Source organism: Cervus elaphus, chromosome 9 (genome assembly GCF_910594005.1).
Source record: "Cervus elaphus chromosome 9, mCerEla1.1, whole genome shotgun sequence".
Taxonomy (NCBI): Eukaryota; Metazoa; Chordata; class Mammalia; order Artiodactyla; family Cervidae; genus Cervus; species Cervus elaphus.
Window position 1 is genome coordinate 7,275,112 of NC_057823.1, and position 123,143 is coordinate 7,398,254.

At 44.5% G+C, this 123,143-nt stretch overlaps 3 protein-coding genes across 5 annotated transcripts; 2 read left to right on the forward strand and 1 right to left on the reverse strand.

The window, feature by feature from the left end:
* Window positions 1-8,341: 8,341 nt before the first annotated feature.
* Window positions 8,342-81,248, reverse strand: SNAP47 (synaptosome associated protein 47). Of its 3 annotated transcripts, none has more exons than XM_043910786.1 (5): window positions 80,944-81,248; window positions 70,634-70,858; window positions 42,919-43,409; window positions 36,354-36,478; window positions 8,342-17,607 (listed from the first exon to the last, which is right to left on the reverse strand). In XM_043910786.1, the coding sequence occupies exons 2-5, from the start codon at window positions 70,753-70,755 to the stop codon at window positions 17,461-17,463; spliced, it is 885 nt and encodes a 294-aa protein (XP_043766721.1). In that variant the 5' UTR covers window positions 70,756-70,858; window positions 80,944-81,248; the 3' UTR covers window positions 8,342-17,460. The 3 variants fall into 3 exon arrangements, with proteins under 3 accessions (XP_043766721.1, XP_043766720.1, XP_043766719.1); XM_043910785.1 differs by having other exon boundaries at window positions 70,634-70,936; XM_043910784.1 differs by having other exon boundaries at window positions 70,634-71,178.
* Window positions 81,249-81,357: 109 nt separating this feature from the next.
* On the forward strand, window positions 81,358-86,545 carry JMJD4 (jumonji domain containing 4). The gene is made up of 6 exons (XM_043910783.1): window positions 81,358-81,882; window positions 82,114-82,279; window positions 84,295-84,420; window positions 84,724-84,991; window positions 85,505-85,651; window positions 86,108-86,545. The coding sequence occupies exons 1-6, from the start codon at window positions 81,618-81,620 to the stop codon at window positions 86,408-86,410; spliced, it is 1,275 nt and encodes a 424-aa protein (XP_043766718.1). The 5' UTR covers window positions 81,358-81,617; the 3' UTR covers window positions 86,411-86,545.
* A 141-nt stretch (window positions 86,546-86,686) lies between these two features.
* On the forward strand, window positions 86,687-92,229 carry LOC122699182 (protein yippee-like 5). The gene has a single exon (XM_043910787.1). It carries the CDS (start codon window positions 91,146-91,148, stop codon window positions 91,509-91,511), a length of 366 nt encoding a protein of 121 aa, XP_043766722.1. The 5' UTR covers window positions 86,687-91,145; the 3' UTR covers window positions 91,512-92,229.
* The last annotated feature ends 30,914 nt before the right edge of the window (window positions 92,230-123,143 follow it).

A 123,143-nucleotide genomic window follows, 5' to 3' on the forward strand; every position in this document is an offset into this window, starting at 1 on the left:
TATCCATACCACTTGTCCTGTGGTGTGTACACACACCCTGCCACACACACACACACACACACTCATGTCCACACCACTTGTCCTGTGGTGTGTACACACACATACCCTCCCCCACACACACTCTCTCATGCACCCACGCCGCTTGTCCTGTGGTGTGTACACATACACACCCTCCCCCCCACACACACATGCTCATGCATCCACGCCGCTTGTCCTGTGGTGTGTACACACACACGCACGCTCATGCATCCACGCCGCTTGTCCTGTGGTGTGTACACACACACACGCACGCTCATGCATCCATGCTGCTCGCCCTGTGGTGTGTCTTCATCCAGCATCAGGAACACCGACAGCAACAGCACCAAGGAGCTGGCTGAGCTACAGGTCACAGCACTGTCTCCCACTGGCTCTCCTGCCCTGGAGCCAGGCCAGCCCTCCCTCTTCTGCCTCACAAGGCTGTTCCCACTGCGTGCTTGGACAGCCCTGGGCATGCATCCCCAGACCAAACCCAGCTCTGGAAAGAGGAGGAAAAGAAGCCAGTGCTGAGCAGGGCTCCTGGTGTGTGTAGGATCCTGGTGACCAAGGCCCGAGGCGCTGGAGGTCAGAGACTGACGAGGCCACAGGCTCGTCAGAAGATGGGACCCTCGGGAAGGAGCTGGAGCTCCCTACAGTCAGCTGATGTCTGCCCAGCCCGCATGCAGACACCTTGTCTGGAGGGCTCCACAGTGTGAGCGGGTCCCGCTGTGTCACCTCAGTGACTGTTTCCAGAACACCGCCAGGGCTGCACCCCATCTCCCTGCCTAAGCTTGGTGCCTGCAGGGTGCGGACCCTTTGCTCCCCCTACCCTGCTGCTTACCAAAGACCTCCCTCCTAAAGAAAGGGAGCTCGGTGGATCCTCCCTTCCGACCTTCCACACCTTCAGACTCCAGCTGCTGGGAGGTGCCACCTCAGCGCTACATGCTGCCCCTCTATCACCTGTCCCCTCCACTTGGACACCCTCCCTCTGCCCATGTCCAAACCCCCTGCCATCTGACCATTCACTGCCCCTGCTCGGTCCCTTCTGCCTCGCTGCAGCTGTGAGCTCACTCTCACGCCTTCCCAGTGGTCTGCAGACCAGTGGGGCTCAGGCAAGCTCATGTGCAGAGGTGACAGAGCTCAGCATATGAATGAGCAAAATATTAATACTCCCCGCACAAAATTTTCATCTGGATCCTTTAGCACTATACAGATAGCAGGACTGTATTAAAATAGGCCTCAGACTGTACCTAATTTTTATCAGACTCTGAACATAAGGAAAGAATTAAGCTTTGAAGGAGGTATCATTTCCAAATTTAAGCAGATTTTTGTTTTGGAACTTTCTCCCTTGAAAATTACCGAAAGCCAAAACTGACAGGCATGCTTTCTTCTGAAATTGCAGAGTAATTTATTTATTTATTCAGGCCATGTGCTCGCTGGGATGGCATCTGGAGATAAACATCTGCTTTTGGTGAGAGTCTGCAATTTAGTCATGCCAAGCACACAGCAACTTCAGCCGTGCAAACGCACAAAATATCTGGCCCTCTTTCTAAAATAAGGGACTGGTCAGAGGTAGGGGCTGAGTGTGGAGTCCTTCCACATCCTCCTGTGGCCGAGCTGGCCCCAGGCAATGGGTCTTCTTTATAGCAAGGGGCCTTAGGAATGCCTACCCTGCCCTCTCCCCAGGACCCTATCCCAGGCCTTCTGCTTTCTGCCTCCTCACTCCTGCAATTCCATGCTCACCACTCCCCTGCTCAGAGACACACCCAAGCTGAAGGCTTAAGGTGTGGGGCAATAAAAAGTAACCTCTCCCAGTGGCATACCCCTCAGAGGCTCTCCCCTGTCCCATCCATCTGATCTTCATGTAGCCAGGACCCTAAGTGGGGTTTGGTACGAACTGTGTGCCACGCATGCCCTTAGGGGTGCAAACGGTGCCCACTTGACCCCTGGGAGGCCCCACTGGAAGAGTGGAGAAGCCCAGCTGCAGGCGGGTATAGCTGATACACCCGGACCCTAATGAGGGCTCCAGTATCACCTCTGGGCCTGCCTCGGCTCACCCTGACTGCCAACACGCTGCAAGCTACCTGCCTGATCTCCTGTCCCCCAACATGGAGTCCCTGTAGCCCCAATGCAAAGAGGAGAGGGAAGACTGTAGTCCTGAGGGCTTGCGAGTCTCCATCTCTGTCTCCCAGAGACGCGTTTCATGGCAATTTTCATAAGGTCTCCCAGGCACTGATCAGGCGAGCTTTGCTCCATGCAGTGAGTCAATCCATCCCAAGGTCTGTCAACAGCACTAGTCCTCGGCACACACAGAACTTCAGACACCCCGGCTTGTTCTCTCCATTCTGTCTCATTCAGAGGGGGCTTCCTAGTGCCCTGGGTGCCATCAGATGACCTCCGCCCCATTGTGGCCTCGGCCCCTCTCTCCGTGGATGGAAGAGCCTCTCTTCCCTCCCAGAGGCCAAAGGGGTTTTGTTGAACAAAGTGATGATCTCAGGACCAGCCAGGAGGGCCAGACTTGTCTCAGGTTTAAACATGAGCAAATTTGAGTTAGGGACCCTCTTGACTGATTGGAAAAGACTCTGATGCTGGGAAAGATTGAGGGCAGGAGGAGAAGGGGATGACAGAGGGTGAGATGGCTGGATGACATCACCAACTCAAAGGACATGAGTTCAAGCAAACTCCGGGAGATGGTGAAGGTCAGAGGAGCCTGGCATGCTATAGTCCATTGTGTCACAAAGAGTCGGACATGACATAGTGACTGAACAACAAAAATACCATTTTTCTAGATTCTACATGTATGTGTTAACACATGATGTTTGTTTTTCTCTTTCTGACTTACTTCACTCTGTGTGATAGTCTCTAGGTCCATTCATGTCTCTGCAGACAACACAATTTTGTTCTGTTTTATGGCTGAGTAATTGATGGTGATTGCAGCCATGAAATTAAAAGATGCTTACTCCTTGGAAGGAAAGTTATGACCAACCTAGATAGCATATTAAAAAGCAGAGACAGGAAAAAAAAAAAAAAGCAGAGACAGTACTTTGTCAGCAAAGGTCTGTCTAGTCGAGGCTATGGTTTTTCCAGTGGCCATGTATGGATGTGAGAGCTGGACTGTGAAGAAAGCTGAGCGCCGAAAAATTGGTGCTTTTGAACTGTGGTGTTGGAGAGTCCCTTGGACTGCAAGGAGATCCAACCAGTGCATCCTAAAGGAGATCAGTCCTGGGTGTTCATTGGAAGGACTGATGTTGAAGCTGAAACTCCAATACTTTGGCCACCTCATGTGAAGAGCTGACTCATTTGAAAAGACCCCGATGCTGGGAAAGATTGAGGGCAGCAGGAGAAGGGGACAACAGAGGATGAGATGGTTGGATGGCATCACTGACTCAATGGACATGGGTTTGGGTGCACTCTGGGAGTTGGTGATGGACAGGGAGGCCTGGCATGCTGCGGTTCATGGGGTCTCAAAGAGTCGGACACGACTGAGCGACTGAACTGAACTGAATATTCCATTTTATATATGTACCACATCTTCTTTATCCATTCCTCAGTTGATAGGCATTTAGGTTACCTAGATAGCATCACCAACTCAATGGACCTGAATTTGAACAAACTCCAGAGATAGTGGAAGATAGGGAAGCCTGGGGTGCTAGCCCATGGGGTTGCAAAGAGTTGGACACAGCAACTGAACAACAAACACCCTCTTGTAACAAGCAGGTATAAGATGGGCTGTTGAACCACAGCATTACATGACGTTACATGATGTACAGGTCCCTATGGCCATTTCTTAAAAAAAAAAAAAAAAAAGGCAAGGCCATCTCTAGCACTGTCAGGAGTGCCCTGGCTTCTGAACACCTCCAGTGATGGGAACATGTCAGAAATGCTTATGTCCCTAGTGGGAAGGAACTAAACTCAGGGGATCCTGCTTTCAAAACAGACAAGATGCAAGCCCCAGAGGGCAGGGTGCTCTGAATTTGCTCTCCCATCAGGCAGCATCAAAAACGCTTGGCCAGCATTAGCCTGCCTGTCTCACCCATCAAGGCCTCACCACTCTTCCTGCTGTCTTCTCCCTTCACACTGCCCTGTTGACGGAGCCAGCTGCACCCACAAACAGCAGCAAACCATGATGTCCCCTCTCAGACTTCCTGCCCTCGTCACTGGCAACTGGACAGTGCCCTACTCACTCTGTGGGGGTCCTGGGTCCACTATTACTTCCTCTCTCTCCTGACTTTACTGCTGTAAACACCATGCACCACAATGGAAACCATTAAACTCAAAACATGCTGAACATGGGGAACAAATAGGAACATTTCCATAGATGGGGCTGGTGTCCAGCTGACCATCTGCATTTTAAGTCCCCTGCTGTACCTCCTGGCCCACTGCAGATTCTGGTCTGGCTGTCACCTTGAAAACAGCCTGCTGGAACCACAGCAAGAGGTTCCTTCTGCAACGACAAGGGCACCTGACCACCAGGCTGAGAGGGTGAGTGGGTTTCCTCCCCACAGCTGCAGCCCTCATGACTGGCTTCATCATACTCCTTCTGTCCTCAAATGTGTGATGGAGGAAGGGGACTTCTCCCAGGACCTCAGCATTAAAGATCTCCTGGAAAAGGGGTGGCTTCACAAAGCCCTTTGTTCACTGTCTCCTAGCTCCTGAAGCCACTGGGAGGACATCTCACAGCCACCAGGGGTGGGGGAGTCTCACAGATAAGCAGATAGGAGGTAATGGCTTGGGCCAGGGGCTCTTGCTGGTTGTAACAGTGCGCCTTTAGAATCCATATGTTATAGATGCAGAAATGAATCTTCAGAGGTGGGAAGTAACTTACAGAAGTCCTACAGACAGACGGCAAGGAGAACAGCCCTGTGAGTTGATGCATCAGCTTCCTGGGGGTGAGGAATGAGTGATGGACCACCGCTTTCCTGGATGCAGGAAACAGACAGGGGTAGATCCTAAGACACCCTCAACATTCCTGCCCCTGTGTACACACAGGCTCACCCAGTTATTTGATCAAACACTAATAAGGTGTTGTTGCATAGAGATTTTGTAGATAGGATCAGGGGACCTTAAGACAGGAAGATATCCATGTGGGCCTGACCCAATTACGTGACTTCCTTTAAAAGTATTTTTCTCTACCTGGGTGCAGAGGAAGAGTCCTAGGTTCACAGCATGAGAAGGATTTGGCCTGCTTCTGCTAGTGTGCAGATGGAGGAGGCCATGGGGCAAGGAGCATGGGTCACCCCCAGAGGCTCAGAGCAGCCCCACTGAGAGCCGGAAAGGAAAAAGAGACTTCGGTGTCACCGCTGCAAGGAGACGAACTCTGCCAGCAACCTGGATGAGCCTGGAAGAGCCCCAGATGCGCCCAGATGAGGGTGCAGCCTGGCTAACACCCTGATTTCAGAATTCTGGCCTCCAAAGCTGTGAGAGGAAATTTCTGTTGTTTCAAGCCACCCAGTTTGTAGCACTTTGTTACGGCAGCCCTGGGAACCAAATACAGATTCTATTACTTGGGAGTGGTACACCACTGCAACGAATACCTAAAAATATGGAAGTGGCTTGAGAATTAGGTAATGCCTTGAAAAGTTTAGAGACACATGATAGGAAAAGCCTAAACTGCCTTGAATAGACTATTGGTAGAAATATGGATGTTAAAAACTCTGCCAGTGAGTGCTCAGAAGGAAATGAGTAACATGTTATTGGAAACTGGAGGAAACTTATTATAAAGTGGCAGAGAACTCAGCTGAACTGTGTTCTACTGTTGGGTGAAAAGCAGAACTTATAAACGAACACAAGAAGATTTCTAAGCAAAGTTTTGAAGGTGCAGCCTGGTACCTCCTTGCTGTTTATAGTAAGACTTGAGAAGGAAAAGATAAATGGTGGAAGGGACTGTTAAACAGAAATGATGAGCATCTGATGATTTGGGAAACTCTCAGCCTGTTCAGATAGCAAAAGAGGCTAAAATTAGGAGATTCATGGTTAAGAAGATGTCCACTGGTGAGAAAGCCAAGTGTGCTGAAGAGATTTAAGGGTGTGACTCAATCATCTCAGCAGAAGCAAGGAACAGAGATGGGGTTACCCAGGAAAGATCTAATGGACGATCTTCTTGTCTATGGTGTGGAACCCCATGACAAACACAGGAGACCCACAAGTTTTTTGAGAATGTTAATCAGCAGAAACACTGCCAGCTGGGACTGAAAAGAATGAAGTGGAAAAGGGCTATTGGACTTCTAAAACTTTACAGGCAGGAAACAGGCTGATAGAGCTACTGAGCTATGGACGTATTCTACCCTTCAAGAAAAAGGAAGAGTGTGTTGGGCCCAGAGGACAAAGCCTTGAACCACAGAGGATTATTCCCAGGTCTTGAAACTGAATGGAATTTGCCTTGCTGGACTTTAGTACTGCTTGGGACCAGAGATTGCCATCTCCTCCCCTCTTTCCCTTATTTTTTTTCCCAGTGGTCTTTGTTTCTTAGAGTGGTTTTACATTCATAGCAAAACTGAGTGCAAGGTATAGAGAAAGTAATCCATGGCCTCACATACACAGTGTCTCCTACAACCAAAATCCCACAACAGTGGGGCACATGTTATAATCAGCAAGCCTACACTGACAATCTCTATCATCCAAAGTCCAAAGTTTACATGAGGGTTCCCTCTTGGTGTTACACACTCTATGGGTTTTGACAAACATCACCTTATTTTTTAGCAGTATCATACAAAGTAGTTTCACTGCCCTAAAAATCCTCTGTGCTCTGCCTAACCCATCCCGTTCTCCACCACGCCCCCACCCCCAACCCCTGGGAACCACTGACCTTTTTACTGCCTCCATGGCCCTGCCTTTTCCAGAACATTATATAGTTGGAATTATATAGTATGTATATTCTCAGATTTTCTTTCAGTTAGTTAATATACATTTAAGCTTTTTCCATGTCCCTTCATACTTCATAGCTCATTTCTTTTTAATGCTGAGTAACATTTCATTATCTAGATGTACCACAGTTTATTTGTTCGTTTTGTCCTTTGGATTACAGTCCTTATCAGGTATGTCTTTTGCAAATATTTTTTTCCCAGTCTGTGGCTTAACTTCCCATCCTCTTGACAGTATCTTTCACAGAGCAGAAGATTTAAATCGTAGTGAAACCCAACTTATCAATTCTTCCTTTCATGGATCATGACTTTGGTGTTGTATCTTTCCTAATATCTAGGTTTTCCCCTATGTCATCTTCTAGGTATAGTTTCGTGTTTTACATTTAAGCCTGTGATCCATTTTGAGTTAAATTTTTGTGAACAAAGTCTGTGTCTAGATTTTTTTTTCATGTGGATGTCCAGTTGTTCCAGCACCATTTGTTGAAGAATATATTTGCTACATTGTGTTGCCTTTGCTCCTTTGTCAAAGATTCATTTACTATATTCAGGTGAATCTACGTCCGGGTCTTCTACTGTCTCATTGATTTGTCTATTTCTTCAACAATACCACATTGTCTTGATTACTATCGCATTATAGTCATCTTGAAGTCAGTCCTCGGACTCTGTTCTTCTCATTCAATGTTGAGTCAGGATTATAGCCATCTTGAAGTCAGGTTATGTCAGTCCTCAGATTCTGTTCTTTTCATTCAGCATTGAGTTGCCTATTCTGGGTCTTTTGATTCTCCATATAAACTGTAGAATCAGTTTGCTGATATCCACAGAATGACTTACTGGGATTTTGATTGGAATTGCATTGAATTTATAGATCAAGTTGGAAAATACTGATATCATAACAATAGTGACTCTTCCTATCCATGAACATACAGTCTGTTTAGCTCTTCCTTCCTTAGTATATTGTAATTTCTCTCATAGAGCTCTTACATATGTTTTGTTAGAATTCTACCTAAGTATTATATTTGGGGAGAGCGTGCTAAAGTAAATGACATTGTTAACTTCAAATTCCACGTTTATCAATGGTATCTAGGAAAGTGACTGACTTTTGCATATTAACACTGCACCCTGCAACTTTGCTATAATTGTTTATTAGTTTCAGCAGTTTGTTTTGGTCAATTCTGATTTTCTACATAGAAAATCATAACCTCTGCAAGCAAAAAAAGTTTTATTTTTCCTTTCCAATCACTATACTTTTTATTTCCATTTTTAGTTTCATTGCATTAACTTTCAGAACAATATTGGACAGGAATTGTGAGAAAGAACACTTTTGCCTTGTTCCTGATGTTAGCAGAAAAACTTCAAGTTTCTCACTATTATGTATAGTATTTGCTTTAGAATTTTTTGTAGTTGTTCCTTATGAAGTTGAGAAAATTCCCTTCTGTTCTTAGTTTGTTGGAAGATTTTTTTTATCATGAATGAGTATAGGATTTATCATATGCTTTTTCTAAATCTATTGATATGATCACGTGATTTTTCTTCATCTGTTGATGTGATGGGTTATATTGATTTTTTAAAATGTTGAACCAGCCTTGCAAACATGGGATAAATCCCACTTGGTCATTGGGTATAATCATTTTATGCACTGTTGGTTTGGTTTGCTAACATTTTTGCTGAGGATTTTTGCATGTATTGGTACCTTGTAATACTTTTGTCTGGTTTCGTATTAAGGAAATGCTGGCCTCATAGAATGAGTTAGGAAGTTTGCCCTGTGAGCTCATTTCTTTAATAGATACAAGAAGGGTTGTTGCTTTTCAGTTTGTTCAGCTTTTAACTTGTTAGGATGGAGAAGTGACTTCCCAGCTCCTCTCATGCTGGACAAGAAACAGGAACTCTGGTGACCCTTCCTAACTTACATATCCCCTTCCCCCCTTTTGGAGCAGGAACAGCCTATCACTTATCATATGCCTGTCCCACTACTGTATTTAGAAGCAGATAATCTGTTTTCTGGTTTCACAGGTCAGAGATGGAGAGAAATTTTGCCCCAGGATGGACCATACCAAGCGTTTCACCAACACTAGATGTAAATGATTCAGATGATGAGATCAGAGCTGATGATATTTAGATGAGATTTTGGATGAAGAGCTGTTATGTAATGGGTTGAGACTTTCGCAGATGTTGGGATGGACGAATATATTTTCTATGTGGGATGAATGTGAATTTAGGAGGAACAGAGGGCAGATTATAATAGGCTGAACTACTGCCCTCAAAAGATATGTCCAAGTTCTAATCCCAGGAACCTCTAAATATGACCTACTTGGAAAAAGTGTCTCTACATATGCAGTTAGGTTATAAATCTTGAGATGATCAGATCATACGGGAGTTTTTAGTGGATGCTAAATCACTGACAAGTGTCCTTTTAAGAAAGCAGCACTGGGGATTTTGAGGCAGAGGCAATGGGAAGACGCGGTGGAAATGGAGAAATGTGGCTTCAGAGTGGAAAGGCAAAGACTCTCCCCTAGAGCCTGAGATCAGGGCTCTGCTGACACCTTGATTTCAGAATTCTGAACTGTAGCACTGAGAGAGCTTACGTTCTGTTGTTTCAAGCCACCCAGTTCGTGGTATTTTGTTACAGCAGCCCCAGAAGACCATGCACCTCCATCTACTCTTCTGTACAGTTTGCAGACAGGCCAGGTAGTGGGGAGATCCTATCCTATGCTGTGAGGTCTGTGAATGAAGGGCTGGGTGATGGGGAGGCCCCACCCATGCTGAGGTCTGTGGGCTGTGAGAGAGAGCACATGGACACCCCACCCATGATGATGTTCCTGTGCTGGGCAGTGTGACAAGGCAGAGCTGAGCAAGCAGGAGTGGGTGGATCTGTGAGCAGCCTCGGGCTAGTTTATGATGCCAGGAGGGCAGAGTGCTTACTTCACAGGACCCAGAGGTCAGAGTGGGCTTGAACAAGATGCAATGACCCCACACTCCAACAAGCACACACAGCAAGTGAGGCTGCAGCTTCAGGCATCTCATTTTGGGTTAAGCTGACAGGAGAGGAAGGGACCAAGAAGGCCTCCCCAGCTATTGCTTCAGCCCCCTCTGTGACCCTCCCATGCGGAAGCAATGTTCTACATGCATAAGCCAGCTGGGAAGAGAGGTGGTCTCTAAGTTTAGCAAGCAGCTACTGCTTTCAAAAAGAAACCAATTTTCTATGACATGGGGCATAAAATGGGTGGATTTGGATCTCTAAGTAACCCTGGTTCGTTCAGACCACACCCCATGACCTGGGACACTTCCCTTCTCTCCACACTGTTCTTCCTGTGGGTTCACTCCTGTTGGGCGTCAGGACCTCAGCAGAGTCTTGACTAGACCCGGGGTGGGTGTTAGGTATTTGTTTCCTCACTTGTCAGAAAGATAAACAGAGCTCCCCTCTGGGGAACTTCTGTGAGCAATCTGCAAGGCCAGCAGGCTTGAGCAGACTCGTGCGTCTGATTCGCAGATGAGCCACTTCCTGGGCACTTAGGAATGGGATCCCTGGTCTCGCCTTCTGACCCACTTCCATCATCTTCATTCCTCACCTCCACTCACAAACTGTGTATCTCAATGCTGCCATCACATTAGGAAACAAACTGCCCTCTAGAGCATCACTTCCACTGGAAAGTGCAGCAGAAGGTCCAAACAACTACATATAAGGGACTTTACAAGGCTGTGCATTCTCTGCTTGTCCTCACCTTCCATGGTAGGAGAACCCAGTGCCTGCACCTCGCCTGCACTCCCTTCCAGGGCATCTGCCCTGAGCCTCTAAAAAAGGGTCCAGCCTCATTAATCCCAACCAGCTCCATAGACCAGAAGTGGGAACAGAACAGCCACTGTTCGGTGGAAGCTGCCTGAGGGTGGAGGAAGAGGCCTGGGCAGCAGACTTGGGCTGTCTGGGAGGGCCCGATCCTCCTTTATGGAGAGCTGGGTTTCTGCACCCTGCCCTTCACTCATTCTAGGGAACATGCCCTAGACCTACCTAACCCTCCAACCTCCAGGAGAGAGAGATGGCGGAAGTGAGTTGCCATTCCCCAGCTCACACTTCCCTCACCGGGGTGAGAGGGAGGGACAGAGGCTGTGTAGAAGATGAAGGGAACATCCCGAGGTCACTGAGGACCCGGTGCTGCCTCAGACCTGGTGGGAGAACACACTGGACAGAGTGGCACCAGTGCACCCAGGACAGGAGCTGCTCGTGGTGGGATGGCCGGAGCACGGCTGCCTGCCCGCCCAGCGAGAGCCCAGGACGCGGGTCAGGCTCCACGGACACAGCCTCGACCACGGCCGTGCGCACCGCGCCCCACTCCTGAAGCCAGGGCCTCCTCGCCTGGACGCTGCACAAGGGCCTGGAGCGGCTCCGGGTGGATGAGCAGCTCCTGCCGTCTTTGAGTTGATGCCCCTGCCGCTCCGTTTCTCACCGAGGAGGCTGGGGGATGAAACTTCTGGGAAGCAGGACCACCCTCGTCTTCAGACTAGCTGAAGGACCAACCCTGTGGCTTTTTACTTTCAAAATCAATCAGCGAAAATTACCTCCTGGGCAAACCCACTGCTGTTCTGTTTCCAGATGGGTGCCAAAATCTTGAGATACTATGTGGCTGTGGAAATCAGTTGCAAATGCGAAAACTGATTACAATTTGCAAGTTGTTTTCAAACCCATAGCTAATAATTAAATCAGGAGCAGTGAGAGTGGAGGGGACTCCTCATAGGTGAGGCCAGTGGGGCCGTGGAAGCTTGCAGCATGGTCTAATGCCATGACTGACATCCCATTCAATACAACTTCCTCCAAGAGGGCATTTCATCAAACCCCAAACCAAAGCCCCCCTCCCCAACTGACTGCCTGTAGTCAAGTTTCCTGTGTTATTGGAAAATGTTTCTAGGATTGACTTCTATCTTTTTCTCTCCTAAAATTTCTGTGTGTGCTATTCTGGGGCCTCCAGAGATTACTCGTGGAAACCACTACCTGCCATCTCCCATCTCATTCTGTCTCTACTGTCCCCCATTTCTGCCTCATAAAGGAACGGGGCTAACTAGTGCCATCAATGCAGGCTTTGAAGCTCTGAACAGCTGGGCAGAGTCGAGAAACAAGGTGGTGGGCGTCTCCCAGCCTGACTGGTCCTTGTGTTGTAAGCAGCTTTGCTGCGAGCAGTTTGGTCAAACTGTAAGGCAATTGTTCCATAAAAGATAATTTACTACAGTCTTGCAGAGCATTAATTCTTGATTCTTTAGCTAATTTAGATACAGCAGCTTGTCCTCTAATGCTTTCTTAACCAAATTATGCAATATTAGAAGCTGGAAGGAAAGAAGAATCAAGGACCTCCTATTCCCCTCAACCCCAAAATACATGGTTATGTGATTCCTCACAAGCATAAGTTTCTTAAAAACGGTGATGTTATTTGATAACAGAGTACATGATGTAGCTAGAATTTTGGTATTTGGCACAGAATCTGTCTTAGATGATTTGGTTAAATATTAATATAAGGACTGGACATATGATGGAACATTTAAATATAGTCCAGGTATGTATTACCAATTATACACAATATATTGATAATAGCATCCTTCATCCGTTCACTTACTTCCAGAAAAATGTCAAGAGATTTCAGATTTTTTTATATCATAAAGAACTTAACAACTGACATTAGATCCTAAATCCTTAAATGACTGACTTTGAAAAAGGAAGTATCATCACTTTCTCTAAGTTACACCCAAATACAACTATAACCATGAATCTACACACATTTTAAAGATTTTGTCATTAGTTTTTCATGTTTCATTATATCATTTTTGCCTTTTTATCTTTTATGGCAAAAATACCCAAAACCCTCCCAGCCGCAACCCTAGACTCAGTGTTGGCCACCATGAACACCATTGTTCACAGCAGCAGTGCCATGTGAAGGGCTCCAGCCGTGCCTGAGTTTGGGGCTAAGGAGGGAAGTGAGATGCCCTCCAGACAATGCTCGAAGACTCTGATGTGAAACTTCAAAGGAACACACCCATCTGGCAGGTGAGTGCAAAGCCCTGCAGTCTGTTCTCCTACGACTTGCAAGCCAGGGACATGTCTAAGTGTTCAGATAGCTGAAAGAAGAAAATCAAAACAAGAATAACATTTTGGAACACATGAAATAAATGAAATTCTAACCTCACAGGTAGTTTTAATGGAACATAGCATGACCATTTGTTCCTAAGTCCAGGCTGCCTTCATTTAACAGTAGACCTGAGACATTTCAACAGATACCACATGGCTTGAAAGATGAAGTATTTTTTACCTGGCCTTTTACTGAAAAAGTCTGCTGACCTCTGCCCTAAACAAACAAAAGAATCAGCCATTTTTGATGAAATGTCAAAGCAGTTTCATTTCAGCTCAGTATCGGTCTCACAGCTGCATTAGATGTGGGTTTTTATTTTGCCCACCTTTATAGAGTGTAAAACTGAACTTAAAGAATTACATGTTTTAAGAAGTGCAAACACCTTATAAGGTGACAACAAACTTAACACAGTCCATTTCCTCAGTAAGAGGTTAAAGGGCAAATAGATTTTGTTACTCACATGTGTGAGCTTGACACCCCCCCCCCCCACAAACCCGAAGTCAGTGTTAGAGGACAAACTCCACATCAGGAAAATAAAAAACAAAATAGGAGACACAACAGGTCCTGATCCAAACACCGGTGGTGATGACAACGGGCTCAGCATGCCTTTCCTGCCACTCTCCAGGGGGTCTACTCACCTGGTAGGATCCACTTGGCTCCAGCCATCACGACACTTACCACCTAGGCCGCCTGAGGATGGCAGGAGAGATCCCAGCTGACCTGCTCGTCTCCTTCCCTTGGTACTGCTTCTAGGAGCGTCTCAATAGCTGTCCCCCTCGTGGCCTTCCCATGTCTAAAACATGGAGGCAGAGCCAGTGCACCATAATTTGAGGGAGCAGTGGGAGGTGGAATTAGTTCCCCTGGGGTGCTATTCCCCTGGGGTAGGAATTACTCCCCTGGGATAAGTGTGTCGTGGGAGCCAGCGCCTGGTTTTATAGAGTTCTTGGCAATTTTGCTTCAGCCTTGGTGACTAACCATTTGGCAGATGGATTTTCTGCTACGGGAAGGTGTTAAGGTTAGAAAATTAGTTCTGGGGTCAAGGTTTAAAAAAAAATAGCATAAAATGGTCTTTGATGGCTTTTTATTATTATTATTTTTAAAACACTCTTAAGTCTCCACATCAATTTAGCTATTCATGGGCGAGAAAGGGCTCAGAGAATAGATCTCTAACAGTACAATGTCTTCTGTACCACACACCTTCATGCTCAGGGTATCTGGTGATGGATAGAGAGAGGGTGAGGCCCACAGAGCGCAGGGCTTGTTCCTGGCAGGGGATCACCGGCAGAGTCCTGGCCCCCGCTTTCCAGAGGCCTGTTAGCAGCCGAGGTGTCTATGGGCCTGATGCCAGGGGAGTTATCTATTTTCAGGATAAGCAGAGGCTGGCTGGCTGCTGGAGACTGAGCTGGGGACCTCTGACCAGTGCCCACCTGTATTCAGAAGAGCATCACGAGTGGCACAGATTCGTGCTCATTTCAGCTGCTCAGGGCTCTCCAGAGCTGGATGCAGAGAGCAGGTCTGACGGCGGGAGGGCACTGCTCACTAGAGACACCTGGGTGATGCATGCACCCTCAGACGTTCTGACTCCAGGCCTGGGCTCAGTGTGTGTTGTGTGCATGTCTGTCTGTCTTCTCTGAGTCCCGGGCATGAGCCCGGTGCGTGGCCATGGTGAGAACCACGTACTCTTGCCCAGGGGACACATCTTTGAGGGATGCCATGAGAAGCTACGGTATCTGGGTGCAGCCTACCCACCTGCACTTGCCCGTACCCAGGGCACACGTGCTAAAGCGCTTCAGTCGTGTCCAACTCTGTGCGACCCCAGGGACTGCGGCCCACCAGGCTCCTCCCTCCATGAGATTCTCCAGGCAAGAACACTGGGGTGGGTTGCCATGCCCTTCTCCAGGGGATCCTCCCAATTAAGGGATCAAACCCGTCTCTCCTAAGTCTCCTGCACTGGCAGGCAGGTTCTTTACCACTAGCGCCACCTGGGAAGCCCACCCCCAGGGCACAGGCTGCCTTTCCTCAAGTATTCCTCCAAGTTCCATGGGGATGTGATCCAGCGGCTGCTGCCTCTAGGCATGGACTCTCAATAACTGTCCTTGCTGACACACCTTCACGTCTGCTATGTTCTCCCTGACCTCCCTGGTATTATGCATAAGAAAGGGTGGCATGGGGCTGAGACCCCATGGAATGGGCATGAGCTCTGAGCTCATCCATCACTTGATGCACAGGAAAGGTCAAGAGCAACTCTTGGTATGAGAGACCTTGAGAGAACAGGCCCACTTCTCATTTTGGAGGTTAGTAAGTAAAAACCAACTAAGACAAACAGAGACTAGGAATATAATTTACCAAACTGAATAAAGAAAAGAACTGAAAGACCCTTATGACCATTACTTTCTAGAAATGCTACTTTCCATGTCTTTTTGGAATGACACAAGGCTGGGCATCCCTAGGTGTCACAAAATCCATGCCCACTGGGAGTCTCAGACCTAATGTGGAAATGGGGTCTCCGTAGACATCATCAAGGTAAAAAGATCTTGAGGTGAGATGACCCTGGATTAGGCTGGGTCCTCATAAGAGGGAGGCCAGGGAGATCTGAGACACAGAAAAAGATCTTGAGGTGAGATGACCTTGGATTGGGATTGGTCCTCATAAGAGAGAGGCCAGGGAGATCTGAGACAGAAGTGTGGGGAGATGGCCACAAGACAGCGGAGGCAGAGATCCTGGTGATGTGGCCACAAGCCCAGGGCCACCTGGAGGCACTGCTGACTTGAAATGGCACAAACGATCCTCTCCTAGAGACACCAGGATCGCAGACCGCCCACACCTCAGTCCTGAATTTGTGGCCTCCAAACGTGCATTCCTCCTGCTGTAGGCCCCCTGTTTGTGGTACTTTGTTAGGGCAGCCCCAGAAAACGAACACTGTATCTGTGACTTCGTTCCTGAAACCATCCAGGACTCAGCACGCACGGGGAGTGGGGCAGCAGGGCCGCACAGGGCTTGCAGGCAGCATCCCTGGAGGGCTGCAGCAACAGCTTCAAAGTAACATCCGTACAAGGCCTAAGGGAGCTTCTCGGGCAACGCTCCTTGGGCTGTTATCTCAAAGCAGCCTGGACGTGGCCTGTTGTGAGCATGGGAGGATGTCACCCACTTCTCTACTTTCCCCTCATCTTCCCATGAGGGGTTCCCAGGCACACACTGTGCTGAGTCTCTCAGCCGTGTCTGACTCTGTGCGACCCCATGGACTGCAGCCCGCCAGGCTCCTCTGTCCATGGGGATTCTCCAGGCAAGAACACTGGGGTGGGTTGCCATGCCCTCCTCCAGGGGATCTTCTCAAACCAGGGACTGAATCCAGGTCTCCCACATTGCACGTGGCTTCTTTACTGTGTGAGCCCCCGGGAACGCACTAAGACACCCCAAACCAAGCAAACAGGCATCAATGCATAGCTTCAAACAACATTCTAATCCGATCCCCCCTCGGGATGGGGAATACGTGTAAATCTATGGCTGATTCATATCAATGTATGACAAAACCCACTGAAATGTTGTGAAGTAATTAGCCTCCAACTAATAAAAAAAAAAAAAAAAAAAACAACATTCTAAAACGAGCATTTCTGTCTCTGGATAGAAACGGGGCAGAAAATCAAAAACTAACACCATTTAAAACAGGTGCAATCTGTGCTGTTTTCACGTTTGACTGAGAACTGAGCAGTAAGAATATCTCAGGTGTCTAAGGATGATCTCGATGTGTACCAGCTGTTCTCTCAGCTTCTGTTAGAACTTACAGTGTAACCAAAAAGAGACTGACCTGTCCATCAGAGAAAAACGGAACCAGGTGAAGGCAGTGGGGTCTGTGCTGAGCAGGCCGTGCAGCAGAGGCAGGCTCAGGACTGAATGTGGTTCTGGAGGAGAGATTTTCCTGACAAAGGATATGCCTGCAGTGTTCAAACAGGCGGAAGTTTAGAAATAAGTAGGTTTCTCTCATAGACACATAAATCATCCTTTTCATGGTTATCAAGAACAGAGACAGGATGAAAATACAGCTAGCTGTGCAGTGGAGACCCGGACTGAGGCCATGCAAAGTGGTCCCTGAGGCCGGGGTCCAGCTCACCCTCAGAATGGAGACAGCTTGCTGCCGTGGCCACCTCACAGGGCTCAGCCTGTGTTTGAATGTGTGTGTGCTCCTGACTCCCCAGGCAGCCTGAGAGGGCCGTGTGGGTAGGCAGCTCACCGCATCTGCAGGCAGAACTCCTCCCATGCACTTTCGGCTCCCTACAAAGGAATCCCTTGGTGGCAGCTACGATCACCCCAGTCAGCTTCCTCGGCAGCCCTTCATCCTGAGCAGCTGTGCACCTCCCGGGACAGGGCACCTGGAATGACTTCCCAGGGTCTTCATCTCAAAGGAAGCATGCAGGATCTGAGAAAACGTACTCAGAAGTGACTCTCATCAAAAGCAGTCATCTCTGTGCTTTCCTGCTCTCCTAAGTCAGTTTCCTCATTCGCCGATTATGCTTGTCGATGGTTAGGGTGGCCCGGTCCACAGCCGCAGTGATTCCATCCAAGGCCTCATCCTGTCTCTCCAGCTCTGACTCGGTGTCTAAGGCAAGACCTTTGAGCTTCCTCAGGATCTGCAAGGGAAGCACAAGTGATAGGAGAGGCTGCCTTTTCTCATGCTCTCAAAAACAGATGATATATCTTTCCATTACTTTCATAATACTTCAGAAAATTTCTAAGTTAATGGGGATAATGAACACTCTGAGCACAGAGTCAGAGCCTCCAGCTCTGACCCTGACTTTGGGTCTCAGCTCTGCCATTTTCTGGCACTGACCTTCAGCGAGGTAGAGCTGTCGGGAGATGATGCATCTGCTGTCTGGCCCTGCTCCAGGCCATAAACAAGGAGACTGACCACACAGCCCGAGGAGATACATCCCTGAGGCACTGCTGTTTCCAACCCATGCTTTTTCCGCTGACCGCCTTGCTGAGATTGTTACCACATCCACGTGGAATTCCTGCAAACAGTAGTGGCACGGGGCAGAACCAGGAATCTGGAGGCTACAACTCAGACCTGAGTTCCAGCTCTCACCTAATCACTGTTTCATTTACCTTTCTGCATCCAAGTGCCTAACTGCAGACTGAAGTTGGAAAAACAAAGTTTAAAAAGAAAGGCAAGCCCTTTTCTATGTCTGTGTGCTTGATATATTTCACACACATATACAAAAGGCAGAATGAAACAGCAGAAATAACCAGAGGTGATATAGCAGGTACACACCATAACCCCCGGGCCTGCTCAGAAACGCCGGGAGACGGCCCTGTAAGCGCAGGCCCCGGCATCCTCTAGGGAGGCAAAGGAGGCGCCAGCGAGCGCAGACACACGGAGGACACACAGAAACGCCATGAGCGCGCAGTGATGCCACAGGCCAGGGCGCTGCCCACAGTGCGGAGGGCTGCTCCAGCTCCCAGGCCGAGGGCATTGACCAGGCTGGACGGCAGCTCCTTGCCCCCATTTCTGGGACTCACGTCATACGTCATATAGTTTTATACACTAGTTGACAGCAACACTGTATCACAATGCACCGTGAAATGTACTTTAATTATATACCTACTGAACCGGGCTTTAAAAATGTAATGTCTTTGACAACAAAAAGGAATGACTTTGAGAGAAATCTTAATGACCAACTACTTGGAATAAATATTAATACTGTTCCTCTTTTAGAGAAAGGTTCAGGAAAAGGAAGGAACTGCACAATCTGAATTAAGATGAGACCTTGGTGCCCAGTTTACTAACTCCCAATGGATCAACCTGCCTATGGATCCATTCAAAGTCCTTTATCACAGGAGGATGGATTTGACGATGAACAGCCGAACAGCCCGGGTGAGCACCAAAGGAGGAACGCAAATGCAATCCTACTGATAACATATCACACTCCAGACTGAAATCCACTCCCTCAACAGGTCCCACCCAGAGACACGGGCAAGAAAGCTCTGGGTTCCATAGGTGGCCTGGAATCATCCTGAGTAGCGCTACTGCCTGGGACAGGAGGCCACACCTCAAGAAGAGCAAACTGCACCCATGTGGTGTCTCAGAAGGCATAGTAGTACCTGTGAGGTCACACGAATCAAAAAGGAATGCCTGACCGACCACCTGGCCCACCACCCACTGCCTGGGAGAACTCCTCCGTCTGATTAACAAGAAACAGAATAGGCAGGGAGATGGTCAGGAGGATAATAAGATCAACTCCTTCCCTAAGAACGGTGGGGCTCAAATGAGATCACAAATGTGAACAAGCTGTGAAAACTATAAAGCGCTATGTAAGGTGCCGCCGCCAAGTCTTAGAACGCTCAGACTGAAGGAGCCCAGCAACACACCCCCGCTTTTGGAGGGGAATGTGGAGATGAGGCCCGCTGACATCATCTGAAGTTATACGCAAGTTATGACAGAGGCAGGATTGACCCCATCTCTCTTCAAACAAAGCATCATCCCAGGGATCTTCGTCATGAGAAAGAAGAATAAATCCTGATCCAAGTTAGCAGTCTCAGACACTACCTTTTTGCGCCCTCTGGGAGCTGGTGGAAACTCCATCAGTTGAGTCACTTGAAAAACTGGACAGAGCTCTGGAAAGTATACTGTGGGGTCAGTCAGCTCTGGAGGGGATGGGCTAGATGACCTAATACAGGAGGTCTTTTCCATCTCTCATTTCTATGATCTCATATGGCTGAGGCCCAGACAGCATAATAAAAAAGTTGCCACTCACCACTAAGTTAGGCAGGTCCTTCCATGCTGTTCTCTCTGGTCACCTGCTCCTTCCTCATTGCCTCCATTTCAGTGCGACCATAAGGCCATTCTGCCAGAAACCTGCACAGAACATCCCCTTTGTTTCACACCTGCATCCTATCTGACACCTCTGAGGAGGTCCCTCTCCTACACTGAGCGACTAGGCCACACAGACCCTGTGACTCTTTGCAACCTCTACATCCTTGTCAATCACATCAAAATGTGGCCTAGTTTATTTTCAACTGAACTGTTTTTCAGGACTACCGTGTTCTAAACTGTAAACAACCACTGTTTGCACATGCACTGATGGCAGGAGATGGGCTTTCAGCAAGGGAGCCAGATGTTCCCTTCAGTGCAGATAGTCAACTGATTCCTTCTGCTCTGATATCAACAGTGCACACGGAAACCAGGACACAGAACTTAGAGGAGATACTCAAAGTCCTCCAAAACCCAAATCCAAATTAGTGCCTGTTGGACAAGCACTGCTGATGATATCGCTTTCTCATCCCAACAGGCAAACACTCTCAGAGGAAGGTAAAACTGGGGATTAGAGTGCGTGTGTGTGTGTATGCGTGTGAGCCCCACTGGGTCTCACTCTGTGCAGTCCTTTGGACTCTAGCCCGCCAGGCTCCTCTGTCCACGGGATTCTCCAGGCACGAATACTGGAGTGGGCGACCATTCCTCTTCCAGGGGGTCTTCCCAACTGAGAGACTGAACCAGCACTGCAGGCAGATTCTTTACTGCAGAACCACTGGGGAAGCCACACAGATAGATGACCTATATGTATGTTTGTGTGTTTATATAAATGGCTTTGTTTTCTGTGTGCTCATTCCCCAGTTATCTGAAATAAGAACAGAATTTAGGGGACCCCTGCAACATGCCCTAACTATTCTCTGTTACTCCTCAATCTAAGTCTGTTTCACAGATGAAGCTGAGATGGGTGGGTGACTTGCTCGACTTCCTGGGGTCTTGCTCCTACTGTGGCCCTGACAACCGCTGCGTGGACGAGATGTCACGGCCACGACTCAGAGATGGTACCACTGAGACACTGAAAGAATGGCAACAGGGCTCTCGCCAGGGACAGGCGGTCGATTCACATATCCTAGAACCTGTGCCAGCTCTTAGAGCCCCGAGTGACTATGGAAAGATAGCCAATTAGGGAGAGCCATACTCGAAATTTCAGGTTTTTTAATAAAAAGTAAATAATATAATTAATTTAATAATATATTTTATTTAAATCAAATAACCCAAAACATTATCATTTAAACATGTGAGTAGGGGCTCAGTTGTCTCCAACTCTGCAATCCCAAGGACTGTAGCCAACCAGACTTTACTGTCCATGGAATTTTCACGGCAAGAATACTGGAGTGGATTACCATTTCCTTCTCCAGGGGATCTTCCCAACCTAGAGATCGAACCCGTGTCCTTGGCGTCTCCTGCAATTGGCAGGTGGATTCTTTACCACTAGCACCACCTGAGAAGCCCCCCATTTAAACATGAAGTCAATAAACATTAATGAGAGACTTTATATTCCTTTTTTAATGAAGTTCTCACAAGCTACTTGCGAGAACTTGGACCAGCTGCTTTTTAAGTGCTCAGTACCCACACATGGCCAGTGGTTACTGCGCCAGGTAGCACAGGACCATATCGCCAGGCGATAGCACTCTCACCAAGGACCACTTTGTGTGATGGATCCTGTGTGTCCTACACTCCCATGGCCATCTTTCTCTAGAGGATGAATCAACTGCCTCTTTTCCAAAATGAAACAGTGGCAAAAGCAAGAACACCTATATTCTTGAGTCTCTGCTTCATAAACACAGTAGTAAAAGGCACATACAACTTATTTTGTGAACAGGAGGAACAGCTGACATGCCTACAAAGGTTGAGCATTTTACTGAGTGTATGAGTCCAAATAAAGGCTGGTTCCTGTTGAATTTCATTTGGAAAAAGTTTCACTGAGATGGTCTTAAAAGTAGTACTCGTTCTATGCAGCCAGTTGAGACCCTTGGTTGGTCTGCCAAAACTGCACTCGAAATTAATTAATACTGCAAAAACACAAGTGAGATCTTTATAGCTACTAAGTCTGCAAAGAAAATTACTGAGTAAACCTTCAAACTACTAGTACCTCTGGAATATTGGTTCAGTGTCTTTTTCCTTTAAGAAAGGGATTGAAGTAATTAAATGGCATCGTGTGCATTCCATATAACATGGGATGGAAAGAATGGAGAATATGAAGTCTGGCCAAACCTTAAAAACAGTTGTTACTTCTGTGGCCCAGGATGACAAGCTGTCTAGTCATCAATGCATGATGTTGCCAGCCTCTAGAATATCAACGGGGCTCTCAGACGAACCTTCACTGGGCTCTGACTCAAAGACCAGGGTCAAAATGGACTCATCCCCAAGTCTCTGCTCCACTAATAAATAAACCCAGCAGCCAGCCATCATCCAGCTACATTTGTACCTACACAGAAAGTATGTGATTAATAGTACACTGAGTTTAGGGAAAACCTTGATAAATTCCCAAGAAATATATAGTGCACATAAGTACAAGTTAAGACAAAATAGCATGTATGCCAGTATATCTGGGAGTGGCATCTTGGGAAATAACCACAGAAACGCTCAATGCTCTTCAGCTCAGGGGTCACAGGCGCTCAACAAAGCCAGAGCAGGAGGCTTGGTTCCCCACAGGCAGGATGCTGGCCTCACTCACGAGCCTCAGTAACCAGGAAGTGGGAGAGCCGAGATGACTCAGGCGGGAAGCGGGAGGCACCACATGGTCCCCAGGACAGAGCAGAAGTTTCTGTCTTCTCTGGAAGAGGAAGACCTTCTGCTTGGCCACATGCTACAGTGACCTCCATCTCTGCAACGTCACAGAGATCCTTGAGCTTCCCAACCATTTTCACTTTGTTTATAAAAAAGAAAATAAATCCTGGAAAAATGGCTCACCCAGTAGAGGAAGTTCCCTTACCAAAACAGATGCATGCTCACACCAGCCACCAAGGTGTGAAAGCCTGAGAACCAGAGGTCCAAGCTTTGCTGGAAGCAGAGCCTCCAAGCGGTCCTGGAACATGCAGGCTGTGCTTTCACTGTGTAAGGACATGGCCTTAGTGTTTCTACAAAGTCTGTAATATGCTAGTTGTTGCCGCCTTACAGTCTGAGAAAGGAAGTGTCTTGTTCACCCTCACAATGAAACTCCAGGGTTTAGACTATTAGTATATTTAAGTAGCTAAAATGAGTAGGAGAAGGAATGGCAACCCACTCCAGTATTCTTGCCTGGGAATCCATAGACAGAGGAGCCTGGTGGCCTACAGTCCATGGGGTGAGGGCATGTCACAACAAAGAAGTCGGAAATGGCTTAGCGACTGAACAGCAAAACAAACAGTTTAATATTAGCTAGACTGTCTGCCTTGATCTTGTTATTAAACTGACCCACTGAAAAACTGAATTTTCTTGCAGTAAGAAACTAGCAACCATTTAAGAATAGAGCTGGGATAAATCAAGCTGTCTGCAGTTCTACCATTTGGGACTATTAACATGCTGTAGAGAAGGCAAAGAGGGAAAAATTGGCTCCCTCTCAACCAAAGCTCTCGAGGCTGTACAGAATATTCTAGGCTACAATCTGTCACATTCAGCACTCACAGGCCACCCCTGTACCCCGTCCTGTCCTCTCTGCATTCCCTGAGGTCCTGAGGGTGATCTGTGATGCACAGGGGCAGGAAAGGGCTCTCTTTGAAGAAGCACCCCTCTTCACAACCCCCTCTCTGCACAGAGGGTGGAGGAGTTGAGCATAAACCTGCGTTACACACCAGGGCTGTGTCTGTACAACAAGACTTTGAGAGCTGAGTCCTCAGGGATCTGTTAGTCCTCACTTGCAGTCGGCTGAATAGCACAGTTACAGACACCCGCTATGGCCCACAGCGAAGATGGCCCTGCTAGCTCACGGTCTGGGCAAGGAAAGCACCTCCCAGGACTACAGAGAAGTCCTGGGAACCAAGCTGCTATCAGACTGTAAACAGAGCTTCCCATGATGAGAACCACGTTTTTAAGAGAGGAATGGAATCCCTACCAAGTGAAATGCTCAATAAACTGAAGGTTCATCTTACATTAGGAAGTAAATGCCTCAGTGGGGACTTCTCAGGATATGAAATAAAGAGAAAATGCATCAGTTTGGAAGTTCTTCAGAGCTGATTGGGTCACAAACATTTGGGGCCCCACTGGTAAATCTGTTTAGAACAGAATTCTGCTCCATATAGTACCAGCCTCACCTTTACCTCAAACCCAGCAAACCTCAAGGAGGGACCCTGTTTTGTAAAATGTGATAGTAGCACTTTTTCTGGGAAATGTGCAGCCTGCTGAAGGCCACACGGCTCACTTGGCAAAGGCACTTACTGGCCATGAGAAGCTATGTTTCCAACAGTTAGTCCCCAGCCGTATATGCTACAGATGGGATGGACAGACGTACGCTGCCCAAGGCCACGAAGCTTCCCCAATACTGTGTCCATGTATTCAGTCCAATTTTACATTTAAATACTGCATAAAACCAACTTTGTAGCCTGAACCAAAAACCACCTAATACTAGTTAACTATTTTTTATAAGTTAAAAAAGATGCTGGTAATGGATGAAATATCCCAGCAGAAAATCAATAAGGAAATGAAAGACTTGAACACCATCGGCATCCAACAGATGTACAGAGCATACTCCACCCGAATCAGTGGAGCCCACAGTCTCCTCAAGTGCACACAGAACATCCCCCAGGACAGACGATATGGCAGGCCTCAAAACAAGCCTCGGACGTAAGACTGAAGTAACAGAGAGTACCTTCACAGTGGAACGAAACAAGAACTCTGGAAAAATAAAGAAACCTCACAAATATGTAGAAATTCAACACTCTTAAACAACCAATGGGTCCAACGGGGAAATTAGTAAACTCTCTAAGATAAATGAAAATAAAACCACAGCATTCTAAAACAGTGGCAAACTGAACCCAAGTATAATCTACCTCAGAAGGCAAGCGTGGCTCAGACTTGGAAAATCAACTCACGCAATATACCACATTGTGAGAACAAACAGAAAAAACACACATAATCAACTCAACTGATGGAGAAACAGCAATGACAAAACCCAACATCCTTTCATGATAAAAACCTCAGAAAAGCAGGACTAAAAGACAGCTCCCTTCTATGATAAAAGAAACTTAACCTATCCTTCTGAAACTATTCCAAAAAACTGCAGAGGAAGAAACACTTCAAAAAGAAAAAAAAAAAAAAAGAAGAAAATACTTCCAAACTAATTCTATGAGGCAGGCGGATTCTTTACCGCTGAGCCACTGAAGTCCCCCCTTCACTGTTGGTGGGGATGTAAACTGGTATAGCCATTATGGAGAACAGTTTGGAGGCTCCTTAAAAAACTAAAAGCAGAGATACTATATGATCTGGCAATCCCACTCCTGAGCACATACCTGGAGAACAATCAAAATTCTAAAAGATACATTTCTAAAATTGTTAGTTCTAGCTCTGTGGAAAATGCCATTGGTAATTTGATAGGGATTGCATTGAATCTGTAGATTGCTTTGGAAAGCATAGTCATTTTGACAGTATTGATTCTGCTAATCCAAGAACATGGAATCATCTCTCCATCTACGTGTGTGGTCTGGTTCCTTCCACCAGCGCCTTACAGTTCTCTGCATGCAGGTCTTTGTCTCCTTGGTTACTGCTAGGTATTTTATTCCTTTTGTTGCAGTGGTGTTGCAGGATTGTTTCCTTAATTTCTCTTTCTGATTTTTCACTGTTGGTATATAGGAACACAAGGCATTTCTATGTGTTAATTTTATCTTATGACTTTACTAAATTCACTGATTAGCTTTAGTAATTTTCTGGTGGTATCTTTAGGGTTTTCTATGTGTAGTATAACATCATCTGAAAACAGTAAGAGTTTTACTTCTTTTCCAATCTGGATTCCTTTTATTTCTTTTTCTTCTCTGATTGCCATAGCCAGGCCTTCTAAAACCATGTTGAATAACAGTGGCAAGAGTGGGCATTCATATGACCCAGCAGTCCCACTACTGGGCATATACCCTGAGAAAACCACAATTCAGAAAGACACATGGACCCCAGTGTTCATTATAGCACTATTTACAATAGCCAGGGCATGGAAGCAACCTAGATGTTCACTGATAGATAAAGATGTTGTGGTAACACAGTGCCATATTTAAAACAGAGATCCAAGAAGGACCTACTATACTATACCGTGATCTGCTCAGTATCACGTGGCAGCATGGATGGGAGGGGAGTTTGGGGGAGAAGAGATACATGCACATGTGTGTCTGAGTCCCCTCACTGTTCACCTGAGTATCGCCACACTGTTAGCTGGCTACAACCCAATACAAAATAAAGGGTTTTTTAAAGTTGTACATATACATAATAGAACATTACTCAGCTATTAAAAGGAATGAATTTGAGTCCGCTGAACTGAGGTGGATGAACTTAGAGCCTATTATACAAAGTGAAGTCAGTCAGAAAAAGACAAATATTGTATATTAACACATATATATGGAATCTAGGAAAATGGTACTGATGAGCCTATCTACAGGGCAGGAATAGATATGCAGATGTAGAGAAAGGATGTGAGGACACAGCGGGGGAAGGAGAGAGTTGGAAGAATTGAGAGTAGCACTGAAATATATACATTACCATGCATAAAACAGATTACTAGTAGGAAGTTGCTATACAACACGGGGAGTTCAGTCCAGTGTTCTGTGACTACCTAGAAGGAAGGGGTTCTGGGATAGGGTGGCAGGAGGGCGGCTCGACAGGAAGGGGATATACGTATACTTACGCCTGATTCATGCTGTTGTATGGCAGAAACCAATACAACATGGTAAGGCAATCATCCTCCAATTAAAAATAAATAAAAGATACATGTACCCCAATGTTCACTGCAGCATTATTTACAATAGCCAGGACACAGAAGCAACCTAAATGTCCGCTGACAGAGAACTGAATAAAGAAGAGGTGGAACACACACACACACACACACACACACACACAGATACACACACACACACAGATACACACACAAAGGAATATTACTCAGCCACTGAAAAGAATGAAATAATGCCATATACAGCAACATGAATGAACCTGGAGCTTACTTTACCAAGTAAAGTCAAACAAAGAAAGACAAACATCTTTCTTTGATATTTCATATGATATTGCTTATATGCGGTGGTTGTTGTTCAGTCGCTCAGTCATGTCTGACTCTTTGCGACCCCGCGGACTGCAGCATGCCAGGCTTCCCTGTCCTTTACCATCTCCTTAAGCTTGCTCAGACTCATGTCCATTGAGTCAGTGATGCCATCCAACCAACTCATCCTCTGTCATTCCCTTCTCTTCCTGCCTTCAATCTTTCCCAGCATCAAGGTTTCTCTAATAAGTCAGCTTTTTCCATCGGGTGGCCAAAGTATTGGAATTTCAGCTTCAGCATCAGTCCTTCCAATGAATATTCAGGATTGATTTCCTTTAGGATTGACTAGCTTGATCTCCTTGCAGTCCAAGGGACTCTCAAGAGTCTTCTCCAACACCACAGTTTAAAAGCATCAATTCTTCAGCACTTAGCCTTCTTTATGGTCCAACTCTCACATTCATACATTACACAGCTTTGACTATATGGACCTTTGTTGGCAAAATAATGCCTCTGCTTTTTAATATGCTGTCTAGGTTTGTCATAGCTTTTCTTCCAAGGAGCAAGTGTCTTTTAATTTCATGGCTGCAGTCACCATCTGCAGTGATTTTGGAGCCCAAGAAAATAAAGTGTGTCACAATTTCCACTGTTTGCCACAAAGTGACGGGACCAGATGCCATGATCTTCGTTTTTTGAATGTTGAGTTTTAGGCCAGCTTTTTCACTCCCTTCTTTCACCTTCATCAAGAGGCTGTTTAGTTCCTCTTTGCTTTCTGTCATTAAGGGTAGTGTCATCTGCATATATGAGGTTATTGGTATTTCTCCCGGCAATCTTGATTCCAGATTGTGCTTTATCCAGTCCGGCATCTCTCATGATGCATTCGGCATATAAGTTAAATAAGCAGGGTGACAATATACAGCCTTGACGTATTCATTTCCCTATTTTGAACTAGTCTGTTGTTCCATTTCCAGTTTTAACTGTTGCTTCTTGAACTGCATTTTTGCAGGAAAGGTGACCTGGTATTCCCATCTCTTTAAGAATTTTCCATGTGGAAAATTGTATGTAGAACCCCCCTCAAAAAATGATACAAATGAACTTATAAACAAAACAGAAACAAGCACAGACTTAGACAATGAACTTGTGGTTACCAGGGGAGAAGGGTCAGGGGGAGGGAGAGACTGGAAGTTTGGGGCTGACATGTACACACTACTATATTTTCAAATAGATAATCAACAAGGACCTACTATATAGCACAGGGAACTCTGCTCAGTATTCTGTAATAAGGTGAATAGGTAGCAAATTTGAAAAAGAATAGATACATGTATAACAATCACTTTGCCATACACTTAAGACAAACCACAGTTAATTATGCTTCAATATGAAATAAAAATTTTAAAAAGTAGGAGGTATGACATGAAGATATGACAGACGGCAATCATGATGAAATACAAATGGAGTATAATATAGGAGATAAATGAAATATTGAGAACATATGTGATGACTAGAAAGAGAAGAGCCTGTAATAAAGTAAAAACTTAGAGACATTTTTAAAAAGGCGCTTATGAAAAATTCAGCGAACAGGAAACTCAATAGGGAAGGACTGAAAGCGTCTGCAGATCAGGAAAGACAAGAACGCCTGCTTTCACCACTGCTACCCAGGACTGCTACGCACTGAAGTCCTAGACAGAGCAAGCAGGCAAGAAGCAGCAGCAGCAGAAGGCATCCAAACTGAGGAGGAAGAAGTGAAACTACCTCTACTGTCACACGTAACTAGGAACCTGTGATAGCGCTCATTTGGTTCGACTCTCTGTGATCCCATGGCCTGCAGCCCGCCAGGCTCCTCTGTCCCTGGACCTTTACAGGCAAGAACACTGGAGTGGGTTGCCATTTTCTACTCCAGGGGATATTCCCAGCCCACACTTCTCGCATCTCTTGCCTTGACAGGCAGATTCTGTACCACTGCACCACCTGGGAAGCCCCATTTTCATATGACATGATCCTGTACATAGAATATCTCAAAGAATGCACAAGAGAGCTAGAAGAACTCATTAACAAGTTTAGCAAAGTTACAGGATCAACACACAAACATCAGGTGTGTTTCTATACAGCAGCAATGAAGAATCTGAAAAAGAAATTAATAACCCCTACAAGGAAATAATATGGCAGCTAATTAAAAAGCTAAACATAAAACTATTCTACAACCAAGCAATTCTACTCTAAAGTATATGTACAAAAGAACGAAAGCAGAGACTCAGACACTTGTGCATGAATGTGCATGGCAGCAGTATTCACAATGGTCAAAAGCTGGAAATAATCTAAGTGTCCATCAGTGACGAAGAGATAAACAAAGCATGTTTTATCCATACAATAGAAGATCATTCACCTGTCAAAAGGAGAGAAGTACTGATTTATGCTACAAGATGCATCAGCCTTGACAACAGTAAGCTAAGTGAAGAAAGCCAGAAACAAAAGGGTTACAGTACTTACAAGAGGTCCCTGGGCTGTGCGCAGCAGCTCAGTCATGTCTGACTCTGTGACCCTATAGACTGTAGCCCAGCAGGCTCCTCTGTCATGGGACTTCCCAAGCAAGAACATGGAGTGGGTTGCCATTTCCTACTCCAGGGGATCTTCCCGACCCAGGGATTGAACCCGCATCTCCTGCATTGGCAAGTGGATTCTTTACCACTGCACCACTTGGAAAGCCCATTGGAGGGTCCTAGAATAGGCAAATTCATAGAGATAGACAGAAGATTAGACATTACCAGGAACTGGAGAGAGGTGAAATGTGGAGTTACAGTTTCACTATAACAGATTCTGTTGGGGTGATAAGAGAGCTCTAGAAATGAAACCATCAGTGGTGATGGTTGGGAAACATTTTTGAATGTAATTAATACTATTTATATAGTTAAAATAGACGGGAAAAAAGTTTTTTAATAGTTAAAATGACAAAATTTTATTCTACATATTCTACCACAATAAAAAAACACGGTTATAATATATATAACCTTCCACAGCCAGGTACTCAATAACAATATAATCTAACACTTGATTTTAAGACTTGAGGTTCATTCAAAAGCTGACCAAGAACACAGGAAATCATGTTCTGAAGGGTGAACAAGTCATCCTCCAAAATGGAATGCCTGAGCATCTGTTTCTTGCCCCTTGGCACTCTACTTTCTACACCACCAAGCAGCTGCTCTAGAATTTGTTCACTGAGATGCTGGTACATTCTGGAATCACAAAAACTTAAGAGTTCCTTATCTGGCAGCTTCTTCCCTATCCACAGTTCCCAGGGGTAGTAGAAAGTACAGAATACCACCCCAAGATTCATGCACGTGCGCATCTGGACCCAAAGGACAGGTGCCGCCCCCATGCGGCTCAGGTTTACACCACAGCCTCCACGTGGAGGAGGCCCAGTGCGCCCACACAGCTTTCCTGCCAACTGCAGAGGATGCGCAGCCGCACACTTGGACTGGCCCTCGTTCTGAGCAGTCACTGTCACAGGCAACGAGGGCCTCTGCTAGTGGCGACCACGTCCCACATGGCGGGAATCCCGAAGGCTGCCATGGAGGAGAGCCGGCTGTCCCAGGCAGTTACAGGGGCACCAGTGAACCACAGCAAAAGCAGGCTGGGCTAGGGAGTGGGGGCGCCACGTGTCTGTCTGTCTAAGCAGTGCTCATGGACATTGGAAATAAAAGCAAAACTAAACAAATGGGACCTAATGAAACTTAAAAGCTTTTGCACAACAAAGGAAACTATAAGCAAGGTGAAAAGACAGCCCTCAGATTGGGAGAAAATAATAGCAAATGAAGAAACAGACAAAGGATTAATCTCAAAAATATACAAGCAACTCCTGTAGCTCAATTCCAGAAAAACAAATGGCCCAATCAAAAAATGGGCCAAAGAACTAAACAGACATTTCTCCAAAGAAGACATACAGATGGCTAACAAACAAATGAAAAGATGCTCAACATCACTCATTATCAAAGAAACGCAAATCAAAACCACAACGAGATACCATTACACACCAGTCAGGATGGCTGCTATCCAAAAGTCTACAAGCAATAAATGCTGGAGAGGGTGTGGAGAAAAGGGAACCCTCTTACACTGTTGGTGGGAATGCAAACTAGTACAGCCGCTATGGAGAACAGTGTGGAGACTTCTTAAAAAACTGGAAATAGAACTGCCATATGACCCAGCAATCCCACTGCTGGGCATACACACCGAGGAAACCAGATCTGAAAGAGACACGTGCACCCCAATGTTCATCGCAGCACTGTTTACAATAGCCAGGACATGGAAGCAACCTAGATGTCCATTGGCAGATGAATGGATAAGGAAGCTGTGGTACATATACACTATGGAATATTACTCAGCCGTTAAAAAGAATTCATTTGAATCAGTTCTAATGAGATGGATGAAACTGGAGCCCATTATATAGAGTGAAGTAAGCCAGAAAGATAAAGACCATTACAGTATACTAATGCATATATATGGAATTTAAAAAGATGGTAATGATACCCTATATGCAAAACAGAAAAAGAGACACAGAAGTACAGAACAGACTTTTAGACTCTGTGGGAGAAGGCGAGGGTGGGATGTTCTGAGAGAACAGCATTGAAACAAGTATACTATCAAGGGTGAAACAGATCACCAGCCCAGGTTGGATACATGAGACAAGTGCTCAGGGCTGGTGCACTGGGAAGATCCAGAGGAATCGGGTGGGGAGGGAGGCGGGAGGGGGAACACATGTAAATCCATGGCTGATTCATGTCAATGTATGGCAAAAACCACTACAATATTGTAAAGTAATTAGCCTCCAACTAACAAAAATAAATGCGGCGGGGGGGGGGGGGGGGGGGGGGAAGCAGTGCTCATGGTTACCAGTGACCCAGCTAACCGACAGAGCAGACAGGAAAATCAGGAATGAATATTTAGAAGTAAGGCGTGGTGTTTTTCTGTACCTGAGCTTTCCTTTCATTGTGGCAGATCCTGCAGTAGATGCTAGGTATTGGAATACACCACAAGTCAGTTCCTTTGCTTTTCAGAAGTGGAGACTGGGGCCAGGGGAGCGAAGCAGGCTTCCCAGGACCACAGAGACAACAGGCAGGGCTGGGACCAGTGCCAGGATGCCAGGTTCCTAAGCCAGGGCTCATCCTAGGCCATATGACCTTTCACTGAAATGTCCCCTGTGTGTGGACAACAAAAGTTACTAGGTACCTTTTCCTCTTCTAATGGTTTAACATTTAGAAATGACATGGGATATGAAGTCAGAAACATGTATTAGTAATTCACAGTTAGAGTGACATATATTTAAATAAACGGCCTACTTTGTTTCTAATATTCAGACTGGTATCAAAGCCATAAATAAAAATACTAACCTTCTAACTGTGCCCCATAATTAACAAATGAAATGAACTGTCTGAAAAAGATTCAGAAGACAGCAGAGGACGATAACAAGAGAACCTGAGGAGAATGAGTAAAAACCTGAAATTATCTCATCTCTCCTTATTTAAAAATCTTCACTGATTCCAAAGTACTTCTAGGACAAAATCCAGACTCCTTTGAGTGGACATGTCCAGCTCCCTGTCCCCAGACCCCTCCACAGAGCCCCCTCCAACAAAGGTGTTGGCACACCCTCCCAGCAGTGGTCAGTGGTCCTACAGCTGGTGGAAAGTATGACCGCTGCCCTTCTACTTTTGAAGGCCTACCAGTTTAGCCATTCCCACCTCCATCCTAAGAAGTATCAGTTCTAGAATGTGCATTTCTGAGGTGTGGTTTAGTCTACTGCCACAGCTGATGAGAAGCACCATGGATCATCACCCCTCACTCATTATCTCATGACTTTGTCCTGACAATTATTCTAGGAAACCCAGATGTGTTGTCTTCTCCAAATAAACAAGTAATACACTGAAGCCAGGGCTATACTATCCCACTAATTCAGACATTTATTTTAGGCTAAAGATCAGTTATGCAAGAAATGAAAGATTCTTTTTTTTCCTGATTAGGAAAGGAGACATGAATTGGGACAAATTTAAATAACTGGGGAAAAAAAGTACAAGGAAAAAGACCAGAATGGTGGAGTTACTGAAGACGAAATGTATTTTATCATTTCTACAAAAAAGAAAGAAAAAAGAAAAATAAGATTATCTTGTAATAAACCATAATGGAAAACAATGTGAAAGAGAATATAGACACACACAACATACAGAAAGAGAAAGAGAGAAAAGGACATTAATTTCTTGAGATAGTTAGCAAGGAGAGAGCCATAGCATCCTTTCTGGCCTTGAATTATTTCAGGAACGATCCAGTCAATTACCAGTGCAGATACATGTGGAACTTGGCTCAGCTCATCAACGCAGACAAAAGGCCCGGCCCTCACTCATCTCCCCGACACAGGCATCCGCAGGACTGCCTTTTCAATAAACTCTTCTCCTCATGCCAGCTGACGAGCTAAGTTTTCCAGTAAACCAACTTTCTGACTGAACTGAATGAATCACCTCCATTTTTAATTGTTGTGTTTTGCACTTATTGTTTATAAAGATACCACATGCAGTAGGCAGGCTAAATGCCCAAATATAATCAAACAGAAAGTTCAAAACTATGACCTAAAATCTTGCCATGAACCCACACTCTGTGCAACCCTTTTTATTGGAAATGATGAAAGTATCCAGGGCAAGTCTTCCTTCATTGCTGTTATGCGGCCGGGGATGTTGAAGAGCCTGATAAACCGTTAAGACCAGACCCGAGTCGGCTTTTCATTCCGATTCCGTCTTTGGTGAAAGATGGAGGAAGGGTGAAAAAACAACACAGGAGATTAAGAAGTTATGAAGAAACCTTAGATAAAATTGCTATGTCCTGAGGACAGAACCATGCCGTTTTTGTCTTATCACTTCCAAATGCTGTATCAAACACATGGGAGCCACAGATTTAGTAACGAAACAGCAGGAGTTCTGAGGCAGGAAAGGTTAGCACATCAGACGCTGGAAATGATTCACGGGATTCTGCCAAACCCCTCTGAGGGACTCTGATTCCTCTCCCAGCCTCCTCCACCACGTGCCCTCCCACAGCGGATGGTGGAGAGCCACAGCTACGCGGCAGATGGGGCCCAACTGTAGCCCACATGCCGCTGCGGAGGCCCAGCACAGAGGGAGCCGGCACAGTGCGCTGAGCACGGCTGCTCCCTGAGGAAGTCACGGCGCGTCTTCTCTCTAGCACCCCGACTGCAGTTTAAGTCACCAAATCCATTTCCACGTAATGACTCTAATAGCATCTGCAGCAGAAACCACAGATGAATGGAGGGAGATTTTCTTGCATTTTCATTTTCCCTAGAAATTTAACTCATTCCTACCTATGCCTGAACTTCAGCTACACAGCTCAAAATTCTTCTCTAAATATGAAACATGTGTTTTACCTCAAAAAGACAACCTCGTATGAAACTACGTTCTCCCTGCAGGGAAGGAGAATGAGACAGCTAACTAGCACAAAGTCCTGCCCCTCCTGTGGGTAGGTCCTGCCAGCCCAGCCGCTCAGGGATCACCACGTCCTCTGCCCCAAAGCCAGCATCCTGATTCATGACGATGGCATCTGCTGTTCCCAGCACGGACGCCACAGGGCTCACTGAGACTTGTTGATGACAGTCAGGACCAACCACATAGACACAAGCTTTCATGGGGAAGAATGGTGATCCCAGTGGTTACTGAGGAATCTTATTCTACTCTTAGCTGTTCATGCATTCATTCTGATCTCTCCCATTCTGTCTATCTAGATTTTAGGGGAAGAATACATTGGACATGACAGTAGAAATTGTTTATTTGAAATTGGAAGGACCCTCTCAAACTACATGGCCACCAGTAGAATTAACAGATAAGAGTCTTACATTTCCCATGAAAAAGCCATGTTCTTGCTCCAGTCTCAACACAACTGTGGGACACAGAAGAGCTCATCTCAGCCACAGACATCTTCATTGGAGGGTGAGAAGGGACCCAGATCGTACCACTTCGAGGCCTATATGTACTCTCATTCACTTTCACGAGAACAGGTTAAGTTTGCCTTCATAGTACAAAGCTTTCTCAAGTCACAAGACAGACAAGATCTGCAGTGTTCTGGAGTCAATAAGCCTATCAAAAGAAGGGATTAGTAAGCTGCAAAATTTGCTAGTTGCAGCTAGAAAGCAGCATGTCTATGTGTCGTTACTAAAAGTGATTAAGTTAGATCAGAAGGAATAAGTGACAAATGACGTATGTTTAAAATACCCCATTGTAAAAGACAAACACTTTTTCCCCCAAAAGGAAAAAGCTGAGCTTAAAGGAGTCTATGCCTATGTAGACACATAGAATAAAATTATTTAAAAACAGGTTTAAAAGACATACAGTCTTATATGCTTTGATGAAATTTGTGGGGTGTCACCAACAAAATAGTCTCTCTAAAATGAAGCCTGAATCTGATGGAGCCTCTAGAGCTACAAACTGACCTACAGGAGTACCAAGGCAGAAAGTAGACAGCTCACCATCTGCTGGGAGGTGGGAAAACCAAGTAAGTAATATCTTGCAAGTTGAAAAATTTTGACAGAGAAACAATTCAGCTTTTTCATCAAATAAACTGCAAAGGAAGAAGAAGAGATGACAGAGGAAAGTTGTGAATTAAAGGCACTTCACTAAATGCAACACAGGGGTCTTATGAGGATCCCAATCGGAACAAACATGTGACACATTTTTCTAAATGAGGGAACTAAGGGAAAACTGAGCACTGGCTTGATGTCTGATGGCACCAAGGAATCTACCTTTTACTTTTTTAAGGTGAGTATGGTATTGTGCTAATTTTTTAAAATAGTTCTTTCTTTTAAAGCTACTGAAACATTTATGAATGAAATGACACATGTCTAGGTATTTGCTATATAGTTATTAAAAAAGGAGAAAGAAAAGGCCACTGTGTTGTCCAGCATTAACATAGGAAGGTAAATTGAAAGTATTTCTATCAAATATTGTTCAAATTTCAATTTCCTGGAAAAACAGTGGCAAGCCTTCTCAAGGACCAGCGTTCAGCACTTGAGGGCAAGTGTCCTCGACTATACACGCCCAGGGAGTGCACACACACAGGTGCTGCACATGTGTGCACACACCACACACGCACACACGTACACATACAAAGCCTATGTGTGCACACACACACACACACGAGGCAAGACCACTGTGTGTGCACAGGAATGCTATGTGTATCTGCATGCCACAAAACACAAGGAATCAGAATGGGCAATGCCTTTATTCTTTCTCAAGCCACAGGGAGCTGAGTAAATCAGGTGGATATCCCAACATTTCCGTGTAGGCGAGAGGCAAGCATAAATCAGTGGAAAGTTGTTTTTAGGCAAGAAAGACAAGTAAGTTGCCTGCAGGGGAGGATATAACACTATGAATGCACATTACCTGTCCCAGCTCCTGGGTGTCTTCCTCAGAAATGACTGGCTCGGTTGTCTGCAGCTGAAGTGGCCTCCCTTCCTGGCTCCCTGAGGAGGACTCACACTGCATGGCTTGGTCCATCAGTCCAGATGCTGAAATACAAAGTCAGAGTGGTATTTTCCAGAAGGTGTGAACAACACAAGCGCATTCAGAATTTTAGAAAAAGTGGTGTTTACGACCATCAGAGCTCTTTAGGTTGACAGAGTGTTTTCACAGCCTTCTATGGGTGTAGAGCCTCTGGGCTTGCCGGAGCACTAAGTGTGGTGAACTCACTTGGCTGAGCCTCTGCTTAGTTGACTGAATGTGGAACCTGCCTGAGCCTTGCCTTCAATCCCAACCCAGAGCTGCTTCCTTACCTGACACTGACCCGAGTGTACAACACGGTAAATACTCGGGATCTTGTTCTATAACTGGCTTTGAGAAGAAAGATCTTTTATCCAGGAGTGGATGTTATTTAGTCACTAAGTTGTGTCCAACCCTTTTGTGACCCCATGGACCAGGTAGCCCACCAGGCTCCTCGGTCCATGGGATTTCCCAGACAAGAACACTGGAGTGGGTTGCCATTTCCTTCTCCGGTTTATTAATCCCGGTCTGAGAACCAGCATCTGGATTCCAGGACCAACTCCTCTGAGCAGCAAAGGCAGAGATGTGACACACCACTTCATTCCGAGGACCCTCAGGGCAGTAAGCAGCGCTGCCTTCTGGCAGAGTGGCCTAGAGCAGCTGATAAGTGCATTGTTAGGAAAGGAAATTCACCTTGGGGTCAAGTTCGTGCTGGGCCTGAGGAATAGGAACACAGCTGGTAACTCTAGGGTATGCTAACTGCACAAGTCCCTCCTCCCAGGGGAGAGAACAGCACCTCCAACAGGTACACAAATACCCCCTTATTCTTATCTGTTAAATAATTTCTTACACACTAACACTCTCTGAAATTCCCTAACTGAGCAGAGAAGACATGAGGATGAGAGCATGTTTCTTGAGATACCAGAGAGGAAGTCTCGGTCAGATAGAGTGAGCTCAGGCACCAGCTGATGCAAAGTAAAACCTGCATGGGGGCAAGGGCAGGGGTTCCACACTGCAGACCTGAGCACTCCCCAGAGCCGTCTCCTCTGGGAAGGAGGGCCTATGAGAGACTGCCCGCCTTTTAACTACGCACACCTGTGAGAACTGCAACCAGCACAGCACTGCTACACTGTCACATACACCTGGGGAGTCTGACGGGGTTTCACAACACGGAAACCACGGTACACACCACGCACGCCGCTGTGCTTTTCTGTTCTTTATATGAAAGCTGCTAGCAATCAACCAAATTGATCTCACAACCCGAGTTCTACGATCTCCAAGGTGCCACTACTCCATCATCCTAAGGGCTTACTGAGAACTTTCCATAGCCTATAACTCACTGTTGGTTGGTCTTACAAGACCTAAATGTCACTAAGATGTTACCTAATAAAAAGCACTTTTCTAACACATTAGCAACAGAACACCATCAGAGCTAAGCTGGACAACAGAGGACGTGTTCTACTAATTATCATCAGCCTAAAGGAAAAGCTAACTAACGTACACGACCTTAAAATGTTACCAGTGGTAACAAAGATGGCCAAGTGCACTTCTTTTGTCTATGTTACCAGTGGTTCTCTGGCCTAATGGGTGAAGGTGAACGCCTCAGTCAGCCTATACCCTTCTCCCCAGTCTGCTGCCTGACCCTGCAGACCCCTGTTCCTGCCACCCTACCCCCTGCCCCCTGCCCCCTACACACCCCACTGCACATGTCATGCAGAGAGATGTGCCCCAGCCCACGTCTGCAGACGTGTTCTCCACTCAGCCCTTTCATCTCAGCAATTGTCCCGCATCTGTCCTGGTACCATTCAGCTTACGCAGTGACGGTGACTTGCTTGGCACTGCGCTGCTACTCCTCTCAGCATCTCTGGGAACGAGGGTCTCCCCGGCCAGCTTCCCTGGGAGCAAGGCCCACATCTAGTCCACACTTGCGCACTGTGCCCAGCGCTGGGCTCCCTCACTGTTACTACAGCTGTTTGACAGCCAGAAACACACCGCTTTTAAATCTTTAACAAACGGGACTGAACAACCAGAAAATCACAACCGAGGACTTTTCTTCCTGGAATGTGCTAATCAGAGATGTTTCTCACAATGACCTGTGGCCTCACCAGGGTCCTGCCTGGTACAAAACTCGGCCGCCCTCAGAACTGTGTGCTGAGACCTGGGGTGCTGACTCAGTTACTTAATGCTCTGAAATATCTTCTGAAAAAAATTAATTTGATGCAGTATAAGATGGTTTTTGTCTCAGAAGTCAACAACATTAATAGTTAAACAAAATAACCACAAATTGTTCAAGCTATGTGAGAACTTACAGATGATCCCACTTTCTAAGGACAAGGAGGCATCAAGGGGAGCCCTGAGCAAGGACTGGGCTGGCAGGGGCAGCGCTGGGACACAAAAGTCACCTTTGTGCATCAGACACAGACTGGTCACCTCACCGCAAGTTCGGAGCAGACACCACCAGGGCCTGCTCTGCGAGCAGAAAAACTGCTTCAAGTCTGTCTAGTCACGAGCAAATCCTTCTCCCTGTCCTTGGGCCCCAAATGCCCCACTGATAACACAGGAAAATGCCTACTCTATCCAGCACCTTATATAACTGGAGTGGGAAGCCCTTTCAGAAAAAAGCACAAAATGCCCCATGTCCTCAATGTAACAGGAGGTATGAGAGACAGAAAGCTGAAACGGAGAGAGAGAGCAGTCTCAACTAATTACAGTTTTTAAAAAACTTACTTTGCAAATTTACAAAATTATATGGTATACAGCTTGGACCTGTGGGTCCTTGGAAGGGATCAAGGGGTTGAGGGTCAAGCAGTTCTCTGAGGGTCGGTCGATAGTCAGGGGTCACCACGTCCTAATAACCACACGGGGCCTGTTTGCAGTCAGGGCAGTGCTCATGTCCTAGTGACCACATGCAGGGCTCTGTCGGTGGTCAGCCTGAGAGCCGTGGCCCAGGGACCACATGGAGTCTGCTGGCGGTAGGCACGGTGCTGTGTCCCAGGGTCAGAACTTCACTGCTTCAAAAGACGGTCCTATATTAATGACCCTGTGCAGAGACTTCAATGCCTCAGAAGTTTACCTACCATTTTACAGAGATGCATGTGCTAAGCAAGATTTCTACAGGGTCAGTGAATGGGAAACCAGTCTTCTTAAATTAGATGGTCAGAGGAGGCCCCCTCAGAAGGCAACAGTTAGCAAACAGTGAAAACAAAACTCAGTACCAAAAAACTCCTTAAAAATGCTATGCACGGACCATGGTCTTATGCTAAGAGCTCTGTGATCTTCCTCCCCAAACCCACCACCCCAGTGGATCATGAGACAACATGAGACAAGGTCCAGCTTGGGAAAAGGCTACAAAGCCTAACCACTATCAAGATCATCAAAACAAGGGGAGTCTGAGAATCCGTAATAGTCAAGATGAGTCCAAGATGAGTCTCCGAAATATCATCTGGGATCCTGGCTAGGATTCTGGGACAGTAAAACTTAAGGAAATCTGGATAAAACATGGAGTTTATTGAATAAAGATGTATAGATAGGTTCATTAGTTGTGACAACGAACAATACTGATGCAAGCTGACGTGAACAGGGGAGACTGGGCGTAGGAGACACGGGAGTACTCCTCACAACTTTTCCTCGAGTCTGAAACCATTCTAAAAGTTAAAAGATTATTTTAAAGATACTGTGCAGGCAAACAGCAATTTGCAACTGCTCTTTCTTAAGGTGGAATCTTCCCACCTGCATCATTTCCAGCCCTTGAAGCCCAGGAGACTCTCCTCCTCCCCCAGTCCCAGCCTGGCCACCCAGGCCCTCAATCTGTCTACACTATACATTACAACAAAGGTCTCTGGAAAGTTCTTCTGGACTCTGGTTCTTAGCAAACATTGGTCCACCGTTACTAGATCGCCACCTTCTGGCCACACATTTTACTAAAATAGGTCACTGAGGAGAGAAATACGTTTCTGAGATGTCAAAGTCAGGGTTTCTATCTCCACTGTCTCTGCTGTTTCCCATACAGAAAAGTAAAAACATAGGTGCTGACAGATGCAACAACAAGAAAGCTCACAGTGAGAGGTAAGTTCTCATTACTGGGCTTGACAGGACCACCGTGAAGTTCCAAGCAAACAAGATATCCTCTTGTTTACTGAACTCAGCATGCTGGCTTCTTCCAAACGTAACTCCTCATCACCTGCATTCCTCCAAATCCACAGCTGTAAGGTACACGTGCCTTGCTGGGCCAGGCAGCTTCACAAGGGGAGGATGGCACTTCATGCTCAGTCCAGACTCAGACACACTGTAGGGATCCCACCCAGAAGCTAAAGTTAGCACTGAAATGAAAACCAATCTGTCACGGTGGATGTGGCTCAGCTCATTCCATATATATACAGTCCGTTACTGGGATGGGTGAGGCCATAGTCCCCAGTTATTCAATCCAACCCTAATCTAACTGTTGCTGGGAAGGTGTTTGTAGATGCGGTGAAAGCTCTCAATAAGTTAACTTTAGGGGAGGGGGTCTATGCTAGACAATCTGGTGGGCCTGGTTCAATCAGCTGACAAACCTTAAAGGTATAATATCTGCAGCTTCCCTGAGAAGAAAGGCATTCAGCCTCTGCTCAGCAGCCTCAGTTTGTGAGCAAGAGGTCCATTTTCCCCTTCCAGATGGGCGGCCCTGCACATCTGCGCTGCTTAGCTTCCAGCAGTCTGATCACAGCGGCAGAGGCCCTGGGGCTCACTCCCTGCTCCTCTCTAGCCCCACCTGCCACCTGTATGCTTCGAGTCAGAGCTTATCATCCCATCCTCCTCGGGGTCTGCCCTCCACGACAGCGAGGCCCAGCAAGCTTGCACTCTTCTCACTTGCACAGCATGACCTTCTGTGCCACACAAGACATGTTCCCATCTGCCACCTCATCTGTAACCTTCTGTGCCGTGTTCTCTCTCTGAAACCACCGTGCCTAACAAGACCCACACATCGAATGTGGGAGAGCCCCATGAGAAGGAGGGTTTTCAGGACTACAGGAACCTGGCATCATACCTGGTGTAGATGGATTCTTCAACAGCACTGTTAAAACCAGTAGCCCACAGTGCTCTGCATCTGGTCCACCAGGCAGGCCCTCCTTCCTCCTCTCACTGCTGAGGCTCCCCCAGAGGAAAACAGCAGTGACGAGGACCCAAAGACTTGGGTTATCAGAGGAGCTAACCAGACTGAGCTCGCAGATGGCCTTTCCTGAAGGGTCCTTCTGGTCAGCATCTGATGTTGGCCAGTACAGTCTACCCTTTTTGGCCCTTTTATATAAACAGATTACATATTGAAATCAATCACTTAAGAGGAAAAGGAAAGGAACTGGAACAGTAACAAACATAGCTCTTACAAACAAACTCTAACAACTAAAGTTAATAAGAAAAGATTATTACTTATTAGAAAAATCACTATAACAGGAAAGTAAGGTCACCTGTAATGTTAGTATTAGAAAATACAAGAATACTTTATGACTTTAGGATTTCTTAAGCAGGGCTCAAAAATAAACATAAGGGGAAAAGTAGTGGATCTGACCACAGCAAAATTAGAGGTTTCTTTCTGTAATGGAGGCTGACAGTCTGGGAGAAGGACTTGCAGCTTCTAAATCAACGAGGGATGAGTATCTAGAATGAATAATGAACCCCTATAATTATATCAAAGAGAAAAAAAGCCTAGTAGAAAAACTAAAACAAACAGAATGAGCAAACCACAGAGAAAAATCTGCGAGACCAAAAAGCAACTAACAAGTGTCTGATATTTCATATCACAATCAAAAAAATAAAAATGCCATCAAGATACCACTTGGCACCCTCACATCCACATGTCCTGCCACACACACTGGACCCTGGGGCCAAACTCAGCTATACCCTCCACACCCCAAAGAGACCTGCAAGAGGATACTGCAGCCACACTGCCAAGAAAAGCAAAGGTTTCACAATCTTTGTAGATGCTAAAAATCACACAAAAAACTATGCTGCACAATTATCAAAAATTCTGATATCCAAACACACATCTGGAAAGTGGGCTTGGAAGATCTCAACTAAGTGCCAAGAAAACCAAGAGTGATGCAGGGTCTTGGGTGGAGACACACCAGAGCAGGTGGAGATGATGCTAGGTAGGACCCTAAAGTGTTGGTTCTCAAATCAAACAGAGGAAAGAGGTGAAAACATCTAACTTGGGAGCTTTCCTTCTTCTAAAAGTGTCACCAAAACCTTTCTGACCTACTTGGAAACCACAGCTCTAAAGGAAATGATAAAACTGAGTGATCTGATATTGAGAGGGTAAATACTAAGAAAAATGGTTTGAAAATATTTTTATTTATAAGCAAATGGGCAGTTGCTAGTGAGCTGAAACCAGCAGTTGCTCTATGTGATGCATCATGCTAAGTATGCACCACAGGTGTGCTGAGTTTAACTGTGACTTTACAGCTTCTGTGCACAGACTCTTTTGACGGTCACTCACCTGCGTGCCAGACTGAATAGCCCTTCTCTGCTAGGGAAGAGGTTCCAGTGCTTCTGAGCATCACGGCGACTTCTAATAACTCGATCTTCTTGCTGAACTGTACTTCCAAAATGGGGATAACCTCTGGCATCTTGGCAGATATCAAATGATAAGTTATGTCTGGCTTCCCAATGAACCGCTGGCGGATGCTAATTTCATAAGGTGTGTGGACCTTGATGTCATCTACATCTTCCCTTTCGAATCTGTGCATGAGCAAAGAATCTGAGTTGTAGATTTCCAACCCAGAAACAAGGACAGTGAGCCTTCCTGGTTTAACATGAGATTCTGTTCTTTGGGAAATAACAGCAGGAACTTGGATCACTATCCCTTCTTTTCCAAAAGCTTTGGAATTAGCCACTGAGGTGTCCCACTTGGGCTTTGTTTCCGGTGGTGTCTTCCAAAGCTTGGAGCTAAAGGGCCACCAAGAAGGAGACTCCAGTTCGGTCAGCAACCTAAAAAAGCAAACAAAACACAGAAAGTAGACAATCAGTTGTTAATTTTTTTTTTTTGAAAATTGCTTTGACCTTTATAAAGAATGTTACCATTTTATAGTTTTCTTTTCCACAAGCACTCCAAGAAGCAGCAAAAACAGGAATTATTATCCTCATGTTTTCAAAAAGAAAACTGAGGCTAAGAGCAGTGGGACATTTGTCTACAGATACAAAGATCACCAGGAGTAGACACACAAGAACATCTTCTCACTAGAATACTGCTCTTTTCACACTTGACCTGTGGTAGTTTTGACCAAAACAAATCCTGATCATAACCTTTAGAGAGCCATCTAATAGAACTTTCTGCAGTAATCTGCATCACTTAATCCAGTAATGGAGACACGTGGCCACTGGGAACCTGAAATATAGCTAACGCAAGGATGAACTGAATTTTAAACTTAATTTTAATGTGGCTAGTGGCTATCTTATCGGATAACACAGCTCTAACTTAACCACTAATACATCAAGAGATCTATCTAAAAAGTCAGTAAGAAAGGAAAACAGTAAAAGCAAGAAAGGAAAAGCAAAGGAACAAAAGAGCAAATCAAATACACAGGATACAAATAACGAGATAGAAGAATTATCACAGCCATATTAGTAATCATACCAAATGTAAGTGGACTAAATTCTCTAACTAAAAGGCACATGGTCAGTCTAAATAAAACACAATTATATCTTGTTGACAAGAAGTAACGTGAAATATAAAGACATACGACAGACTGAAAGTAAAGGGACTGGAAAAGTAAAACAAAAAAATAACATGCCAAAAATAAACTTTAAGACAAAAAATGTTACTGGGAAAAGAGGGACAATGCACAATAATAAAAGGGTCAATCTAAAAAAAAAGACTTAATGACAGTAAATATGCATGCATCTAAAAACAGAACTTCAAGATTCATTAAGCAAAAACTGACAAAACTAAAAGTAGCTGCAGGTTTTAACAAATTTCTCTCCATAACTGATACAGCAAGAAGACAAAGGTAATTAGTAAGAATATAGAAATTTTGAACAATATTATTCAACCACCTCAACTGATACCTCCAAATGCTGAATGCACTCTCTGAAGTATATTCAGAACATAAACAATAACAACAAAAACAATATATTATATAGCAGAGTGGTCAAGATGGCACAGAATGAACACCTTCACTTCCTCTCACAGGTAAACCAAAATTATGACTACTTACAGAGGAACTATCAATGAGAAGGACCTGAAGACTAGCAGAAAAGGTTTCCCAAAACTAAGGATATCAAGAAGGAACTACAGTGAGACAGGTAGGAGAAGTGGAGTTGCAGGATAGTTAAAACCCACATCCCCAGGTAGGTGACATACAAAAGGGTGGGCAATCACAACTGCAGAGGTTCTCCCCAAGAAGCAAGGGGCCCAAGCTCCATGCTGGGCTCCCCAGCCCCGGGGTATTACACCGGAAGATAAGCTCCATAACAACTGACTTGGAAAGTCAGCCAGTCTTGTGTAAGAGAGAGCTAGAGGGCTCCAGGAAAAGAGAAAGCTTCTCTTAAATGACACAAAGTATCACATGCTCAGAGACCCAGCAAAGAGGGAGTAATTTCAAAGGAGTCTAGATCAGAGCTACCCGTTACACTTGGAGAAGCCTGCCAGGGAGGTGGGAGGCCGCCAGAACGCCCCCTGGGGACACAGACGCTGGCGGCAGCCATTTACGGGAGCTATTTAGGTTCTGTCATGAGGATGCTGATGCTGGCAAGGGCATCAGTGGATGCACTGCTCTGGAGTCTAAACTATTGGCACTGGAACACGCTCTACCCACCAGCAGGTGGCCAACAGGCCTGGGACCTCCCACGCTGCCCAGCCGTGACCCTGACAACCAGCAGGCAGAGACCCAGTCCTGGACCAGCAGAGCTGCAGCCAACCACACAGGAACCGGGCACCACCCACCAATGGAAAAGAATCAGCTCTGGGACCCCAGGCCCGACAGGCAACTATACTGGGAACAGGTTCCACTCATCAGGCAGGCACCAGCCCTAGGAGTTTCAAGGTCCCTGCTTCACATACTGGCAGGCCAGCACCAGTACTGGGGCTTGCCAGATCTTGCAGACAGGAGTCCAAGACTGGTAGGCCCCAAAGTCAACTATACTGGGACCAGACACCACCCACCAGGAAACTAAAATATTTGAAGTGAATGAAACTAAAAACATGATATACAAAAATATAGTGGAATGCAAACAGAGCAGTCATGAGAGGGAAATTCATCTCTCTCAATGCATATATTTGAAAACCTCTTGTTGTTATTCAGTTGCTCAGTCATGTCTGGCTTTTTGAGATCCCACAGACTGAAGCACACCACCAGGCTTCTCCATCCTTCACTATCTCCTGCTCACATGCTCAAACTCATGTTCATTAAATTGGTGATGCTATCCAACCATCTCTTCCTCTGCTGCCCCCTTCTCCTCCTGACCTCAATCTTCCCGAGCATTAGGGTCTTTTCCAATGAGTCGACTCTTCCCATCAGGTGGTCAAAATATTGGAGCTTCAGCTTCAGCATCAGTCCTTCCAATGAATATTCGGGGTTGACTTCCTTTAGGATGGACTGATTGGATCTCCTTGCAGTCCAAGGGACTCTCAAGAGTCTTCTCCAGCACCACAATTAAAAATGATCAGTTCTTCGGTGCTCAGCCTTCTTCATGATCCAACTCTCACATCCAAGGATGTCTACTGGAAAAACCATAGCTTTGACTATACAGACCTTTGTTGGCAAAGTGATGTCTCTGCTTTTCACTCGCTAGGTTTGTCACAGCTGTCCTTTCAAGGAACAAGCATCTTTTAATTTCATGGCTGCAGTCATGGTCCGCAGTGATTGTGGAGCCCGAGAAAAGAAAATCTGTCACTGTTTCTACTTTTTCCCCTTCTATTTGCCATGAAGTAATGGGATCAGACACCATGATCTTAGTTTTTTGAATGCTGAGTTTTAAGCCAGCTTTTTCACTCTCCTCTTTCACCCTCATCAAGAGGCTCTTTAGTTCCTCTTCACTTTCTGCCATTAGAGTGGTATCATCTGCCTATCTGGGATTGTTGCTAATTCTCTGAGCAATCTTGGTTCCAGCTTGCCATTCATCCCAACCTGGCATTTTGCACAACGTACTCTGCATCTAAGTTAAATAAGCTGGGTGACAACATTCAGCCTTGACACACTTCTTTTCCAAGTTTGAACCAGTCTGTTGTTCCATGTCCAGTTCTGACTATTGCTTTTTCATCTGCATACAGGTTTCTCAGGAGACAGGTAAGGTGGCCTGGTATTCTCATCTCTTTAAGAGTTTTCCACAGTTTGTTGTCACCTACACAGTCAAAGGCTTTAGCATCGTCAATGAAGCAGAAGCAGAGGTTTTCCTGGAATTCCCTTGCTTTCTCTATGATCCAACAAATGTTGGCAATTTGATCTCTGCTTCCTCTGCCTTTTCTAAATCCAGCTTATACATCTGGAAGTTCCCAGTTCATATACTATTGAAAGCTAGCTTGAAGGATTTTGAGCATGACCTTGTTAGCATGTGAAATGAGCACAATTGTATGGTTTGAACATTCTTTGGCATTGCCCTTTTTTGGGACTGGAATGAAAACTGACCTTTTCTAGTCCTGTGGCCATTGCTGAGTTTTCCAAATTTGCTGACATATTGAGTGCAGCATTTTAATAGCATTATCTTTTAGGATTTTAAATAATTAAGCTGGAATTCCACCATTCCCACTAGCTTTGTTCGTAGTGATGCCCCCTAAAATCCACTGGACTTTACACTCCAGGATGTCTAGCTCTACGTGAGTGATCACACCATGGTTATCCAGGCCATTAAGACCTATTTTGTATAATTCTTCTGTGTATTCTTGCCACTTCTTTTTAATCTCCTCTGTTTTTGTTAGGTCTTTGATGTTTCTGTCCTTTATCATGCCTATCCATCTCTGCACGAAATGTTCCCTGATATCTCCAATTTCTTGGAAGAGATCCCTAGTCTTTCCCATTCTGTTGTTTTCCTCTATTTCTTTGCATTGTTCACTTAAGAAGGCTTTCTTATCTCTCCTTCATATTCTCTGGAACTCTGCATTCAGTTGGGTGTATCTTTCCCTTTCTCCCTTGCCTTTCACCTCTCTTCTTTTCTCAGCTATTTGTAAAGCCTCCTCAGACCACCACTTTGCCTTCTTGCATTTCTTTTTCAATGGGATGGTTTTGATCAACACGTCCTGTACAATGCTAGGAACCTCCACCCATAGTTCTTCAGGCACTCTGTCTACCAGATCTAACCCCTGAATCTATTCGTCACCTCCACCGTATAATTATAAGGGATTTGATTTAGGCCACACCTGAATGGCCTAGTGGTTTTTTCCCTATTTTCTTCAATTTAAGCCTGAATTTTGCAATCAGGAGATCATGAAAACTTCCTAGGAAGGTTTAAAACCAGTGGTCTAAGCCTCTACCTCAAAAAGTTATAAATTATACACAGAAAAAGTAGAAGGAAAAGTAGGAAACAATGAAAAGGAAAATAGAAAAATTACAAAACATTATCTTTGAAGTAATTTTAAAAATTAAACCCCTAGCAAGAAATAATAAAGAAAAAAAACTGAACAAGAGAGGGAACAAACAACCTGAAAAATAAAATATGCTTAAATAATTGTATATTCATCAATTATTACATTGTTAAGATGGCAAAACTCTCCTAAAATGACATATCCAACCCAATTACTATCAAAAGCCCAGCTGGTTTTTGTGTAGAAACAGGCTAGCTGATCCTAAAATTCACATGAAAATGCAAGGGACCCAGAATAGCCAACAATCTTAAAAAGAAGAACAAAGTTAGACTCTTATTATCTGATTGCAAAACTTACTACAAAGCTATAGAAATGAAGATGGTGTAGTGCTGGTATAAAGTTATGTCTATGGATCAATGAAATAGAATTCAGAGCTCAGAAACAAACCTTGACATTTATGGGCAATTGATTATCAACAAGGGTGACAAGACAATTCAATGGGGAAACAAGTCTTTTCAACAAACGTTGCTGATACAACTGGATATCCATAGGCGAAAAAAAGGAACTGGTCCCGTTTCTCATGCCATTTGCAAAAATGAACTCAAAGTTAATCATATATAAGATAAATGTAAGAGCTAAAACTACAAAAACTCTTAGAAGAAAGTACAAGAGTAAATCTTTGCAACTGGGATTAGACAAGAGGTTGTTAGACATGACACCAACAGTGAAGCAATATTAAGAAAAAAATAGATACATCACACTTCATCAAAATTAGAAATTTTCATATTTCAAAAAACAGTCAAGAAAGTGAAATGACAATCCACAGAATAGGAGAAAATATTTGTAAATCATCTATCTGATAAAGGGACTTATATCCAGAATATATAAAGAATTCTTGTAACTCTAGAATAACAATAATAAATGGTCAAAGGACTTGAAAACAATATATACATATGAACAAAAAGCACATGAAAAGATGCTCACTATTGCGAGGAAATGAAAATGAATACCACAGTGAGATACCACTTCACACCCACTAGGATAGCTATAATTTTTAAAAAGGCAATAACAAGTATAAGTGAGGATGTGGAGAAAATGGAACTCTCATACATTACTGGCAGGAATCCAAAATGGTACAACTATGTTGGAAAACAAGTTCTCAGCTTCTAAAAATGTTAAACAAAGACCCAGCAATTTCCCTCTCAGGGGAAACGAAAATATGTACCTATACAAACACTTGTACATGAGTATCCACAGCATCATTATGAATAATAACCACAATGTAGAAACAACACGTGTATCGTTGGGCAGGGACTTCCGTGGTATCCGGCAGTCAGGATCTGGGGCTTTCACTGCGTGGCCAGGTTCAGTCTGGGGACCTCAGAGTCCACAAGCCATGTGGCGCCCTCCCCCGCAAACGACTAAAAACTAGTCACTGGGCAAACAAAATGTGACAGATCTACAAAACAGAGCATGACTATGAAACACAAACAGTGAAGTGCATCCTGCAACATGAGTGAGTCTCAAAAGCCGCGATACTAGCCGAAAGGAGCCAGGCGCACATTAACTCTCCGGAAAGACAAATCCATACAGTACACACAGGGGGCAGGCTGGTGGCGACCTGGGCTACGGTAAGAACAGAGTGACGCGCCTGGGTTTGTGGCCACTTTGAAGCTGACAGTGCCCTAAAACTGGACTCCAGTGACATCCATTTAACTCTGTAAAGTAACTAAAAACCACTGAATTGTTCACATAAAATGAGTGAATTTTATGGTATGTGAGTTAGAAAGCTGTTCTAAAACATCTACCCAGACAAACAGCAGTAAAACATTAGAACATTTAGAGTAGGGGGAAAAAACCATTAGCCACAAAAGAACGATAAATTCTCTTTAGCAGTAACATATGCAAAGAGGACAATGGAAAAACATCTTCAAAATGTTGAGCTAAATTTGGCTTAATTGTGAAGAGCCAAATTACCATTCAGAGTGTCAGTAAAATAAAGGCATATTCCAACATATGAAGACTGAGACAATACTACTTACTCACAGAACCCAATAAAAACATAATGAATTCTAAAAATTCATTATGTAATCCTTATTTTACCACAGAATGTGAGGAAGTGACAAAGACCTGATTGAAGGATGGCATGGCTGTTGAATGAGTATCACGGAACCAGGGCTCTTAGCTCCCTCCCAAGAGGCAGCTGTAAATAAGCCTCTGGAAGCCAAATGCACCAACGAGACTTTCTCCAGCGACTCCGAACTTCTGTGCCTCCCCTTGCTTCTGCTCTGTAGTGTGGGCTTCACCTGGAACCTGTCTGCAGACCATTCACCCAAAACTTATATTTAAAAGGTAATAAAAGGTGACAGGAGCTGTCCATGAATACCTAAGATTATATGATTTAAGGTTTACAATCCTAGATATTACTCCCTGCTAAATTATTGGATTAAAAATGTCACAACATGCTTAAAGATGGAACAGCTTAAAGTTCAGTAGTATACTAATTGCAACAGGTTGAAACTCAGAATTCATTATGTTTTTATTGGGTTCTATGAGTAAGTAGTATTGTCTCAGTCTTCATATGTTGGAATATGCCTTTATTTTACTGACACTCTGAATGGTAATTTGGCTCTTCACAATTAAGCCAAATTTAGCTCAACATTTTGAAGATGTTTTTCCATTGTCCTCTTTGCATATGTTACTGCTAAAGAGAATTTATCGTTCTTTTGTGGCTAATGGTTTTTTCTCCCTACTGAAATACTTATAGATCCAGGAATTCAAAATGATATTAAAAATTATAACTGAACATTTTTTGACAATGATAAAGAACAAAATCATTACTTTGAAAACTGTTAAATACAGAAAAACAATGAAATTTGCTCCAGAATGAAATGGTCACATGAAGGGCATCATCTATTCATAAAAGCCATATAGTTAGTGAGTGCAGGGAAGATGGTGGAATAGGAAGCTGCAGGAATCTGTCCCTCCAGCAAAACAAATAAACTGGCACAACTATCTGAAGCTACCTTGGAACTCTGGGTCAAGGAGAACATTTGCAGCATCCAGCAGGAAGGTGATGCAGAGACAGTGAACTTCAAGCAACTTCTGCTTTCAAGCAGTAGTAGCTACCATCTGCCACCCAACAAAACCATAGCTTGCAGCTGTGGAACAGCAGCAAGTATTCCTAATGTGGCCTGTTGGAGCCAGGGTGGGCAACAGTGACCTTCCCTCCAAAAATTGGGATTGCTGAGTTCTGACTGGGGCTTTCGATTGCTGAGAGGTTGGCACAGAGATCTCCACCACCATGGGCTGAAGTGCTCCCCAGGCAGGAGGGAATTTAAAGAAACAAGACCTATTTATTTTGTCTTTCTTGGGAGCTTCAGTGGCCACACTTAACAAGGAATACAAGCTTTGCAAATATAGTCTGGAGTAGTCACAAAAAGTCAGTTCCAACCCTCAACAAGCAAAAACCACCAACCCCTGAGGTATAGAAGAATTAGATTTCCAGAGTGTTATCAGTCAGCTTGGGCTGCAACAGACTGGTAGCTTAAGCAACAAATATTTATTTCTTACAGTTTTGGAGGCTAAAAAGTCCAAGATCAGAGTTACAACAGATGTGGTTTTTTGCTCAGAGCTCTTTCCCTGGCTTTCAGTCACTTTCTCTCCAGCTTCTTCCCCATCTGTAAAGACACTAATCCCATCAAGGAGGCTACACCCTCATGACCTCATCTAAACTTTACCTTCCAAAGGCCCCACCTCCTAACACTGGTGGTTTAGACTTAATACACAAATTTCAGGGACACATACAGAGTCCATAACAGATTACAAAAATATAATCTTCAGAATGTGTAGTTCTAAAGAGAAAATTATAAAATATACAAAGAAAGAGGAAAATATGGCCCATTCACAGAAAATAAAGAAAGCCCAGACATTTGAATTATCAGTCAAAGACATTATACCAACTGTCTTAAATATGTGGAAAGAGCTAAAGGAAATTATGGACAAAGAACTGAAAGAAATCAGAATAAAAATATATGAGCAAAGAATCTCAATAAAAAGACAGAAATTATGAGAAGAAACCAAACAAATTTTAGAGCTGAAAAGTAACAGTAACTGAAATAAAAAACTCACTACAGGAAGTCAACAGCAGATCTGAGCAGGGAGAATAAAAGATAAGCAAATTTGAAGGTCAAACATTTGAAATCTTCTAGTCTGAGGAGCAAAAAGAAAAAAAGAAGAAAAATGAACAGAACCTAAAGGAACTATGGAACACCATCAAGCAGATCAACACATGTATTACAGGAATTCCAGGTGGACAGAAAAGAGGCAGAAAATACATCTGATTTGAAACTTCTCAAACCTGGTGAAAACCATGAAAAGACACATCCAAGAAGCTCAACAAACTCCATGGAGAATAAAAAAGAAGCACATTATGATCAAACTGCTGAAACTGAAAGACAAAAACAAAAATTTAAAGAGGCAAGAGTGACTCGCCATATACAAAGAATTCACAATAACTAACAGTCCACTGTAATCAACCCACCAAGTAGCTGACTGAACGCCCTGGAGAAAGATGCCACACTGGGGACTCAGCGTTGATCTCTGCTGCTATTGGATTGCACGGCAGTGGCCATCACCAAGCTGGCCTCGATAAGTGGAGTTCATGCTTCAGTACCCAAACATAGCCTCCTCCACCCTGTTGCCACGGCCGTTGTGTTCATGGGCCCACTGGGCAATAACAGGATGGATTGGAGAAACAGGCTGACTGGTGTCCAGAGAACAGGTCTTCCTCTCCGTTTGGTTACTATAACTCTGTTCTGCTGAGGAGACGCTTTGGTGACCTTTCACGTGGGGCACATCTTTACCTTTCTGCCCATTCAGAAAGATCTATTCATACAGTTCTACCCCAGACCTCCTTGTCATCAAGTTTCCAATCATGTTTCTTCCAGTCCCTGAACCTCCAGCCAAACCACTTTGCCACAACCAATCAGTACACAGTTCAGCAAGCAAACTGTTGACCAGAATACTGCTTATCGTCACTAATCCCAGAAGAGGATTCCAAACACCTCCCCACAGCACCATGGTATTGGAATCAGCATGGAACACAACACACTTAAGCACCGGATGGAGCAACGCCTTACTGAGCTTTATTTGCACAGAGAAGAGACAGAGCCAGATCAGTTCCAATAAAGGGCCTAGGTCCCTCATGGCCAGCAGGTCCCTCCAGCAGCCAACGGACAGCAACTGGCTCATGCACACCCCTCAGTGCCCTAGTGGAAGGACCCTTCCCCTTCCCCCACGGAGCCTGAAAAACTTGAAAGACTGGATGTGCTTGAGAACCACTAATGTGTAGGCTTAAGGAGAACAAAAGATCACTGGTAGAGATTGTAACAAGGAAAGTTATTCCCCCAAAAGCATGGCACAGGTTGTGGGGGCTTTTTACCTCTTGATGATAAAGTGTTCTAGCCTCAAGGCCCAAGACTTAAGAGGTCAAGTAGGGGTAAAAGACTGCATACACAAGACTGTGTTTCCCAACACAAATGAACCAGAAGCACTGCTTGTGGTTTTGTCCACTGGGAGGATTTCCCTTCACCACTATCCTGTAGGATGTCCCAGAGAGAGACCGTCATGCTACTACTGTCCACTTCTGGGTAGTGCCTACACATCTTGCAACCAGGCCCCAGTGTTTCCTCCTCAGGCAACTGATTGCAGGGCACTCCCCAAGTAGGGGATGGATTATAAGTGGCTGGGAAACAGAAGGCAGTGTACCAGAAAAGGGTGGGAGGAGCATGCATGTGGGCCAACTCCTCACATCTTAACCTGTGCCTTCAGGGCCTACTTGAGCCCAATCTTTTGTATCCCACTTTTTTGTGGGATACATTCGATGATGGGGTACTGCTAAGTATGCCCAACTTTGTGAATGGTGAGTCAGATAACCACCACTCAAGATGGGCAGCTGAAGTTGTATAGCTGCTTGGTGGCCTGTGGTTGTGTTCTGTCTCTACTAATGCCCAGTAGCAGGCCAAGAGCTGATTCTCAAAAGGAAAGTAGTTATCTGCAGAGGATAGCAGGGCTTTGCTCCAAAAGCCTAAAGGTGTGTATAGAAATTCCCTATAAAGGTTTGCAAAAGGCTCCAAAGAGCACACCTGTCTGCCACTCACACATCATATACCAATGGATCATATGGCCCAAGGGGCAGAGCAGCTCTGTGGCGGTCTGGACCTGTTTCAGAGCCTTCTCTTGTTCTAGGCCCTGCTCAAAACCAGCAGCTTCTCAGTCACGTGGTAAACGTGCCAGTGTAAGACATCCAAATGAGGAACAAGTTGCTTCAAAAATGCTAAGAAGCACTGTGCCTCCTTTTGTAGGAAGAGTCAGATGCAACAACCTACCCTTCACCATAGAGGAGATGCTGCAATGAGCCACGGGATTTCTAAAAATTTCACTGAAGTAGAAGGCCCTTGAATTTCTGTCAGATTTCCCATCCTCTGATATGCAAATGTCTTATGAGTCTAGAGTAGTTGCTCCTTCTTACTCACTAAGTACAATCAGCGTTAACATCATGTCATCTTGTGGAAGAGAAAGGCATCAAGACCTTTGCGAACTAAATCATGACACAGGGCTGAAAAGTTGGTATACCCCTGAAGTAGGACAGTGACGGTGTACTGCTGGCCTTGTTAGCTGATAAAAACTGCTTCAGGTGGTCTTTACTAACAGGGATGGGAAAAAAAACACTTACCAGATCCGATGCTGCATACCAGGCACCAGAGGATATGCTTGTTAATTTGCTCAAGTAGTAAAACTACATCTGGAATGCCAAGTGCAATTATAGTCACTACCTGGTTAAGTTTAAGATGTCCTGCAAGACCCATACTTCTTTTCCATAGCCAAATAAGTGAGCTGAATAGAGATGGGGTAGGACTTACTATCCAAGTTCTTGACGGTGGTACTCATCTCTATAATCCCTCCAGGAAAACGAAATTGCTTTTGGTTTACTAATTTTCTAGGTAGAAGCAGTTCTACTGGTTTTTACTTAGGTCTTTCCCACCAGAGTATCTCTCATTCCACAGGTCATGGAACCAGTGTAGGGATTCTGCCAGTTCCTGAATATGTCTATTCCAATTACATATTTCAGAACTAGGAAAAATTACCACAGAATGGGTCAGGCATCATCTCACTGTGAGATGAACCTGAGCTAAAACTCCATGGATCACCCGACCTCCAAAAGCCCCTAGATGAACCACAGTGATGTTTTGGGTCTCCAAGAATCAGTTTTAGTTCAGAGCCAGTGTCTAGTGTGAAAGCGCTTAGTCGCTCAGTCATGTCCAACTCTTTGGGACCCCATGGACTGTAGCCTACCAGGCTCCTCTGTCAATGGGATTCTCTAGGCAAGAGTACTGAAGTGGGTTGTCATTTCCTTCTCCCTAGTAGTCCCTGAAAATATGATTATTTCCTTTTCTCCAGCGCACAGTCACCCTGGTAAAATGCCATAGGTCTCTCTGGGGGAAAGCTGGGATAAAGAGGAAGAGTACAAAATTTGATAGCATACTGAGATCCTTCCACAAGGGAACGGACCCACCTTCCCCATCATTCAAGGTGGTTCAAGTCTAGAAATCAATTAAGAAGCTATGACTTTTTAAAAAAATATTCAATTTAGATGTTGTTCACATTACCTACAACTCTTCTGCTTAACAGATTGAGTAAGAATTGAGTCAACTATTTCTCTTCCAGGGGCACACGATCAATTGGCCAATTGATTCCCAGGCCTCTGGGAATCAGACTATTCTCTGACTGCTTGTTTTGACTCTGCTGTCCACTACGGTAACCACCCCCACTTGTCTTTGGTGATTTAAGTGCTACCACTTAGCCCAGCCACCCCAAAATCCAATTATCCCTGCTCATTTAAGGACCCCTGTTCGGTGGCAGCAGTTCCCACTGTAATTTCTGGCCTTCAGAGAAGAGCAACCACACAGCTCTTTCAAGGATGCTGGACTCCTCTTAAGAATTTATTTCCCACAGTCAAGGTGAAAAGTGTGTCTTCGTGGACCCTGTCAGGGTAGATGAGGAGATCTCACGTAAGACATCTACTCTACGATTCCAGGCTTCCTCAGTCTTCCTCTGGGCATACGTCCTATGCGTCCTCTGAGATGCTCCCTCCGGACCATACCCGGCAGTTCTGGCCTTCCAAACTTCATTCAGTGCAGCCTGCCTCTCAGTCCACATCTCACCCCCCAGCCGTGAGAGCCCTTCCAACTTCTCGAGCTGCAGCAACAAGTCCAAGATCTCAGTTTAGCAAGCCCCCATTTCAGTAAACTCAGCCACATCCAACTCCATATTCCTCTCACCATTGACCCACACCCAAGACATCCATCCCCACACTTATTCTTAAGATCTCTGTCTGTAAAAACAAGAAAAATCGTGTAGTTCTTTCAAAGTGTCATGCACCTCCTTTTGTAGGTCACACTTTGGGCTTCGTCTTTTGGGATCTGCTGAGACTTAAGCCTAACAATATACCAAGAAGCAAAGAGGGATGGTGAGGGTAGGTCTTGAGGAGAATCTGCATTGTCCTGCGAAGCAATTATCTCAGCAGATTCCTCAGGCAAAGTGTGGCTAATCACCTCAGATAGGGATGGAAGGGCTGCTTTTACTGGCAAAGAAGACACATCAGAATTTAGGGGTTCTATTCTTTCAGTTTCATCAGGATCTTTCCATGTGTCCACATTCTAATTTTCAGGATCACATTTCATTCCTATGAATAGCCTTTGTTTAACAGCAGACACCACGCAAAGTTGGGATTTCAATTTACACTATGATTCAATCACTCACAGGATGACACTCTGGATCTGACTTTCAGAAATCTCAGTTGTGCAGCTATGAGAGCTACGGTGTTCTTTCTGGGCAGATACAGAAGTGTTCAGGTCACTATGGGACACCCTGAACTCATCCCTTCCTTTCCACACTTTGTCCAGTGGAGTTAGAGTAGCCAGCCAATCTCATTACCTATTAGTGTGTCAAACATGCTATTAGGGGAAAAAAAAGTTGTTAGATATCAAATGCACGGTCACTCAGAGCCTTTTACAAATATTTGATTATGAGCATCCCATGATGATATTCTATGTATCACCAATGCCACATCATCAGTGCCTCCTATACCATTTGAAATAAGGGTTATTAGTCACTTTAAATCTAACCAGATTATATTTCAAAAATTGTAAAATTCCAAAAACTCATCTTCCCTCAGCACAAAAAGACAATGAAAGAGGAAGGGGAGCAGGGAGATAGAAAGGGAGGCAGAGAGGGGCAGAGATACGCGGCAGGGGTTGGGGGAGAGAAAGGGAAGGGACCATATTTTGGAAAGACTATTGAAGGCCCTCACCTGTGGGCTGTTGTGTCTGACTCTTTGCAACCCCATGGACTGTAGCCTGCCAGGTTCCTCTGTCCACGGAATTTTCCAGGCATGAATACTGGAGTGGGTGGCCATTTCCTTCTCCAATGGTTGAAGACACTGTAACTGCATAAATCTAGGACTGTCATGGGAAGATGGGGCCGACATTCTCAGACCACAAAGCACTGCTCTCAAACACTGTGACCACACTCCTTTCAGCAGAATCAAAAATTTCACTGTACACCTCAGGCCTTCCCACACAAAAAAATAAGACAAGGCTATCCATAACAACCCAAGAAAAAAGAGAATAGAGCATCCATGAAGTAATAACAGGCTGCTATTCAAAAGAAACACTTGGGAAACAAAAAATAATTCTTAGAAATTAAAAATATGATAACAGAAATAAACGGTAGGAAGATAAAATTCAAGAAACAAACGAAAAGAGACTGCTTCAAGATGGACGAGTAGAAGGAAATGTGCTCATTTTCTCCTGTGAGGACATCAAAATCACAACTAGCTGTTGAACAACCATCGACAGGAGGATATCTGAACCCACCAAAAAAAGATGCCCTACGTCCAAGGACAAAGGAGACAGACTTCCACAAGACTGGGGCAAACAGACTCCACTCTTGCGAGAGCACAAGTAAAAGCTCGCGTGTACCAGGACCCAGGGAATGGAGCCGTGACCCCACAAGAGACTGAGCCAGATCTAGCCGTGAGTGTCTGAGGGTCTCCCGTGGAGGCATGGGTCCACAGTGGCCTGCCGCGGGGACAGGAGCACTGGCAGCAGCAGTCCTGGGAGGCACGTGTTGGTGTAAGTCCTCTTACAGGTAGCCATTAGCCCTACCAAGAACCTGTAGACTCCAACACTGGGTCACCTCAGGCCAAACAACTAAAAGGGAGGGAGTGCAGTTCCATCCACCAGCAGACAACAGGATTAAAGATTTACTGAGCACAGCATGGCCTTGTCACCAGAGCAAGACCCAGTTTTCCCCACAGCCAGTCCCTCCCATCTAAAAGCAGGCACAAGACTCATCCTCACTCACCAGAGGGCAGACAGAAGCAGCAAGAAGTGCAATCCCATAGCCTCCAGAAGCCACAATCATAGAAAGCTAACCGAAGTGAAAAGAAATGGGATTATGCCCCAGGTAAAGGAACAAGATAAATTACCAGAAAAACAACTAAATGAAGTAGAAATAGGCAACCTTCCAGAAAAAGAATCCAGAATAATGACAGTGAAGATAATCTAGGATCTTGGAAAAAGAATGGAGGTAAAGACTGACAAGATGCAAGAAATGTTTACCAAAGAACTAAAGAACAAACAGAGATATACAATACACTAAGAATAACTGAGGCAAATGAAAGGATAGATCTGGAAGACAAAATGCTGGAAATCACTGCCCCAAAACAGAATACAGAAAAAAAGAATGAAAAGAAATGAAGGCAGCTTAAGAGACCTCTGGGACAACATTAAATGTGCCAATATTCACATTACAGGGGTCCCAGAAGAAGAGAGAGAAGGGACCCGAGAAAACATCTGAAGACGGTAATAGCTGAAAACTTCCTGAAGATGGGAAAGGAAATACTTAACCAAGTCCAGGAAGCACAGAGAGTCACAGGAAGAATAAACCCAAGGAGGAACACACCGAGACACATAGTAATCAAACTGATCAAAATTAAAGACAAAGATAAAATGTTAAAAGCAACAAGGGAAAAAAGACAAAACAACACAGAAGAGAAATCCCATATAGTTATCAGCTGATTTCTCAAAAGAAACTCTACAAGCCAGAAGGGAATGGCATGATATATTCCAAGTGATTAAAGGGAAGAAACTACAACTAAGAACACTACCCAGCAAGATTCTCAGATCTAATGGAGAAATCAAGCTTTCCAGACAAGGAAGAGTTAAGAGAATTCAGCACCACTTAACCAGGTTTCCAACAAATGCTAAAGGAACTTCCCTACTCAGGAAACAAAGAGAAGGAAAAGATCTTCAACACATAAACCCAAAACAACTAAGAAAATGGTAATAGGATCACATATATCAATAATTACCTTAAATGTAAATGGATTAAATGCAACAACCAAAAGACACAGACTGGCTGAGTGAATACAAAAACAAGACCCATGTATATAGTTGTCTACAAAAGACCTATCTCAGGCCTAGGGACACTTATAGACTGAAAGTATGTGGATAGGAGAAGGTATTCCATGCAAATGGAATTCATAAGAAAGCTGCAGTAGCAATACTCATATCAGACAAAACAGACTTTAAAGCAAAGACTGTTGTAAGAGACAAAGAAGAACACTACATAATGATCAAGGGTTCAACCTAACACAAAGATATAACAACTATAAATATATATGCACCCAGCATAGCAGCACCTCAGTATGTAAGGGAAATACTAACAAATACAAAGGAAGAAATCAACAGTAACACAATAATAGTGGAGGACTTTAATACCCCCACTTTCATCAATGGACAGATCATCCAGACAGAAAATTAATAAGGAAACACGAGCCTTAAATGACACTTTAGATGAGCTGGACTTAGCTGATACTTATAGAGCATTTGACCCAAAAGCAGCAGACTATGCATTCTTCTCAAGTGCACATGGAATATTCTCCAGGACCAACAACACCCTGGGCCACAAGGTGAGTCTTGGTAAATTTAAGAAAATCAAAATTATATCAAGCATCTTTCTGATCACAACACTATGTGATTAGAAATAAATTATAATAAAAAAACAAAACTCTAAAAACCACAAACACATGGTGGCTAAACAATATGCTACTCAACAACCACCAGATCACTGAAGAAATCAAAGAGGAAATAAAAAAATACCTAGAGAAAGTGAAGGGCTTCCTTGGTGTCTCAGGTGGTAAAGAATGTGCCTGTGATGCAGGAGACCAGTGTTCAATCCCTAGGTTGGAAAGATCCCCTGGAGAAGAAAATGGCTACCCACTCCAGTATTCTTGCCTAGAGAATTACACAAAGGAGTCTGGCAGGCTACAGTCCGTGGAATCACAGAGTCAGACACGACTGAGTGATTAAACACATACACACACACACACACACACACACACACACACACACAGAGACAAGTGGAAACAAAAGCACAACAGTCCAAAATGTATGGGATGCAACAAAAGCAGTTCCAGGAAGGAAGTTTATAGCAATACAATCTTACCTCAAGAAATAAGAAAAATTTCAAACAACCTCGCACCTAAAGCAACTAGAGAAAGAACAAACAAAACCTACAGTTAGGAGAAGGAAGGAAATCATAAAGATCAGAGCAGAAATAAGTGAAATGAAGACAAAAAACGTGGCAAAGATCAATGAAACTAAAAGCTGGTTCTTTAAAAAGATAAACAAAATTGACAAACCCTAAGCAAGACTCACCAAGAAAAAAAGGAAGACTGAAATCAACAAAATTAGAAACGAAAAAGAAGTTACAAGTGACTTCGCAGAAATACCAAGGATCATAAGAGAATACTATGAACAATTGTTTGCAAATAAAATGGACAACCTGGAAGAAATGGACAAATGCTTAGAAAGGTACAGTCTCCTTTTACTGAACCAGGAAGAAATAGAAAATATAATGAACACACCAATCACAAGAACTAAAAACCTCTTGGGCTTCCCTTGTGGCTCAGCTGGTAAAGAATCCACCTGTAATACAGGAGACCTGGGTTCAATCCCTGGGCTGGGAAGATCCCCTGGAGAAGGGAAAGGCTACCCACTCCAGTATTCTGGCCTGGAGAATTCCAGGGACTGTATAGTCATGGGGTCACAAACAGTCGGACATGACTGAGTGACTTGCACTTTCACTTTCAACAAACAAACGTCCAGGACCTGAAGGCTTCACAGGTGAATTTTATCAAACATTTAGAGAAGAGTTAATACCTATCATTCCGAAATGGTTCGAAGAAGTTGTAGGAGAAAGAAAACTTCCAAACTCATTTTATGAGACCACTATCACTCTAACCAAAAGCAGACAAAGATACCACACAAAAAAAGAAAACTACAGGCCAATATCACTGATGAACATAGATGCAAAAATTCTCAACAACATACTAGCAATGTGTATCCAACAATACATTAAAAAGATAACACACCATGAACAAGAGGGATTCATTCCAGGGATGCAAGGATTTTTCAACATCCACAAATCAATCAATGTAAAACACCAAATCAACAAAATGAAGAATAAAAATGATGAAATCATCTCAATAGATTCGGAAAAAGCTTTTGATAAAATTCACCACCCATTTATGATAAAAAATTCTCCAGAGAGTGGGAATAGAGGATACATACCTCAACTTAATGAAGACAATATACAACAAACCTACAGCTAGCATCATACCTGACAGTCAAAAGCTGAAAGCATTCCCTCTAAGATCAGGAACAAGATGGGATGTCCATTCTGGCCACTTTTATTCAACACAGTTTTGGAAGTCCTAGCTCCAGGAATCAGAGAAGAAAAAGAAGTAAATGGAATCCAAATGGGAAAAGAAGAAGTTAAACCACCACTGCAGATGACATACTATTCATAGCAGATCCTAAAGATGCTACCAGAAAACTACCAGAGCTCATCAATGAGTCTGATAAAGCTGCAGGTTACAAAATCAATACACTGAAATCTGTTGCATTTCTATACACTAACAATGAAAGATCAGGGAGAGGAATTCAAGAGGCAATTCCATTTACTATCACAACAAAAAGAATAAAGTGAAGTGAAGAAGTGAAGTCTTTGCGACCCTGGGGACTGTAGCCCGCCAGGCTTCTCTGTCCATGGGATTCTCTAGGCAAGAATACTGGAGTGGGTTGCCATTTCCTTCTCATACCTAGGAATAATCTACCTAAGGAGACAAAAGACCTATACTCCAAAACCCATAAGATGTTGATGAAAGAAATCAAAGAGGACATAAACAGATGGAAAGAAATACCATGTTCGTGGATTGGAAAAATCAACATTGTCAAAATGACTATACTACCCTGGGCAATCTACAGATTCGATGCAATCCCTATCAAATTATCAATGGCATTTTTCAAAAAACTAGAACAAAAAATCTCAAAATTTGATGGGAGACACAAAAGACCCTGAATAGCCAAAGCAATCCTGAAGAGAAACAGAGCTGAAGGAATCAGGCTCCCTGACTTCAGACTATACTGCAAAGCTACAGTCATCGAAACAATATGGTACTGGCACAAAAATAGAAATACTGAAATATTTATCAATGGAACAGGATAGAACACCCCCAAATACGCCCATGCACCTATGATCAATTAATCTATGACAAAGAGGGCAAGGCTATGCAACGCTGGAAAGACAATCTCTTCAACAAATGGTGCTGGGAAAACTGCACAGACACAAGTAAAAAAAATGAAATTAGATCATTCTTTAACTCCATACACAAAAATAAGCTCAAAATGGATTAAATACCTAAATGTGAGACCAGACACTATGAAACTCCTAGAGGAAAACACAGGCAGAACACTGTCTGATATAAATCACAGGAACATCTTTTCCAATCTATCTCTCAGAATAATGGAAGTAAAAACAAAAATAAACAAATGGAACCTAATTAAACTCAAAAGTTTTGCATGGCAAAGGAAACAATAAACAAAATGAAAAGACAACCCACAGATTTGCAAATGATGTGACAGTGGGCGATCAGTCTCCAAAATTTACAGAGAGCTATGATGCTTAACAGCTTCAAAACAAACACCCCACTCAAAAAATGGGCAGAACACCTGAATAGACATTTCCCCAAAGAGAACACACAGATGGCCAAAAGGCACATGGAAAGATGTTCAACATCACTAGTTATCAGAGAAATGCAAATCAAAACCCCAATGAGATATCTCCTCACACCAGTCAGAATGGCTATCACCAAAAAATCCACAAACAATGAATGCTAGAGAGTGAAGTGGGAATGTAAACACCTGCACTGTTGGTGGGGATATAAACTGGTACAGTCACTATGGAGAACAGCATAAAGCTTTCTTAAAAAACTACAAACAGAGCTACCATATGACCCTGCAATGTCACTCCTGGGCATATGTCCAGAGAAATACATGACCCAAAAGGATCCATGCACTCCAGTGTTCATAGCAGAACTGTTTACAACAGCCAAGACTTGGAAGCAACCTAAATGTCCACCAACAGAGGAACAGATAAAGAAGATGTGGTACATATCCACAACTGAATATTACTCAGCCATTAAAAAGAGTGAGATAATGCCATTAGCAGTATCATGAACGGACCTACAGAGCATCATACTGAGTGAAGTAAGTCAGACAGAGGAGAAATACTGTATGACATCCCTTATATGTGCAATCAAAAAAGACAAGTCCTTCATGGGAAGGACTGATGCTGAAGCTGAAGCTCCAATACTCTGGCCACTTGATTCGAAGAACCGACTCGTTGGAAAAGTCCCTGATGGCGGGAAAGACTGAGGGTAAGAGGAGAAGGGCACGACAGAGGATGAGCTGGTTGGATGGCATCATTGTCTCAATGGATGTGACTTTGAGCCAACTATGCAAGATGGTAAAGGACAGGGAAGCCTGGTGTGCTGCAGGTCATGGGGCTGCAAAGAGTTGGATACAACTTAGTGACTAAACAACAACAACAGAAAAGAAATGATACGAATGAACTTACTTACAAAACAGAGAGACTCACACACTTAGAAAACGAACTGGTGGTTGCCAGGGGGAAGGGATAGTTAGGGAGTTTGGGAACGTCATGTACACACTGCTATATTCAAAGTGGATAACCAATAGAGACCTGCTTATAACACATGGAACTCTACTCAGTGTTGTATGCCAGCCTGGATGGGAGGGGTTTGGGGGACAATCGATACATGTATACGTATGGCTGAGTCCCTCTGCTGGTCACCTGAAACTACCACAACATTGTTAAATTCGCTATACCCCAATAGGGCTTCCCAGGTGTCACTAGTGGTAAAGAACCTGCCTGCAACGCAGGAGATGTTAAGAGACACCGGTTCGATCCTTGAGTTGGAAAGATCCCTTGGAGAAAGAAATGGCAACCCACTCTAGTATTCATGCCTGGAAAATCCCATGGACAGAGGAGCCTGGCAGGCTAGTCAATGGCATCACAAAGAGTTGGACATGACTGAGCAACTTAGCGCACACACACCCCAATACAAAATAAAAAGTTTAAAATTTGAAAAAAAGAAAAAAAAGCAGAGCAAAAGGATGAGGAAAAAGAAAAATGAGAACAATATTAGAAATCAGTTCAGAGTTCAAGAAGTCAGATAACAAAAAAGGGGGAGTTCCAAAAGAAATACATTTAAAAAACTGAGGTGAAAAAAATTTCAAAGAAATAATACAGGAAATAATAGGCTCACTGAGGGTCTACCACAATCAGCTTCAAAGGACCCATGCCAAGAAGAATCAGGAACCACAAGACCACCACTCTAGGAATACCAGTCAGCTGCTCTCTGGATAAATCACCACAGAGCTACACAGTCTGGTGCCTGCAGGCACCCTTCCTGTTCAGGTATTCATATTTTAATTCTGTATTTTTCCTACAGTATTATTTTGCATGTTAAAAAATCATATAAGTGGTATCCTGCTGTACACATCTCTCTCTGCAACTTGCTTTGTTTTTCAAACAGTGCTTTGGGATTTATTCAAGTTGATATCTAATATATAACAGTTAATATGAAAAATTAGTCTATTTTGTGACTAAAACATAGCTTATATGCCCAATCCCCTTGAGAAGCAATTGACTGTAACTGCTCACTACTGTCCACAGTCCTTTATGAAAGTTCATGTCCGCACATGCTGTGCCCAAGAGCCAGCATTTCCCAGATGACACGGCTGAAAGGGAAAGGTCAGTTATGGGGTCTGTGCACCTCTGGCTTCACCAGGTATTGACAATTGCTCTCCTAAGTGGCTGAACCAATTCACATTCTGGACAGAAACATCAGAGTTATTATCACCCCACATCTGAACTAACAGCTGGTGTTACCCACTAATATACTTGTTGGTTTAATTTACCTTTCCTTATTACTAGAGATGTTGAACTCCCTTTTCACTGATCTTTTGGGATTTCTCAATTGAGAGACACTGTGGCAGAGACTACTCATGATCCCTATTATCCATTCTCCAGTTTTTCCTTTGATAGTGAAATATCTGAGTAACCTCTCACAATCACCCAGCTCCTTTGTTTGTGAGTGTAGTTATGAGATTAAGTCCTGCCAGTAGGACATGAGCAGAACTGATAAGTGCGATTTTGGGGTCATCTTCTTAAAGACATGGCTGTACACCCTGGGCTCCCTCTCTGTTCCCCCTTCCCATTGGCTGGGAATGATCAACAGCACCAACTTCTGATGTAGTAATGGCGCCATGTGATAAGATAGGAGGACGTTCTAGCCAACATGCAGCCCCAAGTGATGGCGTAAAGCAGAGCTTTATATCTGCCTGGGATACCTACCTTCCTTTGGACCATCGTATTAAACTTCTAGCTTTTATCAACCACAATATTTTTGGATCTCTGTTATAGTGGCTTGTTAGTCTAAAATCCAATCAACGACCTTTGCTAACTTTTCTGTTGAATTGTCTTTTTCTCATTTGGCCTTTAACTAATTAGATATTAATCTTTTGTTGGGATATGGGTAGGTATCACAAGTACTTTCTTCCTGCCTCAGGGTCATCGTTCCACTTTGTCTTTTGTCAAAAGAAGATTTACAAACCACCCAGTTGTTCTCCAAAAGGATTATACCAATTGTCATTGTGATTATATTCTTTGCAGCCAAAGATCGTTAAGCTCCATACAATCAATAACAACAAGACCTGGAGCTGACTGTGGCTCAGATCATGAGCTCCTTATAGCAAAATTCAGGCTTAAATGGAAGAAAGTAGGGGATACAACTAGGTTATTCTAGGATGACCTAAATCAAATCCTTTATGATTACACAGATGAAGTGACAAATAGATTCAAGGAATTAGGTCTTGTAGAAAGAGTGCCTGAAAATTATGGATGGTGGTTTGGAACACTGTACAGGAGGCAGTGGCCAAAACCATCCCCAAGAAAAACAAATGTAAGAAGGCAAAGTGGTCATCTGAAGAGGCTTTATAAATAGCTGAGGAAAGAAGAGAAACAAGAAAGGGAAAGACATACCCAATGAATACAGAGTTCCAGAAAATAGCAAGGAGAGAGAAGAACCCCTTCTTAAACGAGCAACGCAAAGAAATAGACGAAAACAATAGAATTGGAAAGACTAGAGATCTCTTCAAGAAAAGGGGCGATATCAAGGGAACATTTCATGCAAGAATGGGCATGATAAAGGACAAAAACAGTAAGGACCTAACAGAAACAGAAGAGAGTAAGAATAAGTGGCAACAGTACACAGAAGAACCACACAAGAAAGTTCTTAATGACCCGCATAATCACGATGGTGTGGCCACTCACCTAGAGCGGGACATCCTGCAGTGTGAAGTCAGGTGGCTCTTAGGAAGCATTACTATGAACAAAACTAGCAGAGCTGATGGAACTTCAGCTGAGTTATTTAAAATCCTAAAAGATGATGCTGTTAAAGTGCTGCACTCAGTATGTCAAGAAATTTAGAAAACTCAGCAGTGGCCATAGGACTGGAAAAGGTCAGTTTTCTTTCCAATCCCAAAGAAAGGGCAACGCCAAAGAATGTTCAAACTATTCTACAACTGCACTCATTTCACAAGCTAGCAAGGTTACACTCAAAATCCTTCAAGTCAGGCTTCAGCAGTACATGAACTGAGAACTTCTAGATGTACAAGCTGGGTTTTGAAGAGGCAGAGGAACCAGAGATCAAATTGCCAACATTTGCTGGATCGTGGAGAAAGCAAATGAGTTCCAGAAGAGCGTCTAATTCTGCTCCATTGACTACACTAAATCCTTTGACTGTGTGGATCACAACAAACTGTGGAAAATTTTGAAAGAGATGGGAATACCAGACCACTTTGCCAGTCTCCTGAGAAACTCGTATGCGGGTCAAGAGGCAACACAGACACAGACAATGAACTGTTTCAAAATTGGAAGAGGAGTATGACAAGGCTGTACTGTGTCATTCTGTTTATTTAATTTATACACAGAGCAGATCATGTGAAATGCCAGGCTGGAAAAATCACAAGCTGGAATCCAGACTGCTGGGAGAAATACCAATAACCTCAGATAGGGAGATGATACCACTCTAATGACAGAAAGCAAAGAGGATCTAAAGAGCCTCTTGATGAGGGTGAAAGAGGAGAGTGAAAAGCTGGCTTGAAATTCAACATTGAAAAAACTAAGATTATCACATCCTGTCCCATTACTTCATGGCAAACAGAAGAGGAAAAAGTGGAAGCAGTGTCAGATTTTACTTTCTTGAGCTTCAGAATCACTGCAAACTGTGACTGCAGCCATGAAGTTAAAAGGTGTTTGCCCCTTAGAAGCAAAGCTATGACAAACCTAGACAACATATTAAAAAGCAGAGACATCACTTTGCCAACAAAGGTCCATATAGTCAAGCTACGATTTTTCCAGTAGTTATGTACAGATGTGGGAATTGGACCATAAAGAAGATTGCCCGTGTGTGTGCTAAAGTTGCTTCAGCTGTGTCCAGCTGTTTGCTATCCTATGGACTACAGCCTGTCAGGCTCCTCTGTCCATGGGCTTCTCCAGGCAAGAATACTGGAGTGGGTTCACTCACATTCTGCAGTGAATCTTCCCGACTCAGGGATCGAACACATGTTTCTTATGTCTCCTACATTGGCAGCTTGGTTCTTTACCACTAGTGCCACCTGGGAAGCCCAAAGAAGGCGAAGTGAGAAAGTGTGAATTGCTCAGTTGTGTCTGACTCTGCAATCCCATGGACTGTAGCCTGCCAGGCCAGGATTCTCTGTCCATGGAATTCTCCAGGCATGAATACTGGAGTGGGTAGCCATTCCCTTCTCCAGGGGAGCTTCCCAACCCAGGGATCAAACCTGGGTTTCTCACGTTGCAGGCAGATTCTTTACCTTCTAAGCCACCAGGGAGGTGCTGAAGATTTGATGCATTCAAACTGTGGTGTTGGAGAAGACTCTTGTGAGTCCCTTGGACTGCAAGAAGATCCAACCAGTCAATCCTAAAGGAAATCAACCCTGAATATTCACTGGAAGGACTGCTGCTGAAGGTGAAGCTCCAATACTTTGGCCACCTGATGCAAAGAGCCGAGTCAATGGAAAAGACCCTAATGCTGGGAAAGATTGTAGGCAATAGGAGAATGGGGCAGCAGAGGATGGGATAGATAGATAGCATCACCAACTCAATGGACAGGAATTTAAGCAATCTCTGGGAGATAGTGGAGGACAAAGGAGCCTGGCCTGATACAGTCCATGGGGTCGCAAAGAGTGAAACACTACTTAGCAACAGAAAAACAATGACAGAATTCTTACTTTTAGTTGTTATTAATCTGATCATTAAAACCTAGATTTCCATTATTTTAGTGTACATTTCTTTGATTTCCAGTGTAGATGAACATTCTTCTAAATCTCTGATCTCAATGTTCTAAGTTGAAGCTATTTAATAGGTGTCTCTATTCCTACCGGACTGTTGTGTTAGTCTAAGAGCGTTGCCTGCTGTAACAAACAACTCCCAGAACCTCTGGGCCTAGCCCCAGCAAAGGACTATCGCTTGTTCACATTGCAGTCCAACTGAGGGCTCAGATCAGGGTTCTGCTCTGGGAGGCCACTTGGGGCCCTAAACTCTATCTAACTAATGTTTCTGTCCTAGCGCCTCGAGTCCTGAAGGATTCCAGCAGATAAAAGGGAAGACAGTCTCAGAGACTGGGTAGGAGAGCTTTTAGAGTCTAGGCCTGCAAGTGACCAACATCACTCCTGTTACAACTCAGTTGCATAACTCCTGAACTGCAAGAAGAGTGGGAAAATGTCTAGCCTTGTTCCCATGAGGAAAGCTCACAGAGGTCTGATGATGTTATATCTCATTCACCATAAGCACCCCCTCTTAAGGATAAGAAGCAGGGCCCAGTTCCCTGCAGCTCTAGCACAAAGCCCTTTACCACATAGTGCTTAGAAACAGCAACAGGTGGAGACTCCAGAGTGTGGTCACTCAGAAGCAAGGGTCTCGCAAACAGCAGTCACGCACCCCTGGTCTGAGAGGCGGAGGACCCACACTCAGGGTCCATCCTGAGATTGTCACCGCACCCTGAGCTCTCAAGCAACCATTACAGACACCAGGGAGGGAGAGGTCACTCCTACTAGACTCAGAGATCCCTGGCTTATTTTACAGGTCATATAGTTAGCATAGCACTTCTCAAAGTGTGGTCTTTGAGACCCTCCAAAGGAGTCTGGGAGGTCAAAATTACTTCATACAATACCACAGTGCTACGTAGCTTTTTACTCTCATTCTCTCACAAGTGTAGAGCGGCGTTTCCAGAGACTTGTGACATCACATGTGACTTGTGATGGCACAGCAGACTGACTGCAGAAGCAAGCGTGAGAATTCAGCTGTTTATACTAAGTTTTATTTTAAAGAGAGGTGCAAAAAATCTTAAACAGTGACACTCCTCTCACTACACATTTTGCTTTATAAAAGTTATTTTTCATTATTTTTAATTAAAAAAATGTTATTTATGTTACTAGAAGCCTGGCATGCTGCAGTCCATGGGGCCGCAAAGAGTCGGACATGACTGAGCGAATGAACCGAACTGAGGACATGGATTTATCGTTGTACGTTTTAAGTGAATAATTATTTAATGCCTTAGTTTTTTAAAAAATATGGTACATATTGGTATATACAACCCACATAAACAAAAACTCTTTGGGTACTCAATTTTTAAGGAGGATGAGATGGTCCCCCAGACTGAAGGTTTGAGAGTGGTTTCGTGCAGTGGCTAAGATGGCAGTTTCTGAAGCCAAAATGCTTTAGCTCAAACCTTGCTGCTATACAGGTATGAAAAAAAAATTAAGATAAACTATGCCAACAAACTTAGTGTTCAGGTGACCTTGAACAAATTACTTGGCCTCTCAGCCTCAGTTTCCTCATGGACAAAACGAGGAACAACATGCTCTTCTTGGCTTATCTGGTGACTGCACGAGGTAATCCCCATAAACACTTAAAACTGTCCTTGGCACGTACTGCACACTCCGTGAGTGCTGGCCCTCATTTATTTGTTTGCCCATAGCAGTCAGCTCAGTGCAACTGTCCAGAACAGGAGTACAGCTTGTGTTTTCAGAAGTTGAATGTGAAATAAATAGAAGATGATGGAAAAGATACCATACCACAGCCATTCCAAGGTCAGGTGAGGATTACAGTGTTTGCTTACCTGTCAGCCACATCCAGGTCAGATTCCATCTTGTCCAGGCCTCTGGAGATACTGTCAAGTTGCTCGCCCTGATGGTGCAGGACTCTGGCTGTGTCTTCCAGACGCTTCTGGGTACAGGCCATCAGACAAGTCAGCTCCTTCCCCTTGGTCACGGAGGAGGAGGATGCCTCAGCAGCAGCTCCTGACTGGGACAACAGCAGCTCTCTCCAGAAATGTTCGATGATGCTGAAAACGGCATTCCGACTAGGCTGCAAGGAACTGAACCAGTGCTTGTTGCGGTCCCTCTCCAGGATGGTAATGGAACTGAAGATAAAATGAGAAGCTTCTTTCTTGATCTCAATGATACTAGAAAGGGGAAAGCTGACAAGAATTTCTCTAGTTTTATCAGTCATAAATTTTAGTGAGAGAGAAGTTAATGAAAGTCTTCCAGGGACCCATCGCTTTTCAAGTTCTAAATAATAGGAGCATGGCCAGGTTTGGACGCAGATGTCTCTGCTCATCTGGTTCCTAGGTCGGTGTGCACCACAGCCAAGGTCACTCTGCCTCTGAAGGAAAGGGCACACATTAGTGGGTGGGCGAGCCTAAACCAGGACTTGGACACTTGGACCAGAGACATCGGGACACCGACACGGAGGGCGTGATCTGGATTCTGAGTCCACGGGAGACTCTAGCACATGGCCAGGCCCGCACCTACAAGGACTCTCACACCACCTGTGACAGGCAGGAGGGAGACTGCACCCGACTCAGGAGAGAAGTAAGGGCTGGGGCCAGACTCGTACTTGTCCCAGAGCACCAAGGTCCCCAGGAGCTCTGCACCACAGCACCCTCACTGCTCATCCATAGCCAGATGTGACCGAGGGAAGAAAATCACTGGAAACGACTGCCAAGGATTCTTCACAAGAACACCACTCTGGCTGTGATGACTCCTACCGCTACACATTCTACAAGCTTTTAAACTAACACTCTTCTTTTGAAATTTTTATGTTTACTTAGTGTCATACAGAAAATAATCCTACAAACTTTTTCATTTATGTAATCCCAACTAATTTTATAGAGTTCCATGTAATTATATGTGCATGTTTATATATAGTTTTATATAGTTGTATGTAACAGAGGTATACTATTCATGTCTACAGTTTGCATTTACCAAGGCATTTTTTTCTTCTTTGGACACGCTACACAGCTTGTGGGATCTTAGTTCTCCAACCAGGGACTGAATCCAAGCCCTCAGCAGTGAGAGCGCAGAGTCCCACCCGCTGGACCAGCAGGGAATTCCTTATCAATACATTTTTTTCTTTTTTTGGACACAACACACAGCTTGCGGGATCTTAGTTCTCCAACCAGGGACTGAACTCAGGCCCTCAGCAGTGAGGGCGCAGAGTCCTTCCCACTGGACCAACAGAGAATTCATTATCAAAGCACTTAAAAGTCATGAATGACAGATCCGAAACAGCCCTTGTAAAACACTCAGTCCAACCCTCTCATACAGATAAAGAATATAAGGCCAAGAAAGGATGAAGACTTTGTACCGGGTCAAACCACAAGTTTTAAGACCCCCAACATACTATGCTGGGCAGAAAAGAAACAACAACATCCTTGGCTCACAAAGCTTAAGAGTCCATTGGAATTCTATAAACTTCCTCACTGAGTTATATTCTAAAGACTCAAGACTCTTCAAAGTAATTATTGTACTACACGCCACATCAAACAACACAAGGCTGGACAGCAAAAAAGGGAGTAGCTACACCTGAAGAACTTTCACTGAATTGAGAGTCCTAGTTATAAAGAAATAAAGTGACTTGAGATTAGGAAGAGCATCATCAACTATGACGTGAGTTAATGCGAGAAAACAAAAAACCCACAGCTCATAGGTTATAGGCATAAAAAGAGATGTAAAGAAGTCTTAATTGGACTACAGTGGCATCTAATGGGTCTCCTGCCTTTGGTGCTCCAACACCACCTGCTGCTACTGAACTCTTCCTTCCAGAGTGAGAGCGGCCTTACCCGCCCTCAGCCTCTCCTCCCTGCTTTCTGCCTTGTGGGGCCGTACAGAACTCATGCACACTTGCTGTACATGTTAAACGGTAGGATGACCACTTGTTATTTGACTGCAAGCTCTCAAAGGGCAATGATCATATTTTATTCATAATCCTAACCCAGGAAATACTTTGTGACTGAATGAGTGAACAGATACTCACGGTTTATGGTATCTGTCCAGCTGTGACCCTCAGCGTAGTTGTGGTCAGTGCTCAGGGTGGCCTCACCCTACTGCTCAATACTCCATACAAGGTGTGGACGTTACATCTTCACGGTGTTTCTCCACATATTATATCAAAAACTGATATGAAATCTTGTGTCATGAAAACTGTCCAAGAATATCTCCCTTGTCACTGTGGACAGTGTCTTCCTCCTGGCTGAGAGCTCTGTTTCCTGACTGGGATAGTAAGCTAGTGTCCCTTTGAGGCAAGGGTTGGACAGGTTTGCTAGCAGTCCCCTCATAAGCTATGACACAAACCCGTGGTATGCGCAGCATCCCCTTGGGCCTTAGAAGTTAGGGGGCACAGGGGCAGATGTACACACGAATCCTGCTGTGCTACACACAACAGGCCCTTTCTCTCTGACCAAGGGCCTCTTATCTTCCTCTACATCTGCAAAACTAAGGCAGCCTCACTCTCAAACCTATAAGAAAGTCTCAGACCCTTCATGATTCCCAGCAGTGATGCATACCACAAGATCATTCTACATTGGGGTACGGGTTCTTCACACCAGAATCTCTATTAAAACTAAGTATTTAGGAAGTAAACTCCACAAATCAACTCTATCAACTCATAACACCCTAAGATGTTTCTATTGACTTAAGGGAATCAAGACTTTCCCCAAACTTTAATTCATTTTAAAAATAAGTACATAAAAAAAAAAAAAATAAAATAAAAATAAGTACATGAAAAGCTCAAAAACAGGAATCAGAATGGTAGTTATAACCGGGGAAATGGGGGCCTTGAGGAGGGCTCTGCAGTACTGGTACTGTTCTGCTTCTTGCCCTGGGTGTATTCATTTTGTGGTAATTCAAGATTTGTGCTTTTTCTCTTCTTATAATTTGCTTATTTTTCTGCGTTAACACTTCAATGAAGGATTTACTAAATATTTACTAATAAAATAAAATTTTATTAAAATTAATAATAAATGTACACATGAGAGATGTACCAAAACTAAATTTCAGCTGGGTATTACAATTTCAAAAACATTTGAAATCACTGCCTTGGGTAGCAGTACATCTGGAAGACTACAACACAAACCTCTCATACAGATGATGGCCAGTGTTCCCACTCTGTGTATGACCCTTCCGTGTGTGACTCAGCACTCCTGCATCCACTTCCTGATCTGTAAATGGAGGTAACTATACCTATCTCATACTGCAGTGGTAAGGCTTAACTGAACCGATATGTGAAAGGTGCTGAGAAGAGTACTTGGCACCTAATATACGCTATAAGTGTAATTATGAATACTACAAAGTATCTACAGAACTAACTCTGTTCATCTATTAGGTGTGAACAGCCTACAGTTTTCTCTTGATCCCATTTCTTTAATGACCGCTAAAACATCACTATACTCAGAATCTGCATTTGGTCTCATTAGTTTCCACTGTCTGATCAGAGTTGGCTACAGACAACACCTGAACAGAAAAACAAACATGACAGTGAAAAAGAGAAGAAAAGAAAGAAGAATGTGCGTAGCATACACAAAATTAAGGTGTCAAAACAACTTGATTCTATTACAAGAGAAATAAATTTAACTATGTTAATCAAATTGAAGCACTTTCCAAATATAGTCTAGAACTTCTCTTAATCACAACAGCAAGGGCTGGCCCAAATTTCCCAGTTATGCGTATGTGCCTATCAAGCCCTGTTACAACTACAAAGCCGTCCAATTTACTAGCTCTACTAATTACTAAAGCCTGCAATTAGGACAAGCCTAGAAGAGAGCTGCCATATTAAGGATGAGAGTTTTGTCATCACTACAAAGTAAGACATGGCACTTGGAAGTGATAAATATAAAGGGACCACAGAGATCATCTCCAATTCACTTCATTCAACAAATGAATGAGCACAGTCCTATCATGGCAAAAGCTCTAAAAGTCCACTGACAGGACTTTCCCGGAGGTCCAGTAGTTAAAAATCCGCCTGCCAATGCAGGGGACACAGGTTCGATTCCTGGTCTGGGAAGATTCCACATGCCACGAGCAACTAAGCCCATGTACCACAACTACTGTGTGCCTGGAGCCCTTGCTCTGCAGCAAGAGAAGCCACTGCAATGAGAAGCCTGTGCACCGCAACGAAGAGCAGCCCCCCCACCCACCACCATCACAACTAGAGAAGGCCCACACACAGCAAGGAAGACTTGGTTTAGCCAAAAATAAATAAATAAATAAATGATTTTTTAAAAAATTAAAAGTCCACTGATGGCTTGGCTAATACTTTCAGGAGTATTAGCATCTTCAAGTGTTTTCTCTGAGTGTCAATTCTGAGAAAGCAACAGCCTTAGGATCTACATATTTAAGGAGACATGAACCCAAGAATCCATCGTCTTAGCCAACATGATGATGAATGCCAGACCAACACTAAAAACACACTGAACAAACAGACAACCTCATAGTCCCAACTGGGCAGGGCTCTGTAAATGATCCAGGAAACCCATGCTCTTATGTCACTGGAAAGCTAACGAAGATCTCCTCAGCTGTTTGAAACTCCTGACCTTCTGTACCAAAGACTGGTGTCGTCTTCTTTGCAGGCTTTATCTGTGAGCTCCCTCGCAGGTCCTCCCGGCACACGCTGGGATTGCGCAGAAGCACAATGCAAGGGGCAGAGCAGCTGGGAGGGTGCCTTTCCCCTTAAACAGTGGCTCCCACCAGACAAAGGAAACTGCAGAGCCAAAGGGCCTTCAGACCTTTCTCCCCAGAAAGGACACTCACCCAAGCACTCTCAAACAGACATAAAACAGACTGTGGGGCCTCTCCCAGGACAGGCAAGCAAGGGAGGTGCAGGCCTTCAGCGTGTTATGACTGACACATCGCTGTCCCTCCTGAGTTGTAAGGACCCTGGCAAGCCACCTGCACGACCTGCTAGCACCGTCTTGCCATGAGGCCACGGGGCAGTCATCCAGATGTGAATAAGAGAAAAGACTTTTACTCTGAGAATCAGGGGACGACTAACCCCAACAATTTAACCATGTTTTTCAGTGTTTCCACGTCCAAGACAAGGTGCCTTGGCCTCAGTCACTAGTGGGCTCATGGCTCTGGTCAGGCTCACAGCTCTGAAGCTGGCAGGACCCCGGTCCTCCTGACTGAAGAAAGCCTCCTGCCACTGGGCCACTCTGTGCCTGCCCTGAGAGAGAGCTGATGAGGGCCACATCTTGTTTACTGCCCATCCCCATACTTAAGACATTGAGTTAGCATGAAAACTGAATTTATATTAACAATTACCTGACTTCAGCTGTCATTCCTGAGTATGTACCTGGGAGGTATTCCTTGAACACTGAGATTATGCACAAATTCCCCAAAGAATTATTGAGTCTGCCACTGCAGCATCCAAGGAACCATGCTGCAGTTCCAACGCCAGCTCCATCAAATTTTATGACTGTGGAAAAGTTATTTCACCTTCTGGGTCTCTGTTAACCATTAAAATCACTAGAAGACCTAAGGACAACAGCAGCTCTAAACTATTCTAAAATTCAAAAAGAAAGAAAAGAGGAAAGAAAATTCAAGAGAAGAACAGAAACATTTCTCTTTCCTGTAGTATATAGAAGAAAATATGAGAAAAGTACTTAGGTTTGAAGAAAACCAAGGAAAAAGCAAAAGGAGAAACCTGTAGCCACAACTTTTCCTACAACAGATTTCCATGGCAGCCTTCCAATCAGACCAAAATAAATGACGATTAAGTGGAACAGCCAAAGGAACAACATTCCCGTGTGCGTTAGAATGACCCCACACACACCCTCCCTGTCCCTCAGCTGAGGACTCGGATACCACACCTGTCCCTGGGTGTCTGCCTTTCCTCTCTCCACGCACAGTTTATGGGAAGCAGTGTCCCCACTCCCTCAAAGACCAGGTTCCAGTTCTCTTGATCCCAACCTCCTCCCCTCCAGCAACAATAACTTCTCTGTCCCTTCACCACTAGGATAGGGCACGCTTTTTTTTTTCCCCAAGGGCCAAGTAGTAAATATTTTAGGCTTTGTGAGCACATGGTCTCTGTTAAACTATTCTGCTGTTGCATAGACTATAAGTAGCCAGACAGTCCCCACAGTCCACTTACTGTTCCTCCAAGAGACTCCAAATGTGCCCCTGTGCTTGGCCACCAGCCAGGATTCTCCCCCTCCAGACAGGCTCCTGCCCCTCTGCTCACGGACACGTCTCAGCCCAGGCCTCCAGGTGGCCAAATCTAAAGCACACATCTGTTCTAACCTCTGTCCAACACACCTGCCCACCTCCTGAGAGCCATCATCTCTTGGATTCTTGGATACCATGCTCCCCTGGTCTCCCGCCCCCTGGAGCCTGTTTTCCGTCTGCTCTGCTGGTTCTTCCTCTTCTATCTGACTGCTAAATGCTGGAATCACCAGGTCACAACCTTGGTCCTCTTAATCAATACTCTGTTCTTAAGTGAGTCAACACAGTTTCATGGCATTAAATATACCTTCCAGCTGTTGCCTGGCAAACTTTCCTGTCCAGCCCAGACTCTCTTGAGACTTGAGTACTGCCTGGGCATTTCCACCTGACCATCTAATAGACATTTCCAACTAAGCAAGCCCCTCCATTTGCTCCTGCATTTCAGTGAAGGCAGAGCCAGGTGAGTTCTCATAGATTCCCTCTTCCTTATCCCTCTCAATCCAGCAGCAAGTCCCGGCAGCTGCATCTCACACCTGCCCTCTGCACTCCCCACCCCCACAGCCACAGCACTAGGCAAGGCTGTCACCACTGTCCTGGACAACTTCCCAACGGACCTCCTTCTTTCCCTCTGCCCCCACCACTCGGTCTCTATCCAGTAGCTGGTGCGACAACCACAAACAAAATGAGAAAAGGTCACTCTTCTGCGGAAACCCTTTCCCGTGTACCCTGAGTAAAGTCACCAGCTAAGTCAGGTAGGCTTTGGTAACCACAGCCACACCACTCAGGCCAGTAGACAGAGCCTCTCTCTCTGCTCTGCTCCTCAGGGCTCCCTACCTGCGGCTCTTAGGACTCTGAGTGGCCAACTCCACCTCACTCTCCAGATCTCTGTTCCAGGGGCATCCTTGCCTCTTCACCAACCACAGCACTCACAGTAATTCCAAAGAGCCTGTGATCGTGTTTACATGTTGACCAACTGGATCAAAACACTGGAGAAGGCAAACACTACAAGGAGGGTGCCTTGGGGACAATACTGGTGCATCACAGGAACCCAGCGAATATGGGATGAGTGAACTACAAATCATATGATGTGAAAACACACTTGTGTCCACTGGGGACAGTTTTCTTCTTTCTATATGCTAAATTAAGTCACCATTCTATGCTAAGTTCCTGGAGTCCTTATTTGGTCCTCGCCTGCTGTAACCTGGAACCCACATCTCCAGAAAAAACACAACACACCTGCTGACCCTATGGCTAGAGTTGAATCAGGGAGGGGAGGTCATGGCAAGGTACCTCAAGAGTGTCTGAGACTAATCCACACAGTGATGCTCTTGGGGAAGAAATGAGTGGTCACAGGGACTGAACTTACAACACACTGCAGTTCGTATAATGGATCTCTTTTAGCACTTCCATCAGACCTGTGTCCTGGAGTAGACTCAGTATCAAGTAAACACCCTATTTTTAGTTAATTTCCAATGTAACAGACCAAGCAACATTTTACACACCTTCCAATAACTCCTGACCATAAGAAGGATTAGAGTCAGAACAGTGGGAGCAGTGTCTCCGGGCACCAGCGGTCAGTCTTTTCCATTACCTTCACCTCCTGCTCCTCAGAGGCTCCCACTTTCAACCTGGGAGGTTTGGGGTGTTTCATTGCAATAACATAGCCTATTCACAAGGCATGCACCATCTTCTTAACTTCTCAGAGCTGAGAACTAGGATTTTATGTTATTCCCACTGCATTTCCCTCAAATGCTAACTTTTAAACTCCCCTCCTGCCATTTTTCCTCTGGCCCTCTGTGGGGTCTGTCATTGGGGTGTGATAAGGCATGCCATGCTCCCAGATCTGATTCAGCTCTGGGTGGGGCTCAGGAATGTGCACTTCCCACCAGCGCCCAGGTGATATCAGGGCCGCTGTCTAGGGGCCTTGGAGGAACACAGACCTGTGTTCCAGTCCCAATACAGTTCTCAATAGCTATGTCAGAGCCTCATGCATACAATGGTGGTAACAGGGTCAACACTAGAGAGCCATCATACAAACTAGAGAAAATACAAGACAAAATGCCTGGCCCAGGGCAAATGCTCAAGAAAGGAGACATGCTCTCCTATCCGGAGCTACTGGTTCAGTTGCCCCAACAATCCTGGGAAGCATGGGGACCTGCTGGCCTAAAGCATCCCCTTACTTATAAAACTTAGTCGCAACCGCAGAGCTTCAGAAGCTAGAATTCTGGAATTCTTACCAGGCAATGTCTATCTGAACTTAATATTTCCCTTACAACGCAAACTTTGAACTGTATTTCCCAAATCTTTAGACAATTATGAACACTCTGCTTCCCATACTTTTCCTATTTGCCTTCCATGATCTGCACTTACCACAGCTAAAAATCAAATAATTAAGGAACATCCAGTCAATATGTGGTAAAAAACTGACAACTGTTCATCTTTTTTAAAAAGTTAAAAGCAGCAAAAGCTTACATATGTAAATTCACTTACATATAAAATAGACTGTGTGTGTGTGTACAGAGAGGATTATAGAGAAAAAAACAAATGAGTGAGTACATGCCTGGAAGGATAACTCTATATCAAGAAACGAAAAAATGCTCATCTCTGGATGGAATTAAGGGTGACTCTTATTCTCCATTTTAACTTCCCAGGGCATTCTAACTTTCTGCCCAACACTGGGCCAATGAAGAATTCCACAGCTTGACCATGTGAGGTACAATAGGACAGACTGGGAAAAGTGCACAGGATCACACACCCTCTCACACTGCTCTGCCTGCCACAAACTCCTCACCACCTGTCCCATCTTACCCGTGTGTTCTCAGCTCCCACTTTAGACCCCTCCTCTACCTGGACTTCAGACTCTCCCTAACTCACTTTCTTCCTAGTCCCCCCCTCTGCCTTTCCCCACTTCTGGTTCTTGTTGTTCTCCTGCATAAGCTTTAAACCCCTTGGAAAGAGTCTCCACCCCCCAAACCCCTCTCCAAAGCTCAGAGCCCCAATATCTCCAGAGTCTCCTTTATGCCACCTATAGGATAAATAAGATTACATCTTCACTGTTCAATAAAGGGGAAGAAGTTGCTCTTTCTCTACCCTTTGAGTGTTTCTTTTAGTCAGGAATGAAAAAAACTCAGTGTTCAGATTTTACAGGGCACAGTCACCACCTGCTGACTCAGAGCTGTAAATAAACAGGGACCTCCAGAACCCAGGCAGGAGTCTCTTGTCAGGCACAGACTTTCCTCAAGGCGATGACAGAGCTCTTCACAATTCTTTCTCTGCTTTTTGTGTGTGAAATGTGTGAAGTTCTGTCCAACTCTACTCTCTTGCAGATGCCTTAAATGTACGTAATCTGCTCAAACAGTAATGAAACTGTTTTCTTCTCTTCCATACTAATACGGGTAGATCTGAGTTGAAAGAACATGTATTTCTCCAACATGCTGAGACCCTGACGTGTCATCCCCACTCAAGTCCCCCTTTTTTGTTCCTCATTTCAGGTCTGGTGTGCACAGTCCCGTATTTCCACACCTTCACTTCAGACCCTCCCTATTCTCCCAGCATCCCCTCCAGGTTCCCACCACCCCGTCCAGGTCCCAACCATCCTATCCTGGTCTACACATCCCCTCCATGTTCCCAGCATCGCCCTTGGCCCTCAGCACTCCCCTAACCCCCAGCAACCCCACCAGGTCCCACCATCACCGGCAAATTACAGCATTCCTTCCAAGTCCCCATCATCTCCTTGGGCCTCCACCATCTCCCTAGCCAGGGCCTCTCCACCCCCTCTCCATCCCCTCCAGGTCCCCAGCATCCCTTAAAGACCCCCAGCATCCCTCAGATCCCACTGTTGGCCCTTGTACCTCTTTGTTAGCCCTACCCACATCCCACCAACCTTCCGCAGTCCTTGAAGGTTAAGAAAGGAAAGAAGAGGAGTCCTTACCTCGCTGGTAGCGTCAGGAGGGATTATGCCGGAAGAGCACAAGCCCAGCTGCAGACTGGAGACACCGCTTACTCGAGTCGCTGGGAAGACGAGAAAACGGCGAGACTCGGGGCCGGCACCGTTCGACAACCTCTGAAGCCCCGGGGTACCCGAAGCTGGGTCGAAGCTGCCGCAGGCCGTTCAAGTACCCGGTGCGGGCCGCAGCATGAAGCGAGCATGCGCGCAGGGCCTGGCTCGCCGTGTTTCAGGCTCCGGCAGGAACTCCAAGTGCAGACTCTTGGTTCCACTTGACTGCTCTGGGACTACCGCGGGCTTTGCTGTCTGTACTTCCCCGGTTTCTCCCAGGCCGGCTGTGGGCTGTGAGCCACGGACGCCTAGAGTGTTTACTCCGGAAGCAGTTTTAGCAAACACTTCCTTTTTTCTCTTCCCAGTTTAAAGAGCGGAGACGTGAGAATGCGCGAGTGGGATTCTGGGCTTCCGCCCTTCGCCGGCCCACGGCGGGGAGGCCTCACCGCTGGTTCCACCGTCCGCACCAGCCCCTCTGTCCCCGCCGCTCCTTCGACATCCCCCGAGCCCGGCCCCGTCCCCAGCAGCCCTCCAGACTCCCCGTCCCCCCGCGGCAGACTCCCAGCCCAGGTTACCCTGCGCCCCACGGACGCAGAACCTGGCCCGGGATGGACAGGGAGACGCGCGTATTCGCCGAGAGCCACTTCAGAGGCCTCGAGGGGCGTCTCCCCAGCAGGGTTTGTCTGAAACTGGACCGCGTGGACTTCATCGAGAAGCCGGACTCCTTTTCCTACGCCGACTTTTTCAAGGGCTACCTGCTCCCCAACTTGCCCTGTGTTTTTTCCAGCGCCTTCACCGAGGACTGGGGTAGCAGGAGGCTCTGGGTGACACCCAGCGGAAAGCCCAACTTCGATTATCTGCTTCAGAACTATGGTAAGGACTGGGCAGGAACACCCTGGAGTGCAAGCAGAGGCCTAGACTCTGACCTAAGTCAGACTGTGAGGGCGCAAATGAGGAAAGCCACAGAGGGCTTGAGGGAGGCAGGGCATGAGAAGAATTCACTGGAGATGGTGTAGCAGTGAATTGGAGGGCGGCCAGGGTCAGGGAGGATGGACAGGCTGGAGGACTCTCAGAAAAGTCTTTTGCCTGACCCTTTCCTTTCAGGAGACGTGGTTGTACCTGTTGCAAACTGTGGGGTCCAGGAATACAACTCCAACCCCAAAGAACACATGCCCCTCAGAGACTACATCAGCTACTGGAAAGAGTACATTCAGGGAAACTACTCCTCTTCACGGGGCTGTTTATATCTCAAAGACTGGCATCTGTGCAGGTAAAGGGGCCTGGAATACTGGCCACAGCACTCCTTCTCAGTTCTGAGTGAGCCCTGGCTGCACACAGAGGAACTGAGCTTTAACCCATTGAGGAATTTAACTTGATCTCTTCAGCCTGGTTGAAAGTGTCATTCTCTCCAGTCATGGCCATCTCACTATGCCATCACAGGCTTGGCTGCTGTGAAGAATGTGGGCCTGGCAGAGGCGCATATGGCTGTGGTTACCCACCTCTTCGTTGTCAGTTTTGCCTAGAACCTTCCTTGTCAACTTCACTTCCATCTAACTGGCAGCACCCAGCCTTTGCCTATCCTCTCAGGCACCCCTGGGACCAGCCTCCCGTGTCCAAACCTACTTCTCCCAAGTCAGACCTTTTGTCATTCACCTTGGTTGCTGCCAGTCTCCAGACTGCCCTGCCTCAGGTCCTGCACGCCACTGCTAGGCTCACTAAAGTCCAGATGAGCTTCCCAGCAGGACTGTGTCCCTCCCATTTAAAAATCTCCATCACTAACAAGCAGTGGCAACTGTTTATTGAGGCCTTCCAAGGTCTGTCCCCACCCACCACACACTTCTTCCACCTGGAGCGCTCGAAGGAGGTTGTCCTGAGAAACATCTCACTCATGTGGGCAACCCCACCCCATCTGTGGTGTTCCCGCTCTCTGAGGTGGTCCTCGGGTTTTGTAGCCATTTCCCCTGCCAGGGTTATGCTTTTCACAAACAGGGAAGGGGTCCTACGCAGACCCCCACTCTCTGGCACAGGGCCTTGGCACAGAGTAGGTGCTCATTTAATAAATGAGTGAACAATCGAGTTCTTGTTTCACTGATGCAGGAATTAAAACTCCCCCCCACCCCCAAAAAATGAATTCAGGCCCTTGTGCTTCCCAAGAGCAATCCAAGAGTACATGAAAGGCATCAGCAGCATCCTGCTCACAGCTTGCCTTGGTACTGCCTGCTACACAGTTTCTTACCTGGCAGACAGAAGCTAAGATGCAGCCACACTCTGGCCTTGGCCTCAGGAATTCATATTCCAGCAGCCCAGATGGACTCGTAGACTCAGACGCTCATGTCCTGTGAATTTGTGCTTCAGATAAGCAATGAGTGGTTTTTACATACTTATCCTAGAAACTTGTTCATTGTTTATTTGAAATTCAGTTTTGACAGAGTGTCTTGCATTTTCCTGGGCAACCCAAAAATAAAAAGAGCAAAGGAAGAGCTGCATCAGGCAGGCAGGCAGCCACAGGGGAGAGAATATCTGAGCAGGGTTGTGAAGGGTGAGCAGGCGTCTGTTAGCGTACAGAGGCATGGCAGTGGTGGAATCTGCATGGTGTCGGGGAAACTACCAGTGGTTTGGTACTACTGAGGCTGTATCCTAGCATGGCCTCTGACCAACAGTGTTGTATGACTGTGTAGCTGAATGTGCACTCTCCCTTGGGCTGGTTTAGAGTGTTCCTCTATTTGGGATCCCATTGGTTGGGTTGTCGGGTGAACCAGGAGAGTGAAGGGTTGAGAGACAAGGCAGAAAGGACCTTGGTGTACCTGGGCTATCCTCACATCTGGCCTCATGGCTTTGGATCTGCTTGATAGAGTCAGTGGTGTGGGTAAAAAAGTGGAAGCTCCCAAATTCGGGAAGCCATCATGATGCAAATGATGCCTTTATAACCCCAGCTCAGCCAGAGGCTGAAATCCTGGAATGGGTGTGGAAGGGGCCCTAAACATCTAGGTCACTGCCTGCACAAGTTGTCTAGGTTGTGTCATAGCACCCCCAAAACCATTTTATCTGCTTATATCTCTGGTTCAGTCATTTGGGCAGGGATCAGCTGGGGTCATCTGGTGGCTGGGCTATGGCTGGGTGGTCTGAGGTGGCCCCACTCCTGGTGGTTGGTGCTAACTCCAGAAGGCAGGTCAGGGTCATTCACATAATTTCAAAACTCTCATGATATTTCATGCACTCAGGATGTGGGTGCTGGGAGGTTGGCTTGTAGCCACTTATGCTGCAGCTTCATGCCACTTTCTAAAGGGACTTCTCGACAGAAGACGTGTTCACCCTGCCCATATACTTCTCATCTGACTGGCTCAACGAGTACTGGGATGCCCTAGACGTGGATGACTACCGCTTCGTTTACATGGGGCCCACCGGCACTTGGTAACTGCCTGTCTGCTCCCATCCACCATCCTACGCCCCTGTCCCCGGTCACTCTCCTGAACCTTTCTGTTGGTCTGTTGGCTTTTGCCCAAAGCCTCTCAGAGATCCCTGTTAGCCAAATGGAAAGAGCTCCTGCACCTCCTTTGTGATGTTCTGGGGCTGGAGAGGTTTGGCCCTCCCACCTGGCTCACAGGCCAGGTATGAGAACTGGGGACCCCTGAGGCCTCTGAGTCTGGCCAGTCTATTCCAAAGAAGCAGAGCCCACATCCGAGCCACATGGCACCAACAGGAGCTCTTGCACAGGTCGCCGTTCCACGCCGACATTTTCCGCTCCTTCAGCTGGTCCGTCAACATCTGCGGGAGGAAGAAGTGGTTCTTCTTCCCACCAGGGCAAGAAGACGCCCTGCGGGACCGTCATGGTGGCCTGCCCTACGATGTGACCTCCCCCAGCCTCCTGGACAGCCGCCTGCACCCCACGCGAGATGGCTGTGGCCCGCCGCTGGAGGTCACGCAGGAGGCCGGCGAGATGGTGTTTGTGCCCAGTGGGTGGCACCACCAAGTCCACAACCTGGTAGGCGGGCGCTCCACACCCACGGCCTGCGGCCCGATGGGTCAGGGAGCGGGCCGCGGGGCTGCCCGGGGCTGCCCCGCAGCTCGCCTTGCCTTCAGCACCTTCCCAAATGCGTCCTGCAGAGTGGGCAGGCTGTCCCTCTGGGAGAGCCTGGGTATGGGATGGGGCAGGCCATGGGCAAGAGTGGTGCTGCATGTAGCCATGTTGGTTCCTGCACACAGCACCGCTGACGGCCCCCAGCCTCTCTGCCTCCGTACATGTTACTTTCTTGAGTGACAGTGGGCAAGGGGTCCACACACGTGGGGTTGTCCCAGCCTTTGGGGAGCCCCACTGTGGGTTAATAATTGTGGATTAGGATGATCCCAGCCCCAGCTCCCTCTTCTCTGCTGGCTCCCAGTGGGAGCTCGGAGTGGCTCTTCCCAGCTGAGGAAGTCTGAGTGGATCTCAGGACAGGGGGAGGGGACAGTGCCCCCTGTGGGATCATGAGGACAGCCTGCGCCCTGCCCCTTCCAGGAGGACACCATCTCCATCAACCACAACTGGGTCAACGGCTGTAACCTGGCCAACATGTGGCACTTCCTGCAGCAGGAGCTCCGTGCCGTGCAGCAGGAGGTCATTGAGTGGAGGGACGCCATGCCTGACTGGCATCACCACTGCCAGGTGGGACAACGAGTGTGAGCAGTAGTGGGGGCACCGGGTGAGTGAGGCTTGCCACAGCTATGTAGGAGAAGGAGGTGGGTAGGGGCCCACCTGGGCCAGGACCACAGCTGGGGCAAGAATATGCTCACCAGGCCCGGGCCTCAGCCAGGGAAAGGTGTGGAAAAAACCCCGGGGCAGCCTGCAACCTAAAGGGAGGTGTGGTCTCTGAGGTCAGAGCTGCGGTCTTAGGGGCCCAGTGGCAGCTAGGCCTACCTATGTGAGTGAGGGTCTGGGGCTTCCAGGCTGCAGGACTCAGACCCATTTGATCACTGACCGACCCCCCGGTGTGTCTCTACATCCTCAAGGACGGGACTGTGTGTCAGGGCCCTTTGCAGCCTAGACTCGGTATAGGGTCAACAGAGCTTGCCCAGAGCTATGAGTGAGCAGCAGCTCACTGGCTGTTTCTTTCTGACCCAGGTCATCATGAAGTCCTGCTCTGGGATTAATTTTGAAGAATTTTATCACTTCCTGAAGATCATTGCTGAAAGGAGGCTTCTCCTCCTTGCGAAGGGGATGAGCCCTGACCAGGCAGAGGGTGGCGCGGACACTGGATTGGGCCCCCAGCAGGCCGCATTTGACATTGGCCGCATAGCTGAGGTGCTGGAGTCCGTGGTGGTCCACCCTGACTTCCAGAGGGTAGATACTAGTACATTCTCACCACGGCCAGAGGTACTACTGCAGCAGCTGAAAGAGGCTGTAGCTGCCACGACGTCCCTTTAGTGCATGCTCTGAGGACTGGCTGAAGCACGTCTTTGGGGAATGCTGGAGGCACCAGTGTGGAAGGCGGTCATCCTGCTCCAGGATCCCTTCTGGAAATAAAGCTCTGCCCTCCTGTGTGGCCTGGGACCTGTCACCTCCCCGTTGAACTGTCACTTGAGTGTCCCAGGCACAGTTCCTGCTCTTAGGGGTCTGGTATGTCCTGGCTCTCTTTTGGCATCCCTGGGGCACTGACACCTGTCCAGAAGATCCAGGCTCCTTGTCCTTGTGAGGCTCAGCCAGGACTGGGAACTGGATCTTGTGAGAGGGTGCATGGGGAAGTGTTGGTCATTTGAACCCAGAGCAAGGAGGCTAGGAATGTGCTGGGGACTCGGGAGTGGGCGTGGCATGTGGCCAGGTTTACTTCCCCCCACCACCCTTCCCTCAGCAAAGGCTAGCACCCATGCTGACAGCCTCCCATCCTCAGCAGTGCAGGGCCCCCCCTGCAGTAGCACCACATCCCTGCATGAGTCCACACATCTCCCACTAGAAGAGGGCCCTCGGTGTAGGGTAGAGACTGGATCCCAAGGCGGACCCAAGACCCAAGACCTGTGTCTGCATCCCACGTTGGAATCACTGTTTAAAATAGAGCGTTCCTTCCCTCTTCTGGCCTATGACCCTCTCCTCCCCAGCAGGATCCTGATGTGTCTATTAGAGCTCCAGGCCTCATGTGCTGTCCTTCATGCAGGTCTCCCAGATGTCATAGGTACATCATTCAGGTGCTCTTTGGGCCCTGGCAATAGGGCAAGGCAAAGTCTGTCCCCCTCCTGCTTGCTACAGCAATACCTTGCCCCTGCAGAGACTTTGAGCCCTCCCTTGCAGCTGCACACCCAGTGAGGGAGAATGCCTTGTCTGAGCTCTCCCTGTGGGCCAGGTAGGGCCCAAAGGCCTGCTGGAACCTGGGTCTCTTCCACACCTCATACACCATCCAGCTTAACTCACTGCACACCCACTATTGGCCATCTAAAGTCACTTTGCAAACTGTTTGATTCAACAACCACTCTGTGTACTCATTCTGTCCTGTCTAGAATTTATCATTGCACTCCTTTCACACTTGTCTGTACCATCCAGTTTCCACTTGTTGCACACCCATATTATAGGCAGTAGTCACAGTTTCAGGATTCTCCGGAGAAATGGAACCAATAGACTATATGTAGAAAGAGAGGTGTTAAGGGCTGGTGAGTGTGAAATCTGTGTGATAGGCTGCAGACCCAGGGAAGAGCTGACATTGCTGTCTTGAGTCTAGAGGCTGGAAACTCAGGCAGGGCTTCTGTGATCCAATCTAAAGGCAGAAATGCTTCTTTGGGAAACCTAGGTCCTTTGCTGTTAAGATCTTAAACTAATTTGGTGAGGTCTACCCACAATTTGGAGGGTAATCTGCTTTAAATCTCTTGAGTTGAATGTTAATCACATTTTAAAAATGCCAACAACATCCAGAGACACATTTAGCCAAATAACTGCACCCTGACCTGACCACACTGGCACATAAAATGGACCATTGTAGTCACTCCTCACATACTCACTGGTCACTCTGCTTCATCCAGTGCCCAGTTCTTACATGCCCCCTCTGACATTCACCAATATCTCCTTGCACACTCACTGTGTAATTAAAAAGCCAGTGACTCATTTCCAGGTCACTTTGCAAATCTGTTTGCCATCTGGAGTCACTGCATACCCTCCATGTGCAGTTCACCAATGAGTCTATGCGTGTGCATCCCACTTTCACTCCAGCACACTCTTGTAGCATTTAACAATCGCTCCTCCCATGCTCGCCATCAAATTTTCTACTCTCACACTACTGTGTGCCAGCCTATAGAGTCTTATTGCACACACACTGGGGCCAGGTTATCAACTGCCCCTCATGCCCCTCACTCTTCCAGCTTCCCCTCCGACACAGCCATTGTATGCCATTTAACAATGCTTACACACTCACTGCAGAGTAACGACTCTGCACGTTTCTGTGAATTTATCAGTCTTTCCTTGCACATTAGTTCTGCACCATCCAGGTTCATCAATAATCAACTCCGTTATGGTCATTATGTGTAGTTCAACCATTGTTTGCTCTATCTTGCTCCTCCTGTGTCTTCTTGCACTCCCACTTGCATTTAACAGTCACTTTGCACAAATCCTCTAGGGCCTGGCAGAGGTGAGCCCTACTGTGTGTCTGAGTGACAGAACCATCAGGAAGGAAAGGGTAACTCAGAATTGCCCCACAATTCATCTGTTTCTTGCCTTTAAAGGCTGTATATTCAGGGGAGGGTATTGAAAATACGTGACAGTATAATCTGAAGGCTGTGTAGGATCCCAGGGGCTCCCTCACTGTGCCTGATATTAACTCTTTTGTTTCCAATCCTAGGAGAAGCCTCAGGAGGGCACTCAGGTGAGGGCAGGGCAATGTGTTTCCCATCCAGGTTGGAAGCAGTCTAGTGTTTAACTGGTAGAGCCGTGTCGGTGCTGTCCATGGATTGTTGGTCCTAGTGGTATCCCTCCTCCCTGCCTATCAGGCTGCATCTTTCAGCCCTTTGTACAGGAGAGGCTGACATCTCCATGACATAACCAAGCCCCAGGCAGAGAAGAGTGGCCATGGTGTACCTGATACGGGCCTGGGAACCATCTAGGACGTTTCTGTGTTAAAGTTTGCAGCGATGCTGGGAATCCTTGTACACAGGCAGCACTACACAGGAGTGCTGGTAGAATGACATCACAAGTCTTTCCCTGGAAAAGAAATAAGCAGGAAAGGGAATCCTGAGGTCAGAGGAGTATTCCAACTTATGTGAAGTACTGACCTTGGGAAAGTGGGGTGATGGAAAATCTTGCCTGCTCTCAGTTTGTTTGCTAATAACCTTCCTCTGCCTTTTTCTTTTCCATGTTGTATGTTTTCTCTTTTTCACAAGTTTCTCCACTTAGGGCTTACAGAATTGCAGAGTTTGACCAACAGTTTCCTAATCGGTGGTCAAAAGATACCTCAGTAACAGAAGCAGAAAGCTCTCCCTCCATAGTGTAGAAATCAGCCATTGTCCTGGGGTAGGTAGTGATCCTGGCAAGAGTTAACTTTTAAAGATGCCTGCATTTCAGTGGTTGTTGCTATGCCTGTGACAATACCTTCAGCTTCCAAATCTCCCAAGTTCTGAGGGGCTTTCTCAGCTCCTTGTCCAGTTTAATGATACTGAAACAAACATCTCTGTGAAAGATGGACGTGGACATGTCCTTCAGAGAAGGATAACTGATGCTGCTTACTTCTTCCACATAGAATAAACTGATGGCCCTGCAAGACTTACTGAATGAGGAGTGAGAGTATCTGTCTCTTTTTAAACACAAAAAAATGAAAGAACAGAATCACAACTCCTGGGCTATAGTAGAAAATAATGGAGAAAACAACAAACTAAAAATTGTTTCTCTGGAGAAATGAAAAAATTGACAAACATTTAGATAAATTGACTAAGAAAAAGGTAGAGAAGACAACTAAAGTCAGAAACAAAGTTGGGGTTACCCAGAATGACCCTGGGTGTCCCATCCCTGCTACTGTTGCTTTGCTGAGTGCAGTGGGTACAGCCCATCCCACTGGTAAAGTCAGTGCTCTTAACTATAATCCAGACAAGAAACCAGAGAACAGAAAACAGCGGCTCCCTGGGCCCTTCATGGGGCAGAGAAGTGGGACATGCAGACTCCAGGAGTGGTGAGAAGGACCTCAATCCTCCCTTGTCTCCATATTACCTTCCTCTGGCCCTGGATGTCCAGCTAACTCTTGAGACCTCACCAAGCCTGGGCAATAAACCTAGCTCCACTTCCAAATGAGGACCCCAAGCCTCCAGCAAAGGTGGTCATGTCTCTGGACTTAATTGTTATGAATTACATCTGGTTGTAAGTCACCCATGCCCTCAAGCTATTCTGCTTGGAGGACTGCCAGTGTCCTCAGCCCAGTGGGCCATCAGTGGAGGACCAAGTCCAAAAGACTACTTCTCTTGGAAGTGGAACACTTGGGGTCACTCCATGCACCCAATTTATAGAGGAGGAAACTAAAGATTTCTGTAGCCCCCTCCACACTAAAGGATTTTGCTCAGATGCCTATATCAGTAGACACAAGACCCCAGGCACTGTCCTGCCCAGGATGCTCTACAGGTGTCCCATTCCAGAACCCTGGGGGACCTCTGCCTATCAGCCTGCTATCACTCCCCCTCCCCATGCTGTGGGCCTGTGGACAGGCTGCCAGGAGATTAAATGTCCCTACCCCATAAGAGAGCTTCCCCTAACCTCTTTTTCCTCTTATCACCTTAAGGTGTCCACTCTTCCTCTGGCCCCCATACCTATGGTGCCCACCTGGAAGTTTCTATGTGTGTATTTGAAGGATACTTGAAGCAATATGGCCCATTAAGGAGAGGGTGAACAGGGATCCGCCAGATTCCTATGGAATTTCATTCTTAAAACATAACCCATGGGAGTGGTTGACTAAGGGTATCAGGATAAGAGTTAGGCATAAGAGGTAAGAGGTTGGGGTTAGGGATCAAGTGTAGGACATTAGGATCAGGGTCAGTATTGAAATCTGGATCAAGATTGAGATCTGAGATTAAGATTTGAGTTTGGCTGACTAAACCTGAAGACTCTGGTGGCTAAGGGGCTTCATCCCAGCTGAGAAGTGAAAAGCCGCAGGCGGCCGCAGACTTCACAGCCGCTCGGGGTTTTTAGAGCTTCAGCTTTAAAAATGGGCAGGATTTTCCTTGATCATATCGGTGGTACCCGTCTGTTTTCCTGTGCAAACTGCGATACGATCCTGACCAACCGTTCGGAACTCATCTCCACTCGATTCACGGGCGCCACTGGCAGAGCATTTCTTTTTAACAAGGTAGTTAACCTACAGTATAGTGAAGTTCAAGATCGAGTCATGCTCACTGGCCGCCACATGGTTCGAGACGTGAGCTGCAAAAACTGCAATAGCAAACTGGGATGGATCTATGAGTTTGCCACTGAAGACAGCCAGTGTTATAAGGAAGGTCGTGTGATCCTGGAACGCGCTCTAGTTCGAGAAAGTGAGGGCTTTGAGGAGCATGTACCATCTGATAACTCTTGAAGAAAAAGAGAGAAATCCATCTTTTCCCAGGTCTCCTTCACTGAAAACAAAAATCTACTTACATACACTGTCACCTTAGCATCAGAGTCGGATTCATGAACTGCGGAACAAGAGGTTGTGAGAATCTATGATGGAACCTTCCTTTCTTTCCTTTTTTTTTAAATTTTCTATTTTCCATTCAACAGCAGTGTGTAGAGAGAATATTATGCAGATGCCTTTTTTCCCCCCTGTGTTTACATCTTGAGGCAGAATAGTCTATCTGCAGCTACATGGTGGGCTATGTGAGGAAAAAAATCTGGGCTATTAAGAGTGAAAAAGTATTTTATGTAAATTTTGAAAGGAAAATGTGTCAAGAGCATGGTTTTTAAATTTATTTGGGCTTCATTTTAAGACTTTTTTTTTAAAACCCAGTTATTTCACTTGATTTGCTAGCTTCAGAGAAGAGATCCGAATTTGTGACCAGCGCTAAAGGTTCAGTGTTAGTATTGCTTGTGCTGGCCATTGTGCCATATTCTTGTTGGAGATGAACCGTAGCATCAGAGCCCATTCTTCCTTGTCAGTCTTGACCCAAAGATGTCACCGTTCCTAGTTGTTTGTCACCACATAATTGGTGTTGATTGGAAACTTTTCCTGATATGGGGCAGAACTGCTTGGTTGTCTTTTCCATGTAACTTAAGCATAGTAATATAAATAAAGTAATAGTTGGAAAAAAAAAAAAGATTTGAGTTTGTGCTTGGATTTGGGTATGTAGTTGGGTTAGAGAGTCAGGGTCAGGATGTAGACTAGGGTCAGAATTAGGAATAGAGTAAAGGTCAAGGTCAGAGTCAGGATTTGGCTTTGAGTCTAGGGTTAGGATCAGGATAAGAGTCAAAGTTTGGATTAGGTTTTAGATTTGGGGATGGATTGGGGGTTAGGGTTATGTTTAGGTGTTCAAATTAGGGTCAGGGTTAGGTTTAGAAACAACTTTAAGTCTCTATAAACACTTCACATATTACAGAATTATCACTTCCATTAACAAAACACTGTTTGGAACACAGCTTTTAAGTAGCTTCTAGAAACACCTTTATTTCAAGTCCCTTAAATACTTCACTACAGGCATTATAGAATGGGTAACACTTCCATTTACTGATGGAACACTATACCAATTGCAGGTTTCAGTGACTATTTAAAAACCAAGTCTCAAATATTTCACCACATGCACTACAAAATGGGTATTATTTAATTCATTGAAAGAACACTGTGCTGAAGGCATCTTGCCAGTAGCTTGTAAGAAACATTTTTATTTCCAGGCAACCAAGGTCAATCTGAGACAACTGTTATGGAAGTTAATTGAATGGCAACTCAGAACCTGAGGACAAGTCTCTGATAACTCAGACAGACAGCTACTCAACCCAGAAGGTAGGCATCCTAGGCCAAGGTCAAGGCTGAGACACTAAAAAGATAGGTGATCCCACTCCTGGGCATACACACCAAGGAAACCAAAACTGAAAGAGACACGTGTACCCCAGTGTTCATCACAGCACTATTTATAATAGCCAGGACATGGAAGCAACCTAGATGCCCATCAGCAGACGAATGGATAAGGAAGCTATGTTACATATACACAATGGAATATTAGCCATTAAAAAGAATACATATGAATCAGTTCTAATGAGATGGATGAAACTGGGGCCCATTTTACAGAGTGAAGTAAGCCAGAAAGATAAACACCAATACAGTATACTAATGCATACATATGGAATTTAGAAAGATGGTAACGATAACCCTATATGCAAGACAGAAAAAGAGACACAGAGGTATAGAACAGACTTTTGGACTCTATGGGAGAAGGCAAGGGTGGGGTGATCTGAGAGAACAGCGTCGAAACATGTATATTATCAAGTGAGAAACAGATCGCCAGTCCAGGTTGGATGCATGAGACAAGTGCTCAGGGCTGGTGCACTGGGATGACCCAGAGGGATGGGATGGGGAGGGATATGGGAGGGGGGTTCAGGATGGGGAACACATGTAAATCCGTGGCTGATTCATGTCAATGTATGGCAAAAACCACTACAATATTGTAAAGTAATTAGCCTCCAACTAATTAAAAAAAATAAAAAGACAGGTGACTGAGCTAGTAGCCAGGTGCTTCAGGCCAAGTCTAGAATAACCAGGTCAACACGGCAGCTTAATGTCCGAGGCCAACTCCAGGACTCCTGTGAAGGACAACTGGTCTGGCACATTAGTATTAGAGGTCAAGTTCAGGATGCCCGAGACTATAGATAGGTTGTTGACATGGCAGCCTGACACAAAAGACTAAGTCTGGGACACCCTGGAAAGGGATAGCCACCCCAGCAACCTGGTGGCCAAGGCTAAGTTTGGGATGCCCAGGATGAACAGCTCTTCAAACCAGAAGACTAACTCCCAAATCCAAGTCTGGGAGGCCTGGGGAAAACAACTGGTAGACACAGCAGCTCAGTGCCTGAGGCCAAGTCTAGAACACCTAGGACAAAGAGCTGGATGATCCAGCACCCAAGGTCAAGTCTGAGAGGCCTAAGACATACAGATGATCAACTAAAATCTGGCACTAGAGGCCAAGTCCAGGACACTGGTTGACCAACAGTACAATGTCCAAGGGTAAGTTCAGGAAACCTGAGATACCAGTGATAGCTTGACCTGGCAGCTCAGTGCCCAAGGCAAAGTCTGGGACCCTCCAAGACACTTGGGACATCCAAGATGAATAACAAGTCAACCCAGCAGCCCAGTGCCTGATGTCAAGTCTGGGATTCCTAGGATTGTCAGCTGGTTTACTTGACAGTCTAGCATGCTAGGCCAAGTCTGATATGGGATCTCTGACATGGGATGCCTGGGATTCATATGTGGTTGATCCAGAAACTTGACACTTGAGGCCAAATCCAGGATGTATGACAAGACAGCTAGTTACTTGACAGAGTGGTACCCGAAACCAATTATGGGATACCTGGGTCAAAGAGTTGGTGGGCCTGCCAGCCTGGCACCAGAGGTCAATCTGGGAAGTCTAAAATGGACACTTGATTGACCTGGGAGCTTGGAACCCAAGGCCAAGTTCAGGACACCTGGGATGAATAATTGGACAGTTCAATAGCCTGGTGCCAAGTTCCTGAATGAACAGCTAGTTGACTTGGCTACCACCCCCCAAGGTCAAACCTGGCTCTTTTAGCATGAGTATTTGGTCACCCCAGCACCCAAGGCAAAATCTGGGATGTCTGAAAAGGACAGCTGATTGTCTCTGCAACCTGGAGCCTTAAGACTAAATCTGGGACATCTGGAATGCCTGAAATAAACAACTTGGTCAGGCTGTCTGACAACCAAAGCCAACTCTGGACCACCCCCAAACAGACAGCTGGTCAACCCAGAAGCTCCATGCTTGAGGTATAGTCCAGAAAACCTTGGACTGACAGTTGGTTGACCAAGCATTGCAACCATGGAGATCAAATCAGGAAACTCTGTAATGGACAGCTAACCAATAGTAGGTCAACACCCTAAGCCAAAGCTTGTTGTTCAGTTGCCCAGTTAAGTCAAACTCTTCATGACTCCATGGATGCAGCACTCCGTGTCCCTCACCATCTCCTAGTTTGCCCAAGTTCATGTCCATTACATTGGTGATGCCATCCAGCCACCTCATCCTCTGATGCCCTCTTCTTTCTTCAATCTTTCCCAGCATCAGGGTTTTTTCCAATAAGATGGCTGTTCCCATTAGGTGACCAAAATATTGGCCAAGGCTGGGACCTTACAAATAGACAGCAGGTTGACTTGGCAGCTCAATGTTTGAGGCCAGTTAGTGAGGCATGGACATCACTAAGTTGGACAGATGTTCAACCCACAAGCTTGATGCTAAAGGCCAAGTCAAGGATGCCTGAGATGAACAGTTGGTCACCCCAGCACCCTGACATTCAAGACCAAGACTGGGAAACCCTGGACAGACAGCTGTTTGATCCAGCGACCGTGTCTGGGAGGCCACAAATTAACAGCTGGTAGACCCAGAAGCCTGATGTATGAGGCTAGGTCTACAACACCCTGGGTCAGATAGGTGGATGATGTGGCAGGCCAATGCTAGAGGCCAAGTCTGGGATCCCTGGAAGGACAGTTGGTCAGCCTGACAGCCAGTGCCAGAGGCCAAGTCATCTAGGGATAGACAATTGGTTGACCTGGCAGACAGATGCCAAATGCCACGTTTGGGAACCCCCAAATGGACAGCTGGTTGACCTGGTAGCCCAGTGAGAAACCAAATCCAGGATCCTCTGAAAAGATAGCTGGTTAACCAGGCAACCCACTCTTCATGGCCAAGTCTGAGACATCCAAAATGCCTAGGACAGTGTTAGTTGACACAGCAAGCTTACACTGGAAAACATATATAAAAAGTCTGGAGAAAAAAAGAATGGACTGTTTGGGATGGACAGCAGATAGATTCAGTAGCTCAATGCTGGTAGCCAATTCTTGGATGCCTTGGAGAGTAAGCTAGTCAACTCAATACTCTTGCCACCCAAAGCCAAGTCTAGGATGCCAGAGATTGACAGCTGGTGAACCCCAAGACCTGGTGGACAAGGCCAAGTTTCATGATACCCCAAGACTGGTAAATGGTCAACCTGAAATCTAAGCAACCAAGGCCAAATCTGGGAAATTGGGACACCCTAGACTAATATCTGGTTGACCCAGAAGCCCAGCTCCAAAGGTTAAGCCTGGGAACCCTGGGATGGACAGTTGGTCAACCTGGAAGCCTTATGCCTGAAGCCAAGTCAGAGATGCTATAGGATGCACAGCTGGTTGCAGTAGCCTAACACTGGAGACAAAGTTTAGGGCACTATGAGTGTCACAGATGGTTGACTTGGGAGGCCCAGTAGCATGGGATGGACAGCCAGCCAACCTGGCAGCATGATACTGGAAACCAAGTCCAGGTCCCAGCACCCTAGTGGATGAGATCATATCTGGGGTGCTTGGAACAGAAGCTTCTCAACCCAACATCCAGGTGCCCAAGACCAAGTCCAAGAAACCCAAGAAGCCTGGGATGGACAATTGCTCAATTCAGCAGCTCAATACCTGAGGCCACTTTTGGATCAGAAAGGACAGGCAGCTTGTCAACCAAGTAGTCTGGCACCCAAGACTAACTTCAGAACACTCACAATACCCAGTGTGAACAGCTAGGTCTGGTAGCCTAATACTGGAGACCATGACAAGGATACCCCAGAAGAATGGTGGGTTTCTTATAGGGAAGAGACAATTTTGACTCCATGTGGGATCCATTTCTTTTACTTTAATGTTTGCTTCCCATTGCTTTTGTTCACTACAAGGATACTGTCCATACATAACTGTCTGCGTCAGGGAACCCTGCCCCTCTGCCTGAATGTTAAGCCATTTGTTTAGGACCCTGTCCACATGTGGATGGCTCCAGAAAGGAAGAAATTAACACATCTCCTGCCCAAACCTGGCCATTCCAGGAAATATTTAAAGATTAATGGTCTTTTTTACTTTATTTCCTCCCCTCCCCCCTTTTCTGTTCTATAAAAGAACCTGGCCTCCAGACCCCGATAAGATGGTTATTTTGAGACATTAGTCTGTCATCTTTTCAGTCTGTCAGCTTTCCGAATAAAGGCGTTTTCCTTGCTTCAACTCTATGTCTCTCACATTTATTGGCCTACTGTTGGTCAGCACAGCAAGCTTGGCTTCAGTAACAACAGCAGGTGCTATCCATGACCACTTCTAAATTCATTGGTCCATCTTTCACTGCAGCTACAGCTGTGATAGTTTCTACCTATCTTAGGGGCTTTCTACTTCAAACATCTGCTGCATCTTTTAGTTTTCCTAATTTAGGACTCTTTCTGAGCCCCCAAGACCTAACCAAACTACAACTCCTGTACGGCAGGAGAGTTAATGCCCAAGGGACAACCGTCAAGCCATGGGTGCTGTGCTGTGCTTAGTCACTCAGTCGTGTCTGACTCTTTGTGACCCCATGGGCTGTAGCAAGCAATGGGTAGGAGTAGGCAAATACTTTCCTTTCTTTGAGGGGACAATTCTGAGGTGTATTCCACATATTAGAGGGTCCTCAGTAGCACTTAACCCATAGTGACCACAGAAGTAAATAGCAAAATAGTACATGCTTCATTGCCTTCATACTTTCTCAGTCTCAATCTCCCTGTTCCCTCAGTCTTGTCTCCTTGTATAGCATTCTGATTTTGAGGGGGAAAAAGAAGGAAGATGATTCTAGTAACAAATTAGAAATTACTGAAGCAAACACCTCATTGAAAGAATAAATAAAACTATAAATAGGGCTTTGAAAAGGATAACAAATTTGGTTATAGGAAACAAGGCCAAAGAAAAAGAGAGCAACTAATCAATAAAGGAAATCAGAAAGGAAAACCATTAAAGATCCAGTAGTCCTTAAAATATGAGGACTATAAACAACTTACTAAAATTGTGGAAATGATTATAAATGGGCAAATTATTTTAAAAATTTATCAAAGTTGTTGCAAAAAGAAAAAAATGAATTTTTTTTCATCATGGCATCTGGTCCCATCACGTCATGGCAACTAGAAGGAGAAATAATGGAAACAATGACAGACTTTATTTTCTCAGGCTCCAAAATCACTGCAGATGCTGACTACAGCCATGAAATTAAAAGACGTTGCTCCTTGGAAGAAAAGCTATGACCAACCTAGCCTAGTCTAGTCTATGTAGCTAAGTCGTGTCCAACTCTTGCAACCCCATGGACTGTAGCCCACCAGGCTCCTCTGTCCATGGGATTTTCCAGGCAAGAATAATGGAGTGGGTTGCCATTTCCATCTCTAGGGGATTTTCCTGATCCAGGGATCAAACCTGGGTCTCCTGCATTGCAGGCCAATTCTTTACCAACTAAGCTACAAGGGAAGCCCAACAGCAGCTCCACCTAGAAAGCATATAAAAAAGCAGAGACATTACTTTGCTGGCAATGGTCCATCTAGTCAAAGCTGTTGTTTTTCTAGTAGTCATGTATGGATGTGAGAGCTGGACCATAAAGAAAGCTGAGTGCCAAAGAATTGATGCTTTTGAACTGTGGTGTTAGAAAAGACTCTTGAGAGTCCCTTGGACTGCAAGGAGATCCAACCAGTCAATCCTAAAGGAAATCAGTCCTGAATATTCACTGGGAGGACTGATGCTGAAGCTGAAGCTCCAATGCTTTGGCCAACTGATGTGAAGAACTGACTCATTGGAAAAGACCCAGATCCTAGGAAAGATTGAATGCAGGAGGAGAAGGGGACAACAGAGGATGAGATGGCTGGATGGCATCACTGACTCAATGGACATGAGTTTGAGCAAGCTCCAGGAGTTGGTGATGGACACGGAAGCTTGGCGTGCTGCAGTCCATGGGGGTCACAAAGAGTCAGATGCAACTGAGCAACTAAACTGAACTGACTGAATAATGAATTTTTTAAAAATTCCTTAATTTAAAATTTTACCATAAAGAAAACCCCAGGTCTAGAGAGTTTAAACTGTAAACTATCTAAACACTTCAGGAAAAAATATAAATCTTACCAACAAAAATTTTTCTAGGGAATAGAAAAAGAGGGCATATCCCAATTAATTTTATGATTACAAAAATATGGTATCAAAATCCTATCAAGACAATGTGACAAAGGAAAAATATAGGCCAATTTTATTCATGAACACAGATACAACAATCCTAATAAAATTATTAGCAAAAGTTTGGCCAAGATGGCAAAGTAGAAAGAGCCTAAGCTCAACTCCTCCCATAGGCACACCAAAATTACAACTCATTACCAAGCAACTATTGATGATAAAGCTTGAAATTTAGCAGAAAAGATTTTCTACAACTAAATATATAACAAAGGAATCACAACAATACAAGCAAGAGGGGCAGAGTTACAGCCAGAGATTCCAAATTCCAGCTCTGCTCATCAGAAAACCTTTACTGTCTTTGTTTCCCCCTCAGCTTTTCTTCCGGTACTCAGTGGATGTCTTGATGACCATTCTAACCTCTGCCCCTCTGTGAACACACTCACTTCCCCAAATTGTGTTCAGCCCAGGGAGGGGCTTTATTGTCCTGAGAAAGGGTGTGGCAGAGACCTCAGACCTCCCACCCACATAGGGGTAATTCACTAAATGGCCTAGAGCTCTCTCTTTGCAGCCATTCTTGACTGGATTGGTCTCTTTTACCATTAAGCATTTGTCATTGGCATTGTCTTGCCATGGAAGCACTGTCCCAACCAATTCAACAAAGGATGAGCTAGTACTAACCTCAGGACACTATGGGTCTAGGCCCAACAAACCAGAAGTCCAGCACCACCTCTGAGATGCAGGCAAAGAGCCCAGAACCCCACTCTTGGCGTCAGTAGGCCAGCACCAGCCCCAGGACCCAGTTTCACCCACTGGTGAGTTGGCACCAGCCCCAGAATCCCTGAACACTGGTACTTCTCTGGTGGAGTGGGTTAAGACCCCATGATTCCACTGCAGAGGACACAGGTTTGATCTCTGGTCAGGTAACTAAGATCCTGCATGCTATGCAGCTTGGCCAAAAGTTTTAAAAAAGAAATTCCTAAGCCACTAACCCTGTCAGCCGGCAGGTGAAAACCAGCCCAAGGCTACTGCAATTCACAGCTTGCCATGTCAGGACACAGACAAACCTCTAGCAGGGCAGCACCAACCTTGGTATTCCTGTGCCCTGGTCCTGTTTACCAGCAGGCTGACAAGAGGCCTGGAAACCCCTAAGCCCTGGATCTACCCACACGGCAGGCCAAGAACAGCTCCAAAACACCTTGGACCCCTCAAACAGTAGCCCAGAATCCAGCCCCACCCAACCAGTCAGCTAAGACCAACTTTGAGACCCCTAGGAACCTGAAGCCAGTGACTCTAGGGCCTAGCTCTACCCACCAGTGAGCCAGCACTAGCCTGGGGACCCATTGAGCCCTGGGTTTAGTCCATGAGCAGGCCAATACCAGCTCCTAGACCAAGACCCCTCATCCAGCCAATATTGGATAGAGCTCCACTCACCAGTGGATCAGCACTAGCTTTAAGGCACCCAGAAGCCACAGCCAACTGTGTCAGGAACCGGCCTCACCCACCAGCAGGCCAAGGCTAGATACAGGAATCCATCCCTGACTACCATTCCAGAACCCAGTTCTGTCCACCAGTGGGTCAGCCCTAGCCCTAGAATTCCTTGGGGTTCCACACCCACCTGCTTCAGGACACCAACCAGCAGCAAGCAACATCCACACAAAGCAAGTCCTGGCAACCAATTGGAGCAGAGGCCAATCACGCCTACCAGATGACCCACGTAATCTGCCCACCACAATAGAAGGACTCATGCAGCCCACATAGGGCATTAGCTTTAATGATAAGAAGAGAGTGAGCTGTTTGCCCACACAAGATATCTCCTACAATAGGCCACTTCTCTGTGGTTGGGAAATGTATCAAACTACCAAACATAAAGAAATAAACTGCAAATTAGGGGGAAGGGTGACGGAGGTGTGTTCTGTGCTAAGTCGCATTGGTCGTGTTCAATTCTTTGTGACCCTATGGACCATAGCCTGCCAGGCTCCTCCGTATGGGATTCTCCAGGCAAGAATTCTATGTGGGTTTCCATATCTACCTCCAGGGGATCTTCCTGACCCAGGGACCTCTCTAATGTCTCCTGCATTGGCAGGTGGGTTCTTTACCACTAGTGGCACCACTAACAAGATGAAAGCCAGTAATGATTGTAAACATGATCAAAGAACTCAAGAGAAGAATGGATAAACACAGAAGTTAAAAAGACACGGAAGATATAAAAAGAATCAAGTAGAGCTGAAAAAACACAATAACTAAAGTTATCAACAGGAGAACAGGCAATACAGAGGAATAGATGAGTAAGCTTGGAGACAGGGTAATGGAAATCACTGAAACTGAACAGAGAAAATAAAAAAGAAATGAGGACAGTTTAAAGAGACCACTAAGACAACATCAAGCATGCTAACATTCACATGATAAGGGTCCTAGAAGGAGAAGAGAGAGAGCAAAAGGGGTAAACAGCATATTTAAAGACATAATAGCTGAAAACTTCTGTAATCTGGGAAAGGAAACAGATATCTGGTCCAGGAGATACAGAAAATCCAAAACAGGATCATCTCAAAGAGGATCACACCAAGACACACTGTAATTAAAATGGCAAAATATTAAATAAAAAGAGAATATTAAAAGCAACAAAGGAAAAAGGAACAAATCACATACAAGGGAACTCCCATAAAGCTGTCAGCTGATTTCTCAGCAGAAATTCTCCAGGCCAAAAAGAAGTGGCATGATACAATTAAAATTATGAAAGGGGGAAACTTAAAAATAAGAATGCTCTACCTGTCAAGGCTCTCATTCAGATTTAAAGAGAAACCAAATGTTCTACACACAAAAGCACCACCAAACCAGCTTTTAAAAATGTTAAAGAAATTCCTCTAAGTGAAAAAGAAAGGGCACAACTAGAAACATAAAAATTATGAAAGGAAAAAGAGCATTGGTAAAGGTAAATGTAATAAACCAATCACTTAAAATGCTGGTAGGGAGGTTAACTTCTTTGGCATTACTGTCCAGTCTGTGGATTGCCCACCCAGCAGCGCTAAGGTAGGGCTATAGGCTCTATGGTAGGGTCAATGGTGACCACCTCCAAGAGGACTAAGCCTTTGGCTGTGTAGATCACAACAAATTGTGGAAAATTCTTTAAAGAGATAGGAATACCAGACCACCTTACCTGCCTCCTGAGAAATCTGTGTGCAGGTCAAGAAGCAACAGTTAGAACCGGACATGGAACAATTGATTGGTTCCAAATTGGGAAAGGAGTATGTCAAGGATGTATATTGTCACCCTGCTTATTTAACTTCTATGCAGAGTACATCATGTGAAATGCCAGGTTGGATGAAGCTCAAGCTGGGATCAATATTGCAGGGAGAAATATCAACAACCTCAGATATGTAGATGACACCACCCTAATGGCAGAAAGCTAAGAGGAACTAAAGAGCCTCTTGATGAAGATAAAAGAGGAGAGTGGAAAAAGATGGCTTAAAATTCATCATTCAAAAAACTAAGATCATGGCATCCGGTCCCATCACTTTATGGCAAATAGATGGGGAAACAATGGAAACAGCGAGTCTTTATTTTCTTGCGCTCCAAAATCACTGCAGATGCTGACTGCAGCCATGAAATTAAAAAGATGCTCCTTGGAAGAAAAGCTATGACAAACCTAGACAACATGTTAAAAACAGGGACATTACTTTGCCAACAAAGGTCCAACAGGTCAAAGCTATGGTTTTTCCAGTAGAAATGTATGGATATGAGAGTTGGACCATAAAGAAGGCTGAGTGCTTAATAATTGATGGTTTCGAAGTGTGGTGCTGGAGAAGACTCTTGAGAGTCTCTTGGACAGCAAAGATATCAAACCAGTCAACTCCAAAGGAAATCGACCCTGAATATTCATTGAAAGGACTGGTGCTGAAGCTCCAATAAATACTTTGGTCACCTGATGTGAAGAACTGACTCATTGTAAAAGACCCTGATCCTGGAAAAGATTGAAGGCAGGAGGAGAAGGGGATGATAGAGGATGAGATGGTTGGATGGCATCACCAACTCAACGGACATGAGTTTGAGCAAACTCCGGGAGATAGTGAAGGACAGAGAAGCCTGGTGTGCTGCATGTAGTCCATGGGATCATGCAAAGAGTTGGACAGGGCTGAGCAACTGAACAACTAATTACTTTCACTAATATTTTGTGGCTTTCATTTAAAAAGTCTTCTGCCTCCTTGACTAAATTTATTTCTAATTAGTTTATCATTTTTTATCATATTATAAATGAGTATTTTAAAATTTTATTTGTTTGGCTGTACTGGGTCTTTGTTTCAGCATGTGGGATCTAGTTCCCAGACCAGGGATAAAACTTGGGTCCCCTGCATTGGGAGCATGGAGTCTTAGTCACTGGACTATCAGGGAAGTCCATAGATTGGTTTTTAATTTTATTTGTGGATTGTTCATTGTTAGTGTATAGAAATTCAACTGATTTTTGCATGTTGATTTTGTGCACTGCAATGCTGCTTAACTTTTAAAGTTAGTTCTAACAGTTCTAGTGGAATCATTAGGGTTTTTCTACATTTAAGATAGTCTCATCTGTGAACAAAGAAAAGTTTACTTCTTGCTTTCCAGTTTAGGTATCTTTTATTTCTTTTTCTTACCTAATTGCTCTGGCTAGGAATTTTAGTACTATGTTGAACAGAAGTGGCAAAAGTGGTCATTCTTGTCTTGTTTCTAGTCACAGGAGAAAAACTCTCAGTCTCCCACCATTGAGCATATTATCTCTGGGGTTTTCATATACAGTCTTTATTTCATCACAGGAGTTTTCTTCTATTTCTGCTTTCTTCACTATTTGTTTTTCATTTCTTTCTTTCTTTTTTTTTTTTTTTGCACTATGAATGGGTATTGAATTTTGTTAAATGCTTTATCTTTATCAATTGTGATGATCATGTGGAATTTTAAACTTCTTCTACTAATGTAATGTAGTACAGTGAATGATTTTCTTTTTTTTTTTATTAGTTGGAGGCAGGCTAATTACTTCACAACATTTCAGTGGGTTTTGTCATACATTGACATGAATCAGTCATGGGGTTACATGCATCCCCCATCCCGATCCCCCCTCCCACCTCCCTCTCCACCCGATTCCTCTGGGTCTTCCCAGTGCACCAGGCCCAAGCACTTGTCTCATGCATCCCACTTGGGCTGGTGATCTGTTTCACTATAGATAATATACATGCTGTTCTTTCGAAACATCCCACCCTCACCTTCTCCCACAGAGTTCAAAAGTCTGTTCTGTACTTCTGTGTCTCTTTTTCTGTTTTGCATATAGGGTTATCATTACCATCTTTCTAAATTCCATATATATGTGTTACTATGCTGTAATGTTCTTTATCTTTCTGGCTTACTTCACTCTGTATAATGGGCTCCAGTTCCATCCATCTCATTAGAACTGATTCAAATGAATTCTTTTTAACGGCTGAGTAATATTCCATGGTGTATATGTACCACAGCTTCCTTATCCATTCGTCTGCTGATGGGCATCTAGGTTGCTTCCATGTCCTGGCTATTATAAACAGTGCTGCGATGAACATTGGGGTGCACGTGTCTCTTTCAGATCTGGTTTCCTCGGTGTGTATGCCCAGAAGTGGGATTGCTGGATCATATGGCAGTTCTATTTCCAGTTTTTTAAGAAATCTCCACACTGTTCTCCATAGTGGCTGTACTAGTTTGCATTCCCACCAACAGTGTAAGAGGGTTCCCTTTTCTACAGTGAATGATTTTCATATGACAAATCATCCTGACAAATAAGTCCCACTCGGTCATGGTCTAATCCACTTAATATGCTGCTGAATTTGGTCTACTAGTATTTTATTGAGGTTATGCTTCTATTCTCATAAGGGCTATTGGCTTATAACTTTCTTTTCTTATAGTGTCAGGGGGATGCTGTCGTTATAACATGAGCTTGGAAGTATTCCTTCTTTTCATTTGTTAAGAGTTTGAGAAGGATTGGTGTTAATTCCTTTTTATTACTGGTAGTATTCACCAGTGAAGCCATTTGGTCCAAGCCTTTTCTTTGTTTGGGATTTTTGATTACCAATTCAATATCCTTCTTAGTTATAGGTCTCTTCAGATTTTTTATTCTTATGAGATTCAGTGTTGGTAGTTGTATTTTTCTAAGGATTGGTTCATTTCACTAAGTTATCCAACTTAATGGTGAACAATTTTTCATAGTATTCTCTTATAATCCTTTTTATTTCAATAAAGTCAGTAGTAATGGCCTCACTCTCACTTCTGATTTTAATAATTTGTGTCTTCTTTTTTTTATAATCAATCTAGCTAAAGGTTTGTCAATTTTGTTGATCTTTTCAAAAAACCGACTTTTGGCTGCATTTATTTTCTCTATTGTTTTTCTATCCTCTTTCATTTCTCTCCACTCTGTGTGTGCTCATGTGCTTCAGTCGTGTCCGACCCTTTGGACCCTATGGACTATAGCCCACCAGGCTCCTCTGTCCATGGGATTCTCCAAGGAGGAATACTGGAGTGAGTTGCCATGCTCTCCTCCAGGGGATCTTCCCAACCCTGGGGTCAAACCTGCATCTCTTATGTCTTCTGCATTGGTAGGCAGATTCTTTACCACTAGTGCCATCTGTGTTAACTGTGGATTTATTGTTCTGCTTTCATTAAGGGGCTTCCCAGATGGCTCAGATGGTAAAGAATCCACCTGCAATGCAGGTTTCATTCCTGGATTGGGAAAATCACTTGGAGGAGGAAATGGCAACCCAACTCCAGTATTCTTGCCTGAAAAATCCCATGCACAGAGGAGTTTTCCTTAAAAGGAAAAGTTAGGTTGCTGATTTGTGGTCTTTATATTCCCATTTTTTTCTTTGTTTTGAATATAACCATTTGTAGCCACAGTTTCTCTGAGCATCTAGCATTTCTTGTAGAGCAAGTCTGGTGGTAATGAACTATGTCACCTTTTGTTTATCTGGGAATGTCTTGATGTTTCCATTTTTGAAGGACTGTTTTGCAGCATATAAAAATCTCAATAGGTAGGGTTGTTTGATTTTGGTTTTTTTTTTTTTTCTTTCAGCACTTTAAATATCTCATCCCTGCCTTCTGGCCTCCAAGATTTCTACTGAGTAATCAGCTTATGATCTTATTGACAATCCCTCTTATTTGACACATCTCTTCACTCTTGCTGCTTTCAAGATTCTGATGTGCAGTGATTATAATGTATATTGACTTGGATCAACTTGTGTTTGTTCTGCTTGGAGTTTTCTGAGTTTCATGGATTTGCAAATTCATGTCTTTTACTGAATTGGAGATATTTTCAGCCATTATTTAGGGTTAGAGTTAGGGTATAATCTCTCTGTCTCTTTCTTGTCCTTCTAAGACTCCCATAATGCATATACTGGCCCACTTACTAAATCCTTCAGGTTTTGTCCACTTCATTCTTTTTCCTTTTTGCACCACAGATTCAATTTCAAGTGTCCCATCTTCAAGTTTACTAATACTTTCTTCTGCCTGCTGAGATATGGTGTTGAAACCCTCTAGAGAATTTTTCAATTCAGTTATTTTCAAAACCCCAAATCACTGCTATATGTAAAATGGATAACCAAAAAGGAACAATTGTTTAAAAAACAAAGTTGCTAGAAATCTGAGGATGGGGAATTCTCTGGGGGTCCAACGTTAAGACTCAATTATTTCACTTCTGAGGGCCTGGGTTTGAACCTTTTGGGAAACTAAGATCCCAAAAACCACATGGCATGGCTTAAAAAAAAAAAAATCTGAGGATATTTCATAACTTTGTATGGTGACAGATGATAATTAGACTTACCGTGGTGATCACTTTGCAGTGTACAGCAAATATTAAATCATCATATTGTACATCTGAGACTAATATAATGTTATATGTCAATTATACAACTCAAAAAATGAAAATAATAAATTTAAATTAAATTTATTTAAAATAAATTAAAATGAAAAATAAAATTTTAAATAATGTAATTTCTATTTGATATTCTATTTGAATATGTTGATATTCTAATTTTCCCTATATCATTTTCCATATGTCCTTTAATTTTCACCTATATTTTCCATTACCATATTTAAGACAATTTTTTAAAAGCCTTTGTCTGATGTCTGTTTCTTCTAGATTGGTTTCTTCAGTCTTAGTCTGCTCAGGATATTCTAACAAAAGTCCATAGCCTGGGTGGCTTAAACAACAAACATGTGTTTCTCATATTTGTGGAGGCTGGAAAGTCCCAGGTCAAGGTGCCAGCAGATTCAGTTACTGGTGAGGGCCCTCCTTATGATTTGCAGACAATTACCTTCTCACTGCATCTTTATACGGTAAAGAGAGAGCTCTGAGCTCTGTTTTTTTCTTATAAAGACACTAATTCATGAACTCATATACACCTAATTATGAGTATACACCTAATACACACTCATATACACATAAACTCATATACACCTGATGCCCAAATGGTCCATCACCTTCACATTGAGTGTTAGTGCTTCAGCACATAAATTTGGGGGTGGGGGGCCCACAATATTCAGTCCAATAACACTGCCAGTTTATTTTTTTCTTTTGAAAAGTCCATGTTTTCCTATTTCTTTATATCCCTTGTGATTTTATGTTGTTACTGAAAAAATTGGGAATTTGTCAAAACAGTCACCTGGACATACGGTTTTCAGTTCTACATGAAAAGATCTTGGGAGTCACCCCTGCATCCTAACAACAAGTAAAAAGCTGAACAGACATAAAAACAAACAGTTCTGCTAGAATGTTTAAGAAAGGTAAGAATACAGGGCAACCACTGCCCCCAAGATTAGAGAGACCAACAGGCAATTACAGAAAATAATTTATTGGAGCAGAGACTCACTGGTGGAAACTTCTGCAGGAACCAATACTGGGGCAGGAAAACCACAGCTGTAATTGACAACAGGGGCTCAGTAGAGACAGTTGAAAACTCCAGGGAGACCCAATTATAAAAGTGATGCCAAAATTCTGTGAGATTTATCTTCAAGAGCTCCACAAAGTTCCCTCAATAAATACTGGAGGAAATCTTTTCATGATTCCAAAGAGGGTGGTGGGAAAGATCCATTCTGAAATATACCAGAGCAATTGTTCTTCTAAACAAGGTCTGCCTTTAGTGGAAAATAGTCAACCAGAGACCAAAAGAGTAATATTATTAGAACCTAACTGATCTAGAGGAAGGGACATACCTAACTCTTCTCAGCCCTAGTCTTCCAGATGGGAGAAAGAAAATACCCAGTTCTAGCAAACCCTAGCCATCCTGTCCCACATAAGTAGTGAAAGAAAAAGATTGAACACTACTTGTGAAGTTTACAGTCAAAAGCCATAGGCTTACTGAGACTGACACCTAATTATAGGATTATAGAATACTTCTCCTTCATGCACAATTCACCACACATTATATAGGCCCTATACAGCCTTTTACAGTACTTACTTAACTTCTGGCTATCAATTTTAAAATATGAGGCATGCCAAAAGGCAAAAAAACAATTTGAAGAGTGAGAAAAAGCATCAGAACCAGATGTGTCAGGGATGTTAGAAATATAAAACCAGGTATTTAAAACAACTTTGATTAATAATATTGCTGCACTGCACCCTGCAGGCCTGCAAGCCTTGTAGCTGCCCAGCCTTGAGACAGAAGAAACAGCCTGGAAACACTGACAGAGACATCAGTATTTTACATAATAGGAAATCATATAAGTCTGAGGCAAAAGGTCCTGGAGCAAAACCTCACTGTATACAGCAGATAGCAGCAATCTTTACTAGTGGAAGAGAAGGAGGCTACAATTTTTAGGTGGAATTGCGTCAAGTTGGTTCATCAGTTACCAGGGAAAGCAGCATTTGGGCAGGGGACAAGCATGTAGACAGTTACTGATTAAGCCCTATAATTAATAGGGTTGGATAGTCATGTGAGTGAAGCAGGTACTGGTCAAACAGGGAATTAGAGAGAGCAAGAGAAGAGACATCTTGAATGATTTGACCATTCACTCACTCCACCCCTACAAACCCTGCACGACTCTTACTATCTTGGTCTCCTCTGCAATATCTCTGGGGCCAGGTATGTAGAGAAGCACTGCAACCAAGTCTCATGGATGCAACATAACAACAGCACCCAAAGGGCATCAAGACTAAGTTACTTAGTGTGCCAAAAATTGTGATTCATTAAGTGGGCAAGTTTTGAGCCAGGTACTTGTCATGCAAGACTGGAAGAAGGCAATTCTTCAGTTTTCCCCACATGGTCACATTAACCGGATCAATTTTCCATGGCATCTCACTGCAGATCCAGTAATCAGACTCATTAAAAAGTGAGGTCAACACTGTCACCCAGTCTGCAAACAGGTACCCTCTGTTCAGGTTAGGGATGAAATATAAGAGATTTAAGACATCTCTTATGGTAGTTAAAAGCCATAGGGCCCCACATGCTAGTGGATGGCCACTTCAGGATTACCTCCACAATTTTCAGGATTACCACTGCAACTTTTATGGTGAAAAATATCTCACCTGTAGAGGGACAAAGAATACGCCCAACATATTTTCAGAAACCGTGCACACAAAAAGAGAAAGGAGTGAAATATTTCGAGTGTTAAAAACAAACCCACCAACCTAGAATTCTGTGCCCTGAAAACTATCCTTAAGAAGTGAAAAAGAAGTAGAAGCTCTGGTTCAAGACGGCAGAGTAGAAGATGCACTCATCCCCTCCTGTGAGAGCACCAAAACTGCAACTAGCTGTTGACCATCAACAGGAGGATGCTGGACCCACCAAAAAAGGTATCGTCCATCCAAAGATGAAGAAACTGCAGTGAGATGGTTGGAGGCGTGCGATCATGATAAAATCAAATACCATACCTGCCAAGTGGGTGACCCACAAACTGGAAAACAATAATACCAAAGAAGTTTTACCAGTGTTGTAAAGGTTCTGAGCTCCATGTCAGGCTTCCCAGCCTGGGGTTATGTCAAAGGGAGTGGGAATCCCAAGGGAATATGACCTTGTAGGCCAGCAGGACTTGATTATAGGAATTCCACACGACTGGGAGAGGTACAGACTCCAGTCTTGGAGGGAACAGAGAAAATCTTGCATCCACTAAGATGCAGGGTAAAGAAACAGTAACCCCACGGGAGACTGAACCAAAACAACCTGCTAGTATTGGAGAGTCTCCTGTGGAGGCATGGGTCAGCAGTGGAGGTGGGTGCACTGGTAGCACCCACTGGAAGGGGCCCCTTGGCATAAGTGCTCTTGGAGGTTGCCACTAACCCTACCATATAACCCATAGACCCCAGGGCTGGGTGACCTCAGGCCAAAAACAGGGCGGGAGTGCAAACCTACCCAACAGCAGATAATTGGATTAAAGCTTTACTGAGCAAGGCTCTACCCACCAGAGCAAGACTTAGTTTTCCACACCCTGTCCCTCCCATCAAGAAGCTTACAGAAGCCTCTTAGCTTCGTCCACCAGTGGGCAGATGACAAAAGAAGCAAGGAGAACCACAATCCTACAGCAGCTAGAACAAAAACGCACATTACAGAAAGTTAATCAGGATGGAAAAGCAGAGAGTTATATCCCAGATGAAGGGCCAACACAAAATCCCAGAAGAACAACTAAATGAAGCGGAGATAGGCAATCTTTCAGAAAAAGAATTCAGAATAATGATAGTGAAGATGACCCAGGATCTTGGAAACAGAATGGAGGAGATGCAAGAAATGTTTACTAAAGACCTAGAAGAACTGAAGAACAAACAATGAAGATGAACAATACAGTAGAAGGGATCAATTGAATAACTGAGGCAGAAGAATGGAAAAGTGACCTGGAGGACAGAATGGAGGAAATCACTGTCACAGAACAGAATATAGAAAAAAGAATGAAAAAATAAATTAAGACAGCATAAGAGACCTCTGGGATGACATTAAATGCACCAACATTCGCATTATAGGGGTCCCAGAAGGAGAAGAAAGATAGAAAGGACCCAAGAAAATATTTGAAGAGGTTCAGTTCCGTTCAGTTCAGTCGCTCAGTCGTTTCTGACTCTTTGCGACCCCATGGACTGCAGCACACCAGGCCTCCCTGTCTATCACTAACTCCCAGAGTTTACCCAAACTCATGTTCATTGAGTCGGTGATGCCATCCAACCATCTTACCCTCTGTCAACCCTTTCTCTTCCTGCCTTCAATCTTTCCCAGCATCAGGGTCTTTTCAAATGAGTCAGGTAGCCAAAGGATTGGAGTTTCAGCTTCAACATCAGTCCTTCCAATGAATACCCAGGACTGATCTCCTTTAGGATGGACTGGTTGGATCTCCTTGCAGTCCAAGGGACTCTCAAGAGTCTTCTCCAACGCCACAGTTCATTCAAAAGCATCAATTCTTCAGTGCTCAGCTTTCTTCACAGTCCAACTCTCACATCCATACATGACCACTGGGAAAACCATAGCCTTGACCAGACGGACCTTTGTTGGCAAAGTAATGTCTCTGCTTTTTAATATGCTGTCTAGGTTGGTCATAACTTTCCTTCCAAGGAGTAAGCACCTTTTAATTTCATGGCTGCAGTCACCATCTGCAGTGATTTTGGAGAACCCAAAAATAAAGTCAGCCACTGTTTCCCCATCTATTTACCGTTAAGTGATGGGATCGGATGCCATGATCTTAGTTTTGAAGAGGTAGTAGCTGAAAACTTCCCTAACATGGGAAAGAAAATAGTCAATCAAGTCCAGTAAGCCCAGAGAGTCCCAGGCAGGATAGACACAAGGAGGAACACACCAAGACGCATAGTAATCAAACTGACAACAATTAAACCCAAAGATAAAATATTAAGAGCCACAAAGGGAAAACAACAAATAACACAAGGAAACTCCCATCAGGTTATCAACTGGTTTCTCAACAGAAACTCTACAAGCCAGAAGGGAATGGCAAGATATATTTAAAGTGATGAAAGGGAAGAACCTACAACCAAGAATGCTCTATCCAGCAAGTAGGCTATTCATATTTGATGGACAAATTAAAAGCTATTCAGACAAGCAAAAATTAAGAGAATTCAGCACCAAGAAATCAGCTTTACAGGCCTCCCTGTAGTTTTACAGGCTCAGACTGTAATTTTCCTGCAATGCAGGAGAACTGGATTCAATCCCTGGGTTGGGAAAATTTCCTGCAGATGGGAATTCCATTCTCCAGGGTAGGGCAACCCACTCCACTATTTCTGCCTGCAGAGTTCCATGGACAGCAGAGCCTGGTGGGCTACAGTCCAGGGGGTCACAAAGAGTAGGACACGGCTGACTGATTAATACCTTCACAAACCAACTTTACAACGATTGAAAAAACGAACATATCTAGGCAAGAAACACAAAAGAAGGAAAAGACCTACAGGAAATAAACCCAAAACAACTAGGTTTTTGGTTTGGTTTGTTTATCACTGCAGTGTGAAGTCACTCAGTCGTGTCCAACTCTTTGCGACCCCATGGACTATAGCCTACCAGGCTCCTCTGTCCATGGGATTTTCCAGGCAAAAGTACTGGAGTGGGTTGCCATTTCCTTCTCCAGGGGATCTTCCCAACCTGGGGATTGAACCTGGGTCTTCAGCATTATAGAAAGACGCTTTACTGTCTGAGCCACCAGGGAAGTTCAAAAGGGTGTGTTGCCTTCCCATCAGGGAATCAAACCCCGGTCTCCTGCGTGACAGGTGAGGATACTCACCACTATGAGGACAAAACAACTAAGAAAACGGTAATAGGATCATATATATTGATAATCACTTTAAATCTAAGTAGATTAAATACATCAACAAAAGACATATACTGGCTGGGGAGAAGAAAACAAGTGCATGTGGGCACGTCCACTTTCCACATCACTCTGCTTGACCCCCTAAATTGTATGTCATTATTTTATATTGTTAGGTTAATCATGTTCCCATTATGACTTGCCGTTGTTATTATATTTTATTTTTCATTTGGCTATTGATTGTGATATAGAGGAAAACAATAGAATAGTAAAGACCAGAGATCTCTTCATGAAAATTAGAGATACCAAGAGAACATTTCATGCAAAGACGGGCACAATAAAGGACAACAATGGTATGGACTTAAGAGAGGCAGAAGAAATTAAGAAGAGGTGGCAAGAAAACATGGAAAAACTATGAAAAAAGATCTTAATAACCTAGATAACCAATATGATGTGATCACTCACCTAGAGCCAGACATCTTGGAGTGTGAAGTCAAGTAACCCTTAAGAAGCATCACTAGGAGCAAAGCTAGTGGAGGTGATGGAATTCCAGCCGAGATATTTCAAATCCTAAAAGATGATGCTGTGAAAGTGCTGCACTCAATATGCCAGCAAATTTAAAAAACTCAGCAGTGGCCATAGGATTGGATAAGGTCAGTTTTCATTCTAGTCCCGAAAAAAGGCAATACCAAAGAATGCTCAAACTACCACACAATTGCACTCATTTCACATGTTAGCAAAGTAATGCTCAAAATTCTCCAAGTGAGGCTTCAACAGTAAGTAAACCAAGAACTTCCAGATGTTCACCCTGGATTTAGAAAAGGCAGAGGATCCAGATATCAAATTGCCAACATCTGCTGGAACATAGAAAAAGCAAGAAATTTTCAAAAAAAACATCTACTTCTGCTTCATTGACTATGCTAAAGCCTTTAACTGTGTGGATCATAAAAAATTGTTGAAAATTCTTCAAGAGATAGATACAAGACCACCTTACTTGTCTCCTGAAAAACCTGTATACAAGTCAAGAAGCAACAGTTAGAACTGAACATGGAACAATGAGCTGGTTCCAAATTGGGAGAGGAGTATGTCGAGGATGTATATTCAGTTCAGTTCAGTCGCTCAGTCCTGTCCGACTCCTTGCGACCACGTGAACTGCAGCATGTCAGGCCTCTCTGTCCATCACCAACTCCCGGAGTCCACCCAAACCCATGTCCATTGATCCAATGAGTCAGTGATGCCATTCAACCATCTCATCCTCTGTCGTCCCCTTCTCCTCCTACGCTTAATCTTTCCTAGCATCAGGGTCTTTTCAAATGAGTCAGCTCTTCGCATCAGGTGGCCAAAGGATTGGAGTTTCAGCTTGAACATCAGTCCTTCCAATGAACATTCAGGACTGATCTCCTTTAGGATGGACTGGTTGGATCTCCTTGCAGTCCAAGGGACTCTCAAGATTCTTCTCCAACACCACAGTTCAAAAGCATCAATTCTTCTGCACTTAGCTTTTTTTTATAGTCCAACTCTCACATCCATAAGTGACTACTGGAACAACCATAGCCTTGACTAGACAGACCTTTGTTGACAAAGTAATGTCTCTGCTTTTTAATATGCTGTCTAGGTTGGTCACAACTTTCCTTCCAAGGGGTAAGTGTCTTTTAATTTCATGGCTGCAGTCACCCTCTGCAGTGATATTGGAGCCCAGAAAAATAGAGTCAGCCACTATTTCCACTGTTTCCCCATCTATTTGCCATGAAGTGATGGGACAGGATGCCATGATCTTAGTTTTCTGAATGTTGAGCTTTAAGCCAGCTTTTTCACTCTCCTCTTTCAGTTTCATCAAGAGGCTCTTTAGTTCTTCACTTTCTGCCATAAGGGCGGTGTCATCTGCATATCTGAAGTTATTGATATTTCTCCCAGGAATCTTGATTCCAGCTTGTGAATCTTCCAGCCCAGCATTTCTCATGATATACCCTGCATATAAGTTAAATAAGCAGGGTGACAATATACAGCTTTGACGTACTCCTTTTCCTATTTGGAACCAGTCTGTTGTTCCATGTCCAGTTCTAACTGTTGCTTCCTGACCTGCATACAGGTTTCTAAAGAGGCAGGTCAGGTGGTCTGGTATTCCTATCTCTTTCAGAATTTCCCACAGTTTATTGTGATCCACACAGTCAAAGGCTTTGGCATTGTCTATAAAGCAGAAATAGATGTTTTTCTGGAACTCTCTTGCTTTTTCAATGATCCAGAAGATGTTGGCAATTTGATATCTGGTTCTCTGGATCTCTAGTCTTTCCCATTCTATTGTTTTCCTCTATTTCTTTGCACTGATCACTGAGGAAGGCTTTCTTATTTCTCCTTGCTATTCTTTGGAACTCTACATTCCAACGGGTATATCTTTCCTTTTCTCCTTTGCTTTTCGCTTCCCTTCTTTTCACAGCTATTCATAAGGTCTCCTCAGGCAGCCATTTTGCTTTTTTTGCATTTCTTTTTCTTGGGGATGGTCTTGATTCCTGGGTCCTGTACAGTGTCATGAACATCCATCAGGCACTCTGTCTATCAGATCTAGTCCCTTAAATCTATTTCTCACTTCCACTGTATAATCATAAGGGATTTGATTTAGGTCATACCTGAATGGTCTAGTGGTTTTCCCCACTTTCTTCAATTTCAGTCTGAATTTGGCAATAAGGAGTCCATGATCTGAGCCACAGTCAGCTCGCCGTCTTGTTTTTGCTGACTGTATAGAGCTTCTCCATCTTTGGCTGCAAAGAATATAATCAATCTGATTTCAGTGTCAACCATGTGGTGATGTCCATGTGTAGAGTCTTCTCTTGTGTTGTTGGAAGAGGGTGTTTGCTAAGACCAGTGTGTTCTCTTGGCTGAACTCTATTAGCCTTTGCCCTGCTTCATTCTGTACTCCAAGGCCAAATTTGCCTGTTACTCCAGGTGTTTCTTGACTTCCTACTTTTGCATTCCAGTCCCCTATAATTAAAAGGATGTATATTGTCACTCTGCTAATTTAACTTCTATGCAGAGTATATCATGCAAAATGACAGAGTGGATGAAGCATGACTGGAACCAAGATTGCCAGGAGAAATATCAATAACCTCAGATATGCAGATGATACCACCCTTATGGCAGAAAGCAAAGGAGAACTAAAGAGCCTCTTAATGAAAGTGAAAGAGGAGAGTGAAAAAAACTGCCTCAAAACTCAATATTCAAAATGAAGATCATGGCATCTGATTCCATCACGTCCTGGTAAATAGATGGAGAAACAATGGAAACAGTGACAGATTTTATTTTCTTGGGCTCCAAAATCACTACAGATGGTGACTGCAGCCATGAAATTAAAAGATGCTTGCTCCTTGGAAGAAAAACTCTGACCAACCTAGATAGCAAATTAAAAAGTAGAGACATTACTTTGCTGACAAAGTCAAAGCTATGGTTTTTCCAAGTAGTTATGTATGGATGTGAGAGTTGGAACATAAAGAAAGCTGAGCACTGAAGATTGATGCTTTTGAATTGTGGTGTTGAAGAAGACTCTTGAGAGTTTCTTGGGCTGCAAGGAGATCAAACCAGTCAATCTTAAAGGAAATCAACCCTGAATATTCATTGGAAGGACTGAAACTGAAGTTCCAGTACTTTGACCACCTGATGCGAAGAACCAACTCATTAGAAAAGCCCCTGATGCTGGGAAAGATTGACAGCAGGAGGAGAAAGAGAAGACAGAGGATGAGATGGCTGGATGGCATCACTGACTCAATGGACATGAGTTTGAGCAAGCTCCAGGAGATGGTGAAGGACAGGGAAGCCTGGCATGCTGCAGTCCACTGGGTGGCTAGCGTCAGACATGACTGAACAACTGAACAACAGTTGATTGTGCAAACTGATAAACATCTTTTACTGTTGTGATTATGTAACGATTACTCAGTTAATACCACTGTATCATGATTGGTCAATAGAAACATAATATAATTCCATATCACAAAAATTACCATTTAATAGAAAAACCTGTAATCAGTTTTTAAGATCCAGGATGCATCTCAGAATTATCTTGGAAGCTTTTGGAAAATATAAATGCCCAGGTATTGCTTTTCACTCCAAACCTCCAGATATGTTTCTAATGAGCAGCCATGTTTAAAAACAACTGGACTATATGATTATTTTTCACTTTTATCTAGTTTGTTTCACTTTTTCTATTTCATATTCAGTGCTCCCATTTCACTTAGTTTATGTTTTCCAGTTTCTCCATCTCTCTTTTTTTAAATGTTCTTTCTCAAGTGCACTAGAAAAGTTTTCTATACATATATATATATATAAATAGTACATATTATATATATAATGCATATATATATTTTAGAAGTGAAAGAGAAACAAAGGCTTAATCAGACAAACAGAATTAAGGAAAGTTGCTGCCAGGACACTTGTCTTTCAAGGAATATTAAAAGAACTTCTTTAGAGAGAAGGAAAATAACACAAGGCAAAAACTCAGATCTACATAAAGAAATAAAAAGCACTGAAGAAGGATTGTTGTTGTTATTTTTCAGTTGCTAAGTCATGTCCGTTTGTCTGAGACCCCATGAGCTGCAGCATTCCAGGCTTCCCTGTCTTTCACTGTCTCCCGGAGTTTGTTCAAACTCATGTCCATTGAATCAGTGATGACATCCAACTGCCTCATCCTCTGTCATCCATTTCTCCTCTTACCTTCAGTGTTTCCCGGCATCAGGGTCTTTCCCAATGAGTTGGCTCGTCACATCAGGTGGCCAAAATATTGGATCTTAAACTTCAGCATCAGTCCTTCCAATGAATATTCAGGGTTGATTTCCTTTTGGATTGACTGGTTTGAGCTCCTTGCTGTGCAAGCAACTCTCAAGAGGCTGGTATTCACAACTCATTAAGAATATTCCATAGTTTGTTATGATCCACAGTCAAAGGCTTTAGTGTAGCTAGTGAAGCAATAGCATATATATAATATATATATATACATATATATATATATATTTTAATTCCCTTGCTTCTTCCATGATCCAGAGGATATTGGCAATTTCTAAATTTTGTCTTTTCTAAATCCAGCTTGTACATTTGGAAGTTCTTGGTTCACATACTGCTGAAACCTAGCTTGAAAGATTTTGAAAATAATCTTGCTAGTGTGTGAAATGGGTGCAATTGTATGGTAAGTTCAACATTGTTTGGCATTGCCCTTCTTTGAGATTGGAATGAAAACTGACCTTCTTCAGTCCTGTGGCCACTGCTGAGTTTTCCAAGTCTGCTGGCATGTTGAGTGTAGCACTTTCACAGCATCATCTTTTAGGATATGAAATAACTCAGCAGGAACTCCATCACCTCCACTAGTTTTGATTGTAGTAGTGCTTTCTAAGGCCCACTTGACTTCACAGCCCAGGATGTTTGGCTCTAGGTGAGTGACCACACCATCATGGTTATCTAGGTCATTAAGAGCTTTTTTTTATACAGTTCATCTGCGTATTCTCACCACCTTTTCTTAATCTCTTCTGCTCTGTTATGTCCTTGCAGTTTTTGTCCTTTATTGTGCTTATCATTGCATGAAATATTCCCTTGGTATCTCCAATTATCTTAAAAAGATTGCTAGTCTTTTCCATTCTATTGTGTTCCTTTATTTCTTTGCATTGTTCACTTAAGAGAGTTTTTTAAAAAATCTTTGCTATTCTCTGCATTCAGTTGGTTATATCTTTCCCTTTCTCCTTTGCCCTTCACTTCTCTTCTTTTCTCAGCTATTTGTAAGGCCTCCTCAGACGACCACTTTTCCATCTTGCATTTCCTTTTCTTGAAGATGATTTTGGTCACTAACTCCTGTAAAATGCTATGAACCACTGTCCATAGTTCTTCAGGCACACTGTCTATCAAATCTAATCCCTTCAATTTATTCATCACCTCCACTGTATAACTATAAGGGATTTAATTTAGGTCATACCTGAGTGGTCTAGTGGTTTTCCCTACTTTCTTCAATTTGAGCCTGACTTTTGCAATAAGGATATCAAGATCTGAGCCATAGTCAGCTCCAGGTCTTGTTTTTGCTGACTATATAGAGCTTCTCCATATTTGGCTGCAAAGAATTTAATCAATCTGATTTCAATACTGACCATCTGGTGATATCCACGTGTAGAGTCGTCTCTTGTGTTGTTGGATGAGACTGTTTGCTATGATCAGTGCGTTCTCTTGGCAAAACTGTTATCTTTGCCCTGCTTCATTTTGTATTCCAAGGCCAAACTCGCCTGTTATTCCAGGTATGTCTTAACTTCCTACTTTTTCATTCCAGTCCCCTATGATGAAAAGGACCTTTTTTGGTGTTAGTTCTAGAAGGCATTGTAGGTCTTCATCAGTTCAGTCACTCAGTAGTGTTTGACTCTTTGCAACCCCATGGACTGCAGCATGCCAGGCTTTCCTGTCCGTCACCAACTCCCAGAGTTTACTCAAATGCATGTCCATCGTGTCAGTGATGCCATCCAACCATCTCATCCTCTGTCATCCCTTTCTCCTTCCACCTCCAATCTTGTCCAGGATCAAGGTCTTTTCCAATAAGTCAGTTCTTTGCATCAGGTGGCCAAAGGATTGGAGTTTCAACTTCAGCATCAGTCCTTCCAATGAATATTCAGGACTGATTTCCTTTAGGGTTGACTGGTTGATCTCCTTGCAGTCCAAGGGACTCAAGAGTCTTCTCCAACACCACAGTTCAAAAGCATCAATTCTTTGGCACTCAGCTTTCTTTACAGTCCAATTTTCACATCCTTATATGACTACTGGAAAAACCATAGCTTTGACTAGATGGATCTTGTCAGCAAAGTAATATCTCTGATTTTTAATATGCTGCCTAGGTTGGTCACAGCTTTTCTTCCAAGGAGCAAGCATCTTTTAATTCCATGGCTGCAGTCACCATCTGCAGTGATTTTGGAGCCCTCAAAAATAAGGTCTGTCACTGTTTCCATTGTTTCCCCATCTATTTGCCATGAAGTGTTGGGACCAGATGCCATGGTCTTAGTTTTCTGAATGTTAAGTTTTAAGCCAACTTTTTCACTCTTCTCTTTCATTTTCATCAAGAGGCTATTTAGTTCTTCTTTGCTTTCCACCATAAGGGTGGTGTCATCTGTGTGAGAGGGTAACAGGCAGGAAGGCCAGGGGCCTCCAAATGGAGGAAATAGGTTGCAAGTGTCAGACCTTTTTATCTCTCTTAAGCAGCAGGAGGAAACAAACTAGCGATATTTTTTCCTTCTCTATACAAATTTAAAAGGAGGTTTCTCTTAAAATACTGTGTTGCCATAATGACACCTGGTTTCACCTGAAGTTAACTGTTCTCAAACCTTGAGTTAACCAATGCATTTTTCTTATGGAAATGTTTGTCTTAAGCTATGTTAATGTGCTATGCATTTACCCCAGACTCTGTCTTCAAGTCAGTTTCGGCTAATGGCTCAGAACCTACTTGACAAACCAGTATGTTATACTCAGATATTGTTCCCCTAATCTATGTAAATAAAACTATTTGTATGGTAATCTGCCCTTCTACAAGATTCAAGTCAATCGTTTTATTGCCCGGGACGAATCGTCTGGTGCCGAGATTATCCCCAAATACATCTTATGGATGAGGGGCCTGGTGGCATTCTGAGTTTTAAGACATTCCTTTCTTTTCATTAACAGACTGCTAGTGACTATATAACACCCAGCTGAAGACTAGCAGGGGGTACTCTTTCTGCCCCCTTCTGATGCCTATGTCAGAAGCTTTCTCTATCTCCTTTATACTTTAATAAAACTTTATTACACAAAAGCTCTGAGCGATCCAGCCTCGTCTCTGGCCCCGGATTGAATTCTTCTCCTCTGGAGGTCAAGAATCCTGGTGTCTTTTCATGGGTCAACAACAACCTTTCATGTGTATCTGAGGTTATTGATACTTCTCCGGGAATCTTGATTCCAGCTTATGCTTCATCGAGCCTGGTATTTCGCATGATGTACTCTGAATATAAATTAAATAAGTTGGGTGACAATATGCAAACTTGACATACTCCTTTCCCCATTTGGAACCAATCTGCTGTTCCATGTCCAGTTCTAACTGTTGCTTCTTGACCTGCATACTGGTTTCTCAGGAGGCAGGTCAGGTGTTCTGGTATTCCCATCTCTTGAAGAATTTTCCACAGTTTGTTGTGATCCACAGAGTCAAAGGATTTGGCATAGTCAATAAAGCAAAAGTAGATGTTTTTCTGGAACTCTCTTGCTTTTTTGATGATCCAACGGATGTTCACAATTTGATGTCTGGTTCCTCTGCCTTTTCTGAATCCAGCTTGAACATCTGGAAGTTCACGGTTCACATATTGCTGAAGCATGGCTTGGAGAATTTTGAGCACTACTTTGCTAGTGTGTGAGATGATTGAGATAGTGCAGTAGATCAAACATTCTTTGGCATTGCCCTTCTTTGGGACTGGAATGAAAATTGACCTTTCCCAGCTCTGTGGCCACTGTGGAGTTTTCCAAAGTTGTTGGCATATTGAGTGTGGCACTTTCACAGCATCATCTTTTAGGATTTGAAATAGGTCTTCATAGAATTATGCAACTTCAAGTTTTTCAGCATTAGTGGTTTGGGCATAGACTTGGATTCCTGTGATGTTGAATGGTTTTGTCAGGCGAGTGTATGCTCCTCGGTTCTGTCTCGTCACAACAAAGATTTGGAGTGGCGGACAATAAAGCCCTCAGCGCGTCACAGCTCTTGGGTCTTGGACAAACCGTGTTATAGCTCTTAGACAAATCAGTGTTACAGCTCTATTTTATTTAGAAGATAGCAGGAGAATCCATCCTCAAAGCGTGAGGGCATGCCAAATCAAAGACGCAAAGAGAACAGTGGAGGAGCGCTCCAGCACACAGGGGAGAGAGCAAGAGAGAGGGAGAGAGAGAGAGCGCACGCACATGGGAGAGAGAGAGAGAGAGAGAAAGCGCTTTGGCTTCTCCTTTTATGTTTTTCCTCCCCCTGGGCCTGCCCTATGCAAATTGGGTTTAGCCAGGAGTGCTGTTTGTTCTACCTGAAGTCTTCACTCCGGTCCTCCGACCTTCCTTTGACCTTTGTTCTATTTTTGCGGGCTTTTCCCTTCCTTGTCTTTTAGCCACCACCATTTTGGACTCCATTTCCCTACTCTAACTACCTAACATTCCCCCCTCAAGAGATGGGAGGCCCAGTTCTTTGGGAATAGGGGCGTCAAGGTCTTTCTGGCTACTTCCTGCTGAACTGGGATGGCGAGGTCTCCCACTCTTGTTAGTCTCAGGCCTCAGAGTCCTCATAGCAGTGTCCATCTAAGGGTGAGTGATATTTTCCATGATCGGCTGTAGTTTTGTATCTTTGTTGAACTGGCACGCATGTTGTAGCTTGTTGACCTGAGCAGAGACAAAACAGTTTAGACAATTGATAATGCATGGAACAATCATAAGCAGCATCAGTATGGTGTAACAAGGACTAGTAGGGGCATTAGCCAACTCCAAATTCCTATCGCCAGGATGGCTCAAGTCCCTCCTTGTTCAGGGATCAGAAGATTTATCTCCTGCCTGTTTTGGACTCTACCAAGCTGTGTTGGCTCTTTAGAGCTATCCTGAGAAATCTTGTCCCCAGAAACCAGATTTTGGGGGTGCTCATTAGAATGGCACTCATTTGTAGTTCTGAATAGGTATCTGAGATCTCCTAGGGGCTCACAGGTGTATTGAGTGTCCTCTTCTGTTTTCTTCCATGGCTTGACTCATGAGTGAATCCAGGAGTCATGTCCTGGTACCTTGACTGATGTGGGGGTAGAAAGTATTACAGGGTAGGGGCCCTTCCATGTGGGCTGGAGTTGAGTCTTTGGGGACCCATCTTTCCAGACTTTAATTAGGACTTGTGTCCCTGGAGGATATAGTGGTGACTCCTTAGAGTCTTTTGGGTCCTGGTTCATACCCCACAAGCATATATCCTGATGGAATTGCCCAATGGCCATGGTATAAGACTGGAGGGTCTGAATCTCTGGATCTAGGAAGAGGTCATTGACATAAACAAAAGGTCTCCCATATAGCATCTCATAAGGACTAAGACCAACCTGTTCCTTAGGGGCAAGCAATATGGGTGCAGAGGAGGGTTATTGATAAAGTCTCCTTCCATCCCAGGGAGGTCTTCTGGGTTATTTTTTTATCTTTTTTAATCTTTTTTACTGCTGATTTTAAGAATTGGTTGGCTCTTTCTACTTTTCCTGAAGACTGAGGCCTTCAGGCACAATGGAGATAATAAGTAATGCCCAATGCTTTAGAGACCCCTTGGGTGACCTTAGAAGTAAATGATGTCCCATTGTCACTTTGTAATGACCTGGGCAGATCAAATCTTGGAATGAT

Coding starts and splice junctions, on each gene's coding strand:
- LOC122699182 (XM_043910787.1), top strand. CDS start 91,146: ATGGGCAGGATTTTCCTTGATCATATCGGTGGTACCCGTCTGTTTTCC.
- SNAP47 (XM_043910784.1), bottom strand. CDS start 71,133: ATGAGCAGAGACATCTGCGTCCAAACCTGGCCATGCTCCTATTATTTA. Junction 43,410..70,633: donor GACCTGGATGTGGCTGACAG/GTAAGCAAACAC, acceptor TTGCTTTTTTAG/GTTGCTGACCGAACTGGAGT. Junction 17,608..36,353: donor ACACCCAGGAGCTGGGACAG/GTAATGTGCATT, acceptor CTTCCCTTGCAG/ATCCTGAGGAAGCTCAAAGG.
- JMJD4 (XM_043910783.1), top strand. CDS start 81,618: ATGGACAGGGAGACGCGCGTATTCGCCGAGAGCCACTTCAGAGGCCTC. Junction 81,883..82,113: donor TTATCTGCTTCAGAACTATG/GTAAGGACTGGG, acceptor CTTTCCTTTCAG/GAGACGTGGTTGTACCTGTT. Junction 84,421..84,723: donor ATGGGGCCCACCGGCACTTG/GTAACTGCCTGT, acceptor GCTCTTGCACAG/GTCGCCGTTCCACGCCGACA.